Source organism: Desmodus rotundus, chromosome X (assembly GCF_022682495.2).
Source record: "Desmodus rotundus isolate HL8 chromosome X, HLdesRot8A.1, whole genome shotgun sequence".
NCBI classification, from domain to species: domain Eukaryota; kingdom Metazoa; phylum Chordata; class Mammalia; order Chiroptera; family Phyllostomidae; genus Desmodus; species Desmodus rotundus.
In genome coordinates, this window is record NC_071400.1 from 59,892,649 (window position 1) to 60,035,105 (window position 142,457).

At 47.3% G+C, this 142,457-nt stretch overlaps 3 protein-coding genes, 1 non-coding gene and 1 pseudogene across 9 annotated transcripts; 3 read left to right on the top strand and 2 right to left on the bottom strand.

Annotated features, from left to right (window-relative positions):
* Positions 1–21,994: 21,994 nt before the first annotated feature.
* Positions 21,995–22,121, top strand: LOC112296360 (small nucleolar RNA SNORA27). The gene has a single exon (XR_002973874.1). It is a non-coding gene; the product is annotated as a small nucleolar RNA SNORA27 (small nucleolar RNA).
* A 12,193-nt stretch (positions 22,122–34,314) lies between these two features.
* On the top strand, positions 34,315–88,725 carry ZNF185 (zinc finger protein 185 with LIM domain). 5 transcript variants are annotated; one of them, XM_053917319.2, is made up of 22 exons: positions 34,315–34,494; positions 49,212–49,290; positions 49,485–49,608; positions 50,018–50,083; positions 52,506–52,544; positions 52,649–52,726; positions 53,417–53,506; positions 54,421–54,507; positions 55,495–55,578; positions 55,895–55,933; positions 57,432–57,515; positions 57,936–58,025; positions 62,924–63,010; positions 66,256–66,360; positions 69,700–69,795; positions 70,656–70,745; positions 76,267–76,464; positions 80,199–80,279; positions 82,644–82,715; positions 83,822–83,924; positions 85,400–85,498; positions 86,512–88,725. In XM_053917319.2, the coding sequence occupies exons 2-21, from the start codon at positions 49,257–49,259 to the stop codon at positions 85,496–85,498; spliced, it is 1,746 nt and encodes a 581-aa protein (XP_053773294.1). In that variant the 5' UTR covers positions 34,315–34,494; positions 49,212–49,256; the 3' UTR covers positions 86,512–88,725. The 5 variants fall into 5 exon arrangements, with proteins under 5 accessions (XP_053773294.1, XP_053773293.1, XP_053773292.1 ...); XM_053917318.2 differs by having other exon boundaries at positions 52,503–52,544; positions 86,512–88,723; XM_053917317.2 differs by having other exon boundaries at positions 55,892–55,933; positions 86,512–88,723.
* LOC112296267 (small ribosomal subunit protein uS8-like) lies at positions 72,427–72,824 on the bottom strand (annotated as a pseudogene).
* A 3,319-nt stretch (positions 88,726–92,044) lies between the features above and the next one.
* Positions 92,045–100,052, top strand: PNMA5 (PNMA family member 5). 2 transcript variants are annotated; one of them, XM_071220231.1, is made up of 4 exons: positions 92,045–92,451; positions 95,159–95,282; positions 97,869–97,929; positions 98,125–100,052. In XM_071220231.1, exon 4 carries the CDS (start codon positions 98,252–98,254, stop codon positions 99,584–99,586), a length of 1,335 nt encoding a protein of 444 aa, XP_071076332.1. In that variant the 5' UTR covers positions 92,045–92,451; positions 95,159–95,282; positions 97,869–97,929; positions 98,125–98,251; the 3' UTR covers positions 99,587–100,052. The 2 variants fall into 2 exon arrangements, with proteins under 2 accessions (XP_071076332.1, XP_024406836.1); XM_024551068.4 differs by lacking the exon at positions 92,045–92,451 and having other exon boundaries at positions 94,991–95,282.
* An 11,876-nt stretch (positions 100,053–111,928) lies between these two features.
* PNMA3 (PNMA family member 3) lies at positions 111,929–113,294 on the bottom strand. Its single transcript, XM_045188172.2, is given in 4 exon segments — positions 111,929–112,138; positions 112,140–112,222; positions 112,225–113,053; positions 113,055–113,294. Coding segments are annotated over 4 exon segments (1,362 nt in total).
* Positions 113,295–142,457: the final 29,163 nt, after the last annotated feature.

The following is a 142,457-nucleotide window of genomic DNA, read 5'->3' on the forward strand; positions in this document are numbered from 1 at the left end:
TAGAGTAACAACAGCAATGAAAGGAAACAGTCCAAGCACTGGGGATTTGAGCAGCCTGTAGAACTACTTGGAGCAGAGTCTGGACCTAGCATTCGTGTGTGGTTCAGAGGTCTGTGAACCATACAAATTGGACGCAGCCTTTGAGTCACCTATGAGTCTATGTCTTTTGGCAGGAAAGAGTACATACTTGTCATCTGCTTTTCAAACATGATTGTAACCCAGTCAAAATTTGAGCCAGTGGGGTGGGGGCCTGCATCTGTGGAGAAGCCCACTTTAGAGAGAAGGCCCAGGAGAGACAAGCTGAGGGGAAGAGGCCAGAGTGGGGCCCCCAGGTCTTATCAACATCCCCATCTACATGTGCTCCTGGACCAGGGGGTGCCTGTGGCCAGCTGTGGAGTCTATGACTCTAAAACGGGAGGACTGGGACCAAGGTGTAGGCTGACTTGACAGATGGGACAGGAATGGTTGTGGCATCTGGCCACAGCCCTCCAAGCTCTGGTGTGCATTTGAGAAGTAGCTCTAGGCTTCCTCTCTCCCTGGTGTGTGAGCCAGCCCTTGCTGGTAGAAAGTTCTCTCTTCTGCTGAACTGAAATACCTCTTGATGTGATTTCCTTTGCCTTCCCTCCCTCTATCCAAGCCCAGCAAGCTAGCTTATAAGCTCATCCTGTGGTCCTGCTAGGCCTGCAGCCTCTTCATTTCAAACCTGGTCACCGCTGGCTGGTGTGGCTCAGTGGATTGAATGCTGGCCTGCAAACCAAAGGGTTGCTGGTTCAATTCCCAGTCAGGGTATATGCCTGGGTTGCAGGCCAGGTCCCCAGTTGGGGGGTGCATGAGAAGCAACCACACAAACCTGGTCACCGTCAAAGCACTTCCTCAGTTATAAGGTAGTCATCGGCTTAACTGCCTAGATCTCCCATGAGCCACTGCACTTCCCAAGGGCACTGCCGGGGCTTTTAATTCATTTCTCTGTCCCTGAAGTCATGTGCAATGCCTCCTCATGCGAAGGTGCCCAATAAGTGTAACCAGACTGGAAGGACATTTAGAGAGGAAAGCCACCAACACCCACATTGACCAGCTGGGGGAGCCCAAGAGAGAAGAAGCCAAGGGCACACAGGCAGTTAGCAGAACCAGGAATAGGCCAAGGGCTTCTGATCCCCCAGGCCAGTGCACCTCACGTTACCCATTTGATTTAGGTAGTTTAATGCAGCAAAGGTGCCCATGTGGGGAGGAAGGTACATGGGCTCCGATCTGAGGCTGTTCAACATGAAAGGCTTAAAGAGCACAAATAAATAGTTAGAATGCAGAAAGAGAAAAGAGGCATGTTGGGAGACACTACAACCTTCCCACACCATCACTGCCTAGTTATTGATCATAGAAGACTCCAAATGATGGTGGGCCCAAATTAGAGCCTTCCTTTTGTAGGATCTGCCTCACCCACTGAACCCCATTTACTCCTTTGGTCTAGAGAACTTTCTAGAGTGACCTGGGTAGAGGATAAAGGGAGAGAGAACAGAGTGAAGGCCTATCAGCCTTTGTCCTGTACTGCATCTTCTCTCCCAGTAAATCTTGCAAGATGCCTTTTCTATCAAGTTCTAGGAGACACATACACCACTGGCTTTGTTCCCCACTGGGTAAGGGGGTGGGCAGAGACCATCAATTCAAGAAATATTAACTGAGCACCTGCTGAGTCCAAAAGGATGCAGAAGTGACCAAGATAGAGCCCTTACCCTCAGACTCCCACAGAGAAAGCAATAACTCAAGTTCCCCTTGCCTTAAGAGCAAGGTCTACAAGCTGTGAACTCAGGGTCAAATACTACTCTTTCTCCACTTCAGTCAACAAAGTTTTATTGGCAAATGAATATCCATTCATTTGCATATTGTCTATGGTTATACTCATCTACAATGGCAGAGTTGATCAGTTATTGTGTCACCCACAATGCCTAAAATACTATCTTCCCCTTTACAGATAAAGTTTCCCAACCTCCGCTTAAGAGTGACTGATAGGCCAACAGGCAAATGAACAGATGTTCAACATCACTAGTCACTAGAGAAATGCAAATCAAAACTGCAGTGAGATACCACATCACACCCATTAGGATGCTTACTAACAAAAAATGAAACAACCAAACTGGAAAATAAAAAATAAAACAGGATGAGACCAATTTGGCCAGCCTAAGAGGAGGAATGGCATTCTAGCTTTCAGGCTGAGGGAACCACCATGGTCTGTGACTAGAACTGATGGGAGATGAAGTTGCAGGGGTCAAGGATCTTGGACTTGATCACCCCCTAGAGAGTGACATGGTGACATTTGTGTTTAAATGGTGAGCAGAGAGTGCAGGTTGAGGGACCGCAGGCAGGTGTCAATGGCAAGCTACTTCTGCAGACCAGAAGAGAGAGGGTGGGAGTGTGTCTGTCTCAGAGAACTGGTTGTGGGGATACAGAGAAGAAATAGTCTGGAGATGGTTCTGGGCTAGAATGGACAATACTAGGCAATTGATTAGATGTGGAGCTAAGGGACTGGGAGGGATTAAAGATAACTAGGAAACTTGCATTCTGACCATGTTGAGTCTGAGGAACCTCAGAATTCCAGAAGGTAGGAGATCAATATTTGAAGGGTCTTGGCATATTGCTGCTACTTGAAGTCATAGGAACACAGGAGGATGAAGGATGGGACCTTGAGGATTAAAAGGTGAATTCAAAACTAAGGCATCAAGAATAGCTAGGAAGGAGAGTGTGAAGAATTGGAAGAGTAGTCAGCTGTGTCAGCCAGTGCAGAAAAATTGAGACTGAAAGCCAAGAGTAGATGCCCAGACTGTGAATAGGGAAGTGTACCTAAGGTCTAACAGTCACAAATATGTTTGAGTACCTCCTGTGTAACTGGCCTTGTGCTAAGGGCAGGGGATCCACAGTGAACAGTCTAGACAAGGGCCCTTGTGGAGCTCATGGTCCACCAAGGGAAGGGGAGGTAGCCATTAACAGAAGAATCACAGTTCATTACAACTGGGCTATGTGATCACAGGGAGGCTGCAGCATGAGGCAGTGAGTGCCATCCCAATTGATAGTACACTTGTTCTCAAGGGAGATTTCCAGTCATAAAACTTGTATTCTTTCTTCATCTTCCCCTCCAAATTTTTCTTTGATGGTGGCCTTCTCAGGGGCATTTTCTTAGACTTTGTGGATCTCTCCAGCTCCCACCCCAGACAATGCTAGTCACACTGTGGACACTCCAGTTTTGTTGAATGGTTTTGGTATGAGGGGATTAGAGGAAAGACCAAAGATGAATGCTGAGCGAAATGACAGGAGCAGTGTTATGGGTAGGCTGGCAGATGGCTGGCTTTTGTTCAGCACCTCCTCAGTCAGCACATTCCCAAATATACAGATGGAGAGACACATGGACCAGCATTCTCTCCTTTGATCCTCACAAGCTTGTTCATTATGATCTCCACTTTGTACAGGGAAGCCCAAAGCCTGTAGAGGTAGGGCTTTCTCAAGACATACAGCTGGTTGGGGCAGAGCTGGACCTCAACCCCAGGCTGGCGGCCCTGTGGCCCAACATTATTTTCCCCAGTGGTTCACTCTCCCAGGATAATCCTGAGTGGCCTAAGCCCCTTTTTAATGTCTGCACTAGGTAGAAACACTGGACGTATGAGTTTCCTGTGGTGACTATAAAAAATTACTACAAATTTAGAAGCTTAAAACACTGCAAATTTATTCTCTTACAGTTCTTGGGGTCAGAAGTCCAAAATCAGTTTCACTGAGATAAAGTCAAAGTGCTAACAGAACTGGTTGCTTCTGGAAACTCTGATGGGAAAACCTATTTTCTTGCCTTTTTCAGCTTCAAGTAGCTGCCTATGAGCCTTGACTTGTGACCTCTCCTCTGTCTTCACAGTGCATCAGTCCAATCTCTGCCTTCATTGTCACATCTCCTTTTACTCAAGATGTGGACATCTCTGGGGGCCATTATTCAATCTACCACAATGGCTAATGAGGAGCATGATAAGGGACCCCTCTGGGCCAGTAGTCAGCAGGGCAGGAGTGTCCTGGCAAAAACAGTCAAGCACAAAGACCTATCTGAAACTGTGCACAAAGTACTGAAGCAACTAGCTTAGGAGGTGGCCAGGTGGAGTCACATCTCAAGCCTGCCCATAAGAAGGTGCTGAGCAATATGCTGAAGCATGGAAAGAAAGTACTGGGGTCCAGGTATGAGGCAGGCCTCTGGCTGAAAGGGGAACCACACACGAGGTAAGTCCTAACAGGCTCCACAGTCATGAATCCAGGGTGTGGTAGCCCCTGCCGAGCTGGTTGGGGGAGGCAAGCCCCTGGGTAGAGTGGCAAAGGGCTGCCGACCCAGTGCTCCAACCCACCCCTGACAGGCCAAGTGCTTTGAGCAAACTGTGCTGGATCCCTGCAGCTATCTGCCAAATACTATTCTAATCATTCTCTGGGCTAGTTTCACACCAACTGATGATTTCAAAACTTGTACAGAGGTCACTAATAGAATGGTGCTGGCTTAGAAGGTACTAAGAAATATGAGTGGGTCTTCAGGGTGGGTTCAGAAAGGCCCAAGAAGCCTGTGGACCAGGTAAGCCAGTGTCTGTCCCAGCATTGTCTACAGGCCCAAGTCTGGAACTTGTGATCCTGTAAATAGGCCTTGGGTCCTGGTAGGGGAGAAACTGGGATTTGGACATGTCTCTTTGTGTCTCATTTGGGGCGGGAATTAGCATTTGGGAGAGTGAAGCTCAGAAGCTAAGTGAAGGCTGCCCAGCTAAAGTCCATCTACTCATAACCAACCAAAGGAGCTCCCAATATGGGCCCAGGTGGAACCAAGACCAAGCCTGAAGAGACGACTCTGCAAGAGAGGCAGAGTCAAGATCCAAGGCTCCAAGTCACTGCTGGCGGTTCAGCAGAGGGCACGCCAGGCCACTGCAGAACTAAGGGCTTCAGGGGTTTCCAAAGCCAGCTCTGGCTCAGACCTCTCTGGGTACTGAGAGGCTGCTTTCAGTGTGGAGGAGCCAAGATAACCTTTGACATCTGTAGCCTCTCTGGACTGAGGGCTCCATGGGCAGTCTGGTCAGGACCTTTAGAGGGACAACTATTACACTGGGAGGCCCATTGCTAATGGCAGCATGTTGGGGGCTCTCCCTGGAATGCCTCCTGTCCTCTGCCTGGCTGATTCCCACAAGTCTCTACTAGACTGGCAGCCAGGCCAGGTGAAGCCCCCACTGTGCCCTCCTCCAGGCTCTCACCATACCTGCTCAGGGATTCCTCCACTGATGACACTAGCCCAAGATGCCTGGCTCTTGTATCTGCCTCCCTCCAGACAGACGAGTCCTCCAAAGCAGGGCCTCCTTACAAACTCCCGGTGACCCCTGTAGCGCCACCATAGGCACTGGTACCTTGGAGCCTACCTCTCCCTCAGCATGAGTGCTCCACAGAGCCAAGCTGAAGGGAATTGAAGGGAAGGCAGAAGCTGCCTTGAGGGGTTAACCAGAGGAGTCCTCTGCTGTGATAGGCCATGAGTACCCAGCAATGAGAAAACTGTAATGACCTCCAGGACCCAAGTTCATGGTCTGGGAATAGTCAGGCTCCACCTAGCAGCCTTCTGGAGCCAAACTCTTGTACCGTCTCAGCCTAACCTTCCTGCTCCAGTGTTTGAACTGAGTGAGGGCACATAGGCCAGCCCCCTCATAGTTCAGATAAGGGGGCCAAGACTCAGGGAGGGCTGAGATTCGTTCAAGAACCAAAGCCCAACTTCTAGCCAAGATGGAGTCATAGGTAGATACACTTTGCCTCCTCACACAACCAAAAGAAGGACAACAACAAATTTAAAAAACAAACAATAACCAGAACTGCCAGAAAATCAAACTGTGGAAATCTGACAACCAAGGAGTTAAAGAAGAAACATTCATTCAAACTGGTGGGAGTGGCAGAGATGAGCAGCTGGAGCAAGGAGGATTCAAGGCAAGGTGGCAGCTGGCACACCGGGCAGTCCCACATTTGCGTGTGGATAAACCCGGAGGAACAACTGGGGAGTGAGACAGACCACACAACCCAGGGTTCCAGTGTGGGGAATTAAAGCCTCGAAACCTCTGACTGTAAAAATCTATGGGGGTTACGGTGGTGGTGGGAGAAACTTCCAGCCTCACAGGGAGAGACCCACAGAGTCCTAGAATGTACACAAACTGGGAATCAGCACCAGAAGGGCCCAATTTGCTTGTTGGAAGCAGGGGAATTGACTGAAAGCCAGCAGAGAGGTGAACAAGAGGCATTGTTCCCTCTCAGACCCCTCCCCCACATACAGCACCACAATGCAGTGATGTGCGTTGCTCCACCCTGGCAAATACCTAAGGCTCCCCCCCCCTTACAATGTAACAGGCACACCGAGACAAAGAAATATGACCCAAATGAAAGAACAGATCAAAACTCCAGAAAAAGAACTAAGCGATGAGGAGATACATAACCTATCAGATGCAGAATTCAAATCACTGGTAATCAGGATGCTCACAGAAATAGTTGAGTATGGTCGCAAAATAGAGGAAGAAGTGCAAGCTATGCAAAGTGAAATAAAGCAAAATGTACAGGAAACCAACAGTGAAGGGAAGGGAACCGGGACCCAAATCAATGATTTGGAGCAGAAGGAAGAAAGAAACATTCAACCAAAACAGAATGAAGAGACAAGAATTCAAAAAATTGAAGAGAGGCTTAGGAACCTCCAGGACAACTTTAAGTGCTCCAACATCCAAATCATAGGGGTGCCAGAAGGAGAAGAGGAAGAGCAAGAAATGGGAAACTTATTTGAACAAATAATGAAGGAGAACTTCCCCAGTCAGGCAAAGGAAATAGACAATAGACTTCCAGGAAGTCCAGAAAGCTCAGAGAGTCCCAATAAAGTTGTACCCAAGGAAGCACACACCAAGGCACATCATAATTACATTATCCAAGACAAAAGACAAGGAGAGAATCTTAAAAGTCATGAAAGGCAAGGACCTACATCCAAGATTACTTTATCCAGCAAAGCTCTCATTTAGAATGGAAAGGCAGATAAAGTGCTTCCCAGATAAGGTCAAGGTAAAGGAGTTCATCATCACCAAGCCCTTATTATATGAAATGTTAGAGGGACTTATCTAAGAAAAAAAGATGATAAAAAAAAATGAGCAGTAAAATGACAACAAACTTACAACTCAACAACAGAAACAAAAACAAAACAAAACAAAGAAAACAACTAGAAGAGGAACAGAATCACAGAAATGGAGGTCACATAGAGGGTTATCAGTGGCGAGGGGGAGAATGGGGGAAAAGATACAGGCAATAAGAAGCATAAATGGTAGATACAAAACAAACAAAGAGAGGTTAAGAATAGTATGGGAGAAGCCAAAGAAATTATATGTATGACCCACAGACATGAACTAAGGGGGAAGAAATGCTGGTGGTGGGGGGTGTGCAGGTGGCAGGGAATAAAGGGGAGAAAAAAATAGGACAATTATAATAGCAATAAAATATACATTAAAAAAAAAGAACAGGAGAACCAAGATGGCGGCGTAGGTAGACACACTGCGCCTCCTCGCACAACCAGAACTGACAGAAAATCGAACGGCAAGGAAGTCCGACACCAAGGAAATAAAAAATAAACATTCATCCAGACCGGTAGGAGGGGCGGAGATGGCCAGCCAGGGCGGAGAGGACTCGTGTGGCCATGGCAGGACCTAGACTGGCGGAGTGTGAGACGAACGGGGCGGGCAGTTTGACCACTGGCGGACCCTGCGGCCCCACATTCGCGCAGATAAACCGAGAGGGCCGGACTCAGAGTGGTGGAGAACAGGGCAGGCAGAGCACGGGTAGCACCCCGCAACCCCACATTCGCGCACAGATAAACCGGACAAACAGGGACAAACGGCGGGGAGCAAAGCACACCGCGCAACCCAGGGCTCCAGCGTGGGGAAATAAAGCCTCAAACCTCTGATTGAAAACTCCCGTGGGGGTTGGAGCGGCAGCAGGAGAGACTCCCAGCCTCACAGGAGAGGTCGTTGGAGAGACCCACAGGGGCCTAGGGCATGCACAAGCCCACCCACTCGGGAACCAGCACCAGAGGGGCCCAATTTGATTGTGGGTAGCCGAGGGAGTGGCTGAAACCCAGCGGAGAGGGGAGCGGGCACCATTACTCCCTCTCAGCCCCTCCCCCACGTACAGCGTCACAGCGCAGAGACCAGCATTACCCCGCCCCGGGGGAAACACCTAAGGCTCCGCCCCTTAAAGTAACAGACTCTCCAAGACCAAAAAAAAAAAGGCCCAAATGACAGAACACTTCAAAGCTCCAGAAAAAATACAACTAAGCGAGGAAGAGATAGCCAACCTATCGGATGCACACTTCAAAACACTGGTTATCAAGATGCTCACAGAATTGGTTGAATCTGTTCAAAAACCAGATGAAAAAATGAAGCCTATGCTAAGAGAAACAAAGGAAAATGTACAGGGAACCAATAGTGATGCGAAGGAAACTGGGACTCAAATCAATGGCGTGGACCAGAAGGAAGAAGGAAACATCCAACCAGAAAAGAATGAAGAAACAAGAATTCGGAAAAATGAGGAGAGGCTTAGGAACCTCCAGGACATCTTGAAACGTTCCAACATCCGAATTATAGGGGTGCCAGAAGGAGAAGAGGAAGAACAAAAATTTGACAACTTATTTGAACAAATAATGAAGGAGAACTTCCCCAGTCTGGCAAAGGAAATAGACTTCCAGGAAGTCCAGGAAGCTCAGAGAGTCCCAAAGAAGCTGGACCCAAGGAGGAACACACCAAGGCACATCATAATTACATTCCCCAAGATTAAAGAGAAGGAGAGAATCTTAGAAGCAGCAAGAGAAAAGGAGACAGTTACCTACAAAGGGGTTCCCATAAGACTGTCAGCTGATTTCTCAAAAGAGACCTTACAGGCAAGAAGGGGCTGGCAAGAAGTATTCCAAGTCATGAAAGGCAAGGACCTACATCCAAGATTGCTCTCTCCAGCAAAGCTATCATTAAGAATGGAAGGGAAGATAAAGTGCTTGTCAGATCAGGTCAAGTTAAAGAAGTTCATCATCACCAAGCCCTTATTATATGAAATGTTAAAGGGAGTTACCTAAGAAAAATAAGATAAAAAATATGAACAGTAAAAATGACAACAAACTCACAGTTATTAATGACCACACCTAAAACAAAAACAAGAGCAAACTAGGCAAACAACTAGAACAGGAACAGAACCACAGAGATGGAGATCACATGGAGGGTTGTCAATAGGGGAGTGGGAGGGGGAGGGGGGTAAAAGTACAGAGAATAAGTAGCATAGATGATAGGTGGAAAATAGACAGGGGGAGGGTAAGAATAGTGTAGGAAATGTAGAAGCCAAAGAACTTATAAGTATGATCCATGGACATGAACTATAGGGGGGGAATGTGGAAGGGAGGGGGTGGGCAGGATGGAGTGGAGTGGGGGGAGATGGGACAACTGTAATAGCATAATCAATAAATACATTTTTTTAAAAAAGAACAAAGCCCATTTGTGAAACAAGAGCTATTACAATGACAGTCCCTTCCTGGACTTTTCTGCCAAGTTCCTTCCAGAAGACTTTGGCCCTCTCAGTCATTCCTAGGTTCCTGTGCTGAGAAAAGGAGTGAGGGAGGGACACTGAAAGGAATGAAGCACTTGGCCACCGGAGATAAGATGTGTACTGTTATAGGTTGGGTTGCATTGTGTCCCCCCGAAAGATATATTAATGTCTTAACCTGCAGTACCTGTGAATGTAAGCTGATTTGGAAATGGGGTCTTCATAGATGCAATCAAGTTAAGATTAGGTAATTCAGGTGGGTCCTAATGCAATATGATGGTGCCATTGTGAGAAGAGAAAACAGAGGCACAGACACATGAGAAAGCCATGTGGACATGGAGGCACTGATTGAAGTGATGTGGCCACGAGCCAAGGAATGCCTGTGACCACCAGAATCTGGAAGAGGCAGGAAGGATTCTCCCTTAGAGGCTTCTGAAGGAATGGCCCTACTGACACCTTGATTTCAGACTTCTGGCCTCCAGAACTGGAAAATGTCTGTTGTTTTAATCCCCAGTGTATGGTGCTTTTTTGTGGCCTCCCCAGGACACTCTGAGACATTTTCATAAGCATCTCCTAGAAGGCTCACAAGTCAGAGGCAGAGGCCTGACCATCTTCCCATTCCAATGTCAGTGCCCCTGTGTTGCCATTCCTGACCTGCTGCTTCCACCCAGTCATGAATAAAAAGAACTTGGCTTCAAAGCACTTCGGACATACTAATTAACTCTTGGTTAATTGGATGAAATAACATGAAACTCTAGTGACATCATCTCCATTCTGTGCCCAGATCTAGCCACAAGCTAAGACTGGTGAGTGCTGGGCTATGATCCTCATCTTGTGGTAACATGTTGTGCCTTTCACAACTGTTCCATGGAACACTGGTCAGGAAGGACCCCTACCCCTCTCAGCTCCACAGGTTTCAGAATGGCCAGCTGTAGGGGACTCCTAGCCAATCAAGCACACAGGACACAAGTGGTTTCTGTGATTAAGCATGGGTGTGAGTGTGTGTGTGCCACATACCTCTGCACTGACCCTCATCACTGAAATGGTCTTACAGGCAGCTCTAAACAACAGCCTACAAAAACTGAGATGTGCCTTCAAATATTCCACACAATGACCCTCTGGGGCTCTGTGACCCTCAGGGCCTATGCACCTCCTGTTTGTAGAACCCAGAAAAAGAATTCCTCTCCCCTTCATGTTCAGGACCCCAGCAGGTGAGCAGGTCTTGAAGTGGAAAAGTAGTGGCTTACAGGCCTGGAGGCAGGCCAAGTCAGAGTGAGGAGAGATTCAGACCGAGGCTTGTAGGTCATGGCAGGGAGGGGCAGGGCTGGGGGCTGTCCTTACTGCACTGGGGTCCCCAGTAGATAGACAGTGCACAGGCTGTGGTGCATGGTGTCAGGGGACCAGGGTTGCATGCAGTCCTGCCTTTGCCATGGGTGAACCTGGATGACAGCAACAGCCGTGTCCCAGATCTTCCTGACTCCATTCAGGCTCCCCTTCATCCTTTACCCAATAGCTGGGGGCTCTGAGCACCAGGCAGGTCTGCTTTTGCCCTCACCTGTGTGCCCCAGCAGGTGGGCTGGAACACAATTGGTGGTGCAAAGGCCATCATCGTCCAATAACAAAGAAAGGAAGGCCATCCCTGCTCAGTTCTCTTCCGATCTTTCAGATCATGAAAAATAAAACTGAATTTGGTGCTCTTTTGTGTGTTTAACTTTGTATTGAAGCAAAATAGACACTAAAAAGAATATCCATATCATATGTAAGTTTGCAGCTTGATGACAGCTCACAAAGAGAACATATCTGTATAAAAACACCCCAGAAGCCTTCTGGCCAGGTCCCCTCCTGGTCACTACCTCCCCAAGAGTAACCACTATCCTGATACCTAGCAGTGGAGATTAGGTTTGCCCATCTATGTATTTTACAGAAATGGAATCACACAGTATGTGCTCTTACACATCTGGCTTCTCTCCATCAACATTAGCATTGAGACCTCATTCAAATTCTTGTAGTTCATTCTCCCTACTGTGGAGTATTATAGTAAATGGAGACACCACAACTTACTTGTTCTTTGTATTCTGACAGGCAATGGGGCTACTTTAGGCTATTATAAATAGTGCTGCTGTGGCTATTTCTGTGTATGCTTTTGTTGAACATATATATGCAATTGTCCTGTATGAGTTTGCTGGGGCTGCCATGACAAACTACCACAGTTTGGGTGGCTTATACAACAAAAATGTATCATCTCCTAGTTCTAGAGGCTAGAAGTCTGAGATCAAGGTATTGGAAGGTTCAGTTTCTTCTGAGGCCTCTCTGCTTGCATTGCTGATAGTCATCTCTTCCCTGTGTCCTCACATGGTCTTCACTTTTTGTGTCTGTGTCCTGATGTCTTCTTATAAAAAACTATATTGAATTAGGGCCCACTCCTGTGACTTCACTTCACCTTAATTACCTCTGTAAAGACCCTGTCTCCAAATACAGTTACTTTCTGAGGTACAAGATGGCTGAATACTTCATTATATGAATTTTGTAGGGGGCACAATGTAACTCATAACAATACATGAAAGTAGATTGCTGGGTGACAAAACACGTATATTCCATATTAATAGCGAAGGTCCAACTGTTTTCCAGAGTGGTTGTACTCTCCTTCCAGCAATGTATGAGGGTTCTAGTTGCCCCCACATCCTTGCCAACAGTTGGTATTCTTTTTAATTTTAGATCTCATGATTTTAATTTTCATTTTCCTGAGAACTAATGAGACTGAGCACCTTTCACGTGCTAAACCATTTGGTTATGCTCTCTGGTGGAGTACATATTCAGATCTTTTACCCACTTTCCTATTGGGTTGTCTATTGTCCATCTTTCTTGATGATTTATAGTAGCTGTTCATTTCTTTCTTTGCTTGTTTGCTATGTTCTGGATGAGTGTTTTGTTGGAATTCTGGATTGTGAAGATTTCCTCCCACATTTGGGGTGGCCTCTCATTTTCTTAGCATTGTGTTTCAATGAATGCAGCTCTTTATTTTCATATACTTCAATTTATTGAATTTTTATTTTGTACTTATCAGTTTTTATGTCATGTTTAAGAAATCTTTGACTATTCCAAGTTTCCAAAGATATCCCCCTATGTTTTTCTTTTCTTTTTGTTTTAATGGCAATACTGTGTAATAGGTGCCTTGAACACCTCAAAACAATGGTGGGAACATGGGCTGTGGGGCCCTAGGAGGTGCCATTCACCCAGGCTGGGTTACAAGGTGGCTCTGGGAAAGATGAGTGTTGAAGAGTTTGTACAAGTTGCCTGTAGCTGTGAAAGGACATTGGCAACTATAAAGCAGTTCTTAGCAGCTGGACCTTCCTAAACTGTGATGCCACCGCTCTGTAGGGTCCCCTCCTCACATCCACTCCTGGCTTCTACTAGAGGGGTTCAGTGGGACCACAGACTCAAAGTAGCAGGTACACATGGTGGTGTGTCCATGTGGCGCTACAGGCACACCTGCACCAGTAACTCACTGCCAGGCATCCGCTGAGCCAGGCCTGGGCTGGGCCTTGGTCCTGGCTCAGGGATGCAATAGAGAATGAGAGACAATCCCTATTCTCACCACTATCTGTGATGCAGTCACTTTCTTACTGTCTGCTCTGAACTATGTGAAGCAGAGACTACTGGCTGTCCCGAGCCTCTGGGGACAGCTGGCCAGGGTGACTTGAGCAAGAAACTCTGGAAAAACTGAAAAATTCAAGTGGGACAGACACATAATTGACAACACCAGAGCAGGACATGGCCATGATGCACCTGAGCAAGTACAAGCAAAGGTAGGTATGTAAGGTGATGTAAAGTAACAGGAAGACGCCTGTGGGAGGTGGTGACCTTTGACCTGAGACAGAAAGAGCATTTAGGTAAAGGAAGAGGCTTCCATGCCTGGGGATCAGAGTGGCTTGGCTGGATGCAGGAGTACAGTCCCTGTAGGGTCAGATCCTAAAGGCTTTGAATATCATTTAAGGATTTACTTCTAGGTATAAGTAGGAGACGAAGAGGGGAAGTAGTGGGAATTGTTTTAACAGAACTGGTTGCCTGACTATCACACACCTTGCCTTTGAGAAGTCTGGCAAGTTAGACTGTTCCAGAGTCTGCTGGAAGCCCCTCCACTAGCTGAATGACCTTGGCAAGGCACCCTAACCTCAGTTTCCTCAATCGTAGAGTGGGAGGGCTCTACCTGGTTCACGGGGTGGCTGAGACAAGCAGAGGACACCAGTGCACGCCGCACGGGGCTGGGGAAGGGCATGCTTGGCTCGTGTGGACTGCGTGTGCAAGAGGCTTGGTTCCCGCGCAGAGACCCAGTTACCTCCAGCCCATTGAGGACAGCGGTGCCCCATTGTCAGCGGCTGGGCCTCAGAGAGATCGCCAGCAGTTTGGGTCTGACCCGTCAAGGTGCGTGAGCCCTGGTGCTAGTAGGCAGAGGGAAGCACCGTGCAGATCTGCCAGAGGCCCCAGTGGAGGGCTTCTGTGGTGCCATGTTGGGCAGTCCTCCCACTTCCCTGTATGTTTTTCTTCAAAAATGTTTGCTGTTTTACCTTTTACATTTAAATCTGTCCCTCCAGTCTGTCTGGAACTATTTTTAAAATATGATGTGATATGTAGTAGGGATCCACGCACATTATTTTTCATATGGATACCCAACTAAGTGATGCGTCCTTGTACAGGAGTCATCTAGGTTGTATTAACTCTGATTGCCCTAAGTGATAGGCAATTTCTTCCCTGTATAGTTACATTTTCCTCCTTACAATTAATAAGCACTCTTCAGGAGATACTTCGAAACCATGCAAATAATTTGTATAAAACTTGCCCCTCCCCTAGATTTAGTATCCATTGATGATTTTTGCAATGATGATTGCAAATTGATAAGAAAATTGTTTTTAATGTTGTTACAGATATTTAATGCCCTGCACTGTGGTGCTAGCATTTCATTAGATTCTCAAATACTTGCTTATTAAACCTTCTATTTTAACAGTAAGAGAGCAGGCCTGAGACTTAAAGTACTCATCAGGCAACAATATTTTAAATAATATGTCATATTTCCTTTTTATAGTAATGTTTTTTTATGGCTACCTTCTATCTATGACAAATGATACTAGTTTTCCATTTGTAATAGTAACATCAAGCTTACTTTTTATGTAAAAGTATGTGAATTTTAAAGAGTCAATTTAAGTAACACATTGTATATGTGGTACTTGGACATGGGGGAAAAAATGGGGTAGATAGCATGCCAGTGACTAAAGAGCAGGAAATACTGACCTCCAACAACATGGCCTAGCTCTTTAGAGAGACAGGTAATATCCTCCCCAGTTCAGCTCTCGCCCACCTTCCTAAGCTCACCTGTGGCAGGTGCCTCCTAAACATCATTCATTATCAGACACATACTATAAAAGAGCTACATTTGCAATGTTCAAGAAAATGAATGAAAAATTCAAAAATATTGACAGAGAACAGTACCAAAATCATGCAGAGGTGTCCAACCTTTTGGTTTCTCTGGGCCACACTGGAAGAAGAGTTGTCTTGGGCCACACATTAGATACATTGCAACACGTGATCACAAAAAAGTCTCATAATGTTTTAAGGAAATTTACAATTTTGTGTTGGGCTGCATTCACAGCCATCCTGAGCTGCATGCAGCCCGCAGGCGACAGGTTGGACACCCCTGTTAGAGGATGCCCTCTGACAGCAATGAAATGAAGCTACAAATTGATAACAACAAGATAGCTGGAGAATCTTGGCATGTATGGAAATTAAGCAACATGCTTCCAAATAACTATATGTCAAAAATCATAATGGAGAGTAAAAGATACTTTGAATATTTTATTTTTCTTAATTTTTATTGTTATTCAATTACAGTTGTATGCCTTTTCTCCCCATCCCTCCACCCCACCCCAGCTGAACCCACCTCCCTCCCCCACCTCCACCCTCCCCCTTGGTTTTGTCCATGTGTCCTTTACAGTAGTTCCTGGAATCCCCTCTTCCCACTGTCCCCCCCCCCGGCTATTGTTAGATTGTTCTTAACTTCAATGTCTCTGGTTATATTTTGTTTCCTTTTTTCTTCTCTTGATTATGTTCCAGTTAAAGGTGAGATCATATGGTATTTGTCCCTCACCGCCTGGCTTATTTCACTTAGCATAATGCTCTCCAGTTTCATCCATGCTGTTGCAAAGGGAATAAGCTCCTTCTTTCTCTCTGCTGCGTAGAATTTCATTGTGTAAATATACCATAGTTTCTGGATCCACTCATTTGCTGATGGGCACTTAGGTTGCTTCCAGTACTTGGCTATTGTAAATTGTGCTGCTATGAACATTGGGGTGCACAGGCTCTTTTGGATTGGTGTTTCAGTGTTCTTAGGGTATAATCCCAGCAGCGGAATTACTGGGTCAAAGGGCAGTTCCATTTTTAGTTTTCTGAGGAAATTCCATATTGTTTTCCACAGTGGCCTCACCAGTCTGCATTCCCACCAACAGTGCACTAGGGTTCCCTTTTCTCCGCATCCTCTCCAACATTTGTTTGTGGATTTGTTTATGCTGGCCACTCTGACTGGTGTGAGATGGTACCTCATTGTGGTTTTAATTTGCATCTCTCTGATGGCTAGTGATGCTGAGCATCTTTTCATATGTCTCTGGGCCCTCTGTATGTCTTCCTTGGAGAAGTGTCTGTTCAAGTCCTTTGCCCATTTTTTAATTGGGTTGTTTGTCTTCCTGGAGTGCAGTTGTGTGAGTTCTTTATATATTTTGGAGATCAGGCCCTTGTCTGAGGTATCATTAGCAAATACGTTTTCCCATACTGTTGGTTCTCTTTGTAATTTGGTGCTGTTTTCTTTAGCCATGCAGAAGCTTTTTATTTTGATGAGGTCCCATTTGTTTATTCTTTCCTTTATGTCCCTTGTTTTAGGGGATGTGTCTGTGAGGATGTTGCTGCGTGGAATGTCTGAGATTTTCCTGCCAATGTTTTCCTCGAGGACTTTTATAGTGTTACAACTTATATTTAAGTCTTTTACCCATCTTGAGTTTATTTTCGTGTATGGTGTAAGTTGGTGATCGAGTTTCATTTTTTGCATGTAGCTGTCCAGATCTCCCAACACCATCTGTTGAAGAGGCTGTTTTTGCTCCATTTTATGCTCCTGCCTCCTTTGTCAAATATTAATTGACCATAAAGACTTGAGTTTATTTCTGGGCTCTCTGTTCTGTTCCATTGTTCTATGTGCCTGTTTTTATGCCAGTACCAGGCTGTTTTGATTACAGTGGCCTTGTAATACAGTTTGATATCAGGTATTGTGATCCCTCCTGCTTTGTTCTTCTTTCTCAAAATTGCTGCAGCTATTCGGGGTCGTTTATGGTTCCATATGAATTTCTGAAATGTTTGTTCTATATCTGTGAAATATATCATGGGTACTCTAATAGGGATTGCATTGAATCTATAAATTGCTTTGGGTAGTATGGCCATTTTGATGATGCTAATTCTTCCCATCCATGAGCATGGTACATGCTTCCATTTGTTTGTGTCTTCCTTAATTTCTTTCTTCAGGGTTGTGTAGTTTTCTGAGTACAGGTCTTTTACCTCCTTGGTTAGGTTTATTCCTAGGTACTTTATTTTTCTTGTTCCTATATCAAATGGGATTTTTTTCCTGATTTCTGTTTCTGCAGTTTCGTTGTTGGTGTACAGGAATGCCTTTGATTTCTGAGTATTGGCTTTGTATCAAGCTGTTTTGCCAAATTCATTTATTAGGTCGAGTAGTTTTTTGGTGGAGTCTATAGGATTTTCCATGTACACTATCATGTCGTCTGCAAAAGTGACAGTTTCATTTCCTCCTTTCCAATTTGGATGCCTTTTATTGCTTTTTCTTGTCTGATTGCTGTGGCAAGCACTTCCAATACTATGTTGAATAGGAGTGGTGAGAGAGGGCATCCTTGTCTTGTTCCTGATCTTAGTGGGAAAGCTCTAATTTTTTGTCCATTGAGTATGATGTTGGCTGTAGGTCTCTCATATATGGCCTTTATGATGTTGAGGGATGCTCCCTTTATTCCCACTTTGCTGAGTGTTTTTTATCAGAAATGGGTGCTGTATCTTATCATATTTTGAATATTTTAATAAGGAAAATAGTACATATCAAAACTTGTAGGATACAGTCAAGATCATGCTTAGAGGGAAATTTTAGCCATAAATGTGTGTGGTTGAAAAAGAGAAAGGGCTAAAATTAATGAGCTAAGTGTATCCCTCTCAAGAACTTAGAAAAAAGGGAGCAATAAACCCAAAGAAAGAATGAATGAATGAAGGTAAGGACAAAAAATTAATGAAAAAGAGAAAATACAATAAATGTATTGTTTGACAAGAACACTTTAAAATTATCCCTGGCTTGTGTGGCTCCCGGGATTAAGAGCCAGACTGCTAACCAAAGGGTCACTGGTTTGATTCCCAGTCAGGGCACATGCCTGGGTTGCAGGCCAGTTCCCCAGTAGGGGGCACATGAGAGGCAACCACATATTGATGTTTCTCTCCCTCTCTTTCTTCTTCCCTTCCCCTCTCTCTAAAAATAAATAAATAAAATATTTGTAAAATAAATTATTTTTAAAAATTAGTAAATAAAAGGTAAAAATTCAATCAGCAATTAAAAGTCCTCCTCACCACCTCATGATGGTCAATTTTATCTGCCAACTTCACTAGGCTACAGTTCCCAGTTACTCCATGAAATACTCTTCTAGGTGTGGCAGTGAAGGTATTTTATAGATGGGGTTGAGGCACATAATAATTTGAATTTAAGGGAGATAATCTAGCTGGTCCTGATTCAATTCATTGAAAGGACTTAACAGCATAGCTGAGGCTTTCTTGATGAAGAAATTCTTCCTGTGGACAGCAGCTTCAGCTCCTGCCAAAGGGTTCCAGCCTGCCCTTCCTCACAGTCAGTGCTATATATTTTGGGTTTCCTAGCCAGCCCCCACTGTCATGTAATCCAGTTCCTGGCAATAAATCTCTTTATATATCTCCTACTGATTCTGTTTCTCTGGTTGAATTCTGACTGATACACCTCACCCCAAGTAAAATTTACAAGCCCAGATGATTTCAGAGGTGAATTCTGCCAACATTAAAGGAAAAGATTCCAATCTTACAAAAAGAATGCTTTGTAGAGACTAGGAAAATAAGGAAGGCTTCCTAATAGGAACAGAATGGAAATGGAAAATGACAGACTAATCCCACTGATGAGCATAAATGCTAAAAGAAGCAAAACAAGAAAAACTCAACAAAATATTAGCCAATGGACCATAATCAAAGGATCTTATATCAGTACCAAGGGTATTGGTGCAGGGGTGCAATTGCAAACCCAGTCTCACAAGGCCAATGGTATTAATGTAAATGGTGAAATTCAATTTGATGACAGCAGCACACCGACAGTCAAAGTTTCTAATGAAACACATTTTAAATCAATGTGCACATCCTTCAGTTACCTTCATATCCTTGGTATCTTTGACACTTCCATGCTACAGGACCCAAGGCTGAGAATCTGAGTTGAGGAAGATTTTTGGCTTCACAACTGTTTCAACTCCACCCCTGCATTCATCCCCTGAAAATCCCGACCTCACTCAGGAGTCACAGTCCTCAATCTGCAGCAAACCTGAGGCTCCAGGGACATTTGTTAAAGATGTGAATCATTGGACCTCATTGCTAAGCTGAGAATTAGGAGTTCTGCAGGAGGATCCTGAGCATGTGTGTGTTTCAAAGGTTATCCCAGACTCTCCTACCTTTTAGGGCTTTGACAGCCAAGTAGATGTGTCTCCCAGGCACACGTTAGTTACTTTCCTGAAAGGCTCTGGCTCCCTTGGATGCCTGTCCCAGCTCAGCCACTCCTCAGCTCCGTTGCCTTGGACAACTGACCTCATGGCTCTGAGAGTCAATGTCATCATCTTGACCACTGTAGTATTCTGGCGTATAGAGGAGGAAAGGGTCACTGCTTTTATGCCTTCCAGGTAGGGCCCCAAATGTGTTGATGACCTCTGGGAAACAAGGGTGGATTTATTTGGGCAGTCTGGAGTCCAGGGAGCCAGCTGTGCCTTGATCATTCCCAGAAGAAGCAACACTTCTGTCAGGAGGGGCTCAGTGGGGGCTAAGCCACAATCTCTCCCTGCCCCCTCACCAAAAACAGACAGCCATGGGGCATTTCCTGGAGGATCTGGTGAGTTGTAGTGTTCACTGTCTTTGTAAGCAGTCAGATATTCAAGGTCAGTTTGCCCAAATGCAAGTTGTCCCCTGATTTGTTTAGAAATATGCTAATAAAAGCCAATCACATATTTCTTTTTCAAATGTGGCCTCTTGCACAGATGTTTAAACTCTAGCATAAATGGCAGGTTGAATCAGTGTCTCTTATATTTAAAGCCTGCAGGATCCCAATACTTTAATTTTGACCAAAAGAAGAAAGCTTCCTTACAATGTTACAGAAGAAAAAGGGGGCCAAGCATCCAGAGGATTTTCCTAAGTCATCCACTAACTGAGGCACTTAGTATTGTGCCTGGCACATAGTAACCCTTCAATAAATATTAGCCTTACTATTAGTATGACTAGCATGACTCTCATAAGTGCCCCCTGGTTCCTGATTCTGCATGTAAATGGCTAATTGAGCATGCTGAACCCAGTGAGGTAATAGACATGGAAGTTAGGAGTCCAGGCTCTGGAGTGAGACAGCCAGGGCCAAATGTATCACTTGCTGGCTGTGTTATTGTGGGCTTCAGTCTCCTTATCTGTAAAATGGGAATCATCATAGTATTTACTTCATAAGGCTGCTTTGAGGTCTGAATTGCCACCTTCTTTCTATGAATGGGTGAAATATTTTAACCCCTTCAAACTGAAGGAGGAAAAGGCTGGTGGGGACCTCCCTTGTTGAAGCTGGGAATGGAGGCCAAGGAAAAGGGAGATGAAAGTATAGCCCAGCCTACATCAAAGTGGCCACAAGATGAGCTAATAGAAGATGGACAAATGTGACTCTATGTTTACTTAGCTTGATGTGGAGTCTTGACTTCATAGAGAGGGGCCCCACCCATGCCATTTTCCTGACCTCTTCCCCTCCTTTCCAAGCTCATGGAGCCTCTTTCCAAGCCTCTTTTACAGTTGGCTGATGGCATTTGAGATTTTATCTCTATTTTAAAGCATATTTTAAAGCACATGCTGACCCTCTCCCCCCCACCCCTACCTTTTTCCCTGGGGAAATATAATAAAGAAATAAAGACAATTGCCCTGGCTGGTGTGGCTTAGTGGATTGAGGGCTGGACTATGAACCAAAGGGTCATAGGTTCGATTCCCAGTCAGGGCACATGCCTGGGTTTCAGGCCAGGTCCCCAGTAGGGGGCATGTGAGATGCCACCACACATTGATGTTTCTCTCCCTCTCTTTCTCCCTCCCTTCCCCTCTCTAAAAATAACACAATAATTCTAATTTTCCCTCTGTTCCTTGCATTCTTGCTTTCATTTATTTCACTTATATATAATTACATACATTATACAAAATCAAATACATTGTTATAATTTTGAACAAACTGTTGTTAGATCAATTAATTTAAAAAATAAAGTTTTTATTTCATCATCACTAAATAAATAAATAAATACAATCTTTAAAAAAAAGAAATAAAGACATTTGTCTTGGGTTAAAAACTGTGAGCTCAACTTTTACATATAGGGATAAGCTACAAAAAGCGTTGATCTGATGGTGGTTTTTCAATGACAGCAGATTTCCTCCTTCCTTCCCTCTCTTCTTCTCTCCCTCCTTTTTGCAGTCATTGACAGACCAGTGCACGTCCCCTGTGCCCACAGCCTGGGGCCAAGATATGTGACCTGAACAAGTGCTCAACCAGCCCAGGAAAACATGATTTGCCTTCCACTTTCGCCTCCTCCTTCCTTAGACCTGAAGCTCAAGGAAGAGTGGAAATCCCCTCTAAATGGGTATAGTCTCTGCCATATCCAGGCTCCCCTCCAGTCTATTCTTCATAGATTATCTCTTTCAATCTCCTCCCAATTTCCCTCTTACCTTACCCTCCACTAGCTCCCACCCCATCTCAGTGGCTCCTCCTTCTGACACTAGTTCTTCCCTCAGGACTCAGTGACTTGTTAAGTCTCTTGGGCATTTTTGTCTCCCCTACCAGACAGAGCCACCTAGGACCTGAGCCTGGCACAAGACAGGCACCTGGGACATGCATGTGAGCCACCTGAAGCCTGCCTCCAAGTTTCATTTCTTTCTGTCCTATATCACAAGAAGAAGGACAAGGTCTGAGGTTCAGGGAATACCTTCTGGGTGGCTTCATACAATTTTATATAATTTGGGTATTGGGATAATTTTGACTTTTAAAATGTAAACTTAAAAAGCACAGTTTAACCTGTTTTTAAAACACAGCACACACACACACACCCCTTTCACATTGCCAATTGGACTTACATCTTTATTGGTCATTCAGGTGGGGCAAAGGAAATATCCTTTTAAAACTCAAGCAAACTGAGTGTTTGTCTTGTATTCTGTCAGGGAAAACATTGGGACAAAAAATAAAACACCATGTGTTTACTGGACTTCTACTTGGGAATAAATATTATTTCCACACAAATGTTAAGTGGCCAAATGCAGTAATCATGCAAGGACAGCTAATGGCTGGCTCCCCTGCCATCCATGGTGTGATGGGTTGTGTGTGTGGGGTGGGTTGTGCTACGAAGTCACACCACTGGGTTTCAGTTTGTGTTTTGTGTAGTTGTTTTATTAAAGAGGAAGTGTATACTCAAGAGATTGTCACCTCCAAGTTTCTCTTTGGGGAGGGACCCACATGTCCACAGATGCTGTCTTGGACTAGAACCCAGCAAGCAGTGTGAACCCTGTGTGCCACCTGCTTGATGGATATGCTGGGCCCCTGCAGAGTGGATAGTGATGCTGGGGGACACCCATTTGTCACCCTCTGCTTTGAGTTGTGAAACCTCAGCATTTTCAAAATGTCATCTCTGTTTTCCTTCTATTCTGGAGATGATCCCTTCCATTACTTCAGCATTTACTGAGTGTTTAGTATGTGCCAGGACCCATGCCTGTTACAAAGAGGCAGGGCAGGAATGGGAGCTGGTTTCTGTGTTCTAGATGTCATGGGCTGTGAGGCAGAGGAAAACCACATGATGACCACATGATGTGCTCTGTGAAGGGAGCACATATGTTGACGTGGCAGTCACCAATACCTCAGAGGGGCTACAGTGAAGAGAAAGCTCACCTTCAAGGAAGATAGCCTTCAAGAAAAGTACAACTATACACAGTTCCATGTGCATCCAGTCCCTGCTATGTAAAGTCTCTGTTTTAGATCAAATTAATTCTTTCTCAATTTGAGGTGACCCCAGATTCTGCTATACAAGTATATTGTAGATGAGTTCACATTCACCTGTACATTTCATCTCTATATTTTGCAGACATTTCTTCTTAGATCTGACCTTTACAAACTTCAACTGCTTTGTTAGAAGCACGGGTTTGTTATTGGAGTTTGCTGACTCTGACAGTCAGTCTGCTCCTTGCCAGTGTTAGTGACTTCTCTCTGGGCCTCTTGGGGAGCTGACCTCTCCTTCCAGCACAGAACATGGGGGATCCCACAGCTGCAGGCTTTGTGGGGGTGACACATTACCCTTGGGCTCAAGGCAGCACCCAGAAGCAGAAAGAGCTCCCTCCTGGGCAGCCCAACTACTGGCCCTGGCTCTGCAGCTCCAAAGCTCCTCAGCCAGAGGTGGTCTGGCATGACTTGAGTGGGCTACTTGTGAAGTCAGCAGGGGCCTCAGCACAGCTTGGTGGGTCAGGCTGGGCCAGCAGCAGTAGGGGCTGGCAATGGTTGACAGGGCAGGCTTGGGCATTAAGAATAGCTCTTTTTTCTGTTTTGTTTTGTTTTGTTTTGTTTCGTGTGTGTGTTTTTTTTATTATGAAAGTAATACTGTCATAAAAACTCAAAGAGTACAGAATGGAATAAAGAGAAAACTCAAAGTGCCTTCCTACTCAGCCCACACAAACCCACTGCCTAGCCTGAGCTGCTCAAATCAGTATCATATGAAACCCATCAGATACTTTCTAGCATATACAAACACAAACATAAGGATGTATTGTTTTGAAAATCACCTTTTTCACAAAAAGAGATATGTACATTTGAAAAAATGAAACATTATAGAAAATATTTTAAAAACAAAATAAAGGTAACTCAAACCTCATCTTATGTAAATTGCGTCCCCCTTTGTTTAACAATATATTACAGGCATTTTTAATGTTCGTAACTAGAGACCTATAATCATCATCTTGATCAGCTGCATAGTAGTACCCTGTTGTAAATTTTGAACATACCAATTGATAAAAACATAGGCTGTTACTTGTTTTAGTATAAAAAAAATCATTGCAATGAGCATACTAGTACTTATGTTTCTCAGCCACCCAATGCTGTTGCTGCCTAAGCATAAATTCCAACAATACAACTCAAAGCTGCAATGAGCTAACACTTTGTATCTACTACATTGGCAAGAGTAGCACATACGACAACATCAAGTGTTGACAAGGATAAGGAGCACTAGGCATTCTCACACATTGCTGACAGGAAAAAAATCAATGTTCTGTTATCAGGTTGAACATGCACATATCCTATAAGCCCATTTTTCTGCTCCTGGGTATCATCTATCCCTAGACCTGTGGATCTCCAAGAGTTATTTCCCCATGAGTAGCATCAGCATCAGCTGGGATCTTGTTAGAAATGCAAAGGATTCCTAAGCAAATCATGAGCTATGTGAGTGAGGTCCAGCAGTACAACAAGCCCTCCAAAGGATTCTGATGCCCACCAAAGTTGGAGACCAATTTGACTAGAGAATTCTTTGCCCATGTGGTCAGGAGATGTGTACAGATGATTAAAGACATAAAATGGCTAGAAATCACCACAGAAATAAGTATCATGGCAAAGAGTTCCAAGGACTGAGTCCCGGGTCCCAAGAGGTGGTCCCAGGTCCTAAGAGGTTGTGTGAGGTAGAGACAATAGAAGAAGCCAAAGGAGACTTAAAAGGAGCCAGTGAGGTAGGAGGGAAAGCAAAAGAGTGAGATGTCCTGGAAGCCAAGGAGAAAGTGTTTCCAGGAGTGTTTCTTATGTGAAATGCTGCTGACATGTCCTGAAAACTAATCATTGGATTTAACAACATGCAGAGCACTGGTGGCATTGGCAAGAGCCATTTCTGTGGAGTGCTGGAAAAGATAGAAAGAAAGAAGAGAAATCAGAAACAAGGAGTGTAGATGATTCTCTCCAGGATTGTTACGGAGAAGGGTAGAAGGGAAATAAATGGAGAGTAGCTGGAAGGGAAGATGGGATCAAGAAAAAACTTTATATGGTGGGAAGAATTATAGAAGGATCCAGTCAAGAGGAAATCATTGATGACTCAAGGGAAAGAGAGAAATGTTAGCTGGATGTCCCTGAGTAGATGGCAAGAAATGGGATCAAGGACACAAGCAAAGAAGTTGACCTTTCATCCCAAGCCAGTAAGCTCATCTGGAGTACCAGGACTGAGGATGAAAGGCATAGATAATAGTGCTGGCTGGTGGGTAGATGTTTATGTGCATTACATTTCACATACTATACACATGGACCATTTATATATCAGATAATAAAATAATTCTAAATGTTGGTATTGCTGAATCAAAAGAAGTCCTCATTGTTCATTTTGTTACTTATTTCCCCATCCCAGAAAGGTCAACTCGCACTTCCATGGCTCCTAGTGCATGAGAGTGACCATTTTCCCACACCTCAGGTAACCCAGTTTTTGCAAATCCATTTTAATGGTTACATATCTGATGGAGGGGTGGGAATAATTGCATTTCCTTCATATGTTAACGGACTTCAGCAAGTCTTCCTTTGTGAATTGTCCGTTCCCTTCTTTGCCCCCATTTTCCTATTGCTTGCTTTGATAGGAGCCCTTTTTTATTTTAGGAAGATTAAGCCTTTGGCTGTCATATATAGTACAGATAGCTCCTCATTTGTCATTTGCCTAATAACAGTTATGGTGAGTTTTGCCATACAGAAGTTTTTAATTTCTCTGTCTTTTATGGTTTCTGGTTTTCATGACATACTTAGAAAGGCTGTCCCCACCCCAAGATTCCTTCTAGTACTTGTATGGTTTTATTATTTTTAAATTAAATTTCTGAGCCACCTGCAATTTATTTCTGTGTGGAGTGTGAGGTAGGAAATCCAATTTTTCCCCACAAGGCCAGTAATTCCAACATCATCTATTAAATGACACACTTTTAATCAACTGATTTGAACTATTACCTTGATCATAAAATGCATTTGAAATTAACTTTTATTCCTTCCTTTATTCATTTTGCAAGTATTCCTTGTGTGTCCACTCAGGCACATACCAGGTACTTGGGTGAGTGGACAAGCATGAGATGTGTTTCCTATATACAGGAGGAAGGGAGGACAGAGACAGGAAACAGTGACTGTGTAGGGTTATGAGTGCGGGGGCAGAAGTGCAGCCCAGGAAGAGACACTTAACTGGGTCTTGGTGGTTAAAGATGACTTTCTGTTAGATGCATGAGTACAGTATGAGTTAACCAATACAAGAGACCCTCAGTCAAAAGTAAGATTTGGAGACAGAGAACAAGGCTTATGTGGGAATCAGCAAAAACTCTAGTGTGGCTTCAGTGTGCTGGGAGCTTGGAGCTTGAGAGTTGGGAGAAGAGATGAGAGTTACAGAAGGCACCAGACCTGGACAGGAAGAGGGAAAGGGGAGTCTTAGATGGCACCCCAGTTTCCAGCTTGGACAGCTGTATGAATGCAGTCACCTATTGCTCAGACAGAGAACACAAGGGAGCGGGTGGCTGCTCCAGCTGATTTGTGGAGAGTAGATGCAGTGGGCAAGAGTGGAAGCTGGGGGATGAGGGAGAAGGTGAGAGAGGATACTGGCTTGGACTAGGATGGTGGTGAGAGTGGAAGTAGGCAGGGTATATTTTGGAGGTAGAGCTGCAATCAGGACTTGCTGATTAACTGCATGTGAGAGATGAGGGAAGGAAAGAAAACCAAATTAACAACCTAAGCCTTTGGCCTGTGCACCTGGGAGGTGCCACTGATGGAGATAAGGAAGACTTAGAAGAGAAAGGTTTGGAGGGTGTGGGGTAGGGAACAAGAGCTTTGTTTGAACATGTTTAGTTTGAGTTGACCCTTAGACTTGCAGGGGAGGAAAGAAGTTTCCTTGACCCTCTTAGGGTCTCTGGCTGAGTCTGAAAATTAGACTGACAAAGACAAATTAACAGGAGAAATGTGTATGATGTATGCTACATCATACACATTTAATGTAAGTTTTACATGACATGGAAACTTTCATAAGAAAATAAAGGCCACCCCCCAAAAATGATTAGACATGAGTGTTTTTATACCAGGTTTGATGAAGAGTGTAAAGTTGTGGAAAAATATAATAGGACAAAGAATTTGAGCTAAGTGCAGCAAGCTGGGGAAAATTGGCAAGGCCTGTTTGTTCAGATCCTTTTGGATTTCCCCCATTGCCTCTTGGAAATAAGGATGTCCCTTTCCTCTGGGTATAGGGAGGACACTTCTCACATGAGGATCTATGAACTGTTGGGGAAAATAGCGGGGTTGGGGGGAGGTCAGAGAGACCTTCCTGCTTCTGCAGTTTTCTCAAACCCCTTCATCTTAAAAAATATTCAATATGCCTAGGTGCCATGTTTTGGGATAGCATGTCCTGAACCCCATAAACATCTATAGTGATTTAACTCAGAATCTCTTCATGTAATAAGCTCTATTCTAAGTACTTTCTGTGTGTTATCTCACGTAACCTTAATGACAACCCCAGGAGGTAGATGCTGCTAGTCTCATCTCTATTGTACAGGTGAGAAATGGGAACCCAGAGAAGGGGAGTAACTTTCCCAAGGTCACACAGCTATTAATTGGCGCAGCCAGGATTTGCACCCAGATAGCTCAATTCCAGAGTCTGAGCTCCTAATGTTCAATGTCTGGATAAGTGGAGTGTCGGGGAAGCCAAGAGAAGCATGCTTTTCCAGAATGGAGAAGTGACTGACCAACTGTGGTTAAGAGGGCATAGATGTGAGCATTGGGTTTAGCAGCATGGAGATCATTGGTAACTTTGACAAGAACAATTTTAAGAGAGTGTTAGGATTGAACAAACAGAATGGGTTTATGAGGATATAAGTAGAGCCAGTGAACCTAGACAACTTTTTCATGGAGTTTTGCTCAGTAGAGGAACAGAGTAATGAAACACTAACTGGAGGTGGGAATTGGGTTAAGTAAGATTCTTTTTTTAAATGTTGACAAGAATGCTTCAAATGAAATGGATGTTTTATGATGCAGAAGAGAAAGGGATAATTACAAAGAGGCAAGTCCTCATGAAGGTGAGAAGGGGTGAAATCCAGGAATTTACACTGGCACCATCCTGCATGGTTGTGTAACCTTTGCCAGCACCATCATTGCCTTGAAGCTGGCATGAAGAAGGCAAATGTTTAGATTTGTCCAGATTTGATGCTGTGTCAGGTGCAGGTGACCAAGGGACAATAGAAAAGGGAGATTAGGATGTAGACAACAGAGCTGTTGAAGTGATGGTCCATTGACTCAAGCTAGATAGGGAGGAAAGTGAAGAGAAGAAAGGGCTAATGGATGGGGGGTGGGGGAAGTAGAGGAGAGAGAGGATAGGAAGTCCCCATGAGCTTGAAAGACAGTTGTCACTACCTTTCATTGGGAAGTAGTTGAACAAGACCACCAGAAAAAAAGAGGAGGTAGAGGTCAGAAAGTGGAAGGCCTGCAATAGACATTCCAGAAGAGATGAAAGGGTACAGGTTGTACCTGTGGGAAGAGGTGGCTGCAGTGGAGTTTACAAGGACTTCCGACATGTCAAGGTTGAAGAACAGGGAGGCCTGAGGGTTGGGATCAGTAGTTCACAGGTATGGATGCTGAAGTCACACACTCATTACTCCACTTCATTGCTATCCTGCCCCATCCCCCCCAACACAGTCACTTTCTCACATCCAGTGAGATATGGATGTAAAGGAAGAATGAGCCAGGTGCAAAGATTTGCCTGAATTCTGGATGTGTTAGCCAATTAGCGTGAGCCTCAAGGAAGGAGAGGTTTTCATCCAAAGGCAAACTAGTCTATCCGGGGTGAGGCTGCAGGGGTGCCTTGCTTAGTGGAGGGAACCCAGCTTCAGTTAAGGGAGAAGAGTTTCCCTGTAAGGAGAAGTGCAACAGCTGGAGTGCCTCTGTCCGCCAGAACTTTCTGTGATGATGGAAATATTCTTTATCTGTGGTTATTGTGACTGAGGCACTGAATTTTCAATTTCATTTAGCTGTAATTCATTTAAATGTAAATAGTCACGTGTGGCCAGTGGTGACTGGAATGGCCAGTAGAGCTCTAGAGATGTGTGCTGGTTAGGAAGCTGCAGCTCTCAAGGTCACAACAGGGCAGGTCAGGGAGGAAGGGGAGAGGAGTGGGGCACAATGCCAGTAAGCCTAGAGCTACTTGGTCGAGTTCATAGCCCCCAAATACAGGTTACTGGGGCCAAGAGGAGTGGATAGGGGCCAGGCGATGAGAGTCAGCCCTTTCCTCTATGCTGAGATTTGAATTTCCACCAAGGGGGACTTTGGCCAGCAGCCCCTTTGTCCTGCACATATGGACAAGGATGCAGCCTCTGAACTGTTTTCCCCTCTCATCTCGCAAAGGCTGCTCTCTTTGAGGAGATCAAGGCAATTGAGCACCCAGGGAGGGAGGTTTCCAGAAAAGACTAATAGAGAAGCATGCATCCTTCATGCATGCAAGAGGTGAGTCACAGTAACTTGGCTCTCCTGCGTGAAGGAGTTTCAGGTATCCACTGCATTTCCCATTCACAAGTGGGCATTTCCCAAGTGCAAGGGCAATGCTTAACCATAAGGAATAAATCAGCAACTCTTGGAGTTGGACAGACCCTCAGTTTGCTGTGCCTTCACCTTCCCCAGCTAGTGGTTTTGTCAGGCCAGGCTTAGCAGGGCCCCTGAGTGGAAGCTCCCTTCCTCTCCAGACAGATCTAACTGTTCAGAAGTCCATTTTCCCATGCAGCCTTCACCCCCCTGCCAGGTCTCCCAACCCAGGGCCCCAGTCAAGTCTGGGGGCTCCATGCAGACCCTAATACTGACTCTGGGTTCCCCCCTTTTTTTTTAGGAGGTGGTGGATTTCATACCTTTCTTATTCTGGGCTTGGGCTCACAATGCCCAGTGGGCATCAGTCCTACCAGAGGGTCCCGGAGCCCAGGCTACATCTGCGACAGCAGCAGAGCCTCTGGGGCCAGGGCTTCATCCCGGCTAAGGGACATGGCTCCCAGCACGACCAGCCAGCCTTGGGTTCCCCAGGCTGCTGACTTGCTACACCCTCAGTATGGCCCTTTAGCGGGATTGGCTGAGCTCCGGGGATGAGGGGCACTGGGCAGGGAGCCCACTGTCTCCTCCTCATTGCTTCCCTTCCTCCTCATCCCAGGAGCCTCCATGTCGGCCAATTGTACTAAAACTCCGGAAAACCATGGCGGGGAAGTTTTCCAATTAGAACATTCTTTTTCCGATCTGTGGATGATTCTTAAAGCAGCAAAAAGCCATTCTTCAGGGCATGTGGGGATTATCTGCCAGCGGGGCCTTGGCTCAACTCAGCTTGTGCACTTGTCCTGTGGAGGTTTGGCCTGGGGCTGCTTCACAGCCAAAGACAAAAGGCAGTCTGCATTCTGGGACATCGGGTCACACAGCCAAGACTGATGGTGTGGTGTTTCCTGGGTTTATTCAAAGTAATGGATTCAAAAAGCAGCAGGGAGTTCAGGCTGCAGGGATGGGAGATTATCCCAGTGGCCAGTGAGGCCTGCCTACATGACCTTTCTGCTCCTGGTGGAGCCACTGTGCACAGAGTATGGATTCTTTCCCTTGGAGCTGAACTGGTCTGCCTTCACCACCAGACTGGGTGCTCCTCCAAGCCAAGACTGGGAGTGGCAGTGTGGTGAGAGAAGGAGTCCCAAAGGGGGCATTTGGTGACTGACAGTATGCATGTGTGGGGGGGTGAGAGACCAGCCCCTTAGTCAGAAGTGCAGGCTGAGGGTGGGCCAAGGACGGGGAGTCTCACTCCATGTGCTAGCCCTGTAGGTGCAGGTCCCTGTATGAGCTGTTGTGGGTACAGTCACACATGGGGACCCCTGCACCCAGGGGTCTCACCCTCCCTGGAGCCAACAGAGTCACCCAGCAAGTGGAAACTGGTTGAAAAGCTTAGAAGGATGAGACAACAGGGCGGGCCCTGGAAGGGAGGGAAGGAGGGGATTAGGGTGCAAACAGGAGCCCAGCCCTCCCCACACCTGAACCTGAGCACCCAGCCCGGGTGGGGCCTCCATTCAGACAACTGGAGCCCTGGTTTTAGTCTCAGCTGTGCCTCAGACTGGCTGTGTGGCCCAAGCTTGATGCCATCCCTCTCTGGACCTCTGTTTCCTAATCTGCACAACAGCAGAGTTCAGGTCAATTGATTGTCTCCAGTTCCTTCTTGGTGTGGGGACATTCTGCTGGGGTTGGCTTTGGGGCCTGACAGCTTTCAGAGCCCCTCCCATCATCCTCTTCCCTAGCCTGGGAATGCTTCAGCTAGACTGGCATGCAAGTTTTGTTCCCATCCCTGGAGATCAGAGGGGTCTCCCTGGAGCTTATGAGCCCTGCTGGCGAGTTCTTTCCAAACAGCCACCTATCCCTGTGTATATCTGCTTGCTTCAATCTGGCCTCCCAAAGAATCTGTCTCCACTGTCTGATCATGGGCTGTGGCCCCACTTGGCATAGGGACTCCTCCACTCCTGCCTCTGCCTTCCAGACCTCTTGCTTAACCAGGCAGCCTAGCCTGGCCTCACCCTCAAGCCCACCCTACTTAGAGGCACCATCTGTACCCTCAAAGCAGAGCCTTGCTGAGGGCCTGCTTGTCGGTGGGGAGGCTTCCTGAGCTGTGGGTTTCAGGAGGACTTTGCAAGAGCCTGGCCAGCCTTGGAGCTGGAGATAGGGGCCAAGAAGAGCTGAGAGTAGAGAGGAATGGAGCCAAGCTCAGGCCAGTCAAGGGTAGAGCCCAGGCTGGGGGCAGCTAGCAAACATCAGGGTCTTGGCCCTCAAGTTCTAGACCAAGAGGAAGTTTATGAAGGACTCAGTGTTGCAGCTGAGGGTGGGTAGCAGGTCACCACCAAGTGAACATCTTGTGCATGGGCCTGGTGGCATGAGAGAGAGCAGTGGGAGTGTCTGGGTCCAGGTGCCTGAGGGCAAGGAGTCAAAGAGGAGGCTGATAAAGGGGCCTTGAAACCTGGATGAGGTGGCTGGGGGTAGCTCTGGCAGGGGGGGGGGCATTCTTCTGGAGCAGTGAACAGCAGGGCAGGGCAGAGTAGGGCAGGGCAGTTACTGTTCGAGTCAAACCTGTTCGCAAGCAAGATCAGCACAGGGCCTGGCAGCCTGGCAGAGAAGGAGGAGTTGAGGAAAGCCTGGTCACTTTGGCTGGCACTGTTGTGGTGGATCTGGCCTGGACAGTACTGAATCACTTGGGATGTGGGAAGAGCTGAAGACCCTGGAACAGCCCAGCTGATGGGCCCCCCTTGCTAACTGGCCATGGATGGCTTTGGACACCACTAATGCTTGTGCTCTCTAGCTGGCCCACCCAGACTTAGGGCTCTGGAATGAGGTTGCTCCTTCCCAGTGGTGGCCTTGGGAGGGAAGGGCCACCTTGTTCCTCACCCCTACATTAAATCCATCAGTGGTCCTCCATATTCTCTCTTTAAGTGAAGGGTTCTTGAAGGAGTAGGTGGCCCAGAGAGGAGATGTGACACACTGTAGATCCTACAGTAAGTATGTTTAGGGCCTAGGATGCCAAGTCAAATACATCACAGCCACCAGCAGTCCAATGTTAGGGGAGGGGCAGGAAAGAGTTTGATGTTGGCCACCAGACTGGAAGCAGAAAAATGCTTGTTAGCAAGAGACAGAGATGAACTGAAGTGACTTTATATACAATCTCCCCAGCTTTACCCCACACACATACTCACGTGGACACAGGGTCACCTCCTCCCTACCTGGTAAAGCCCAGGAAGTGAAGGATGAGGGCAGCTTCCAGAATCTCAATCACCCCTCAATCTTCTGCATATCCCCTCTGACACCCTGTGCTGGTCTCCATGCCCTAGTGATGACTCAGATAGGGTCCTCCCTTCCTGGAGCTCACCATCTAGAACAAGAAAAGATTGTGGCCACTGTGTTAGATCGATGTAATCAGAGCAAACTTAGGGGAACACACAGAAGGAAGTGATCGACATAACTGAGTGGTCTGTGCAGTCAGGGAAGGATTTATGGGACACTTGAGGGAAGTTTTTCAGAGTGACTAAGAGTTCACTAGTCAGATGACGGGACAAAGGACATTCTAGTCAGTGCCAGGAACAAATGTCCGGAGGAGACAGGACTTCTGACGCATTCCAAAGGAAGAAGGAGGCAAGCATGGCCAGAGTGTAGTGAATCCAAGAGGAGAGTGGCTGGACCTGCAGAGAGCTGGGCGCAGCAGAATCCTTGGGCACCTTAAAGAGTTTGGCTTTTATCCTGAGAGCAATGTAAAGTCAACAAAGAGCAGCAAGGAGGGAGCAACGTGTAACCATTAAAGAGACTTCTGCATGAAGACTACATTGAAAGGCAGGTGACACTAGTGGCAGGGAGACCAGCAAGGGTGGTGGCAGTGCGCATGGAGAGAAATGGATGGATTGGAGGGAGGACCATTTGGGACTTGGTAGGACTGCATGAACGAGAACCTGTTGGTCCATCTTTTTGATTCTGCCGTTCTGATAGGGCAACTCTTGACCAACTCTGCTGTCTCTTAGACTGGCTTGACTATCCCTTGCCTGGGAGGCTTCCTAGACCCCCACCCCCAACACACACACAGGTAGGGTTAGGGGCTTCTTTTGATGCTCCATCCATCCTAACACTCAGTAAACCTGACTGAATGACACACATGCTCGAAAACACAAACGGATGACACTGATCAAACTGCACTAGCCCTTGGTGTTTGAATGTGTCTCCCTGCCCAGCCTGTGAGGCGGCCCTGCTTGCTGACAGGGTGCTCGCTGCTGCTGCTATGCTTTGAGAGCCCCGAATCCACCCAGGATGGCCTACTAAGAGGAGAACTTCCCCGGTGTGGCCTCACTTTCTTCTTCTTCCCAGCTTCTGGGACTTCCTGCATGATTTCAGCCGCCAGCAACCCTCCCCTGCCCCTCCCCCGCCCCTGTCTGGGATCTCCATCTGTAAAATGGATCTAGGAACAGTAGTTCTCGGCAGAATTAACCCGCAGCATCTGTGGAAGTCATTGGCCTCAAGCGGGGGCCAGTTCGCATCGGGCGCGGGCAGGGGCGCAACTAGGCAGCCGGGGCACTTCACGTGGCGGAGGCCTCTCAGTCCCGGGCCGCGAGCCTGGAGGAATTTGCCTGGAAGTTTTCCCACCACAGCAGAGCCTTCTGGAGCTCGCTCCGGACTCGGTGTGGGGAGCCCCGGACTTGATTTCTCCAGCAGCCCCGCAGGGCGGGACCGAGAAGGGGCAGGCGGGCCAGGACACTGGCGGGAGAATGTGCGGAATGTGCCAGGCCCATCTACCTACCCCAGGAGAGGGCAGAGGAAGGGGGCTGGCCTAGGGGAGGGGCGAGGGGCGAGGCTCCGGGCGCCGGAGAAAACCTGTTTGTTCTCCCGCGGGTGGAGCCCAGTCCGTGCCTCCTCGCCTCCCTGCAAGTTCCCCGCCGCGCCCAGCGCCCCGCGCCTCGCGCCCCGCGCCTGTCGCCGGGCCCGGCGAGGCCGAGAGAGCCGGAGCCCCGCCTCCACCCGACCCTCCGCTCGCCACGTGAGCCGTGCACCTGTGCCAGGTAGGGCTGTCGAGACGCCGTTGGCGCGGCTGGCAGAGAGGCGGCAGGGGGCACCGGGCTCCTTGAGCAGCCCCGTGACAGGGACAACTCCAGGCCTCAGTTTCCCCATCCATAATCTTCACCCGCCCCAAACATACCTTCTGGGCTTTCGCTGGGGAGACAGGGCACTTGGTTTTCTGTTTTTCATTGTGAGCAAAGAGACTGACAGAGGCAAAGAAGACTGGCCTAGTTCCTCTGCCCTCACTTTTTCTGTAAGAGAGGGTTTGATTGCTAGGAAATGGCCTGGGTCCAGGGTGCTCTGAGGGATTATTGCTGGCCTAAGAATTAGGGAATCTCAGATCAGCTAGTTCACCCTGTGTCTATTTTTTAGATAAGAAACTAAGACCCAGAGTAGGGGGCTCACAGGCTACTTGTGGTGAGCATGTGCTGGGCACCAGGCAATATCCTGGAGGGCCACGGGGAAGGTAGCTACTCAGACAGAAGGCGCCGAATCAAGTGTCACTGGGTGTTATCGATGGGATCTGCAGCCAGAGGACTCTGTGGCTGGATTGTTTTGATGGGGGAAGGGGGAGCCAAGAGTCTGTCCTCTTTGGAAAGACAGAGTGATACCTTGCCTCAGAAAGAGACTGAAAGCTCAGCTCCTCCCTCTATCCATCCTCCTTGCTACTTCCAAGCTGGGGTCATCTGGGCAGCTGTCAGTCCAAGGAGGTAACTTGCCAGGTCACCTGCCACCCAGGGCTGCTGGGGGCTCAGATAAGGTCAGAGGTGGGTGTGCCTGGGTTTTGCAACACCCAAAGTGCGGTAGGAATTGTGTTCTCACTCAGCCATTTGCCCTTAGCCTTGGCATCATGGAAGGCTGTGCAACTTCATCTCAGGCAACAATCTGTGAACCCTGAGAAAGAGCCCCTCATACCCAGCAGTGGTTGAGGCCTCTGGCAGCCAGACCCAGTCTTGCCTTGGTTTCATGGCCCTTCAGACTTCTGATTTTGGTACCTGGCTGGGGACAAGGAACAGGGTCCCATGAGCTGATAGGCCTGGACAGTGGGGCAGGTGTCTGGGTTCCCACTCCCTCCTCACCAGCTCACATAAAGGTGTGGAGGAAGTCTGGGGGGAGGGTGTGGCCCTACTTTCCCAGGGCCTCCACTGCCTCATCTGAAAAATCAGGGACAGCTCAGAGGCCCTGCTTGCCACTTAGAAGCAAGTGGCCAAGACATAGATGCACACAGACCAAGGGCCAGCTTGCTGGCTGGCCTTTGTGCTTGTGCTGTTTGCCTCATCACCTCTGGACCACCCCAGGATGGGCAAGGTATCACCTGCCCTACGTCCTCCTTCCATTAATTTCCAGTCCCAGCCCTTGTGCCTCGCTGGCTTGGGTTTTGGAAGCCCTGTCCTGGCTGGCGGCTCCATACTCAGCTGTAGAGAGCTGATGGAAGACACTCAGCACAAGGCTAGACACACAGCAGTGCTCCAGATTTGTTCATTTTGACCTTCTGGCCAGTCACAAGTCAGCAACAGAGGTGGCCAATGTCCACATTGTGTGCTGCAGCTCTGAGTGGCATAAGCACAAGGGGCTGTGGGTGTCTGGAGCGAGGGAGCAGCTCTGGCTGTGGGGATCAGGGAAGTCTTCCTAGAGGAGGAGGGCTTGGAAGCAGGAGAAGGAGCTCAGCGGCTATCAGGTCAAGGCCCTCACATCCTTTGGAACGACTTGAGACTGACCTTGCACCCAAAAGACCGAAACCAGTTCTTTCTTAGCTCCTATATGTTCCACCCAGAGCTGAGCAGTGGGAACCTGGAAAGAAATCATATGCAGACCTTCCCAAGGAGTGACAGTCCGGTTGGGGAGACAGAGACACCACTCAGTAAGGAGCTACCACCTACATTGAAATTGTGTACTTCAGTTCCTTCTCAACTTGAGTCCAGACTCCAGACAGAGCCTCCCACCTGAGGGCAGTGACCCCAGGGGCAGCCATCGCTTCACCTTGGCCTCCTTTAGCCTTCCCTGTGCTTTTTGTGTTTCTGCCTAGTATTCCTGTGGCTTCCTGAGATCTGGCAGGGCAGAGTGGGCCCCATAGTGGGCCCAGGACTTGGCCACCCTAAGCATTGTTACCTGGCCCCTGAACTTCCCTGTCATATGTCAAGAAAAGTCCCCAATCTGGCTCAATGCACTCAGTAAGCTGCAAGCCCTCCTCTCTTCCTCACTCAGCCTCCATGGGTGGCTTATCTCTTTGGTCTGAATCTTGCTTCAAGCCATAGCCTATCGGGTGCCAACTTATGTGTAATACCAACTTGCTTTTTGCTTGCTGAGCCCTGAGGCTGCCCCCACTGTCAGGCCCTCATGGCATGGGACGAGACCATGGCCCAGAAAGAGGAGAGCTGTAGCCCACATGGTGTACCTGGCCTTTGGGTTTTTATAGTTGGGATCCACCAAGGACCCTGCATTTATTTCCACTGTGCCCGCAGAGAGCTGGCTGGCTAATGTCAAGACAAGGACAGCACAACCAGGGGACCCATGCACTTGAGAGTGATGCTCAAGAGAGGTTGGCATCATTGCTTCCAAGGGTCAGAGAGCTGGGAGAGGACTATTAAGTGCAGTGGGGAAGGGAATGGTGGGACAGGGAGGCACATTTATGGCTGAGTATGGCTGAGAAGTATGGCTGGGAAGTCAGGCTGAGTTCAAACCCCAGCTCAGCCACCATCTAGTTGTGTAACCCTGAGCACATCACACAGCCTTTGGAGACCTGGGGTTTTTCACCTGTACAGAAGAGAGGCTGAAGCCAGGAGCATGTGCTACATAGTAGCAAGCAGCTGGCACCTGACACAGAGGCAGTCCTCTGTCAGGGATGTCAGTTGAGCCAGGACAACAGTGTCTACCTGCAGAGGTCGTGATGGTCAGGGGCGAGGTTGGGGCCAGTTTGGGAGGGATGCAGGCTCCCCACTTGAAGAAAAACAGTTGTTTAAAAATCACTGCTAGTCTGCTGGTGATGCATATGGCGTCAAACTCACACTTAAATGATTTGCCACAGAAAACTTAATTCTTTGGTCATTTTTGGATGCCTATTAAAATCTGATTTGCTTTCTTTTAAAATTTTTACTGTTTTTAGTTTTTAATTTTTTATTTTGGATTAATTTAAAAGTCACAGAACAGTTGTAAGAATGGTACAAAACACTCCCTGGAAGCCTTATCTGGGTTCCCCACTGTTAATGTTTTTGGTGGTTTTCTTCAGGAAGGGGAAAGTTGACATGAAGACACTTATGTGACAGTAACCTTCCACTAGGGTCAAGAGGTGGACAGGACTTGTGTCAGTTCATTTTCCCAAAGGAAAACTGAGGCACAAAGAGAAACTCAATCAACACTCATTTCAGGATTAAGAATGGAAACAGGTTATCACATCTCTCAGATACACATGTATGTATTTAGAGAGTGTTTTCTGATCCCTTGCCTGTGTTGGACACTGGGCTACAGGGAAGACTAAGAACTAAGAAGAGCAGGGATGGGGAAGTGGGAGGGGCAGGCCTGGGTGGAGAAGGGACTGGAAGATGAAAGGACAAGAGGCCCTGTGGGTGTCATTCTCAAACGCTAATGTGGGGAGGCAGGAATCTTCAGCTGAAGCACACATCCCAGAAGGACCCAGAGACCACCTTTGTAAACACTGTCTGTGCTCTTCCCATGGGAAGCATGCTCACTTCCCATTTCAAAAGGGAATGAAGAACTGGAGTTGCTGGTGGTAGCCGCTGAGGTGACTGTGGAGCTCTGTGGCCACAACCTGGGTCAGAGAGGAGACTTGGCCTCTGGGGCCAGTGGTGGACAGTCCCCACACTGCTGCTGGTTGTTGAAGGTAGTCCCTGGCCTTGGCCCCATCTGTGGGCACACTTTAGGCACTCGTCTAACCCCCTTGGTCTGATACCTGTGACTGTTGGCTCAGAATGCCACTTTCTGATGACTAGGTCAGCTATGGAAAGAGGCTCAAGGATTCTAATCACAAGAACGAGTATCCCTGGTGAAAATACTCATATCAAGCAGTTCCTGGTTTAGACAGAAAGCAAAAACAAAAAATCTGAAAACCAAAAACTAGGACTTGCCTTACCACTTCTGCTCAGTGAGCTCCTGCTCACTCTTTCATTCTTTCAGGAGCATCCAAGCCCAGGGCACCACCACCTTGCGAAATTCAGTACTCTGGCACTAGCCTCAAAAGGCTTCTTTAAGCTGTCTGTCTGTCTGTCTGTCTGAGCAGCAACCAGCCCAGCATCAACTTTCCATAAATGCCTGTTGAATAATGAAAATGTGGTGTTGGACAGATGCTTTCTCCTCACTGGGTCTCCATATTTTTATCCAAAAGGTGGGGACAGTGATAAGAGGTAAGAGTGGAGCTCAGGGGACTCTGGGCCTAGTGTGGACAGGAAGGTGAGAACGGAGGGGACCGGGAGGGAAGGGAGTGGGAGAAAGCTGCCAGGAGTAGAAGGACACCTGCCCAAAGTCAGCTGTGGTGGGAGATGTGGGTGGGAAGAGGAAGCTGGGCACTGCTTTTCCTTCTAGAGCCTCACATTCAATAACCTGTAACTAGGACAAAAGGAATTAGCTTTGGCCAATGGTAGTCAGGGGTAAACATGGGGGGACTTTCCTGTCACTGGGCCTGCTCCAGCAGAGGCTGAATGGGTCATAGCAGTGAGGGTACAGGGATATACCTGGAGGGGGAGAGTTGGTTGGGGTAAGGGTGGGCACCATGATCCTTGAGTCTCTTTCAACCCCCTTGGCTGTCTGTGTGCAGATGGGGATAGCATCTATGTCCACTGGGATGGACTTAAAACCGCCTTGGTTCCCAGACTGCAGAGATAACTGGGGTGTTGGGGGTAGGGGAGGAGAGCTAGCCCAGGCCCCGTAGCAGGGCTTCCAGGGAACCTCAGGGCCCCATCTCCTGGTATAGCAGGGGAGGTGGAGGCCATGGGAACAATGAGAATAGCTTATGTAGATGGCTTTGTCAAGGGATTCTTTTTGGAGTGAGGGCTCCTGGGTCCTGCTGGGTCCAGCATGTTGGCCTTGCCCAGCCCTGGGCTTCCACAGAGACATCTCAGAGGGCTATGCCCAGAAGCCCTCACTGGCCTTTGAGGCCTTACCACCTCTGAAATGGTCCAGTCACCCCAAACGGTCACTTGTATTCTGCCTACCAAGAGGTAGAAAATGGGCACACAAGAGCCAGGAGGAATTCCAGCCCCTCAAGAGTGACAGTGGCCAGGTGGCCATGGCTCCCTTTGCCCTGTCCGGGCTCAAGCTCCCCACTGCCTTGGTAGGGAGCTAATCCACCTCAGACATCTGCCTCCTAGGGCCCCTCCAGCGCTGACGCCAAGAAGTCTAGATTCTGGGGTATTGGGGGTGAGATGGGGAGAGGTAGAATTCCAGACTTTCATGCAGAAGTCATTTACCTGTAAAGCACATTTACAAATACTCCCTCCATGCTTTTTTTTCCATATTATATTTTCCCCTCTGCAACCCAAGTCTCCTCCAGCTCTTTTTTCCATGTGGTGCACCTCCTTCCTGCTGCTCCGTTGGTTGGCCTCCAGGTAGGACCCCTGGGACTGGAGCATTGGGGCAGGTCAAGGTTCTCTGCTCAGCTGCTCACCCAGGCCCCTGGGAGCTGCATGCTGAGCAACAGATTGCCAGATCTTGGAGACCCAGCTGCTCAGTCATTGCTCTGGCAGGCCTCTGAAGGGCCCCTCCTACCAGACTCCTGCCGAGACTCTCTGGGTCCCAGGAACCCCTGGAACAACAGCCGCCCCTCTTGGAGGAAAGCAACCTGCTGCTGACTGTCCTCTTGCCAGCTGCTGAGAGCAGGAATTGGGATGCCCTCATTCACAAGACCTTCATAAAATGGGACATTCGATCATTCCAACCCTGTTGGCCTGTGGAATCAGGTCAGCTGCCTGAGTGCTGGCTTAAGTCTGCCTGGGTCCAAACTGAAACAGTTTACCAAGTGCATGCCTTGAGAAAGGACTGGATGAGGGCATCCAAGTAAGGGGTGGTAGTCACGTTCTCCGACTTGTAGTATTCGCACACTCCACACCATGTTGTTCCTTAGGCCTTGGCACCTTTTATCTTTGGATTCAGGCCTTTCTTAGCCTGGCCTGTGGTGTGCATACTAGCTTATCCTTGCAATTTCTGCTGCAGCCTTCTTGGGGACCCCTGCCCTGCAGCGTGGGCTCTCCCTATGATACTGAGCCTTTGACCTCCAGGGGATGTTTCAAAGAGAAGATAGGACAGGGGTGGAGGCTCTGAAAAACAGCACTGCATGTCATACAGTGTCCCTGGTGATGAGCAGAGGGGCCACACTGAAGCCCTCACCTTTCCCCTATGACCAGGTACAGGGGTCAGGGAGCACTTTGAGAAAAGGGCTTCATCTTCAGCCAGAGAGGGTAAATGACATTTTCACTGACTTGTTCTGACAGAACCAGGACTTGGACCCCTTGTCTAGTGCTCTTTCCTTTGCACCTGAGTTGGAAGAGACAGTATGGATGTGTGGCTTTGTGGCCTGGACCAAGTCCTCCACGTCTCTGTTGGCACCAGTGTGCCCTTCCTATGTAATGACAGTTGATGGGCCCAGCTGGCTTGTCTCTGAGGCCTTCTGAACAAGCAATTCCCACTGCCTTCTCAGCCTCTGTTACTGCTGCCCCCTTCATGCTTGGGGGCTGCCAGGCTGGCTGCAGAAGAAGGCTCTCTAAGAAAGGACAGTCTGAGAAAAGACACCTGCCACCCCGGGATGGTGGGAGGGGCTCTCCAGCAGGTAGGTTCTGACTACCTCAGTATCACCTTCCCTCAGTAACACAGACCACCCCAATCCTGGGACAGCTTATTTCCATGAAAGAACTTGAGATGGGCCCCTCACAGGCATTTACACACTTTGAAGATAAAGGCTTTTGCTTGAAACATACCCAAAGAGGATTTGGGTGTGTATTCTGGAAGGTGCCTCTAAGGCACGAGGACTTTTGATTTTAGTCCTTTCCCCAATGTTGGGGCCAGTGGGGGCTCTTTATCCAAAGGGAACATTTCCAGTGAAATGGGTAGGAGCCTCCCTCCTGCCCAGAATCCCCCATCACCAGAGTAGGTCCCAGAAAGTCAGGTTGTCACACAGGTGAGGAGGATCATGGCCTCAGAGAGTGGCTCTGGCTGCCTGGAGCCTCAGGGTTGTAGAGACCATCTCGGGCTCTCATAGGATGGCCAGAGGGGACAGGTGTGATAGCTGGAGTTCCCCTTGCAGGCTTTGTTTTCCCATGATTTAGTCCTTGACACCCTCATCTAATGGTGGAGAGCAAGGCCCCATGGGACAAAGGAGTCTCCTTCCACCAGGCCACCTGTCTACTGGCAGTGACCAGCTGAAGGATCAGACTAGCTGGTGCACTCATCTTAGGAACAAGTTGCTGGGAGACAAGGGACTTTTCATCACTTCACTTCTCCCCTCATGATCCAGATGGGAGCCCTTAGGTTTCTGCTGACGTGATACAAGAGGCCATATCCTGGGTTTCTGCCTCTGTGAGAACCCCCTACCCCAGAGCCCCTTGGAAGTGCTCACAGACAGAGGTTCACTAAAATGTGGCCTGAGGTTGGCCTAGCAACTGACCCCTGCACTGGCTGGCCCAAGGCCTTGATGGCTTCATGCAGATGTCACTTGCCACATCCATATGTAGTCAATGGGCTCGGCTGTATGGGTTGTGCTCTGAACTATATATTCTTACCCCATCCCATTGCTTCCTCATGCTGATTCCACCCATACCTAAGGGATCCACCCAGAGCTGAGCAGTGGACTCTGGTTCCAAGAGACAGAATTTTGTCGATCCCTGGATCCCTGCCAGTCAGGAATGGGGACCCTCAGATGGCCAGTACACATGGGAAATGTAGTCAAGTTTCCTCTCAACCCCCTGGGTGGAGAATGTCACAGCTCACCTCTGGGGAAGCCCTGCCCCTTGCTCATCTGCCCAGAGTATGTGCACTCATGCTCACTCACAGTGGCCAGCACCCAGCACACACACATTCAGACAAGCCCCAACATCCATGCCCTCTGGCTGTGGCTCTTTTGTGTGCAACAATGTTCCATGATCCTAGGAAGCAAGACTAAAGAAGTTTTGTTCCTCTTCCCTCCTAGTATAGCTAGGGGGTCCCTGCCTGGCACACAACACCTCCCTATTCCCCTGCCACTCAGGATAAGAGAAGGGCAGTTGTTCGGTCTGTTGTCTCCTTTCACACAAACTCTTGCCACAAAGATCCCAGGCCAGCCAGAGGCCTGGGATCTGGTATGGGCCAACCTGCCTGTACTGGCAGGCCCAGCTGCCTTGCCTCTTCTCTGGTGTGCATCTAGTTGTCTGGAAGAAGCCAACCCTTCCCAGCTGTGCAGGGGATGCAGAGAAAACATTTCAATCCTGGGGTGGGCTGGCATGAGGGCCCTAGGATTGGGTTACACTCAGAGGTCAGAGAGAGCCACCAGGTCAATGGCCCTCCACACCCACATCTATGCCCACCGCTGCTACAGTCTCTGTCCAAGGTGGGCTCTGTACCTCTACACCTCCCTTGTCTCCTGTGGATCCTTATTCCTTCCAGGTTAGTGGGAAATGCAGACATTTTTAGTGTAGTGTGACCAAGAATAGGACTGGGCTGGGTCCCTGAGGCAGGGGGCTATGGGACTTGAAGGCTTCTCTGGAAAATGCCTTATGGGCTGAAGCTCATAATCATTTGGCAAGGGCAAAGACGCAGAAGCCTGCTTGGAAAAGCAGGTGTGCACAACTTGGGGAGTCAAGCAGGGTGACCATTCTAGAAAACTTTCTCCAAGTAAGTCTTTCAGAGCACATCCTTGTGGGCTGCAGGGTGCTCCCTCCTCCTGCTGCTTCTCTCTCCATCTTTGTCGTCTCACTCATCAGCCAAGCATTTGCGTCACTGTCTGCAACTCCCCCTTCTCCTACCTCCCCTTCTCCCACCCTCCTGCTAATCTGCCAGCATCAGCTGCTGCATCAACTCCAACTCACTGACGACACCAGGTTTGCTATGGCTCCTTGCTCTCCCTCATTGGTTCCTTGCTTCTGTCTGTCCAATCAAGGCCAGAGGCCCCTTTCCTGGGAGGTTGCTGGGCAGCCTTGAGAGACTGCTCAGCAGCGGGGAAGGTGCACTTGGAGCATACCTATTGGCATTCCGAGGCCATCTGCATCAGGGAGGCTCTGTCTCCATCTCCCCCTGCCTGCCCCAAGAGACATCTGCAGGATAATGAGGCCAATGAAAGAGGGATAAAGAATAGGGTGAAGGGCCAGGAAAGTGGGCTGGGGGCACCCACCTGGTGTCTGAGGTAGCCTAGCCTGCCCTGGGACAGGCTGGTGTAGTTTCAGTGTAAGGTCTTGTTCAGAGTTGGCACTGAAAGGGGTACTGCCTAGTGGGACTCCATCTAGTGAGGTTCCAAAAGTGTGTCATGAGGGATACCTGGGGTGGAAGGTGGCAGGTAAGCTCCCCATCCCTTTGGTAGCCCAGGCCAGGCCCCTAAGCAGGGCAATATGGCAATTTCTAAGGAACCAGAAGACTTCTCCCTATCAAGGCAGAAACAGGGTACATGGAGTGGCTATCCTGACCAGAAATGTGCTCCCATAGGCCATCTGGGAGATGAGAACAGCCACCAGCATGAAGACATCCAAATTCTAGGAAGTGGCACATACTTTGGCTTGAGAGTTGCCAGGAGGAGACCTAGACAGCAGGTCCACAAGTTAGGTGTTTGACACCACTTTACAGATGAGAAGACCAAGGTTTAGAGAGTGGGACGGCAACGCACCACGTGAGGCCACTTAGAGACAAAGAGCACAGATGTCTTTGCTCCAAGGTCAGGTGGCCCTTATGTATGACAGGGTTCTTAGGGCCAAAGAAGTGTAAGACTGGAAGCTCGAGGCAGGCATGAGGTCTCCTGCCCTATTTTCAAAGGCAGCTGAGGATATAACAATCCAGTGATCCAGTGTCCAACTCGCTTTGCTTTCCCCCTTCTCTGTGGAGTGAGTGGGGAGGTGCAGGGGCTCCAGTCAGAGCAGCTTATCTCTTCTGTCTTCCTGAACTTGGTCAACATCTTGCATCTCAGGTGCAGAGGGGAAGGAAAGCCCACATGGGGTGTGGGCTGTCCTCCTTGGAGGGGATTCTGGAGTCTGGAGTCTGGAGGCTGGACCAGGCTGAGTGGCCAGACACACACTGTGTATATAGCTGGCCTGGGTCCAAGTGTCCCCTCCTTCTAGTTGGTGCGAGTCAGCCACTGGGGCCAAGTGCCCGACTTTTTAGGAAGTGTACAGGTGCCAGTGGGGTGTCCCTGGGCCACCTGCACCCCAGAACTTTGCTCCAAGGAGCACTCCAAGCCATGGAGCATAGGGTCAGCAGGGCTACTGTGTGGCTGAGGCTGATTCTGGCTGTACCCTCCACCCTCTAGAAGTGTTGGAAATGTGGCCTGGGGCCAGCTGCCCAACCTCTCTGGGCTATTTTCCTCATGGTGAAACAGGGATGACAGTACACTTACTGCCTGCTGGTTGCTGACCCGCTGATGGGCTTGCACGTCCTGATCCCTGGACTGGGCGCCTGCCTTGTTAGCATGCTCACAACCCACATCCTGGGGCCCCATGGAAAGATAGGGCCAAGGCTCCCATCCTGGCACTCAGGTCTTCTTGCACCATCACTGCCAATATCCAGGCTCAGAACACCCCCTCCCCCACAGTCTCCTTCTCCCTGGGAACAGTACTAGATAGCCTGGGTGTGGGGTGGGGAGGGAGGTGAGGTGAGGAGGTTGGGGGTGGGGAAGATGCCTGAGGGTGGGGAGTTGTCTTCAGCACCTGCAAAGTGCATTCCTTCTGTCCTACTGTGCCCCTTGCCTTTATGAGGGAAGCTGGCCTCCTGCTCCCTGGGGTGTTTCTGCATTGTGCTGCTGGGGCAGCTGCTGCTCTGACCACCTGACTGAGATCAGGCTGAGGTCAGACCCTAAACATAACACCTGCTCTCCCTCCCCCCACCCCCACCTCCAGCCAAGCTTCTGAGCAAAGAGGATGGAGTCTCCAGAAGGAGACCCTGTGTATGTGTGCCTGAGGCAAGGATTGGCAAGGCACAGTGGGCTCCTAGAGTCCCGGGGTGTCATCCCCCTGCACCCTATGATGTCCACTGGAGGGAGAGAATTCCTGGGACTGCTGCATCTGTACATTCTGCTCACATCCCATCCTTTTAGCAGCTTTTGAGACCCAGCCTTAGCTATCCATTCAGTCTCAAGTCCCATTTCATTTGCTTAAACCACTCTTTCTTTAGTATTTACATGTTCATGATAGAAAAATTGGAAATACAGCAGAGCAAAATATTTTGGTATATGCCCTTTCAGGTGTCTTTTTTTTTTCATGTGCATTTTTGTGTAAATATAATGGCACCATCCTGTACATCTCATTTTAAAAGCTGCCTTTCCATACACGTGAAGGCTTCTTAAATATCATATATATCAGTATCATTTGTAATAGCTGCATAGAATGTGCTTGAATGATGGATAATTATATGTTTAAATATGACTGTTGGGAATTTTTACGTTATTATCATATTTTCACCATCACACTCAACATAGGAATGGCACTGCTCTTGTATACTTGGTTCATTTATGCAAATTGTTTCCTTAGGAGATATGGCTGTGAGGAAAACTACTGAATCAACAGGCTTGCCCTTTCTAAGGCTTTCAAAACATATGGAGATTTGTGCTCCAGAAGACACTTCTATTAACCTGCCCACCAACAGTGCATGAGAGCTGCCCAGGAAACGCCCTTCTGAGTGGTCAACCCCATCCCCCATTCTCCAAAACTGCTCCTGTCTACAGTGAGGATTTTCCTGGCTGCCATTTAATTGGATGGCCACTCTGCCTTGCTCTCTGAGAGGGGAGGGGATGGCAGGTCTGAGCAGAGACATGAGTCCAAGAAAGGGTAGTGAGAAGCATGGTAAGTCAGAAGCATGGCCCCTGCCAGCCTCCAGGTCAGCAGCAGGGATCGTCAGTGCAGGCTGTGTGAGGGTGTGAGGGGTGCTGGACTCTGTCCTCATTGAGGCTGGTGGAGGGAGTAGGTCATACCTGGGAGGACTTGGGTCCACAGTACCATTGGCACTAGGGTCAGAGGAAGGGAGGCCCCTAGAAAGAAGGGCAGGCAGGACAAGCGGGAGCTGAAGGGCCACCTTCTAGAGATGCTGAGTCGCATGGTCTGTTTGGAGCAGTATCAACATTGGGGTGCGAGGTGGAGAGGAAAGTGGCTGGATCAGGACACCAGACTGGAAAGTTTACCCCTAGCCTTAGACAGTGGAAAGCCCACAGAAGCTGAGAGAGAAGCCAGGCCAACTTGGATTAGAGGCTGATGAGCACCCCTGAAAGGAGGCACAGATAAAACCACATGGACTAGGGAGGAGGTCAGAAGTGACTATGGTCTGAATGAGGGCTGGAGTACGGTGGAGGATGGGGAGCAGAGAGGCTGATGAAGTGGAGGGAGAAGCCAGATCTCCAGCAGAGACCTAAATTCAAACTTCATGTGTCCATTTGTCTGACTGGCACTCATCACTTTAAAAGCCCCTTGACCAAAGAGCTGCCTTCCTCTTCAGTCCCGTGGAAAGGCTCTACTTTCTGACTTTTTCAGAGAGATTGTTTCATCAAAGAACAACATTTGACTTTTGAGATGAATCAGTGGCTGAATTTTCTGACTGGGGTCTTAGCTGTAAAGACAAGGCCTGGGCAGTGTGGGCACCACCCCAGCTCTGCCCTCCCTGACTGTGGGCTCTTGCACATGTCTCTGCCCTTTGGCCTGGGAGTCTCCAGTGGCCCCTGTGCCTCTGTCATTCTACATGTGTATGAGTCCCTCCCAATTTTGGCAGTGGTTTATTTGGTTCTGATTAGGCAGAAAACTTCTAGGGAACATGGCCAACAGGTTTGTCAAGATGAGACTGATGAGTTCCTAAAGAAATCTAAAGACTGAGTAATATGAATTCCTGAGCTGAGGCCCAGAGGAGGTGAGGTACTTACCCAAGGTCTCACAGTCAGACAGTAGCACCAGGACACCAAAGGGCCAAGATCTCAGGAGGCGATTCTGTCTGTGTGCCCCACCCAGTGGGGCCACTTCATGGATTACTGGGATGGGACAGTTGGGCCTGTGAGAATCACCTGTGGGATGTGCTCTTCTCAGTAGAACTCTGACATGGCCTCCTTGGTTCAGGGGCTGGGCATGCAGGGTGCCCATTCACGATGATGAGGTGCTATTCCTGGCACACAGCATGCTCAGGCCTCCTGGGCTGCTCATTTGGTGCAGTTTATGGCAATGCCAGCTCTTGCTGACATGGCAAATTTGGTTTGCTCTTGGCCCCCTGCCCTACCCAGCCCATTTCAGTGTGCCCCTGACCTCCACAGAAACATGTGCAGGCCTTGCCAGATGGCAGCAGGGCCCAGCTGCTCAGGCCTGGCCCTGGAGGGGCCCAGAGGGTGGCAGACCCTTAAAAGGAAGGCTGCTCTGCCTCAGGATTGTGATGGCAGAGCCAGGCCCCTGCTTCTCATTGTGTCCGCTTGCCTGAGCCTCCAACTCTTCTCTTGAGGCCCAAGAGGCTGGCTGTGGCAGGTCAGGGCTGTGACTAGACCCATGACATGGGCTTTCCATGTCCCTGCAGCACCGGGCTGGTCCCAGTATGGAGATCTGGATTCATTACCCCATGCCCTCCTGAGGCAAATAGGCTTCATGGTGCTGTGAAGGTCTCAGAGGCCACCACAGCCCACTTCCCACGGGCCACAGGAAGACAACATGTGGCTAAAGGACAGAGGGAAGGCAAGGAGGGAGAGCAGGTCTAGAAAACAAAGAGAAGAAGAGAAAGCAGAGCGTAGGACATCCCTGGCTCCCAGACATAGCAGCAAACCCTTACCAGATCGCCATCCTTGCCTGGTCCCTAAGGGTCACTAGGAGTTGGCAGTGGGACCCCAGGCTTTCCTCACTGGAGATGGAGCCAAGTTCTGAACCACAGGGCTGCCTATCCCCAGGCCATGCTTGTACTGATTGAGGAGTATCTACAGTCCCCTCTCCTAGCAAGGACAAGTTGAGAGTTACTGCTCCTATTCAACTGCCTTACTGTCTTTCCTGTGCTATGTGGTACCAGGCATTTGCAAACCATTGATCCCCATTCTGTCCCCAGAGGAGTCATGAAGGGTAGACTTTTTAAATCCCCATTTTACAGAGAAGAACACTGAGACAGCCCTGCAAGGTTAGCTGACCAGCCAAGGTCTGTCAGGCAACTACTAAGTACTGAAAGAGGTGGTCCAACTTGAAAATTGCTGTTGCCCCCAGCCCCAGCCCTTCCTCCTGTCCCTCCTTGTGAGTCCACTGGTGCTGGCCCCCAGGGAGCTGCTGTCTGTGTGGCACTGTGAAGGCTTCGTCTGTGCCACTCTCTCCCCCACACTTGACGGGGTTTGGGTTCTGGCTATCAGAGCTTTCTAGGAGGGCTTGTGGTATGCCCTCATCAGCCATGTCTCAAACACAGCCTGTGGCAGCCTATGCCTTGTTTCCCAGGTGAGTGACCGTGGGCAGACATGTGGGTGTGCCACCTAGTGGTGGCAGATCCACTAAGTGCTCACTCTCTGGCCTCTATCTGCCACCCAGGACTCCACCAGCTCTTGCTTCCCAATGCCCAAAGGACATTATAAATGCATGAAGTGACAGCCATATGCTTGCCTTTGGCCCAGGAGCCCTGTTGAATCAACTGAGAAGTGACTTGCAGAGCAGGCACCATGAGCATCTCAGCTCTTGGAAGCAGCACGAAAGGTGAGGCCCAGGCTCCCTCTTGTCCCAGTCCCAGGCTGTGTATGCAGCTGCCTCTTTCCAGGCTGGCCCTGCCAGGACCTTGAGTGCTGTCTGGGCAGCAGAGTGAGAGAGGCATATTGGGAGGGCTGGAAAAGAAACCCAGGGTCCTGGGGCTGGGTTCCCCTTCTGAAGCTGTGTGGCCTTGCCCCTGCCAGGGAAGCCTCTCACAGCAGGTGAACAGGAGCGCAGTAACGTACTTAAGCAGATGAAGGTGCGAACCACTCTGAAGGGGGACAAGAGCTGGATCACCAAGCAGGATGAATCGGAGGGCCACACCCTGTAAGTCCAGGAAGCTGGGAGGGCTAGCAGCAACAGGGTGGGGCTGGGGTTGTGATCCCTGAGTCTCATCCACACCTGGAGATGCTAGGGGCTTCTACTATTCAGAGCTCAGCCAGGCAATGTAACCACTGGCCAGCTGGGGAAGTTGGAGCAGGGAAAAGCAATCCAGTTGAGGGCAAAACTTAACCAAAGTCACAGGGCAGGAAAGCCCTGGATGCCGCAGTGCACATGGGCGAGTGCCTGTGGAATATGGAGACAATCATAGAAGGAGAAGGTAAGAAGGGAATGGTGGGCCAATTTCCTGGGTGCATGTACTGCACCTTTCTCAGCTGCCTCTAGGGTGGAGGTCACAGGGGGGCTGATGGGAGGAGGCCTGGGAGCCACTATTTTAAGACCCCTCTTTCTCCAGCGAGCTTCCCTCTGGTCGCAGTCGTGCCACATCCTTTTCATCAGCTGGAGAAATGCCGAAGCCCAGGTAAGAGCTGGTACCCAAATGGCTGGCAGCCCCCTTAGGGGACAGGGATGGAGCCCAAGCTGAGAAGGGGCGTCAAGGTCTGGAGCAAGTCATATCAAATCCACAAGAAAAATAGGATTTTCTGCTCTGCTCCCTCTTGGGAAAGGGAAAGCAGAAGTCACTGAGTCCATTTTCTTGGCTTTCTGTGTGGCCTTTGGGACAACTGCCTCCTCCCCTCCTGGGCCTCTATGGTTCCACCTGTCAACTATGATCAAAGTTGTCATTAAGAAGCCCCTTCAGGAAGTAAGACAATGACTGTGAGGTGCTTTGAGAGTCACACATGACTCTTTGTGTAGGTAGCTCTGATTGCTGAGTACACTTGGTAATTTCACTGGCATTCCAGGGCAGACTCACATGTTTGCGACAACTGTCTCCCAAATTCAGGATGACCTCTTTTGCCAGCTGGCCAAGGGAATGGTCCTCTCCCTATTTCAAGGACTTTTGCAAAGAGGTGTCCAGGGAGGCTCTGAAGTGTGGGAACATCTGCCCAGAACTGCTCCTGAGAAATAAGAGGGTGGGGGACCCAAACTTTCAGGCTTGACCCTTGTTCGACACAGCTGGCATTTGGCAGAGTTACAATGCCATGGCCTTTTTCAGGGGGCAGTAGAGACAGTGGCAGCAGCTGGAAGGGAGGGGTCCAAATTCACTACCAGCCCTAGAAGCTGCCTTTGGTAACTGTGGCCTTGCCCATCATCCCTCAATGACTTAGTGCCTGCTACTTGCCAGGTCCTGTATTGAGCACAGAAGAGACAGCCTCTTCCTCAGAGAACTGACATCCTAGCAGGAACCACGGGTACAACCTAAGCAGAGAGATGAATGTACAAAAGAGAATTGTGATTGGCAATGTTGGCAAGGACCTGAAGACAGTTCAAAGATAGTTTACTCATAGGGTTGGGTGGGCTTGTTTACTTGGGGGTGCAGTTCTCACCCTGGGCTTTGGTTTGTGGGTACATTTGGAAAGTGCATCCTGTGACTCAGAGCCCAGAGTAGGGGTACCCAAAAGTCTACATAAACTTCAACTCTCATTCTTTCTCACGAGGGTCCAGGGCCAACCAGCGGCCATGGCCTAACCTCCCCAGCATGCTGGTATTTCAGCCAAAAGTGCTCATTGTGCCACCCTGGCCACTGTAGCTCAGTTCGTTAGAGAGTTGTCCCATAACCAAAAGGTTGCCAGTTCCATTTCTGGTCAGAGCACATATCTAGGTTGAGAGTTCGGTCCCCAATCAGGGTGCATAGGGGAGACTACCAATCGATGTTCCTCTCCCTTCCTTTTTCTCTAAAAGCAATGAACAAATGTCCTTGTGTAAGGATTTAAAAAATGCTCATTGTGGCTAGAAGGGGTGCAAGTGACCTTTCTTGATCCCACCCCAAGTGTTTCCGGAACTTGGTCACCTCCAGGAGGCTGTCCCCAGTTAAGTACAGGGTCTGTCGAGATGGAGAACACTGGGGCTCTGTTCTGCCCTTCCTGCCTGCCTGCATGAGGTTCCCTTAGACCCACCCTGGAGCTCCAGCCCCAGGCTTCTCTGTTCCTGGACAGAGTCCTTATCTGCTACAGCTCAACCCTGGCTGTTCACACTGTCAGCCCCTGGCTCCCACCTCCACCCTGCCTCCAACTCCTTGCTCCCCTGGTTGCTCCTGAGCAGGAAGTGCCCAGCACATGGAGCCTAATGCTTTCCAGCCACTGACTAAGCCCTGGCCATGCTCTCAGGTCCCAAACTTCCATAAAGACTCATGATGTGGGTGTCCCAGTGACTGGGGGAGGGGAAGCCTAAGAGGAAGTGGAGAGGAGGATCATCAGGCCTTGGCTGGCTCATGCCTGGGCTCTGCTCCTTAGGCCTTCATGAACCTTCCTGGAAAAGGCTGGGGGTGTGGGTGGGAAATAGGTCAGGAGCAGTGGCTTCACCTGCCATGTCCTCAGCCCCAGGCCTCTGACCATGGAGCCTGAGCTGGGTCAGCTTCGAAAGCAGAGAATGGCAGAGCTGTCAGCAATCCTAGAAGAGCTCTCACTCAGGGGAGAGCTGGCACCTAGCAAGCTGGTGAGAAGCCAGAATTTGGAGGCTCTGTAGCATATGCCTAGCTAGAGACCACACTTTCCTAGGCACCTGCTGTGAGCCGGGGCCATGCTGGGCTAGGCCCTGAACAATCAGCCATGGGTACTTTTTCTAGAGAACATGAGAGGGACAGGCAGAGCAGAATAGGAACCAGGCTAGGGGCACAGGCTGGTTGGCTCTCTTGGGAAGCTCCCGGTCACTCCTGCTCCTCTTGTTCTGACTGCATTGGGACACCCACCAGCCAAGTGGCTTTGCTGTCGTTGGGGACAGGAGAAAGTAGGGCCCTCTAGCAAGGCTTCAATTCATTTCATACCTTCTTTTTTCCTCAGCAGGCCTACAAGCACAAGGGCTTCCACTGGCTATATCATCCGGTAGGTGATGGCAGGACCCTGCCTGCCTCCCCGCACCCACCAGCACTGCCCCCTGGCTTCTCCCTGGGAGCTTAATGGGCTGTTTCTTCTGGACTGTCTTTTAGGGGAGTGTTCACCAAGCCCATAGACAGCTCATCCCAGCCCCAGAAGCACTTTCCAAAGGCCAACGGAGCTCCAAAAAGGTGTGTCCATGGGGCTCTGGCCAGCCAGCCAGCCAATGGGGAGTTGTGAGGGCCTGGGTCAGGCTCATGATAGAGTACTCTGCCTGTCACTGAGGGGGTGGTGGGTGGCAGCTTTGTTCCTCTCTAGGGTAGGAACTTGGAGAGCAACACAGGGGCAACAGAGGAGATGGGTTGGGGCAGGAGGCAGCTGCACCACAGGTACTGGAATCACTCAGGTGGGTACATGGCCCAATTTGGGCCCTCTGGCCTCTTGGAGTACCTGGGATACTACTGGTGACCTTGCCCTTGAGCCAGTCCTGACTTGCAGGAAACTTTGACTTGCTGATTGACTGCAATGAGTTGTATGCTTTAAGCCACTTTCCTGGCAGGCTAAGGTGGCATATTGTCAAAGCACCTTGAACAACAATAATAAATAAATAAATAAATAAATAAATAAATAAATAAGCACCTTGGTGTCAGGCTGAACTCGGACTCCATTAGAAAGGCAAGGTCAAGGGGGCTGGGTCTGCCCTTGGCAGGAGTGCTGGCCTGCTCAGGGTGCTACAGATATTCTGGGAGTGCTGGGAGCAGAGAAGAAAGGCCACCAGCATTCTCTCATCCACCTACCATGTGCCTTCTGGGTTGTGTGGGCAAATCTGGAGGCAAAAGAGGGCCTGAGGGTGGACATAGGAAAACTCCTTGCCTCTCTAGCACTGCCAGTGTGATGAGAGCAGCTCCCGCTGGGCCCCTCCGCCTCTCTTCCTCTGGCTACAGGATGACCACTGAGGATTACAAGAAGCTGTGAGTATGCCATTGCAGACCCAGCTCAGTTCCTTATTGCAAGAGATGAACCCTAACACTGGCCCTCTGAGGGCAGTGGGCTGCTTGCCTCCGAGTACTGTTCAGGAGTGCTAGTCCTATTGGTCTGAAATCCCTGTGAGTTCAGGTGGTGACCTGGAACCCACCAGAGGGTGACAAGCCCTGGAAAGTTGGATGTCCGTGCACACTGCACTTCTGATCTAAGGCAAAGCAGGATCTGTAGGAAGTTTGTAGAAGGGGCCAGTGGGTCTAGAGAGTTATGGGTCATGGCCCTAGGGCTGCTTCTGGCTGACTGTTTCCTGGACATGCCTCTGTACCCCTCTGGACTGGGCTTTCAGCATGGCCTGGGCTGGGCCAGGCTAGTGCCTGATGATCCTAAGCATGCTGCTAGCCATGACAGTCTATTAGTTATGGGCATTTTGTTCCTAAGTCTGAGCTGCTTCTTGGATATAAATCTTTGGAGTTCCCGCTCTAGTTTGCCTCATAGCCCATGTCAAAGGTTCCTTCCTATGTGCCAAGGGAAGAGAGCTTTGGACAGAGTTTTAGGTTGTTCCCAGGGGCCCCATGTCTTCATATTGTTTGTTCCTTGTCACCATCATCCAGTGACATGAAGCGGGCCAGGGTGCCTTTCTGGAGAAGGAGTGAGGCTTGAACTGGGTCTTAGAGGACAGTTAGGGTTGGACCAGGGAGAGAGGGGAGGGCTGGCTCTCAAGGAGGAAGAAGTGGCATAAGCAAAAGCCCAGAGGCAGTGTCGTTAACATATGTTGGTATTGTTGGAAGTCAGGAAACCAAGCTGCTTGGAATAGCAGCCTATGAGAGGGAGCAAGGGTAGAGGTCAGAGGAGGGGGAGCCATAACTGCCAACATCCTCAACCTCTCCCACTCTCCATCCCTCAGGGCACCTTACAATATCAGGCGCAGCTCAGCATCAGGGGCTGCTGAAGAGGAGGATGTGCCCTTCTCTTCTGATGAGCAGAAACGGAGGTAACGATACCCACCGGGCATCCCATGGGCAGGGCTGGGGCCCAGGTCTTGGTAAAATAGGAATTGTGCCAGTTGGGGTGATGATGTACACAACATTTAGGATATCGTTGCTGGCCTGTGGGCTAGAGGAATGGCTGCTAGCAAGAGGTGTTATCCCTTGACTCCCAAAACCACCCACATAGCTGGGCCAGCTCAGGGGACCCTTTTATAAACATTCTATGAGGCAGAACCTATGTAACAAGGGTTGAAGGAGAGCCTCATCTGTGGACAGAGGGTGGGAAGGAATGTGCTTTAGGACTATATCAGGTTGTTAAAAAGAGTCCTGAGCAAATTGGACCAAAATAGGTAGCACAGGGTCCCCTCACAAGAACCGTCTGTGTATGTACTGTGTGTGCAGAGTCAGGATAGGGCTTGCACGTCTAGGGGACAGGTCCAGGTCCAGAGGCTTCAATGTCCCTCACCCCAAACTGAGGCTGGGTGCTTGGGCAGCAGCTAGAACCCAAGGAAATAGAGCTTCCCAGGCTCAGCCTGCCACCACCCCCAATCCCAATGTTTGCTGGCCCCTTTGTAGCTCAGGAAATAGAGCAGAGCCCCCTGCTGAGGGCCTGGCAGCTGGACAATCCTAAGGGCAGAGTCCACAATGGCAGGGGTCCCAAGGCCTGGAAGGCCACCTGGCATCAACTGCCCACTCTGCCGCCAGCTAAATGTGTGATATTGGGCAAGGCACTACAACTACCCATACCTCAGTTTCCTCATCTGTGGGTGATACTAACACCTGCCTCCCTGGGGTACAAGGAACGAAACAACATGGATTGGCAGTATCCATTGCTCAATAAACAAGGGTCGTCCTTCCCTTGGCCTCTTTGGCCTACTTTCCTTTGAATGGTCCTCAGAGCAGAGGCAAAGCTAGCTTTGCCCCCTTGCATTGCTGTGGTGGCCCAAGGCATCCCGAGTATCTGTCTATCAGATGTCCCCTTACCACCACAGGTCAGAAGCTGCCAGCAGTGTGGTAAGGAAAACAGCTGCCCGGGAACGCTCCTACGTCCTGTCAGCAGCTAAGAAGAGCACCAGGTAAGTTGTACAGCAAGAGACACAGCTCAGCCACCAGCCGGCTCCTTGCTCTGGAACACTTCCTGTCCCTTCAGAGCTCCAGTATTCCTGTGCCTGGTGAACGGGGGTGGTGAGTGGGCCCCCTTAGCTGGCCCTTCTGAGATTCTCAGATGCACTTTCTGGAAAACTGAGGGGTCTGGTGGCTGCCATTAGGACAGGTAAGGTGCTAGGAATGAGATAGAGACCCAGGACCCTCTGGGACAGAGTGGTCATGATGTCACCTGTCTACTGCATGGATTGTGCCCAACACATTGCCTTTCTACCTCCTTTCCAGCAGCCCTGCCCAGGAGATGCAAGCCCCATTTATTGCAAAGAGGTAAGTGTCAGCAAGTGAAGCATTAGAAGCCTACTGCTGGCCATGGAGAAGGCCTCCTTTTGGCAATGGTGTAGTGTGGGCACTGAGGAGAGGGTCATGGGATGGGGTGGGGCCACTGTCCCTAGTCAGGGGTAGTTGTAAGGGGTTGGTGGCTTCTGTCTGGAGGCTGGGTGAGCACCAGTGTGGCTATGGTGGCACATATGGCCCCAACATCCAGTTCTATGTAGGCAGGAGCCTGGCTGAGAGAACACAGCTTGTGGTTGGACACTCCCATTTGCCAGTAGCTAACAGGGCTGGGCCCCTGACCAAAGATAGAGCCATAGTATTTCCAAGGGCCTCTGGGGTTGTGAAGCATAAGTAGTTATGGGGGTACATAGGAGTTGTTCCCTTGCCCTCCCTCCCATCCTACCAAGGATAGGCTAAACAATGTCTTTGCAGGAGCAATCACTGGGATGAGGTCCAGAGGCTTGTCATTGGGATCCCCTGCCTGGTTGGACAGGCCTTTAAAAGTGACCATGACACTGGAGATGGGCCCTAAGGGGTGAAGAGTGTTTAACAAGGAATGATCAGGACATCAGGACACTCCAGTTGAGTGAGGAAGGGATGTAACCATTAGGGGAAAAGGATATCTTCTAAGAGAGGAAACTATTTAGGGAAGACCAGTAGGAAAGTTCTGGAAAGTTGAATTTTAGGGATATTCCATTGGTTAGACAGGTAGGACCTTCATAATGAGCTGAGGACTAAAAAACAAGGAAAACCCAGTGTTCCAAGTGTTCCAGGTGGAGAGCCCCACTGATGTAAAAGCCCAGAGGTGCAAACAGCTTGCTGTGCTGGAATACCAGAAAGGCTGATTGGAATACACCCAGCAGAGGGTGGTGGCAGCACGAAGGAAGTGACAGAAAGTGGTTTACTCTTGGTGCTGTATCAGGTTCCCAGGGCTGCTGTATCAAAGTACTATAAACTATGTGGCATAAACACCAGAAATATACTGCCTCCCAGTTCTGGAGGCTAGAAGTGCAAGATCAAGGTGCTGGCAGGTTTGATTCCTTCTGGAGGCTCTGAGGGAGAGACTGTCCCATGCCTTTTTCCTACCTTCTGGTGGCCACAGGCAACACTTAGCTATCCTTGGCTTGTAGGTGCACCACTCCAGTCTCTGCCTACATCTACACATGGCTTTTGTGTGTCCGTGTGCAAGTGTCCCCCTTCTAATGAGTACACAAGTCATTGGATGAGGGCCCACCCTAATCCAGTATGGACCCATCTTAACCTGATTACATTTGCAAAAACCCTATTTCTAAATAAGGTCACATTCACAGATTACAAGCAGACATGCATTTTGGGGGGACACTATTCAACACAGTATGCTGTCCTTATCCCAAAGGAATGTTGCTGAGCCCCCAGCCTGGGCCACCTTATGGCCATAGACTCCACTGAAAGAATGCATGCCCTTCAAGGGCAGCTGAGAATGTAGCTCAACTGTTTCTCTTCTTGACCAAAGGGTGGAGGTGGTGGATGAGGACGGGCCTTCTGAGAAGAGTCAGGACCCACCTGCTCTGGCAAGATCTCCTCCCAGCTCCAGCAGGTAATCAATCACTCATCTGTCTGGGGCTGGTGACTACCAGGCCTGCCTGCCGGTCACTGTGGAATCTCTGCTAGGTCATCTCTTTCAAGAGCCTCAGAGTCAGTGTCCCCATGTGCCCAGTGACAGGATGGGGCACAAAAACCAATGAGGGCCTATCTGGCTGGATTTCCTAGGGCTGAAAGGAGCAAAACAGTCTGGCCTCCAAGAAGAGAGCACTGAACTTTTGTCTGGTTAGTGGTTATCTGTGTCACAGGGTTGCGGCAGGTCCACTGCCAGAGTGCCAGCCCTGCCATTCTCAGATTTGTTCATGGCTCTCCTAAAAGTTGGCTAAGTTCAACCTGCCAACCCTGTCTTCCCGTGCCTGCTGGGGAAGGAAGCTCCGCAGTCCCCAGCACCTCTCACAGATGCCTTTTTTGCCAGTTCGGATGGAGGCCGAGGAAAAGTGTGTCATGCAATTTGGATTGAGCGCATGCCGAGTCTGCCAAGCCCTGCTGGGAGCCTGGAGCCCAGGTGTGTGCTGTGAGCTGGTCAGATGGGAGGGTACGGCAGTGGGGTGACAAGGCATTGGTGATCTCTCTCCAGTCAGGGTCCTGATTTGCTCTGATTTCTGAACCCTGAGTGTCCAAGCAGATAATGGTGCTCTCTTGTCTGAGGATGAAGAGCAATCAATACCTCTTTGTATTTTGTGCTGAATCCTACTAAATCCCGTAGAGAGCATTAGCACCCTATCGTCACTGCTGTTTAAAGTGCCTGCCTGGATTGGAAGCTTTGCCCAAATCCAGGTGTGCTAAAAGCTGTGGCTCTGTGGTACCTTTGGAAGACCCTCAGGCCAGGTAGGCAGAGCACCTGTCCTTACAGGTCACCTTTGGAGACTTCAGGGACTGTTCTAGCTCTCATAATGCCACTCCAAGCTCACTCCCCTCCCCAACTCAAGCCCTGCAACCATTTGTATGTGCCCACAGTCTTCAGGGTCACCTCCTCTGAGCCAGGAGAAAGACGAACCACCTGCCACAGCACTGGTGGTGGAGAGCCAGGCTGCGGGCCTCTGCCCAGAAAGAGCAGCAGGACTGCTGGGCTGGGGCTGGGAGGATAGAGGAGGAGGCAATAGGGGCCCCTCTGCTGGAAAGCCCCTCCTCTTCACTCAGCCCCTCTTTTGATCCTCCCTGTTTGTCTGAACTTTTGTCCATAAGAACTTTTGAACAAGTGGAAATATTTGAGAACTCTTCACAAAGTAGCACTGATGGGACTTGGTGACTGATAGCATATGGGGGCTGTCTTAGTTTGCTAGAGCTGCTGTAGCAAAGGGCCATAAACTGGGTGAATCACACAACTGAAATGTATTGTCTCCCATTTCTGGAGGCTGGATGTCTCAGATAAAACTTGCTTGTAAAGCCACAGGAAACAGAACTAGACTCAGATTATGAATGTTCCAGACACCAGAGGTATCTCACAATGAGGGAACCTCCTTCCAGAAGGATGGCTGGTTATGCAGGTGTGATACTTCTCAAAGTGTTACTTCTCTCAGTTTCTGCAATCATGAAATGTCTAGAACTCACTGGATAGCTTCCAGGTGACCTGCTGGCCAATCCTGAGCAACCCTCTCTCTGACCAGACCAAATCAGGCCTTGCACTGGGCCAGGCAGCCATCATCAGTCCCCCACATTCAGCTCCTGTCTGTCTGGCTATCTGAGAATTCTAGGACTGGCAATGCCCTTGAAGAATCCCAGCCCCATAGGGAGCAGTAACTCAACCAAACCCTGGGTCTCATAGCATCTCAGAAGAAGCTGGTTTATGGCAGAGTGGAACAGAAGAATATCACAGCCTTGTCCTCAGGCATGGCCCTGCTGAGGCTGCCCCCTGCACAAGTCTGCCCATGTTCTGAGCCCCTTGGCTGAAGTCTGAAGGTCAGCTCCTCATCTTATGTAGCAGGACACCCAGGAGGAGTGCCCCTGTCTTAGGTGCCAAACCCTTTATGGACTTCAGGGAGGGCTGAAAGTTTGGGACAGGAATTGCCACACAAGGACATGCACAGGCTCTGTCCTCAGGGCTCTCCAGCTATCTCTTTCCTTCCACTGGAACTCCAGTTTTGCTCTAGATCACAGACCTGCCTGGGCATCCCAAGGCCCCTCAACTCCAGTGTCCACATTCATTCTACTTGTGTCCACCATCACCCCCCACACACACTGTTCATGTGTTGGAAGGGACCCTCCCTCCACATACCCCAGGCCTAGTTTCTTGGGTTAATCTAGGTTTTCTTCTCTTGCTTTGGGATAACTCCTGCCCACCTTTTGAACTGAGCTCATTTGGACACCCTCTCCCAGAGAGACAGACCTCCATGAGGGGCCCCTGGTCTGGCTGCTGCCCCATCACAGCACTGATCCAGCTTCCTTGGCACTCTGCCTCACCAAACTAAGGCAGGCCTGCAGTCTGTGCCCCAGCATGCTGCTTGGTAGAGTAGCTAGGAAGCAGTGAGTAAGTTCACAGATTCCAGCATTCCACCAAAAGGCAAAATCCTAACATTGCCCCTTACTGATTGTGTGACCTTGAGAAAGTCCCTTTAAGTCTCTGTACCTCAGTTTCTTCATGAGTAAAATAGGGAGCAGTGATAACTACCGTCTGAGGCTGTCCCAAATATTAGATAGGATAATGCTTATGAAGTCCTTTGTGTAGTGCCTTGGTGCTTGTATTGTCAGGTGGTCCCCACTAGAGGCTTGCTAATTTGCAGGGCTCTTCTTCAAATGACAAAAGACGCCAATATCGCCACCTGCTGGCCTCTGAGGAAAATACGTCTGTGGGCTCTGGAGAAGGAGGTACAGGTATCCCCAGCTTTTCGAAAGTTCGCCTTCTGCCACTTCGCTTTTAAAAGGATCAGAGAGACCTACGTTAGTATCTGTTTTCACTAACCGAAACAAATCCGAAGAGGATTTTTGCTTTTATTAAAAAAGGCAAAAAGCAAAAATCGCGTTCAGCTCATTGCTTCTTCCCTTTATGCCATTTCAGCTTATGAAAGGTTTCATAGGAACACTCTTCTTTCGGGCAGCTGGCGAAACCTGTACTCCCTTCTCCCTCCCCTGCCTCTCTCCCTCTTTTAGCTGGATGCATTGCAAACTCTTTGGCACAGGCCACTGTCGGTCATGTACCCACAGGCAGCTGGGGCTGCACTGGATGAGCGTTCCTGGTTTTTAGCAGCTCTTAGCTGAGCTGAGAACTTCAGATTGGACTAGAGTCATCTGTGGTTGAGGGTCTGGGAAGGGGGTGGGGTTTCGGGAGGGTTTCAGGGGAGGAGAGGCTGGAAAGCTCTTGTATGAACTTGCTGGGGCTGCCATGACAAGGTGTTAGAAACTGAGTGGATTGAACAACAGAGATTTATCTTCACAGTTCTGGAAGCCAGAAGTCCTAATACAAGGTGTGGGCAGGACTGTATGCTCCCTCTGAAGGGTCTGAGGGAGCATTTTTCTAGAATTTTCTCTTGACTTCTGCTATTGTCAGCAATCCTCGGTGTTTCCTAGCATGCAGATGCATCGCTCAATTCTCTGCCTCTGCCTTCACATGGCTGTATTTCCTCTGTGTTCCTGTATTTGAATGCCTCCTTTTTATAAGGACACCAGTCATATTGGGTTAGGACCCACCATACTCCAACATGACCTTATCTTAACTAATTACGTCTGAAGTGACCCTGTTTCTAAATCAGGTCACATTCACAGATACCAAGGGTTAGGACGTCAACATATCTTTTGGGAGGGACACAATGCAACTCATAATAGCCCCTCTGGAAGAGCTCCTGTTTGATCTGGGTCTTTTAGAAGCAATTGCTCAGGGGGATGATGAAGGAGAAGGAAGGGAGAGAGGGCCAGCTTGGGCAGGCTGAGGCAACAACACTGTTGCTATTTCCTCTCTGACATAACAAGGAACACCAGTGAGAAAGTATTTTTTTTACTTGCCTGTGACATGCCCAACTGGAGTATGTTGCTGCTCTCTGGCACCACGTGCTTTAGATGGGGCAGAGTAGGGCCGGCAGCCAGGGGCTGTATGCTATCATCATCATGGTCATGGGAGGAGATGGATGGACACCAGAGCTGCCTTTGTGGACTGAGCCCTCTCCTGGCTTTCACGTGGTGAGAGGCCCTGTCCCTCCCTGGCAGCCCTGCTGTTTCAGTCTGGTCATCCCTACTGTCTCCAGGAGGGACAGAGATTAGCAACCCACTGAACTGGCCCTCCATGGGCTCACAGTCTAGGTTGGAGTCAAGCACTAGGGTCAACACTCAGTCTCGCCCAACACCTTGCCTTCACCTTCGCTCCTCCAATCCCTCCTCCTCCTGGGGACCCTGGAGTGGCCTTTCTAAAATGCCAGTATGATCATATCAAGTCCCTCAGCCCCCAATTTAAGCTCATCCTGTGGCTTTCCTTTGCTACACCATGTCTGGTTTTGGCATTTAAGATACTTGCCAGCCTCCACCTCCTCCTTCCCCATCTCCCTCCAGCTGCGTTGGGGGCTTCACCAGGACAGGGCTGAGGCTCACCCCATTTGTACCACAGTGTCCAACCCAGCCCAGTCCCCAGGGGCAATCAAAAGGAGTGATTGTGTGTAATGTGACTTTCACTGGGTCTTAAAGCATGGCTTAGCCTTACTCTGTGGACCTGGAGAGGTGTGCTTTGGGGTGAAGGGTACCCCCATCAAATCCATGGAGCTCTAGGTTCTCTCCATTCCTGGCCATCACCATGGCCCAAGTCTGGCCTTACAGTGGGTCCAAAAAAACTCATCAGACTTGAAAGAGTGTGGCCATCATCTGCAGACCAGACTCTGAACACCAGAACCCTCAAAGGGGCCCACTGAGCACTGAGAATGTCCGATCCTCTGTGGGCTCACAGGGCCTGGTCACTTCCCTTCATCCATCAGTCTCCACCATCCCTCTCTCTCTGGCTCTCACTTAAAATTTGGTTTGTAGGTTTCCTAGGCATCTTATTCATCATCAGCCCGCAATAGCCAATGAACTCAGAATTCCTACTGGCCTCACAAATAGCCACTTTGTATACTCCAGTAGGGCCATAAGCTGTAGGGTTCATAGCAGCAGCTACAAACAGGATGTTGGGGCTGGGTGCTTCCATTTTCATCAAGAGGTCCCTTGTCTGTGCCTGAAGGGGGCTGGGATTCAGGGTGGAAGACTGGTGAAAGGGTCCTTCACTCCCCTTCCTCTGGGTCCTGGACGTCAGTGGTCTAAGCTCTGCTGCAGCATCAAGAAGGCTCAAGGTGAAAAAGGAGACAAGAGGGGGAAAAAAGACAATGGGTCTGGGTGTCCCACTGCTCTAGCCAGGAGGTTCCTGAGGGAGTGAGTATACCCTTGGATACCCAGAACAGATGGGTGGACTTCTCTTACCAGCAACTCTTTGATTCTTTCCTTTGACTACAGCGCAAGAGGTGAGGAGATTGTCCGCCTACAGATCACGACTCCTGGGGCAGGACTCCGCCTGATGGCCGCAGACCTGGAAGGAATGAGGTACCAAGGCCCTGCTGCTGTCTGGGCTCCTTCCATACCATTCTAGAGATGGGATCGGTAGGCAAATGATGAGGACTGGGGTCTGGTTGGTGGGAAGCATGGTCAACCTAGGCTCTGTGCTCCCATCTCATTCTTTCACTCCACAACTATTTCGGAGCAAGCACTTGTGGAAGGCCAGACTCTACTCTGGGGGCCCAGCAGAGATCCAGCAGACCCCTTGGCCAAAGCTGCTGACTGTCTGCCTAGTGGGGGAGGTAGATGTAGACACGAACCAGCTGTGAAGGTTCAACCCTGCCGAGCCCTGAGGACAAACTGGCCTGCTCTGCTGGGTGGGGTCACAGGGACTGTGAAGCCCCATGACATCACTGGAGCAGTTGCCCTACTTGTATGAGGAGAGCTACCAGGAATGGGATGGAGTCACTGGGTCAGCCTTGAGAGCTCATGATGCCACCATGCCCGGCGCTGGGGAGGTTGAGGGATGGGGGTGGGGGCATGACCAGCAGGGAACACAGCAGGCCCAGCCCCTGTCCCAGCGGAGTAGGCATATGGCGAGGTAACAGGCAGGCAGAATTTGGGAGGTTGGGAGCTGAGCAAGAGGAGATCTGAGCAGGGAGGAGCCACTTCTTTCTAGAGGGGCAGGCCGAGGGAGGGATGCCTCCCTGCTTCTCTGTAGCACAATCTCTCCTGACCATTTAGCTATTTACCCAAGTAGACTTTACTGAGCCCCTGCGGAACATCTGACCCCGATGCGAAGAGCTGGGAGGCAGCTGTGATGCACCAGACTGGGACCCTGCCTTGTGAAGCCTAGGACCTGCAGAGAGAGGCCAGAGTGTATGCCCAAGATAATCCCTGAGACACTGGGAGCTCAGAGCAGGGGCCTGTCACCAGCATGGGGATGGGGGTGGTTAGGGAAGGCTCCTGGGAGGAAGTGACATCCAAGATGAGTCCTGATGGATCTCTATGTCCCTTTAGTCTCCTCCTTGGCTCCTCCCTCTCTACAACCCTGCCCCAGTCAGGCACTGACTTCTGTCCATTCTATTTGAGAAACATTTCTGTCCCTACTGCCCTCCCTTGGGTCCAGGCCTCAACAATTACTCACCCAGCTGTCTGAAATTGTCTTTTAGGGCCCTATCTCCGGGCCCTCTCTCCCAACCCTCCTCCACATCTTTACCTGAGTAACATTTCTAAAAGGCAGAAATAGTCATGCCAGCCCACTGAGGAAAAACCCTACAATGGAGCTCCCTGTTTAGGTTCTGTAGCCTGAATTCGATACTTCACCTGGCCCTTCCCCACACTCTATTCCCTGGCTCCCCTCCTATACCCTCCCTCCCTGGGCCCTCCACTCCAGTCTTCCAGGCATCCATGTGTCCCCCAGCACTATTCCTCTGTGCAGGCTGTAGGCTCTGCCTGGGATGCCTTTCTTCTCTGCAATTTTAGGTCCCATCACAGATGTCTCCCTTCTGGGGCACCTCACTCACTGCATTTCTTTCTAAGGTAGTAGCATCTGTAAGGGGCTTCCCTCACTGAGCTCTCACAGTGCTGTGTTCGTTCCTCCACCACAGAATCTTCTACTCAGTTGTCCTCTCATGGATCAGCTTGTTCCAATACCCCTGAGTGCCTGGAGGGCAGAGACTTCATTCCCTTTAGGCCCTAGCAGAGGACGTGGCCCACAATAGGAGTGCAGGAGTGTTCGTTACTGGAATGTTCGAGAATCATCCAGTGCGACAATGTCTTTAATAAGGCAACATTGGAAGCTACTTCATTGGTTTTCCTAAGGTGATCAGTCTCTGAGAAATGGGCAAAGTGACCCCCAGAAATGCAGGAGGAAGCCAGGCTGCCTCCAAAGAAGCCATAAGGCTTCTGACACTTGGTCTGGGAGTGGCCAAGCTACAACAGTCCATTGAGAGCTCCTGGAGCACCCTTCTCCCATTTTCCAGCAGGAGAATCAAGTAAGAAAGAAGGAAAGCTAGAACTCTCCACACCCTGTGCTGTCCCAAGTAGGTCCAGTCATTGTGTCCGTCTTACAGGTGAGGAAACAGACCCTGAAGGGACACACAGCCAAGGACAGGCATATCAAAAGACTCCCACCCAGACTGCCTGGCTCCCACCGTGCACTTTTTGCTTCATAACTCACTACAGTAGTGGGAACCGAAGGAAGGATTGATACAAATACTTAGTATTTTTTTCCATGAATATATGGTGAGACTATTTGTAGGCATCCAAATGCATATTACTAGGAGGAATTTGAGGGTTTGTGGCTGAGGTGTGTGAGAGAGGTCAGGGCTCAAGATATTTCCATGTTATATGCAGACACATGAAAGCTGAAATAATGAGGCTTAATGTTGATGTTTACATGGGGTACAATGTCAAGGTAATCAAGGAGACAGGGGCCACAGTATGGAAGAGGCAGCTGCCTGGTCATCCTCCCTGAGGGCAGCTGGGGGCAGTAGTCAGGTCTGGCCAGGTTTAGCATTAGCTGCCAGAAGGTCAATCTGGGAGACAGTGGGGTTATGGGTCAGGAACATGGGGAGAGGTGGGAACAAGCACAGAGGGCCAGTTGATGCCATGGGAACAGAGGAGGTGGCCAAGGTGACAGAGCATGCAGGTGGAGATGAACACTAAGAACACTAAAGTTTAAGAGGCTGAAGTGAAAAAGGCAAAGGAGACTGGGAAGGTGTGGCAAAGGAGGCAGAGTGTGATGTCACAGAGCCATGATGGTGGGGGAAAGAAGGTGGTAATGTTCCACTGGGTCGGTAGTCCTGAATGGCAATAATAATAGAAGTGTCTTTGTTCTGTTTGACAACATGAGGCTCCCTGATAACCTCAGAAAATAGAAAGAGGTTGAATTAGAGGTTGGGATCAGTCTTACACCACAGAAGATTATAGTTCAGAACTCTGAAGTCAGATTGCCTGGGTTCAATTCCTGGCTCTTCCCCTTTGTTATCTGTGGAATTTGGGATTAGTTGCTCAGGCTTTCTGTGCCTCATTTTGCTCATCTGGAAAGTAGACATGAATAATAGCAGTGCCACTGTCTTTGGGTTGATGTGGAAAGTTAATATATGTAGAGCCACGGTCCGGTCCTCAATCAACAGTAGTTATTAGTAATGAGATTTGAGCATTGGTCAATCCTGAAATATGAGGTTTTAAGCTCCATGGACACAGCTAACATTTAGGGATGAGGTAACTGCTTCCACCTGAGTGTGGGTGGCTGCTAGTTTGTTAACTTATGTTTCTTTCCTCTGTAGATCTCCCCCAGATTCCAAAGACAAGGAAACCCTCAGCCCCAGAGAGCCTAAGAGAGACTTGGCTGGTGAGGAGGCCTTTAAGGGCCCCAATCCAGACTCTGAAAGGTAACTGGTGGGATCCAGTGGAGACACATAGAGCCCATGTGGCCCCCAGTCCAAGGTCTATGGATGGAACTGGATCAGGACTGTTCTACTCACTGTATTCTCAGTGAATATCTGTTGGAAGAATGAAGGAAGGAATACATGAGGTCTGGAGAGGGGGCAGGCTCCTGCCAAGGTCCCTCAGGGAACCAGTTGCAGAGGAAGATTAAAACTCAAGGCCAGGCCACCCCTACTCCAGCCCTTGGCCAACCTCACTGTGCTTTTATTCCATTCAAAGAGCTCTGCTGCTGGCCAGGGCAAACAAGACTGCCAAGCTATCAGTGTGAGAAAGTCAATGAGCAAAGGATGCATGGGCCCCAGTAGAGCATCTAACAGGGACTTCCAGGATGACCTGTGGACAAAGGGAGACACAGGGGGGCAAGCGGGCAAGGATGGGAGGTAGAGGCATGGTGAGGAATGATGAGTCCAGAAGGGGTAGTTGTGCCCAGCCATCCTATGACCATCCCACTGACCAGAGGAGCCTGGGTGTGCTGATCAGTGGCTGAAAGTTGGGCATTTCCTCAGCGGAAAGCTGGTAGCCAGTAGTGGATAAGTGCCCACCATCTTCTAGTATGGAGCCCCACACTCTAGCTGGGACTCAGCCATGGGAATGATGGAAGGGGGATGCAGGATGGGTGGGGGAGACTTGTCTCTGCCCTAGGATCTATGGTTTAATTATTAGTGGCCCCAAATGCCTGTGCCATGTTGTGTTGGCCATTGCCCTGGCATTGTGTTACTCTCCTCCTGAGTTGCCACCTTGCTCTGTTTCTTGATTCCACTCCTTCTCCCAGCCCAAAAGGTTTGGGAGAAAATCAGAAATACTTGCTGATATTATCTTGATTCCAGCTGGAGCAGTGCAGGGTGACAGCCCAGGGTCCAGGTTTCTGGTCCTTGAGACCCACTCTCAGGACATGTGAGTTAGATTAAATCAAAACCCAATCAGAATTGGCACATGCCTCTCTTTCCACAACAAGTCACATGTACAACCAAGGGATGGCATCATGGGATCCAGGGGCACCATGGGAGCCACGGGCTCCCTACTTGAAGGCCTGGCTGGAACAGACATCAGCTCTGAGAGAGGAGGGTGAGCTGCCCAGAGAAAGCAGGTGGCCCCAAGTTGTTGATTCTCTCATGTCCCTGACAACAGGCCAGGGTCAAGCAGCTCAAACTGCTTGGGCTGCTGGGGGCAGAGCACTGGTCATTTCCATACTCCATCTCGCATCTCCAGCACTTCAGCGCCCACCACATCCTTTGTGCCTAGGATTACCGCTTCTGGGAGTTACATATACTTCAATCTTACTCCTCCTCCTCCCCTCTGCCACTGGCTCTCAAGCTCCTCCAGAGTAGGCAAAGGGGCCCACTTACAGCTGGAGGGCCAGCCCCTGACTGGGAAGGCACTGGGTAGATAAAATGAGTGAAGGGACAAACTAACAAATTAATGACCAAATGATAGATGAATTGGTACCTTCTTGCTTCTTTGCTGAGCTCTGAAAACAAGCTAGAAGCTGCTTTCTCCTTCCCCTTCCAAAAACCCCAAAGCCTTCTTTTCCCACCCCACCCTCCTCCCTGGTCAGCTCAGTGGCCTCAGTAAGACAAGCTAGGAGACCAGCTGGGCTCTAAGTTCTTGGACCTGGGTAGAGTTAGGGGCCACTTTCTCAGATGATTTGGGAAGTAACAAGGTCCCATCTGTCCCCAAGTGGTTCCAAACCAAACATGAGTCATCCTGGTGACAAAGGTTAGGTATGTAGATACTGGCACAGATAGTTCAGCTTAGAGCTGTGCTAGAACCCTTATGGTTCAGAACACATGGCCAGAGAAGAATGGCAAACCCAGTGCCTACAGAGAGCCTGACTGCACACTGCCTGCCAGCACCCTGCCCTAGAGCAGTCAGGCCATGGAGGGCATCCTGAGGAGGAGCCCCTGCCAGCTGCTTTCCCCACTGGCCCTCCCAGCTGGTCCTGCTTCCCCGAGCCCACTGAGGCACCCTTGCCCTCACTGACTTGACTACTTTGAAACTGATGTTTGGACCCAGAATCCCAGCTTCTAAATTCAGAAGCCCAAGCCAACATGGGAAGGGGACAGCAGGCCCCAGCCTCTGACCACTGTGCCTCATCAGGCGGCAGGAAAGGCCACTGGGCCAGGGCCTCAGTTCTTTGATATGACTGTGTGAGAGCCAACACCTACAGCCTCATCACTGTGTGCTAGCCAGCAAGTTGTGCAGATTGGCTCAATTGGCTGATGGCTATCATGGAGGACCTCTGGTCCAATGTTATGGGGTCTGGTTCTTCACTGCTTCATTTTTTAATATTCACCCAGGTCATTCTTCCTGCTTACATACCCTCACAAAATGAAGTTTTTGCTTGCTGCTTTCAGTTTCTTTAAAATGAAGCCAAACCTCAAATTAACTTGCAAAATAAGCTGAAGAGTCTTCTAGATTTCTATGATTTTTTAACCCAATCTTTTATGTTGTCTTACCTACACTGATTTTGACAATGATTTTTAAGAAACTTGCCTTTACTGTCTTTCCAAAGAAAAGGTTGTTTCTCGTGGAAGAAACAACCACCCTCTTTGCCATTAATTTTCATGAGATTACTTAATAATTTAATGATCATGGATGCAAGTACAATTGACATGAACAGGTTTAGGAACAAACACCAGAAACTCTTAGTGAGTGTGCTATGTAAATGAAGGGTGAAGGCTTGCATTGCATAGGTGATAAGATATCATGTGAGCTGTGACTGCTTGGCCATGTGTGAGGGTCAGTCTGACTGAGAGGCGGAGAATGTGGCCTGGCCCTGGGACTCAATCTGTATCAAGTTTATGGGTACAGATGGACTGTAAATGGTCACAGGGCTCAGTATTAATAACAGGAACACTTTAGCACATGCTAGGGCCCAGGCATTATTCTAAATACTTAGCATCTATTAACTTATTTACTCTTCTCACAACACTTATGAGGCAGACACAATTATCATCCCCCTTTCACTGAAGATAAAACTGAGGCCCAAAGAACTTAGGTGATGTGTCCGAGGTCCCATGAGGTCACAAGGTCAGGTGATATGAGGTAGCAAAGCTGTGATTTGAATCCAGGCAATGTGCCTCTAGGGAGAATGGACTTAACCACTAGGCAATACTGCCCCGGTGTCAGGTGGCTGTGAATTATGAGTATTGTGCCCTGAGAATCCATTTGAGCAGCTCCTCAGTTCCCATTATCTGTCAAGATCAGAAGCCACCCTCTCAGGAAGGAGCAGACATACAGACACAAAGTCCTGAACCCAGACTGAGCTTGGCCTCCTTCCACAGGGTGTGCTCAGCTGCTGGCTTCACCCCTCCCCTGGATGATGAGGATGTGCTTGGTGCCAACTCTCATCCTCATAAATCTGGATCAGCGGTCACCAGGTAAGGGTGGGGCAACTATCTGGTGATCATTCCCATTGCCAGACACAGCCTTCAGGGTTCAACCTCAGCTCCAGTGCCCCAGAATACCCCTCAGGTCCACGCCACCTTCCTATCAGGTGATCACCACAGGAGGGGGAAGGTTGGGAGGGTCCCTGACCTGCAGCTCAACACACACTAGTGGAAGTAGGGGAGGGAGGACAAATGACAAGTCAGGGGACCCAGACAGCCAGCACCTACCCACAGGGACCCAAGTTGAGGTGGCAGAAGGGGCACATCAGGAGGCAGAAGCTGGGAAGAGACCCTGCTAGGAGGTCTCAGTCCTGTGGGGACTGCAACCTGGCCCAGCAAGCAGAAGCCAGGGAGAGGAATCCCAGGGAGCACATGGAGGCATTTGGGGAGGGCACATGGCTCTAGGGGCACAAAGGTACAATGGGAGGAAGTTGTGCATTCCCAGGTTGCAGGCTTCTGCCTTATTTCATCCACCAATCCACCAGTGAGAGTGGCCATTTTGCTGTGGGTGTGTGGAGCATTTAGTGAGGGACAATCTTTCTGGACTCCCAAGAGGTGTTGGTAAGACGAGGACACTGAAATCTAAAATCAGGAGACTTCCTCAGGGACTCTCACGCTGGTCAGGTAATACTTTGTCTTGAACTCAGGTGTTGAGACCACAGCCAGGGCTCACAAGATTTTATCACCCACAGTAGCGTCTCTGCCACACTATCGGCAAAGCTGAGAGGTCAGCATTTACTGACAGAGATATAGGTGCCCCTTCATGTGAGAAGGCAGCTGGGAAGGGGAAAGCCTGGGCCCCCAGTGTCCTTTGATCTGAGGTCTCAGTGGTTCTGTGTGCTCTCCCTCAGCTGTGTTGCCACTTTGGCCTCTGCTGTACCAGCTGACATGAAGAGTGACAGCCCAGCAGACCTGGAGAATATGGAAGCAAACTTGAAGGGGTAAGACATCAGCCAGCAGTGCTGTGCTTCTGTGGTAGAAAGAGGCAGCTCAGGTTTACATTAGCCTTTGGCTGGAAAGGTGAGGCCAGCAAGGCCTATGAGCTGGCCCAAGGCACATGGCAAGGGCCAAAGCCCCAGGTGAAACCCTGTAGCCTCTGCCTCTGGGTCCATGGAGCCTTCCAATACATCATGTTGCCTTTAGTCAGGAAGTCCTCCACAATCAGGAAGTCACCCACTCTTTCAGTCAGCAACCACTCAGACAGCAACTGCCCCGTGCTGGAGGCTGAAGCACAGACAAATCAGACATGGCTGATGGGGAGCAAAGCCTGGCCCAGAGAGGAACAACATATCATGCTGGAGCACGGAAAGGGAGGCAGGCATAGTGGCTTCATGGGGAAGGTGGGTTTTGAAGTGAACCTTGAAAGGTGAATAGGAGTCCTCTAAGCAAAGGGAACAGTATATACAAAGGACTCCAATAAACCTGGTGCTTTCTGGGCACTGTATGTAGCTGAGTGTGACTGGCACTGAGGGTCCTTGTGGGGGAATGATGGAACAGGAAGTTAGTTAAAAATCACAACAGTTACTGAGTTTTGGGGCACATGCATTGTGTACAGCCCTCTGCTCACAATGTCTCATACAGTCCTCCCCACAATCCTGCAAGATTTGCACCTACTTAGAATGAAGAACAAAGACTTGGAACCCAGGTCGCTGTGCCTCCTGGGAAGAACGGTGCTCTGAAGGAAATAGCCAGAGTGCTGAGAAAGAGCGATGGCAGTGAGGGGGGCTACTGCTTAGCTGGGTACAGAGAGGGAGATGGTTCAAAGCTCCTCAAATGAGAAGGAATTAACTCTAGAAAGAGCAAGCCGAAAAGAGCTGCATACAGGGAACTGAAAACCTAAAATCCCTGCAGTGGGAACCTGCTCAGCATGTTCCAAAGCACAGTGGTTGGAGCCTTGCCAGTGAGGGGGACCATAGATGGAGCAAAGCCTTGGTAAGCCATGAAAGGGAGGTTGGATCTTATTTCAAATTTAAGCTGAAGAGAAACATGGTGTAATTTAGATGTTTAAAAGGTGAGTGCATTTTTGCATTTTTTGATGAAGTTATACAATTTATTTATTTTTAATTTTTTTTCATTTTTGCATTTTCACACCACATTACAGTTGCTTCTTTACATGTGACCAGGCTGGAAACATTTTCCTCTGATGGGTAGAAGTTCACAAAATCAATACAAACTTTGTCAAACGGTGTTTTACAACTCTAGTTGCATTTGAGAATCACTCAGGAAGTGTTTTTAAACATGAAAAAAAAGCTTCCCGAGCTCTACGCAGATATTAGATTTAATTGTTCTGGGGTGGGGCTCCGCCATCAATGTCTTTTTTTTTTTTTCTTAAAAATATATTTTATTTATTTATTTTTTAGACAGAGTGGAAGGGAGGGAGAAAGAGGGAGAGAAACATCAATGGGTGGTTGCCTCTCATGCACCACCTACTAGGGACCTGGCCAACAACCCAGGCATGTGCCCCGACTGGGAATTGAACCTACGACCCTTTGGTTTGCAGGCTGGCGCTCAACCCACCAGGGATCACACCAGCTGGCTGGTGCAGTCACACCATCCAGGGCCATCAATATCTTTTTTTTTTTTTCCATTGAGGCATTTTATTTGCACATACGTATTACATCCCTAGAAAAAGAATCCCAGGATTTTCCCTCCTGTGTGTTTTCATCTTGCTTCTTCATGGTCCATGATGCCTGCTGAGGTTGTCAGTGCAATGAAACCAAACTGATGGGACCTAGAGGTCGTTCTGCCATTTCTCTAGATCTTTGAGTTGTACATCAAATCTGGGGCTGATTACTCCACACTTGTTCAACCTGCCAGTGAGGTTTACAACAATTTTCCCAGCTCTGTGGTCATCAATAATTTCAAATTCGCCAATGTAGCCATGCTTCATCTTCACCAGGCGATGACCTTGGAGCACGGCCTGATAAGAACCTGGCGTTTACCTCTCTTTTCAGCATTGCTGATACTCTTGAGAGCATCAGCCAGGACATTCATGCACACCATTATGGCGACACGGAAAGATGGTGGAAAGAGCCCATCAATATCTTTTTAAAAGCTCCCAGTTTATTCTCACGTCCAGTCTAGATTAAGAACCATTGTTGTAGGGTAGTGGTTCTGAACCTCCCCACCCTCTGGGGTAACTTAGCAATGTCTGGAAACACTACTGATTCTCACAGCTGGAAGGAAGGTGGTACTAAATAATAGTAGGTGGAAACCAGGGATGCTGCCCAAAGTCGTACAAAGCACAGGGTATCTCCCCCTCCCCCCCAGAGTTATCCAGTACAAAATGTCAACAGAGACGAAGTTGACAAAGCGTGTTCTAGAGCTTTCATGATCTTAATGGCAAGCCCGGAGATTCTGGACTGGGAAGAAAACAGGGTGGACGCAGAGAGAAGCTATGAATCTTCCCGGGGTCTGGGCAGCAAGAGAAGATGCGCGCCTGCGCGCGTTTGCATGTAGTGGGGCATGAGACCTTGTATGCGCATGCGTATGTGTGCCTCGCGCCCAGCCTGAGCCCGCGCCCAGCGTGGGTGCGTGCGCCTGCGCACAAGCATGAAATCTTTCTGCCCGCGCCTGTGCATGCGTGGCTTGAGCTCGTTTGTGCGCGCGCCTGCGCACAAGCTTGAAACCTTTCTGCGTTAGCTTGTGCGTGTGTGCCTTGAGTTCGTGAGTGCATGCGCCTGCGCCCGCGTGTAGGCTTACTCCCAGCGTGTGTGCGCCTGCGCAAGCCGCCATTTCCCTGCAGCCGCAAGTTCTGGTCACAGTGCTTGTCGGGAAATGTGACCATCCTCAAAGCGAAATGGCTACCCACCCAGAAAACGGGTTCCTTGGCGGTTCTCTTATGGCCGTGCCCGCGTCGGCCGACAGATGGCGCGCGAGGATCACAGATAGGCCGGGCCGCCCTGAACTCTGGCTGCTCTTCCCCCGTTGGCCTGGTGAACGCAGAGTTCCACTGTCCTTGATTTGAAGCCCCTTCTACCACCCTAGTCCCTACGGAGGTGGGAGAGAGGAAGGGATTTGAATACTTGCAAGCAGCCGAAATGGGATCCTGTGGCCCGAAAGGGGATCCTGTGGCCCAATCCTGTTTGGCAGTGTGCCGTGGAGTCAGTCGTCCCTGGACCCTGGTCTTCAGAGCTGTCCGGGGGCACGGGCTTGACACGTAGGGAGGGCAGCTGGACGGTGCACTCACAAGGGACCCCAGGGCGGACCTACCTTCTCTGGGTTCTGGGGCTCCGTGGGGAGGGGCTTAGTTCCCAAGAGTTGGGTGAGGAAGGGTGATGGAGGTGGGCGGGGAGATCCTGTGGAGCAGTGGAAGTGTCCCAAACTTGAGGAATTCTACCCTTTCTAACTTGGTTTTGCTTCAGCACACGTACAGAAAGAGGTGATATGGTACAGTGATGAAGAGCCTGGACTCCAGTGCTTGATTTTAAATCTAAGCTCTGTGACTTGCCCTGTGGCCTTGAGTATCTTATCGACTCTGTGCTTCAATTTCCTCACCTTTAGAATAGACATAATAATAATTCCTGTCACACAGCATTGCTGATAGGGTTAATGGATTTGTGTGTGTAAAGCATTTCCTGGCACAAAGTTTGTAAAAACTTAGGGAAAAATAAGCAGCCCAAGAGGAATATCTCCTTCCACCATAACTATTCAAGGACACTTGGAAAGCTGGCCTCTGCTCCCCTTTACCAGCTTTATTGGCCTGATTTCACTTAATAAGACACAGAGTAGCTCATGTTTTTTCCACTAAACTTGTATTATTAGGCTTTACATCTAACACATAAGCTGTTTTCCTCTTTGTTTTGTGGTAATCTGGACATTCCAGGTTATTGTCTTTCTGCATGAAGAACAGGTGAACTTGGAGCAAATTTATTCACTGTGGACAACTACTGTCAACCAGTAGAAGAGTCTGTTGGAGTTGGTACAAGAGTGGAAGGTGGTGGTCTTTCCCATGCAGTGATTGTGATTGTGTTGAGAATTGGCAGTAGCTGTATTGGGCTACTAGATCTTTGATCTAGTTAAAGCCAGAAGTATTACCTTGCCTATCTCTAAATGTCTGACTTCCAGATAATTCATTATGGGCCTGGAAGACCTCTAGGCTGTCACATTGCTCAGCAAGACTTCCTGTGACATTTTACTAAGATTTCCTTTTTATACATCGGATGGGTTACACCTCCTACAATTGTAGGCTGAGAGTGAAGGACTGTTATTCATACTTGTCCCTGTGTTGCAGTAAACCCCCAAATTGCTCTTTGAAGACAATTTTGGCTTTATTCACAGATTTGGTGAAGACAACCTCTGTTACCATAATTCTATAGAACACATGGGATAGAACAGGACTCTAAGTCCACAGTAAAGCTACCTCAGGGCTCTCAGTCAGCAGACAAACTCTTTAGGCCTTCCAGGTTCATCTTCGTATGTCATAGGCAGAGCTGAAGATGGCATGTCAGGGTATCCTGCTGCTAAAAGACTGGCATTATCTAAGCAGAGCATTTTTGGTATCTGTCTGGGCTGCAGCAGTCAGTAAAAGCAGCACAGTAAGGCACAGTACCCACTCTCCTGCAGATCTGCCAGGTACAGCTGGAGATGGTATTTGGCTTGTCCTTGCTGAGGTGTTTTGGTTCCTTCCACCTGAGGCTGAAGAGTCACATTGCTTTCAGGGCATACTGTCCAAAGATGGGCAATATGATCATTGCTTCCCTCTTATTGCTGCTTGAAGACAGAGACTCTTCCTACTATGGGATGAACTTTCATAAATAAAGAGTGCCAGGGCTGGAGATAGGTGGTGGTGTGGTCTTGTCCCTGGGTAACCCCACCATCAATTGAAGGCAGGCTGCTGATTCTGGGTGGTTAGAGTTCACGACAAGCCAGGGTCAAGGTGATGGTGAACTTGGTTTTCATTTTATGGAATTCTGGGCTTATGCTCTCAATAACCTGACTTAGGCCTGTGGCCTAGTGGGCACATGACATTTTTAGTGTCTGAGGCCACCAGGCAACAGTACCATCACATAGGATAGAGGTTCTGGAGGAGGGACCAGTAGAGAGACCAAAGCTCTTGGAAGCCACTTAAGAAGGGGATGGTGTTGGGAGGGGTTTATAGATGTTGGTGTTATATGAGGCCAGGGAAGAAGGAAGATGCCCCCCCCCCCGAAGACCTTGATGCCTGGGACATTCAGGAAGTCCCTCTGCTGAATTCATGGGGTGGCAAGAGCATAAAAGACTTTGGCTTCACCTACCACATGTGGGGATGGCCTTTGTCGGTCGGGAGGGAGTAGCAGTACTGGCGTCCTCCTGAGGAAGAAATAGACTGCTTCCCAATATGGGGGACATGCTGCTCTCCTTTCTGCCCCACCCTCCAGGAGAGGAGCTTCCATGCCCATGGGTGGTGACATCAGCTTGCAGTGGGTGAGCAGGCACCAGTCCCACAATACTCACTCCATAAGGACACTCATTTTTCCTCAGCTCCCTGGCTGGTTTTGAGGAGAAGAATGTGGTCACCAAGCTGAGAGAGAACTGGCAGGAGAAGCCTGGAGCCCTGCAAGGTGGCCAGGTAGACCCAGCTGCATTTTCCCAGCAGCCTGAAGACCCCAGCACTACAGAGAGGAAGGGCAGCCCCGGAAAACCCCAGCAGCTCATGGATTTGGAGAGCCAGGCCAGCAGGTAACAGTTCTCTGTGCTACACTGTGCTGGGCTCCTGCTCCTACAAGCAGGGTTTTGTCACAACCCAGAACAAACCCTAACACACTGTGCATGCCATTTACCTTCTGCAGGTGTGAGTGGTTAGGAGCCAGTGGGAAGCTGACCAGCAATGAGCATCCAAGGGATAGGTGTACATGGACTTCAGTTTTGAACTACAGCATCAAATCTGTTAGACCAAATCTGGCACAGAGAACCATGTTGTCTGGCAGATATTTGGACCTTGAATACCTGGCTCTGGGAAGGGATGTGGGGTGCCTTTTCCATTCATGGAACTGGAAGATCTCTGAGGAATGTGTGCCCTGGTGTATATGGGACTCCCTGCCAAAGATAAAGGAGGATGTTTAGGGAACTTTTCTACTGCTCCCACCACCAGTTTGGCCTTGCGTGGCAGCATTTAGGTGCTCCCATTGCTCCCCAGAGATCTTTTCCCAATGTGGCCATGAATTTGGGAATAGCTTCATGTGAGCCAGTTGTAGACAGTGGACATAAACATATTGAACAAGATGGCCAGGGCCATGCCCACCTGCCGTCAAGGGGCACACAGCATACCCATGAATAAATGCAATAACAAAAACACCATAGTGATACCTATTAGCACTTGCCATGTGCTGAGAATGTGCAGGCACCATTCTCGTGCTTTATGCATACTCAGTTCTCACACCAACCTTATGGGGAGGTACTGTTATCTCTGTTCTACAGATCAGACACTGAGGCAGAGGGAGGTTAAATAGCTTGCAAGCATTCATGCAGCCAGGCAGGAGCCTAACAGGGATTAGAAGCCAGTCAGAGCCCAGAGCCTGTACTGCTAATCGCTGTGCTATATCTGCTGCCTCTCTATTTGTGATAACCCAGAAAAGAAACAAACTAAGTGCTCTGATGGAGAGAGGCCAAGGTAGGGGCTGTTGTAGCTAGGATGGTCTGCAAAAACTTTTTCTGCTGAGAAAGGAAGAACCATCCTGGCAAAGAACCTGGGAAAACAAAACATGGGTAGAGAAAACAGCATGTACAGAGGTCATAATAAGAGAGGGAGCCTATAACAAGGGACTGAAAGGAGGTCAGGAAGTGAAGTGAGGAAGGGATAGGAGATCAGGTGGGTGAGGCCAGGGCTGGACCTTGTAGGCTAGGGGGAGAAGAGGCTACAGGAGGGAGGTGGAGGTTTTCAGTAATTGGAGGTTTCCCATTGCTCATATTGCAGTCCTGGAGGGATACCCATGGTATTATGTTTTACCTTGCTCCCTCAGCTCTGCTATCTACTTGACTGTTATACTGGGTGTGGATCAGAGGGTGCCAGACACTTTGTTGTTCAATCATAAGAGGATGCTGTTTCCTTCCTCTTACAGTCAGTTGGCTTGTAGTCACTCTCTGGCTCTGTATCTTATCCTCCATCTGTCTTTTCAAGGTTCCTCTCTGTGGGGATTTCCCTCTCAGCCCATCCACCTCCTCTAGTTTCCATGGTGCATGTCTGTCATAGGGTGATGTAGAAATATGCAGACTGACTAGGCACCTTGAGGCCTGGGGTTAAAGGGCAGGTACTCTGGAGGGGCTTCCTGAAAGAGAAGGTGGTGTTATGTGCAAAGGTACGAGAGAGGTCATTCGGTATGGTTACAGCTTCAGGTACATGTGACATCATTTAAGATGAGGCTGGGGAGCCAAGCATGTGCTAGATCATAATTCTTTCCCCCCTCCCCACTCTTAAACTAGTTGAGGTCTTGGGCACTGGATTCTCTGGCAAGGAAATGATACCCCAGAACCTACTCAAGGTGGAGGCAGACCACATCCAGAGCATGATCTGAGCAGCAGCATGTTGGAGAGAAACTAAAATCAGCCCAGGGCACTGTGCACCTATAGTGCTGGCCTGAGGCTCCTGGACAGTGGGCAGATGTGGTATGGATAGCAAAAATGGGACAGGGGTGGCAGGAATGGCAGTGGTGGTGCCAAGCAGGATGCCCTCAATTGCAGTGGGCAGCTGCAGCAGCTTTAGTATGGGACTGGTAACCTGGGAGCAGGCAAAGTAAGAGTAAGTAAGGGCCTGGCCAGAGAAAGACCTTGTGAGCTGGCTAGGTCAGATTCCAGGCCAAGGGCTATATATGTTGTAGTCAAAGATGGAGGTTCATAAAAACCATTATACCTGTCAGTTTCTTGCCTCTGCTCTTGAGTGATGCCTTCCAGAATGAACTGCATCCAAGTCTCTTCCTTTGTGTTGCTTAAATTCATTTGTCCCTCTCTCCCACAGCCTTGTATTCTCCAAAGAGTTCACTGGTGGGTTGGAGGAGGGGAAGCTGATCCTAGGAAGGAAGCCTGGGTTTTCTCTTTGGTAAAGTGGGTGGTACCACTTATTGACCTCAGGAGTCTCAAACAGCAAAAGCTCAGTGATTTGCAAGGGCTTGAAAACATTGGCATTTTCAGAAAAACTCTTTAAAGGGCAGTCTGAAGATTATGGTTTGAACACCCTGTTTGACCCTGTTTGATGTCAGCTTTCTCTATGGGCACACTTACCCCTTCCTCTGCCTCTTTCATGGTGAGAAACCCTTCAAGTTGTATGGTCACTGCTGCCACTGCGCAGTCTCACGTTTACATCCCAGCCTCCCCAAGTGAGTTGGACCCCAGCTCAGGTAAGAAGGAACAACCTGGGACATGTTCTCTGGGCTGTTTCCTCCCTAGAGCTAAAGGACTAGGCTTCTGTCCCGTGTCAATTCCCTGATGTAAACTTTAGTGCCTCCCTCAACTCCCAGCAGCCCATTGGTTAAGGGGCCACATAGCACAGCCTGACTCCCTATCCCAATAAGCTGAGGTGATACTTCCTAGGGCTCTGCCATCCATAGGACATTGGTAATAACTCTTAGGGAACATTCTTGGCAAGGCCAAAGAAACCCCTCTGATGCCCAGGCATATGTCTGTCTCCCTCTTGTTACCCACTGTAAGGAAAGGCACATACCCACTCCCTCACCTGCATTCCTGGCCTCACCTAGTATTTTAGAGTATAGGAAGGGAACCATTATGGGGAGGCTGAGTGAAGTTTGTGTGTGGGGAGGATCAGAGGTGCCTCTGCTGACATCAGGCACAGAAATGGCTAAATTTGGGAATGTGGTCAGCCCAGCATGAGGCATTCCTTGGTTCCAGGGGCCTGGCCAAGATGAGGTGCCTTCTGAGCTTCTGGAGCTCCATGAATGACAAGGGAGAGGTTAGATTGTTGACAGAGATTCACATAGAGTGGACAGGACCAACAGTCTAGGTTTGAGAGTTGGAGGCTCTCCTGGTCCCAGGAGAAGGGGAACAAAATGCAGTCAGAGAGGAGGGATGGAAAGTCCACTGTACTAAAGTCAGTGGGGTGGGGCAGCCTCTGGTCATGTTGATATCTGTGTGAAGGAAGAGAACATATCACCACTTGCTGCAGGGACCCTCTTTCTAGGTAGGGCTCTCACCTCCATACACAGTAAGCTGAACCCATGAGCTCTGATTTCAGCCTGAGTTCACAGTGGTCTCAGCAGTCCGGCAGATTCCCTTTGCTACTGTCCTTGCCGAGCAGCAGCTGGAGCACACCAGCACCTCTGCCCCCAGGCCTTCCCATTAGTTTCTTCGCTTCCATCAAACCAGCTGGGGGATCCTCCCAGCACTGAACCCCTCCTTTGGGATAGGCCCAGTCCCTTGAAATCTTTCAGTATACCTCTTTCTGCTCTGCTGTGCTCAATCTACAGCACAGGGATTCTCTTCATGAAGGAGTACATGAATGCCAGTGAGGTATCTTCCAGGAAGCTGGTGTCTTCACGCTACAGCAGGTAAGAGCAAGTTCCTGAACAGTTCATGCCGTGACCTTTTCCTGCAGGGCACTGTGTTGTCCTTACTCCTGCATCCCCAGTACTTCATCCAGGACTTGGCCTAGAGTAGCTTCTGGGTAATCATTTGTTGAATGGATGAATAATGTAACTGCCTACGGACATAATGTATGCATTTCCATCTGTTCTGCCTATCTCAGTGTGTTTGTGTTCCCCCCGTATCATTAAGTCATTCTACACCCAACTTACAGTGCCATCCCTTTCTGCCTGTCTTTGTTTCTTGGTAGATTAGCTTTTTTTTTTTTTTTTTTTTTTTTGAGAAATACTGAGAGCACCACTGCTTACAGAAGTGATGGGACCCTTAGAGACCATATAGTTAATTTAATCTTGTTCCAGAACATGAGACTCCTCTTTTCACTTCCCACACCCTTTCCAGCACGTCAAGTTGCCTCATTTGAACATGCATTTGACTTAAGATCCTGATATATGCATAACTTTTCACTCATCATGTCTTCATTTGCTTGCTTCCTGAAGCCATATGAAAGGGTTCCTCCATGCCAAATCAATTAAAAACAATCCACACAGCCCTGGCCAGTATGTGTCAGTTGGTTGGAGTGTCATCCCATAAACCAAAGACTCACAAGTTCTATTCCCAGTCAGGGCACATGTCTGGGTTCCAGGTTCAGTCCCAGTTGAGCTTGTGCAAGAGGCAACTGATCAATGTTTCTCTCTCACATCAATGTTTCTCTCCCTCTCTCTCTCTCCCTCCTTTCTCCTACCTCTAAACTCAATAGTCATGTCCCTGGGTGACGATAAAAAAAAACCTACACTGAGACGGCATCCCCCTGGGAATGTGTTTTATGAGACACCATCTCACGGCTAGGGTGAGGATTTTAGTAACAGAGAGAAGCATCCTGGCCTTATTTCAGGATTGGGCCTCTGGGGGTTCTGGGCAAGTTTTCATTGGTGCTCTGAAATTATGAGCATGAAGTTGGGGATCATTTTCAAGCCCCACTTTGCCCCCATTGGCTGGATTATTTTGGACAAGATAATTAACTTTTCTGAGACTCCGTTTCTTCATCTGTAACTCCTTAGGGTGGTTTTCCTCACCAACTTTTTTGAGATATAATTGGCATATCATAAAGTTCACTTTAAAAGTGTACAGTCCAGTAGTTTTTAGTACATTCACAATGTTGTGCCACCATTACCACTGTCCACTTCCCTGTAAACATTTTCATCACCTCTTAGGAAACTCTATACCATTAACAGCTCTTCACACCACCAGCCTCAGCCCCTGATCTATTTTCTCTTGCTACAGCTTTTTTTCAGAGAGGTTTTGAGGTTAAAAATAATGTATGAAAAACCTCCAGCACCCCAGGGGAGCTTCCCTGACCATCTAGCATTTGCCTGTATGAGTCTCACTTGACTGAACTTTGTCCATCTTCTGGTTTTCTTCTCCTAGTCTCACCAGTGTTAAACTTATTTCTTATACTCTGACAAGTAAGTCTAGTTTAAAATTGAATTTAATATTCGTTGAAAATGTTACAACCAGTAGACTTTCTTTATTGGATAGTGAGAATTGTGTAGTCCAGTGTGTATTCCCCTTTTTCCTGAAGAGGCTTAGAGGTAAGCTTAATGTTCAGAAGAAATCAGAGCCTGGGCTGAAACTCTAGCTCACCTCTTCCTTTGGGTGTGACCATGGGCAGGTTGCTTAACTCTCAGTCAGTTTTACTGACTACCTCAGGGGTGTCACCATATGTTTCCCATGAGAATGGCAGCTTCACTAAGGTATACCACAGGGCTTGTAGTTAATTGCCCTTCCCTGGCAATAGTTTTATTTTTTTAACTGTTACTTTTTATTATAAAAAGTCATATTGCTGACAAATGATGAAAAAGAAAAACCATCACTCTATTCCCACCCTGTAATGCAGGCACAGGTATTACACTGGAATGTTTTCTTTGTCCCCATTTCTAGTCTCTAATTTCTGCTGTGAGTGGCTCCTGGTGACTGGCACATTATAGTGCAGACACATAGGTGGAGAGAAAAAGCCCTGTTCTTTTCCCACTGGGCAGTGAAATGGGGGGCCCTTGTGGTATACACAGCCTCAAAAATCCTAGCCATGGTTCGCCATGGCAGATCCTCTTTGACCCCCATGCAAGGGCTCTTCTCCAAGAGAATTATGCATCCTTGGCACCAAGTTTAAAGCCTCCCCTGCCATTTAGCATAACAGATGATGGCTGGCCATGCAGAGTCATGCCTCAGTTTATGGCCACAGTGTTAATGAGAAAAGCATCCTCACTTATGACTGTGGTAGTGACCTGGCTCTTGTTTTCTGTCCTCCTCTTCCCCCACCGCACTCCTTGCAGCATCGGCAGCACTGAGGACTCCTTCAACATGGAGAAGAAACCCCCATATGCCAGCACGCTGTACTTTGAGAGGTGAGTCTACTGTCTTACCAGGGAAGTTGCAGGTCTCCAGAGGGAAAACAGCCGAGGGAATTGCCACGCTGTCTGCTTGTTTTTGTCTGCTGTTTTGCTGCTTCTGATCCAGTTTCAGATATGTCACACCACTGTGTGTCCCTTATTGGGATGTTATACTTGTGTCAACTAAAGCCTTTGAACCCAGCTAAGAGCAGAGTGAATGCAAAGGGCCACTGAGAAAGGAGATGGTGATGTGTGAAAGCCTAAGGGGCTCATGTCAGCAGGAGAGGCCCTTGGGAGTAGAACCTATTTAATCACTTTATGAACTTAAAAATCTGATTGGAAAAAACTACAAAAGAGAGTAGTGGGTGGGAAATGAAGAAAAGTAGGTTGCTATCATGGAGAAGCCAGAAAAGAGCCAGAGGGAACCATTCATTTGCAATGAATGAAGGTGCGGAGAGTGCCTTACTCTGCAGTTTCAAAATCTGTCACTAGATGACAGCAGTTCACAGGATGGTCTTAATGATAAAGAAGTCCAATTTTTCAATTCTTAGAATAAGGGAACAAGGAGTCTTAGACATGCAGTTTACTCAGGTCATAATGAAGGACCCAGCTCTGGAAGAATAAATAATGTGTCTGAGATGTCTGAGTTACACAGTGAGTATCACAGGGGTCCAAAAGTGTACAGGCCAAGAGGCAGGACTCAGTGGCCCCAGGCATGAACAGAAGTGCCAGCAAGACAGGTGGCAAGGTAGGACGTACAAGGACATGTCTCCTATAGGAGAAGACATGGGTCTTCCTGTTCTAGAGGGGAGTAGAGATGCTAGGCTGGGGGCAGAGACAGGCAAGCTGCCTGGAATAAGAATCTCATCAGGGTGTCTACACATACAATAGCGAGTAAGGTAAAGATACATAACCACTTTCTGGACATAATGTGAGGTTCTACAGAGGCCCAATCTGGCCTAGGACTATGTACCTAATTGCACACCACAGAAAAATATGGCAGGCTGGGAATACTGGCAACAAACCTGGGCCTAGCTATATCAAACCAGAGGGTCTGACTAAATAACATGAGTAGTCTGCATGCCAGCCTGACCACTAGGTTCTTGTTTTTCATCACACAGAACAACTGGAGGGATCTGTACTTACTGCAACAGAGAGATCCTAGACTGCCCAAAGATTACCCTCGAACATCTTGGCATCTGCTGCCATGACTATTGCTTTAAGGTAAGGAAGAAGGGTGGTACTGTTGAGAACATTGTCCAGAGTTAGGGAGTCCTGTGGGTTCAGAGACTGTGGAGAAGGCTTGAACTCAGTATGATTGAGATCCATCTGAGAGGCTTTGCAAACTGGGAGTTGAATGAGCTTCCTAGTCAAAGGGAGTGAATGAGTGGTGGGGACAGGAACCTGATTAGAATGGACTAATAGGAGAACAGGACATATAGACATGGAGAAAGTGAGTCTGGAAGACTATCTTGTATGGTTGGCTTTGTAGGGGAGCAGAGCAAGCAGACAGCAGAGGCAGCACTAATGGAGGGCTTTGTGAGGGAGATGGGTCTGGAGTCTGACCTGAAGGGGCACACGGGTATGTTCCAGGTGGCTGAACATGAACAAAGGCAGCTGCCTCCTCACCCATGGCACAGAGGGAATAGGAGTAGGAAAGCAGGTCCACAGGCTGGGGAGGAGATGTAGAGGAGACAAAGAGGGGCAGGGATTTTAAACTTGCCTGATTGGGGCTCAGGAAGTTGGAGTTGTGACAAAACAGTGAGGCCTGATATTCTTGGAAGATTCTTGGAAGGTGGGCTGGCTGCCTGAGAACTGCCCTATAGACCATGAGCACAGATGTAGAAAGAGAGTTGTTTTTCTAGCAATCCTGGTTCTGACATCAGAGCTGAAACTCTGCTTCCTCCCAGAAAAGGTCACCCCACTGCTCAAGCTCATTTGTATAAATTAGTTTGACAGTATCCATAGTTGTAGGTTTTTCTTACCTTTATTAGGTTGATATAACATTTTAAGCATAACAGCTGGTATTGTTAGATTATGAAAAAAGAGGACACCCATGGCCACAGCATCATAACAACTCTTCAGGGTCCCTGTTCTCCACAGTGTGAAGCACATTGCAAGCCAAGATTATTGATTTTTTTTTCTGTGCTCCTAGAGATTACCACCTAAATGATCAGCGCCATCAGTTGGCTAAGTTGAGGTTCAAGTCCTGCTGCACAGTAGCTAAAATGACGTAATATAGTGAGTCCTCATTTAACGTCATCGATAGGTTCTGTGACTTTAAGTATATAACGTTATATGCTGAAACCAGTTTTAATGTGTAACAAAACCAATTTTACCATTGGCTAATTGATATAAACAAGTTGAGTTTCTCCGACATGTCATCAATGTTATAACGACGTGATTCGAGGATCTGCTTAATGGATTCAGGGCTCAAACCCAGGCCCAATTCTGAAACCTGTGCTCCTAACCACTATGTGATCATCCCGCCTGCTAGTTTTTGTGGGGTCTGGTTTTGTTGTTTCACTTCCAGTTTGGGTTTTGTATCTGGTTTCTGCCATTTTTAAATTGTCTACTTCAACATCCAGGGTGTGCCTTCTGCTCAGTGTCTGCCTGCCTCAGTCAGGTGCTCCCTCCCCACTGCACTTGTTTACCGTGCCTCACTAGTGTACTGACCTGTAGCTTGTTTTCTCTTTCAGTGTGGGATCTGCAGTAAACCAATGGGTGAGCTCCTGGATCAGATCTTCATTCACAGTGACACCATCCACTGTGGAAAATGCTATGAGAAGCTCTTCTAGGTGGGTGCTGTCACCCCAAAGGCCAAGCAGCCAGGATTATTAGAGGGAAGAAATGTGCCCTGGTCTCCCTCTGAGTCTCAACCTAGGACACTGATATCCCTCTTAGTGTTTATTATGTTCAGGGGCCCTGAGTCCTCTGTTCCTATGCCCTATGATACTTTGAAGTCTTAGGTGGGAAGACCCTCCTTGGGAACACTTCCAATTTGCAGGGGTTGTAGTCTCTTCCTCTCAAGAAGTGCCTTCCGTACAGCACCTCAGTTGAGCCCTCTAGCTGCCCTGGGAGGCGAGCCAGGCTTGTGTTGTTACCCTTGTTGGGGGACAAGGCAGTAAAGACCTGAAAAGGAAAAGGGCCTGGAAAAACACCTAGCTAGTGGATGGCAGAATCAGGTCCTCAACCTTGGACTTCAGATTCAGGTTGAGGGCTCTCTGCTATAGGTCCTTAGGCCACCTTTACCATTGCTTGTATAGCATAAGATAAGAACTGGACAGCCAAGGTGTTCAGTATAATAAGATACAGCTGCAGGGGTCGGGGGTCGGGGGCATGGCAGCAACAGCTAAAGGCCAGGGTAAGCAGGCATGTGTGGGAGAGGATGATGCCATTCTGGGGCTGGCCCAACCAGAAAGGGCTTCTTGGGCAGCCTCTGAGCCACATGGTCAATACTGCCTGCAGACAGGTCTGTATGCTAAAAGCCAGCAGAATCGACCCCAGTGTCTCAGCTGCATGAGACCCAGTGCCCATAGGACACTGCCTTTTCAGATCCTGGTAGCCCCTCCTCTTTAGCACCTCCTCAGCTAGAAGCACAGAGCAGAATATCTCTGTTGAAGGCAATGGAAATGGGTAGCAACCAAGTGTTCCACCAGCAACAAGCCTGTTTTGCCTTCTCTCCAGAAGGCATGTTGACCTGCACTGTTAATCCTGATGCCTGGCGCAGTCACCCACTCCAAGAGCCTCTGACTGGTCATTGGATTCGATGTGTATTTCTAATCTCATGGCTACTTCTATTTTCTTTTAGTCCCTCTAGGCTCAGAAGAAGCTGATGACTCCTGGACAAGTCTAGCCATCCCCAGTTGTCCCAAATTGCTGGCTGCTTTTCCCTCTCATCACTTGGTTTCTTCATCCTTTGCCTTTCTCAAGTTGAACTTGCTTACATCCAGTAGCATATGTTAATGATGCTATGATAATTACTTGTGTGTGTAGCTTTTTATAGCTCAGAAAGTGCTTCACATCCATGATCTTATTTCAAGATCAAGCAAAGAAGATTGAACAAGAATTCCATCTTTGCTTCCCTAAGGCATGTTGGCTACCTGATGAATTTAGGTGGCCTGGTATGATAGGCATAGGCAGGGGCATTGGGTTCAGTGTGTACTGACTTGGGACAGAGAGCAAATCACATTTTAGTTTGCAAGTCCGAGTGTACCTTTGGTACTTTAGAATACAAGGGGACCCCTGAAGCTTCTGAGGGACCAGGTTGAAGACTGTTGACGATCCCTGATGGGTAAATTGCAGACATTGAATGCTAGGGATTGACATAGGCCAATGTTTAGCTTCTCTATTTGCCATATATACATTTTAAACTTTAAAAGTAGTTAGTTGCTTTTGATTGAGTTATATAGCAGATTTTAATTACCTCCTCTACCCACCTTTCACTATACAGTCGAAGTTATCTTTCCTGCAGGCATGAGGGCATGTATTTGAAAGTGTACACAATTTGGTTTAAATTCTATGGGATGTAATTGTTAGGAGGCTATTGACCAAAGGAACATCTGTGTCTGAATCTTGATAGCTAATTAATACCTTTGCCCTCAATTCCCAATCCCTAAGCTTTATACAGAAATCTTCTAAAGCAGGTTACAGAGTGTATACACTCCAGCACGATTAAGCAGGGAGAAAAGTAGTTAACATTTCTTGAAGCCTCACTACATGCCACACATTATCACAAGGTGATGTCGTTAATGCCCATTCTAATTCTTTGTGGAGGGTATTCTTGTCCCCAGTTTACCTATGAGGATACTGAGGCTTGGAGAGGTGGTCATTGTTTATGCAGAACCATTGCTGTCTCTCTCCAGTAACACTAACCACAACAGCAAGCACAGATTTAGTGCTGACTATGTGCCAAGCACTGTGCAGAGGTTACCTAATCTTACCAGGTAACACAGTTCCCCCTGAAAAACTCGTAACACCTCGGGGAAGGTGTGAAATCACACTCCTCCTCTGGGCATCCTGGGTCGCCCTATGAAGTACCACAAGGGCCAAACTGTCCCCCTTCCCTCTCCTCTTTCTGTGAAAATAGTTCTGAACTGAAATGCTCTCAGATGGGAAGAGATATGACTCAGAGACCTTCCCAAAGAGGAGTTTGTCATCCCAGGGAAAGCTTCAGTGGGCGAGCCGATCTGAACACAGGGCCTTCAGTGATCTTCTATTGTCCAGTCCAGACTCTGTCCCAAGCTAGCAGAAACCCATTGGCTGGCTGGACAGCTGCAGGCCCATCCACGTAGTCAGTGATGGTTCAATTGTGCTCCTCTGCGTTTGGGACCAGCAATGCTGTGTAAGCTCCTCGAGAGGAGGAACAAGCTGAGAGTATTTCTAATAAAAAATGAGGGCCTATACTCTTTGTTGGAAAATGTCTCTTCAGCTCTCTTTAAGTTTCTGAGCCCTGTGCACACTGACTGGTGGACTTGTTCTTCCCACCAAATGATCAGAGTGGAACATTCCATTTATTTGCATAGATGTGCATCAGATTTGCTCTGGAGGGAACAAGTGGTACAACTATCAACACTAAATATAAGCTAGTCTTTCTAAAGTCTAGCCTGCAGCATGAGACTTCACACATGGTAGTCACTGACACATAGATGCTGAGTGAATGAGTGAAAGGGAAGGGAAGGTCACTCCTTGGGGTGGGATGTTCCATCCCTGAGTCTTGGCACAGGACCAACTGATGGAGTGAAGGATAAAGAGGTCCAATATAGTCTGGCTTCCCCACCTTCAAGGTACACTCTGCCTTTTAAGGGAGTTTTAGAACCAACATGCAAGAGATTGATAGAAACCTTGCAAAATCAATATTGATTTCAATCAAAAACAACCTTTTTTATCTAAAAAGGCAGGAATTCTACAGACTCAAGGAAGAGGGGTGGTTGCTTTACACTTTTGCTTCTTTTTAATTGCCTAATGTTTTTAATCATACTTGCTTAACCCACATCAATCATACAATTGTAATAAATGTTAAGATACTATATTGTCAATTTAAGGTTTCCTTTTTTAAGTGCAATAACTTGGTGTATTTGGTTGTGTGATTTCTCCTATTACCTGAAGCCATTCTCTCTACAAAAGTTACTTTAAAGTAAAAAATACTTTTAAAAGCATCGAATTTAAAGATAAAAAAATAGCAAGATCTAGAAACTATTCATGCACAAAAGCAAGACTTCTAAACTTGTCAGATCGTAATGAAAAATGTTTTATTGTTTTGGGTGCATCCTGCCCTTCATTACCATTGCAGACAAATGGCCTCCTAGTCCTTATTGCACACTTGCAGTGACCAGGAGCACAGTGCCTTATAAGTCCATTCTGTCTGTGAACAGGCCCGGTTTTAGAAAATACAGTCTTCAATGAAGTTCTGTTTCCCTTTATCACCCACTGGTAATCTATAATCCCTCTCATGTGCCAACCCCTAAAATAGAAGAGGGTGCTTATTAGGTTCTCCCTTTGTGAACTCTTCTCCCATTTAAACACCCCTGGTCTCATCCATCAACTCTTCTTTGACAGTAATTCTGAATATGCATCTTCAAACACCCTCCTCAGATGTGCCCTACCACAGACATCTGAACTCATTCCTCCAGATGTGTACCAATGGGCAAGACAGTTTCATCTTTTTCATTAAGGCCAGTGCCCCAGGCTGTCAGAGTCCTGTTGAATCATTGTTCTGCCTATCAAGTGATCCATGCTTCTGAGTTTTATATCTGAAAATACCATTTGCCTGCCATCCAGCCAAGGGACAGAGAAAAGGGTTATCAAGAAATCAGTCCAAAGATAAGAAGACATGATAGAGAATTCCCTCCACTACTGAGCAGAGGGACCCAGTGTTCAATAGGTACTGAGGTAGTGTCCCTGTAGCTACTTTCTCACCCCAGCCGCAGCTACCATCTGGGCTACATGAGCACAGCTGGGAAAGGGTGAAGAGGTTTTCCTACTTCAAAAGATAAAGACTACAGCTGGTATTTACAGGACTTGTTGCTGACAGTATGCTCCCCCTAAAACCTAAAAAATTAGGGTAGTATTAGTTACTTTAATTGTCAGGTCATATCTCATTCTATGAGAATCTTTCTCAAATATGGCATTCCAGTCAGAGCCTTGGTTAAATAACCAATGTTTCAAATTACATCCTGTTAAGAAGGAGGGCAGGTTCTTATCAAACCTAGGCAAGTAATTGTATCACCATGAAAATAAAAATGCTCGGAAGGAAATTACAAATTCTGGAGGGATTGGGCAGGGAGAAAAAGATGCATTTAATTTCTTGCATCTTTTAATGCGTTATAAAAGTATAGTTTACTAAATTGTTACAAATTGTGGGGAGCTCGTGAGAAGTGAAAAAGGAGTTCCTTATATCCAGAAAATACAACATTAAACATCAGTAACATTCCAAACAAAACCCATAGTCATCCTTCATGAGTTCATTTAGCCCTATGTAATTAATTCTCAGTTCTGCTCAGTCTTGGGTTAGCAGTTTCATGAATCAATCAACTTCTTCACTAGAGTTCTGGACATTCTGATTCAGTCCAGTGGTAGGATCTCAAAGTTATTTAACCAATGGCATCAGAAGCTTGTGCCCCCAGAGCACCTGTCATAGTCCTTTACATGGGGGTGTGAGACAGTCCCTTTTTCTTGAAGATGGAGCATTGTGGCTGATTACAAGTGATTTCAGGGAAGCCTCAGTGTAAAAAAACCCAAAAAACAAAAAACCTATATGTGCATGACAAAAGACTTACAAAACTCACGCCTTGACAAAGAAATTTGGTTGTTTCTTTGGCATGAAACATTTTTTAAAAAATACCTGAAATTATGACTGATAATGCTATACTCTTGTTTAATGTCAGGCAAAGCAGAACCAGGACATATTGTAGACAGGGAAGGCATTGGAAAATCTCTAGGAAAGGAACTTCATACAATTTCTGAAATATTTGTATTACTAACATTTTGCCCACACAAATTTAACCTAGGGAAGGTTAGGCATCTCTTCTGATTGACAAAGCCTCCCGACTTGATGTATCAAATAAACCTAATTATTTCTACCACCTCTGTTTTTACAAGATCCTCTGTTGTTTTCCAGGGTCCCTAAAAGACGGTTGTGATCAAGAATATATTTGAGTTTAGGAAAGCAAAATATCAAAGTTGTCACGAGGTTTGAACTCTTGCTTAAATAAGATCACATGTTTATGAGACACACTACATGGTTTTCTATTTAAAGTGACAAAATATTTTACAAGTGTACATAGGAAGTAATGCAATGGTGAAGAATCTTAGCTCTTTCAAAAGTGAGAAGGCTTGGTTCTCAAATAACTGAGGACATGCAAAAGTCAACATAAGACAAAGAAAATTATTCTAAGACACTGAACCTTTGCTTTCTTTGTGGATTACTTTAAAAGCAAAAGAAACCCTTTTACAACCTCCTATGAAGAGCAGACCAGTAGTCTAAGAAAAAAAATCCATTTTAACGGATAAAATCTAATTCTACTTTTGCATCAGTGTACTGTTTGATATTACAACTCATTTTTAAATATCTCATAAATAAACCCATTGACCTTTAGCCAGCTCTGAACACAAGAAATAAAATTTCTATTCTGCGAAGCTTCTACAACTTTCCATACTCATTCAGGTTTTGTACTTTTGGTGTAAAAAAATGCCCAAACCTGTAGGGATTTTTAATAAGAGTTTATTTGAGCCAAACTGACCACATATGTCTTGGAGCAAGATCTAAAATGCTCCTGAGAATAACAAACAGTTTTGAAGCTTCTTTTATGCATTTTAAATTCAGGCAGGAACACAGGAAGATTACTTGAGGCTAAGGGAAAGCAAGGCCAGGACTGGAACACAGGAGAGTTAGCCAGATTATGTGCTTTCTTAAGCATGGTTATGCCTTTGAAGGGCATTGCTTCTGGCATCTCAAAGGTGTTAACCTAGATGCACAAGAACAGCGAACAAGGTTTGCTTAAAAAGTTATAGGGCATGAATACCCACCATGACCTGCACGATTAGGAATTTATGATCAGATCACCCAGTAAGGTTACTTTCCACAGAACTCCTTTTTTTTGTCCACACTCCTGCACTTTCATTTTTGTCATTCTGGAACAACCATTTTACTTTAGGACAATATACTACTCTTTTCCCTTAAGATAAACACATCCTGCATACCTTACATACTTAATTTAGTATAAGTGTAAGGTTGTAAGTTACCAAATGATCTTGAAACCTTTAGAGCTGACATACTACATATGAATCACAATTATTGTTGAAATATAGTTTTGTCAGAATAAATCCACTTAAAAATATTACATACATGCATACATATACAGAAAAACATACATATAAAATAAATAAATCCTGGGGGTGTGATGTGCAGCATGATGCCTGTAGTTAATAATACTGTACTGCATAAAATTTCTCATCACAAGAACAAGAACTGTAACTATGAGTGATGATGGATATTAGCTATAGACTTACTGTGGTGATGATTTTGCAATATATACAAATATGGAATCATCATGTTGTACACCTGAAACTAATATAATGTTATATGTTTTCAGGGGTGCTTCTTAACCTTCACTGTTTTCCAGGATCACAGGGCCACAACAGGTCTTTCCATGACATTACCCTTTGTGACACCTTATAATACCTGTAATACCATGTGTTTGAGTGGTGGATTCACAGAGCCACAACGACCTTGTGTTCTGAGAACTCTCAGGTAAAATGTTCCACCTGGGGTCTTCAACTCTCTAACAGCACCAGGTAACCGCCTGTTCTTGGCATGGGAAGTAGCTTGATTTAACAGAGTCTTAAAATAGTGTGTTCTTCTTAAGCAAGGTCTATTGAGGTCTGTGCACCCCTTCTCAGACATAACAAACATTTGCAGTTAAAGAGAAATGAGGTGATGCCTGCAAATATCTTGCTCAATAACCTTTCATTTAAAATTTTGTTTGCTTTTATATTTTTTGATCCTTTCACCTTTTTGTACCCAGCCTCCCAACCCCACCCCCCCCAATCTGGCAACCATCAGTTTGTTCTCTGTATCTGAATGTTTTTGTTTCGTTTGTTCATTTATTTTGTTCTTTAGAGTTCACATGTAAGTGCAATTATACTTGTCTTTTTTGTCTATATTTGAAGGGGCATTTGTCTTACCCTTTCTGATGTATTTCACTTAGTATAATATCCTCTGGGTACAAATTGGTAGTTACAAAATAGTCCCGGGGATGTAAAGCACAGCATAGGGAGTATAGTCAATTATATTTTAATAACCACATATAGTGCCGGATAGTTACTAGACTTACGGGGGGATCATTTTGTAAATTCTATAAATGTCTAACCACTATGCTGTACACATGAAACTAATAAACTAATATAATATTGAATGTCAGTCATAATTGAAAAATTAAAATTAAAAAAATGACATTTTGTTTTTAATATTTTTGTTAAAACATTATAGAAAAGCCTGTTCTTTTGTATCCCCAATAAAGCAAAAGAAATCTATTCTGTCACCAAAGGCCCACAGTTTCTGGTCCTGAAAAGTAATTGCAGGCTTCAGAGCCTTGGTACTCAAAGCCTAGTCAGAGATCTGCAGCACTGGACTCACCCAGCTTTTGAGAAACAGCAGGCTTTTAGTTTCACCCCATCCTCCTGACTGGGACTTTCATTTTTGTCAAGATCCGCTGGAAATTTGCGCACACTTTCCATTGTAATATCTATGCCCCAGTCACACCCATTTCTGAACAGCGCGTTTGGGTCCTGCAGGGCCCAGGGCAAACACTCCAGTCTCCCCTCAGTGGAAGAAACCTCGTTACAAAAAAGTGGGAAGCAGTTTGGATGTTAGGTGGGTAATACTTGCTCCTGAAATCAAGAGAATAATGGGAGAATGGAACTTGATAGTTTTCTGTCTCTTAGTGAACTCTTAAAATTTTCATGCCCTTGTAAAATGCAGGGAGCAGCTGTACTTTTGCCATGCTCCCCTAGAACACAGCCTAAGAAAAAATAAGCGGGGAACAGGACTTTGCTTTAGAAAGTACTCTCTGGGGCTTTACTTTTGCACTCGGCCCTGTGCTGACTTTTTGTAATATTCAAATAGGAGGAGCCAATGGAGATTGTAATACCTCAGCTCTCTTCCAATGGGAAAGAGCGCAACAAGTGCCATAAACGGCTCTTAGGCCTGGCGTGCCATGCGATGTGTCTGGTGGTTAGCTTGTAGCTAAACCAAGACTGAATGTACACTGCCCCCAGCTTGATTTGAATAGTTTTCCCACCCACACACATCAGGGACTGAGGCAAGAACACCGCCTTCCGAGGGGGGAGGTAGGTGCCATACTGCAAGGGCGCAGCCGCCAGCGGGCCGTGTGCACCCAATAACATTTTCCCGCCAACAACTCCTTACCCAGTCTGCACTTCGGCTGTAGCGGCGGCAGATGTGTGGTGGCTGTGGTGCTCGAGCGCTCTGGCCTGCGGGGATCTCCAGCAGGTATGGAGTAGAGCCCTGGGCAGAGAGCAACCCAAACCTCAGAAATTTCCTCCCCCGCCCCCTAGTGACCCTTGCCATGTTCCTTGGCATCTTAGGGGCCAGTGGGCTATATAGGTTTCCCCTGAAGTGGGATACCACTAAATTGAGCCAGGCACCCCACCGGCCCCCTGCCATTTCCACGCACAATGACCAGTTTAAGTACTGAGGAGGAATCGAGTCCACACCTAACCCTGTGCAGAGCCCTTAGGGAAAATGGCTTTGGCCCTCCTCTGCCAACATCCACTGACCAGAATGGGGGTGTTTGAGGTAGGGGGTGTGTAAAGGGTGTCGGTCTTAGGGTGGGGAGCCTAGCGTAATAGGAATGGGAGGCTGGCGGGGTTGGAGTTGGGCTTAGGTGGGGGCAGGGTTTGGGAGGGGTGGAACGTGAGTGGCAGCGATAGGACTTGGGTGGGGGCAGGGATTGAACTTCTTTTGGGGTGGAGCTTGGCATTGGGCTTGCGCTTGCGCAGGGTAGGGGCAAGGTTTGGGAAGGGGTGAGACTTTGTGGGAGCAGAGTTTGGGAGGGGTGGAATGTGAGTAGCAGGGGTGGTTCTTCGGTGGGGGCAGGGCTAGAGCCTCTGTGGGGCTAGAGCTTGGTGTCAGACCTCGGGTTTGGTGGGGGCGGGGCTTGGTGTGTGGGCTTTGGGTTAGAGGTTGCGCTTCTGTGGGGTGGGTCATGGCAGTGGGTGGGTATGAGGGCGAGGGTAGGGGTGTGGAATTGGGGCTGGGATAATAATCTTAAGGAAGGATTCCTTCTGCTGTAGCAGTAGAACTCAGGAAGCAGTTTTTTGTATCCCTGCGCCAGGGTACTTAATGCACAGCTCCGTACATTCAGAATTGGTACAGCCGGAGCAGGAGCACGTGGGTCAGAACCTTAGCAAAATACCTCTGCGTTTTCTGGGAACAGGTCCAGTGGAGCAGTACCACCTACCCTGGGGCCAGGAACTGTCTGACTGTGGACAGAGCTAGAGCGCTGTTGAGTACCAGTGGAATCGCCGCATCTGCACCGCCAGAGGGCACTACTCAACTTGGTGAGCAGCTGTGAGGTGGGCCTATGTTGGGAGGAGCTTCTGTAAGCCCTGGCAAAGAGCTGGAGAGGGATGGGCTGCCTGTCCAGGTGTACAGGCTGCTGGGCAGGATAACAATTAGAGGGAGAGTTGTCTGCCTCCTGCAGTGTGGCACTGGCGACCTTTTTTGATTCCCTTTCTGTTCTTGATTCCAGCTCCTATACAATTTGAAATCATAAGCTCTTGATTTTTTAAAATATATTTTATTGATTATGCTATTACAGTTGTCCCGTTTTTACTCCCTTTTATCCCCTTTGACCCTACACCCCTCCCAGAATTCCCCCCACCTTAGTTCATGTCCATGGGTTGTACATATAAGTTCTTTGTCTTTTCCATTTCCTATACTATTCTTAACCTCCCCCATCTATTTTGTACCTACCATTTATGTTTTTTATTCCCTGTACCTTTTCCCCCATTCTCCCTCCTCCCCCTCCTCACTGATAACCCTCCATGTGATCTCCATTTCTGTGATTCTGTTCCTGTTCTAGTTGTTTGCTTAGTTTGCTTTTGTTTTTGTTTTAGGTGTGAGTTTGCTGTCATTTTTACTGTTCATAGTTTTTATCTTCTTTTTCTTAGATAAGCCCCTTTAACATTTCACATAATAATGGCTGGGTGATAAGTCCCTTTAACTTGACCTTATCTGGGAAGCACTTTATCTGCCGTCCCAGTCTAAATGATAGCTTTGCTGGATACAGTGATCTTGGATGTAGGTCCTTACCTTTCATGACTTCAAATACTTCTTTCCAGCCCCTTCTTGCCTATAAGGTTTCTTTTGAGAAATCAGCTGATAGTCTATGGGAACTCCTTTGTAAGTAACTGTCTCTTTTTCTCTTGCTGCTTTTAAGATTCTCTCCTTATCTTCAATCTTGAGTAATGTAATTATGATGTGTTGTGGTGTGTGCTTCCTTGGGTCCAATTTCTTTAGGACTCTCGGAGCTTCCTAGACTTGCATGTCTAGTTCCTTCACCAGATTGGGGAGGTTCTCTTTCATTCCTTTTTCAAATAAGTTTTCAATTCCTTGCTATTCCTCTTCTCTTTCTGGTACTGCTATGATTTGGATGTTGGAACGTTTAAAGTTGTCCCAGAGGCCCCTAAGCCTCTCCCCATTTTTTTTTTTTTTTGAATTCTTGTTTCTTCATTCTGTTCCAGTTGAATGTTTATTTCTTCCTTCTGCTCCAGATCATTGATTTGAGTCCCGGTTTCCTTCCCTTCACTGTTGGTTCCCTGTAGATTTTCCTTTATTTCACTTTGTGTAGCCTTCACTTCTTCCTTTATTTTGTGGCCATCCTCAATCATTTCTGTGAGCATCCTGATTACCAGTGTTCTGAACTCTGCATCTGAAAGGTTGGCTATCTCTTCGTCACTTAGTGCCCCCCCCTTTTTTTTGAGTTTTGATCTGTCCTTTCATTTGGGCTGTATTTCTTTGTGTTGGTGCACCTGTTACATTGTAAGGGGTGGAACGTTAGGAATTTGCCAGGGCTGGGCAACCCACTTAACCATATCGTGGCACTGTATGTGATGGAGGGGTCAGAGAGGGAATAATACCGCTTGCTTGGCCCTTTCCCTCTTTCTGGCACTTCCTCCATTACCCACAATCGAATTGTGCCCTTTCAGGTTCTGCCCTGGTGCTGATTCCCGGGTGTATGGGCTTATGTACATTCTAGGACCCCATGGGCTTCTCTAACGGATTCTCATGTGAGACTGGTAGTTTCTCCCACTACTGCAACCCCCGTGGGTTTTTATAGCCAGAGGTTTTGAGGCTTTCTTTTCCCGCACTGGGACCCTGGGTTGCATGGTCTGTCTTGATCCCTAGTTGTTCCTCCCGGTTTATCCACATGCAAATATGGGACCTCCCGATCCGCCAGCTGCCACCTTGCTGCACATCCTCTTTGCCCTGGCTGACCATCTCCACCCCTCCTACCAGTCTAGATGATTGTTTCTTCTTCAACACCTTGGTTGTCAGACTTCCATACTGTTCGATTTTCTGGCAGTTGTGGTTGTTTTTTGTTTTTAAATTGGTTGTTAATCTTCTTTTGGTTGTGCAAGGAAGCAAAGCATATCTACCTACACCTCCATCTTAGGTGGAAGCTCAAGCTCTTGATTTTTGAACACTCAATCCTTGCTGTCCAGCCCTCATCTCACATCCTCCAACCCCTTTTGTTGCTACAACACTTCATTGGTTGGAGGCCAATGACACTACCTGTTGTTCCTGGGGGGTCTTAACCTTACCACATCTGTGATAGAAACCCATGGTCCCTGCTGTTCTTGGTATCCATGACAACACTGCAGCTCTCCACACCCACCAGTTTAATTGCATTGTGCAAAACTCTAGCCATCTTTCTCATTTATCAGTCATTTTCTGAGAAAGTGGGGAACTCTGTGTTGCCCTTCCCCCACCTTTGCCCTGGCAAAGAGGGTGCAGGTGCCCTGGGCCTGCATAGCCTTGTGCAGGGGACTGCCATATGCTCCTGGTCTCTACTGTTTGGGGGGCTTTGTCAGCGCCCCCCAGGCATCAGGCTCTGCCTCCTGATGCTGACCTTTTCACCACAGGCATCGGAAGCACATGCAGCAGAGTCCTCGGACTTTGAGGAGAAACCCACGGCAGGAGGAGGTCAGCAGGGAAGGGATGAGTAAGGGGAGTTTGGACTAGGGAGACTTCTCTACACTCTACACTGTACCAAATGATTAAGGGAGCCCTGGGAGGCAGGAACTGAATCCCTGTGAGTGGAGGTGGGGGTAGTAGAGGGGCACTTGGTGAGGGTGGGAGATGGGCAATAATGATGCTTTCACCCCTTTTGCATTACAGGCTGTGGAAACCTGTGACTCTTCTGCCTTTGTACTTGACATTGGCTCAGAATTGACTGAGTCTTGGTCAAACTCTGTGAGCAAATTACTACTCCTAGTATTAGATCAGTCCATAGAAAGTAGGAGCAATGGCCGTGACACTGTTAGAGGATTGGTGCAAGGGGATGGACCTGGACCCCAGGAAGGCCCTGCTGATTGTGGGGATCCCTGTGGAGTGTACTGAGGATGAAATTAAAGATACTGTGAGGGCAGCCTTACAGCCCTTTTACCCATACAAGGTGCTGGGCATAATGTTCAGACGGGAAGACAATGCTAAGGCAGTCTTCATTGAATTGGGTGACACGATCAATTATGCTACAATACCTGGTCAGATACCAGGAAAGGGAGGTGCCTGGGAAGTGGTGGTAAAACCCCGTAACCCAGATGAAGAATTCATCAATAGATTGAGCTGCTTCCTGAAGGATGAGGGCCGGAGGATGGTAGATGTGGCCAAAGCCCTGGGGTATAGCCCTCCCACTGACACCAAGGAGCCACAGAATGTTTCCCCAGTTGAACCGATAGTTTTGCAGCCTCTGAAGGAAAACATGTGGTACCGAAAACTCAGAATGTTTTCAGGAACTGCCTTCCCAAGCCCAGGTGAAGAACACTTTGAAGTCTGGCTGGAGCATGTCACTGAGATGATGCAGGTGTGGCAAGTGTCTGAAGTGGAGAAGAGGAGGCGTTTGCTGGAGAGCCTACGTGGCCCAGCCCTGTCCATCATGCGGGTGCTCCGAGTCAACAATGACTCTCTGACTGTGGAGCAATGCCTGGATGCCCTGAAGCAGATCTTTGGGAATAAAGAGGACTATAGAACCTCGCAGTTTAAGTTCCTCCAGACCTGTCAGAAGATTGGAGAGAAAATCTCTGTGTTTTTGGTACGGTTAGAACCCCTGCTGCAGAAAGCCGTGCAGCACAGTCCCTTGTCAGTGCGAAGTGCAGATATGATTCGCCTGAAACATGTCCTAGCTCGGGCCAATGTGACCAACAGCCTCCGGGGCAAGCTTGAGCTTCTGGACCAGCGAGGGTGTCCTCCCACTTTTCTGGAGTTAATGAAGCTCATTCGAGATGAAGAGGAGTGGGAGACCAGCAGGGCAGTGACAAAGGAGACACAAAGGCTTGTAGGAAGGGGCCACAAGGTCCCCAGCAGACAGGTATTAGAAGAAACCAGTGATCCTATCATACCTCAGGTCATCACACAGGCAGGGACATTTTGTGAGAGCAGCACTCAGACCATTCAGAAAGGAATTGCCTCCTCATTGAAGCGCAAGCAACTGTCTTGCCACTCTAATGGAGAGGAAGGCCTCAGCCAGGCCACATGCCCTAAGGTTGAAAACGTAACACCACCAAAGCAGAGCCCTCAGCTTGAAGCAGAGGAGTCGGGAAACGAGGCAGGGGCTGGGGCCATGAGCCATCCCAAGCCCTAGGAAGCATAGGCTCAAAAGATCTAGGCACCCTTTCTCCTAGCAGGCATAAGAAAGATTTTAACAAGGGAAAGGGACAGTCAAAAGAAATAAAGGACTTGAGTGGGACAGAGGGGCAGGGCAGTGAGACCCAGACCAAGGCCCCTCATCCCCCGCCAACTGAAGGAGACTCCACCCACGAAGTCAGACTCACCTCAGGGAGAGCCAAGTACAGGGCCCTGAAGAGGTACCAGCGACACAAGCAGGGGACCACCACACCCAGCCCATGGGATGCTCCAGCCACGAGCAGAGACCCTACCATTGCAGAGGCTGAAGGAGTTGCAGCTGGGGGCTCTGGCGTTGGCCCCATCATCTTGCCACCCCCAAACGTCCACCCTGTGGACTCAGAGCCAAGAATGCCAACAGGCCACCAGGCTACTCGGTGCCTGGAGGAGCCTTCCCCAGGGCCACCCTTGCTAGAAGATGTCAGCACCAGTGAGGAAGAGCTGTGCAGCAGAGAAGTGGTGCGCCGTTGGAAGGGAGGCCGCAGGGTCCAGCCCATCTTCAGAATTATCTACACTGCTCTAGGGGAGCCCCAGGAAGGCAGCACCCATGAGCCCCTGCGCAAGTGAGGCCAGGAGAGTCCAGCGCCAGCCTGCAGGCACTTTCCTCTGCAGCCTGGAAGGGCTGTGGGGACAAGGAGAGCAAAGAATGAGGAGAAGAGCCCCGGGTGAGAGCCTAGGCTCAGACTGTGTGGGGGGTTGCTGAGTACTTGGGTTAGGACGCCACAGCTGGTTTTGGTGGGAGTGGGTGTGCAGGGACAGTTGTTCTAAAGCAGGAGGAGAAGGGGAAGGGCAGGAGGAGAGAAGGAGGAGGACATGCAGGAGAATAACTAGGAGGAGGAGGAAGAGGAAGAGGAGGAGGATAACGAGGAGGTGAGCAGGAGAGAAGGAGGCAGTGATTGGGGAGCAGTGTTTTGTTCTGTTTGTTCGTGTAGGGCCACTGGAGATCTGGGGAGAGCAGACAGGAGAACTGGCACTGGCCTGGCGAACCACCACTCAGCAACAGCCAGTGCCAACCAAGTCCAGCCCCAGCCCCAAACCCTGCCAATTCTGGCAGCCAGCCTGGGAGCATCCCTGAGCAGTCTTCCCTGGCCTAGATGAGGGGCACCTGAAGACGTCTGCACCTGCACAGAACTGGGAGATGTTAGGGGCCATCTCAAGGGTACCAGTCCTGGGAACCCCCATTCTCCATGCCCTGGGGCAGGCTGCTCCCTGAACTGGGAAATACCCACCACTTCACTGTAGGCTCTGTAGTGACCCATGTGTGAAGTACTTAGCTCCTCTCTTACCACACACGAGACCTGGTTCCTGTGCAGAGCTGCCAGGTGTGCTTGAACCGGGTTGGGTGGGTGTCCTGGCCTACCTACCGGGGCAGCCGGCTCTCGGCCCCCGCATGTGCCATGAGCTCCACTGTTAGCCATGGCTCTGCCCGCTCTCGTCCAGTGTCGTGAGCTCAACCTCTTTGCTTTCTCGGTGTAGATTTGGGTCAAGCACTGCTTGTTCTTGTGGAGATGTGTGTGTGTTTCTCTGAGCAGTTCCTGTACCTCCACTCCCACCCTGGAGACCCGTGCCCAGTCCCAGGAAGTGGTGGGAAGGATCAACGAAGGCGAGGCCGGCCCTTACCCAGTGACCTCGGAAGGAAGAACTGGACCAGGGCCCAAAGGGGCTGCCCAAGGCTCCACGGGGACTGTGCTCTGATGTGCCACCTGTTGTTCCTTGTGACTCGGCTTCCTCAGCTTGGTGGAGTGTCCCCTGCTGTGTTGTCCAGCATCCTGTGACTGTCCTGTGCAGGCCACAGGGCAGGGCCAGGCCCCAGCCTGTCAGCCAGAGGGGGAGGGGAGCCCTGCAGTGAGTGGACATGGCCAGAGCCCACAGCCCTGCAAAGGCCGTTTGTGGGGCCCTCAGGAAGGGGGACTATGGCGGGACGGCCGTGGTGTGGGGGTCAGCTGAGGCACCTTGTCAGGGACTCCTAGGAAGAGTGGCAGTTCCGGACCTATGGGCTCTTGTGGCCATTAAAAGTTCTTTTCTGTGTTGCCATTTCTTTTCAATGGATTTCGTAAATGTTTCTCTGCAATAAATTTTGTTGAATGTTTCAGCTGAGTTTAGCCTCTACTGTGGGCCATTGAGGGAAGGGTCTGCTGGGGGCAGGGTAGGGGGAAAACAATGCCCTCAGACTCTAAGTCAGCACTGGGGTATGGTAGGGACAGGGTCCATGACGGCTGTGAAATCCTCTGGGCTAGATGAGATAGGTGGCAGGAATTTGTGGGCACAGATATTATCTGTTTTGGTCTCCAGGAAGTTCTGGGATCCACCAGGAATAAGTCGGTTAGACTTTGAAGGGAAGAGGAAGGACAGCAGGTAGGCCAGAGGCCACAGGATCCCTGGCAGGGGTGTGAGAGCTCAGGGTGCCCAAATTGGTCAGAGAGGTCACGTGTGCATTCCAGAGACCAGATGGCCATAGAAGGGCCTGGGTGTGTGGTCATATACCCCTGCCAGATGCTAAGTGAAGGACTCTGGGGTGGGGTGGGGTCTCTGCTTACCCATCCCTGATCAGCTGTCCCCTGCCAGCTGAAAAGGGGCCAGTTTGGTGTAGCCACTGAGAGACGTTTGTGGGTCTGGAGGTGTGTGATGGCTGAAGAGAAAAGAACCTGTGTGAGGGTGTGTGTGTTGGGCAATTGGTGAGTTTTAAATCCTTCTAGGTCTATGTGGGGTAATCACTTTCCCACCCCTCCCTGGGCCCAGGAGATCAGCCCTCCTCCTTCTGGGCTGGCACAGAAAAGAGAGGTTCCGGGCTTGCCACCCAGCCCCTGGAGACCACCCTTCCCAGCCTTTTGTCCTTCCCCTATAGAAAGAGAATTTGGAAAGAAATGAGTATGCATTTTTCTCCCTCTTGTCTGTGTTTTCCTTTGTCTGTTCAGCAGGGCACCACCCCAGACCCCTGGCTCCTTGACCTAGAACCAAAAGGCAAGGTTTGAAGCCTGGAACTGGTTTGTCACCAGTTCCCCAGGCCTGGGGTACAGGTCCAAGTCCCCTGCTGCTGTGCACATTCCTCCATAGCCAGGATTTGCCAGCACCTGGGATTACCCTCTGCTCTATGAGCTTTTCCCTACCCAAACCCTGGTCATTTGGGGGCCCACTTTCAAGGCCACAATACCCCTCCAGACTCCACTCCATCCTCCTGGAGCCCAGATCAAGGCGTGTCTTCTGAGCCAGTGTCCCTGCACACAGGATTCTTTTCCTTCAGCTCTTTGTCAGCCAACACCCCTAGTTGCCCTGCTCCTTCCCCAGTTACCTGCTGGCAGTGTTGAACTTCCCTTGAATCCTGTGAGTCTGGATAACAACAATGGTTAAGAAAGCTCCTACCCTTTTGTGTCCTGAAAAATGACTTACTGCAAAGAACCACTGTTATGGGCTGAATTGCACCCTTATTGAAATTTGTATATTGAAGTCCTATCTCCTAGTGCCTCAGAATGTGACAGATTTGGAGACAAGGCCTTTACAGAGATAATTAAAGTGAGATTATTAGTGGGCCCTAATTCAAGACAACTGGTGTCATTATACAAAGGGGACACTTGGTGCAAAGACAGATAGATACACATAAAGGAAAGATGATGTGAAGAGACACCAGGAGAGATGGCCACCTGCAAGCCAGGGAGGGAAGTGTGAAACAACTCCTCCCCTCATGGCCCTCAGAAGGAAGCAACCATATCTTGATCTCCTACTTTTGGCCTCCAAAATTATGAGACAATACATTTCTAGTGTTTGAGCCACCCAGTCCGTGGTACCTTGTTATGGCAGACTGTTCAAACTCATACAACCCCCTTCGCCATCTGACTCAGGGATGCCCTTCTAGTTTACCTATGGAAAGGCTAGACAAAGACCCTCCAAATTTCCCTTTTTTGTCTCCTGATTAGCTGGAAGTGCTCATTTCCACTAATCAATAGGAACAGGGTGCTTGTTAACTAAAGTTTGGTTTAGCTCTTCTCGTTTCTGCAGACCCCTGAGCTTTGGCCCACCCTCAACCTGAGCCAGCAGAAAACTTGAACAGCTCTTCTAAGAACAGGCTGACCTCAGGTAAAACTTTCTTTGATCTACTACTCCATCATCCTCACTTCTTTCTTCAAAAGAAAACCCTTCATCACTTAAACCTTAAGATGCTTGCAGATCCTATGGTCTATGTGTTCACCCAATTGCCTGTCTTTTGCCAGTCCTTTGTCTTCTTTTACCAAGTCAGGATTTGTTTTTATTTGACTGGCTCTTGGACCCCTGTCTTCACCCAGGTGTTTATGTTGGCCTCTCAGACCCTTTGCGTCCTTTCCTGGCTAAGGAAGTTGGGATCCACAGTAGCTAGTCACACCTCTTCATCTAATCCAGTGATCTGATAGTTGTCCCTTGTGACATGGTAGTAAGGGGTTACTTTTATTCTTCTGGCAAAGAGACTTTCTTTGACCCTTCTGTGAGGCCTCTTTTGTTTTACATCTGACTCCAGACATTGCATGAATGGGGGAAGGGTTCCCTGGTGCTCCCTCCCAGGATATTAAGAGGAACTTTGCTTGGCTTTCTAAACCCAGTAGTTGGTGAGGGGGCTTAAGGGAGGGGGTGAAGTTTTGAATCCAGCAACTGAATATGAGGTTACATCAGCTCTGCCGTCTGGGAGATTTGGAAAGGGTTCCCTTGCGTCTCTGACCCCAGAAACTGCAAGGAGAGCTCTTTGGCCCTGCTAACCAGGAGATTGGAGGACATCTCCTCACTCTCTATCCCAGAGATTGCCCTCGGGATAAGAGTTGAGATTGGGGAGCTTCCTCTGCCCTTTGAATTTAGAGATGCCATGGGAGGGTTCCCTTGGTGTTCTAACCCCAGAAATCAAGGATGGAGGAGCATCTTCCTCCCCTCTCCTCCCAGGCAGCACAGCCCAGGAGGCAGGGGGAGGCCAGGCCAGGGCAGCCTCCTCACCCTACATGGGGAGCATGGTCCAGGCAAGGGCCCACCCAGCCCAAAATAAATCCCCAAACCTACCACCACCCTCAAAGGGCCCTGACCACCACCATCAGCCCTTCTGAGTGACCAAAAGAACCATGTTTTACACCAAATGGGGTGAGAAGAGGTGCCCCCACTATGGTAGCACCACACGTGGCCCCAGCCCCAAGCCCTGCCAACTTGGGAAGCTGGCCTGGGAGCACCTAGCCTAGGAGCAGGGGACCTGAAGATGTCTGCCACCTGCACAGAGCTGAGAGATGTTAGGGGCCGTCTCCAGAATGCCAGTTGTGGGAACCCCCATTCTCCATGCCCTGGGGCAGGCTGCTCCCTGAACTGGGACATATCCACCACTTCACTGTAGGCTCTGTTCACTGAAGGGTCTGCTGGGGGTGGGTTGGCGGGCAATGGTAGTCTGGGACTCCAAGTCAGAATTGAGGGTGTTTTGATCTTTAATTGAAAAATGTGGCCACCAGCCTGTGAACCCAAGTTAAGGAACTGAGTTGAGTAGCTGGATGGTGCCAGTCAATAGGACTCTTGTGAGTGGTGTCAGTGGCTAGTTGCGTCTCTAGGGTATACACCAAAACTTGTAAAAGACAGTGGGTCAGACATTGAAAGGAGGGAAAGTGGCAGTAGGCAGAATGGGATCCTGGGTTGATGAAAAGCACAGGTATCTTTTTAATCGCTCCCCCATTTATTCTCATGTTCATTCAGTGCCTGGAACTAGTGTGTCAGAGATTTCACAATCTCTATGCAAAGTCAGGACATTCTAGACTGGGAAGAAAAAAAAGGGTGGATACAGAGAGAACCCAGGAGTCTGGCCATCGAGGACAGAAGAGATTTGCCTTCCCGCATTTGTACTTAGTCATGTGAGGCCTTCCTCTGTGCGCCTGCGCATGCGTGCCTGGAGTTTCGTGCCCTTGCGCCTGGCTTTTGTGCGCCTGCGCAAGCCACCATCTCCCGCAGCCGCAAGCTCCGGTCTCAGTGCCTATCGGGAAATGTGACCATCTACAAAACGAAATGGCTGCTGGGGTAGATGGAGGCTTTGGCAGCTCTTCTCTTGTTGCAGTGCCCCCGATGGTCGCCAGATGGCGAAGAAGGATAACGGATGGGCCAGACCGCACCTCTGGAGCTGCCCTAGCTTCTTTTTGCTCTTTCCCAAATAGCCCGAGGGGCTGAGGTGTCCCAGTGTACTGGGGCTGGAAGCCCCTTCTACCGCCGCAGCGCCTGCCGAGGCGGGAGAGAGGAAGGGAGTTGAGTACCCACAAGCAGCTGAAAGGGGATCCTGTGGCCCGATCCTGTTTGGCAGGGTGCCGTGGAGTCAGTCGTCCCTGGACCCTGGTCTTCAGAGCTGTCCGGGGGCACGGGCTTGACACGTAGGGAGGGCAGCTGGACGGTGCACTCACAAGGGACCCCAGGGCGGACCTACCTTCTCTGGGTTCTGGGGCTCCGTGGGGAGGGGCTTAGTTCCCAAGAGTTGGGTGAGGAAGGGTGATGGAGGTGGGCGGGGAGATACTGCAGGGTACTGAAGGCTTACTTTTCCTAGCTCCAGAGATCATGGAGCCTTTCCTTGTTCAATGGTAAAAAATGAGCACAAAAGAAATGAGGGGATTGCCCTAGTCACACAGTTGCAAAGCTAAGCTTTTTTAGTTTGGGATCTCTGCTCCTTTCATTACATTATACTGTTTCTAGTGTGTGTGTAGTTCCTGCCAACAAGCCCATGGTAAGCCTGGTGTGCAGGTTGCTCTTACAGTCTATCTAAATGTAAGGGAGGCGTGGGCTAAGACTGGATGAAGTGTCTCCTAAACTGTCCTATTTGTTATCTTTCTTCTTGCCTCCCACTTGTGATGGTGTTCCAACGCTGCTATTCTATTTAGAAATCTAACACTGTTCAGACAGACTCTCTCTATCATTTAACTAAAGCTCAACTGTTACACTTGGGATGACATCATGGTTGTAACTCTCCTATTGTCTCCATCTCCACTATATCTTGCTGATCTGTTGACACTACCAAGCAGCTGGGCTTTATAGCCTTAACCAAGTTGATACACAAAATTAACCACCATACTCACTCCCACCTTTGTCCCTTTCCCTCCATAGAGGTGAATAATCTGAGCCTCTCAGTGAGCATCTTTCCATAAGGTTGCATATTCGTTTAACATTCATTTATATAAACATATACATATATAATTTGGTTTTATTTTACCTCACTGAGATCATTATGTAAGTACTGTTTGGTATCTTGTTTTCCCTCTTGAATGGTAAACTATATATATTTAATTTATTGACTTGAGAAAGAAACATGATTTGTTGTTCCACTTATTTATACATTCATTGGTTGATTCTTGTATGTGCCCTGACCAAGCAACAGTGTGGTGATTGGCAGGGGTTGCAGGGGAGATAAGGGGACTAAATGGTAATGGGAAATAAAATAAAAAATAAAAACAAAACTCATACAGAATCAAATATAATTCAATAAATGTCAGCCACAACTTCCACACATGTCTAGTATGCCAAAGCTAACTATCAGATGGTCACAGAAGAGCCACGAATCTTGGAGAGGCAACTGCCAGCATGCTTGCCTCCAAAGGCTGCAAGAGAAGGGGCCTGGGGAACTAACATAAAGATTTGGACTTTGGGGGTCTGCCTGTGACTGCAAAGTGGAAAGAGAAATCAAAGGGGAAGCCAAAGGCTTAGATTAATGTTTACTCTTCCATGAGTGGTTTGTGAGCTAGGCAAAGGTAGGAAACAGTGAATAGCGTTACAGGCCCTCATCTTTTTAAGGAGCACTTTAGGGAAAAGACTGCATCACAGGCTATGGATTTTAGGGACCATGTTAATGAACTCTTAATTAATGACCCTCTAACTAAATTTTGGCGCTGGAATACATCTGTCATCACAGTGGTACACAAGAAATCCAGAGGATGTGGGATGGCGGTGTACAGCAAACGAAAACAGAGATTGGTTGCAGGTCAAGGTGTCCTTAGCCACCTTGGAGGCTACCCATGGCAATGTACAAGGCTCACAAGGGGGTGGGTGAAAGCATAGAGAAAAATATGGACTGATGTTTCTACTTTGTTTACTGCCTTAGTCTTATGTAGTTAAAAGCAACCAATTAATAATTTTTAAAAGGCAAATAGCCAAAATTCCTCTGAATGATAATTCCCTTTTTATTTATGGATTTAACAAACTAACTTTTCACAAACTTTTAAACATAGTTTACAAAACTAATCAAATATGTCTAAACATTTCATGAAAATTACCTGCCTAGTATATCAGACTGTCTTTAATGTTTCAAACGCCTTTAAAAACAACTGGGAGCAGAGGCAGCATTTTAACTGTTAGGCCCCCAGTGGCCCCAGCTAGAGTCTAGGGCTGTGCCAGCACAAGGACCTCCCACTAGCAGGGGTGGTGGTCGTCCATAAAGAGCGGCCTCTGGACTCAGGAAGGAAGGAGGGCTCTGAGACATATTGGAGGTGTCGCTGTGATTTTTGCAATGCTTCACATGCCTGGACAGCTGGAATGTGCTCTCCCCATAGGTTGCTGGGAAACAAAGGGGGCTTCTTCCTGATTCATGGAAGGAGTATCTGTGCTCGGTACATACCATCCAAATGCTGGTGGATCACAACCCGTCCAAATGTGCCCAATCAGAGTTAAAGTTGACTTGCTCAGGCAGCTGTGGGCAATTGCTCTTGGAGACTATGATTCAGCCAGGGTAGAATCCTCTGGAACAACCTTTTCCCACTGGAGAACACACAGGGAAAAAGACAAGATCCCATAGAGCTGTGTGGCTGGGGAGATATATGGGAAGGACAGGGATCCACAAGACAGGGAGCTCTCCACATCCACAAGTAAGTTCTTTTTGTTTCGCTTTTGGGAAATCCTGTTAATCCGCTTTCTTTCACACTTTCTATTTTTATGTCTTCCTGGAAGAGTTAAACAACGTTAACTTTCAGTTCTCTAATTTAGTCTTCAAGTTTCATCAGCCCTAATATTAGATTTTTTTCTTATATTGTGTGTCACAATTTAAATTTTTCAAGAATTTCCATTGCTTCTTTTTCAAATTAGCCTCCAGTATTCTCCAGGTATATGTCCCTAATCAGTTCTTAGTGGTAACAAAGACGCTGCTATCAAAAAGTTTGTGGTGTGAACATTGGTCTTGCTGTCACCTTTAGAGAGATTCCCTGATTCAGCATTGGATCCCATTCAGGGATAGGGCATTGAAACTGCCACTGCAGAGGATTGGCAGCTAATGGTGCTGGTGCATTGAACATTTCATCTCTTTGACTAGTCTGTCCAGGACATACAAGTTGTCTGTGTTGGCTCCGTATTACCTTCAGAGGCCCAAGTACATATGGCCTTGGCAGTGCAATGTTTAATTTGCAAAATTAACAAACACATACTCAAAGTAAAGGCCAACTGGATCTGGTATTTCTACACCCAGGTCAGGAAATACTGTTTTTGGCAGAGGCAACCACACCCTGGAGAATCCCTGAACCACCATTCAGTCGTCCACAAAACATACTCCCTATGCTTCCAATCCTCTCTTCCTCATGTCCTTGGGGCTGAAGTTTTAGATGTAATTGGTGTATGTTCCTAATTTATTAGGGAGAAGGACACTTAAGACTCCTTAATAAAATGTTGGTTACAAACACTATTTTCATTGTCTTCAAGACATATTAAGCTTAAGCTAACAGTGAAGTATACAGTTTAGGTTTTGTGACTCTTTTGCTTACAGGAAAAAGAAGCACTGTTTGAAAATTGTGTTGTGTCATGCATGCTGGGATGATGAAACTTACTGATTGTGTGTCCACATCCATCCCCCTTCGTTCCTAAGAACTACTGATGATATTAGAAGTGAAAGACTGTGAAGTTTATAAGGCAAATGGTGAGCTCCTGAATGGAGCATTTGGATACAGAACTATCCTGGTCTATGCATTTAGCAAGCTTTGAGACCTGATGCCACACCAATGAGAACTGCAGGCCTTCCCTAAGGTCCAACAGGAAACCTGGCATTTTTGGAATTTCTAGGATTATGAGACCGAAGAACGAGAAATGTGATGCCTGGCACCAGCTACTGAGATGTCACCAGTCACACATAGATAACATCACTGTACCAGGCCACTGTTGCCTCTTTAGCCCCACACCTGGCACACCTTTCTTTCAATGGCCCACAGTAGAGGCTAAACTCAGCTGAAACATTCAACAAAATTTATTGCAGAGAAACATTTACGAAATCCATTGAAAAGAAATGGCAACACAGAAAAGAACTTTTAATGGCCACAAGAGCCCATAGGTCCGGAACTGCCACTCTTCCTAGGAGTCCCTGACAAGGTGCCTCAGCTGACCCCCACACCACGGCCGTCCCGCCATAGTCCCCCTTCCTGAGGGCCCCACAAACGGCCTTTGCAGGGCTGTGGGCTCTGGCCATGTCCACTCACTGCAGGGCTCCCCTCCCCCTCTGGCTGACAGGCTGGGGCCTGGCCCTGCCCTGTGGCCTGCACAGGACAGTCACAGGATGCTGGACAACACAGCAGGGGACACTCCACCAAGCTGAGGAAGCCGAGTCACAAGGAACAACAGGTGGCACATCAGAGCACAGTCCCCGTGGAGCCTTGGGCAGCCCCTTTGGGCCCTGGTCCAGTTCTTCCTTCCGAGGTCACTGGGTAAGGGCCGGCCTCGCCTTCGTTGATCCTTCCCACCACTTCCTGGGACTGGGCACGGGTCTCCAGGGTGGGAGTGGAGGTACAGGAACTGCTCAGAGAAACACACACACATCTCCACAAGAACAAGCAGTGCTTGACCCAAATCTACACCGAGAAAGCAAAGAGGTTGAGCTCACGACACTGGACGAGAGCGGGCAGAGCCATGGCTAACAGTGGAGCTCATGGCACATGCGGGGGCCGAGAGCCGGCTGCCCCGGTAGGTAGGCCAGGACACCCACCCAACCCGGTTCAAGCACACCTGGCAGCTCTGCACAGGAACCAGGTCTCGTGTGTGGTAAGAGAGGAGCTAAGTACTTCACACATGGGTCACTACAGAGCCTACAGTGAAGTGGTGGGTATTTCCCAGTTCAGGGAGCAGCCTGCCCCAGGGCATGGAGAATGGGGGTTCCCAGGACTGGTACCCTTGAGATGGCCCCTAACATCTCCCAGTTCTGTGCAGGTGCAGACGTCTTCAGGTGCCCCTCATCTAGGCCAGGGAAGACTGCTCAGGGATGCTCCCAGGCTGGCTGCCAGAATTGGCAGGGTTTGGGGCTGGGGCTGGACTTGGTTGGCACTGGCTGTTGCTGAGTGGTGGTTCGCCAGGCCAGTGCCAGTTCTCCTGTCTGCTCTCCCCAGATCTCCAGTGGCCCTACACGAACAAACAGAACAAAACACTGCTCCCCAATCACTGCCTCCTTCTCTCCTGCTCACCTCCTCGTTATCCTCCTCCTCTTCCTCTTCCTCCTCCTCCTAGTTATTCTCCTGCATGTCCTCCTCCTTCTCTCCTCCTGCCCTTCCCCTTCTCCTCCTGCTTTAGAACAACTGTCCCTGCACACCCACTCCCACCAAAACCAGCTGTGGCGTCCTAACCCAAGTACTCAGCAACCCCCCACACAGTCTGAGCCTAGGCTCTCACCCGGGGCTCTTCTCCTCATTCTTTGCTCTCCTTGTCCCCACAGCCCTTCCAGGCTGCAGAGGAAAGTGCCTGCAGGCTGGCGCTGGACTCTCCTGGCCTCACTTGCGCAGGGGCTCATGGGTGCTGCCTTCCTGGGGCTCCCCTAGAGCAGTGTAGATAATTCTGAAGATGGGCTGGACCCTGCGGCCTCCCTTCCAACGGCGCACCGCTTCTCTGCTGCACAGCTCTTCCTCACTGGTGCTGACATCTTCTAGCAAGGGTGGCCCTGGGGAAGGCTCCTCCAGGCACCGAGTAGCCTGGTGGCCTGTTGGCATTCTTGGCTCTGAGTCCACAGGGTGGACGTTTGGGGGTGGCAAGATGATGGGGCCAACGCCAGAGCCCCCAGCTGCAACTCCTTCAGCCTCTGCAATGGTAGGGTCTCTGCTCGTGGCTGGAGCATCCCATGGGCTGGGTGTGGTGGTCCCCTGCTTGTGTCGCTGGTACCTCTTCAGGGCCCTGTACTTGGCTCTCCCTGAGGTGAGTCTGACTTCGTGGGTGGAGTCTCCTTCAGTTGGCGGGGGATGAGGGGCCTTGGTCTGGGTCTCACTGCCCTGCCCCTCTGTCCCACTCAAGTCCTCTGTTGTTTGCAAGGAATGCCCCTTCCCTTTCTTCCAATATATCTTTCGTCTCTTTAGCGTATAATAAGAAGAGCTGCCCCATTTTTGTGAGCCTATTTTTCTTTGGGCTTGGTGTGGCTCTTGTCCCAAGACCGATTTTCATTTCCTGACTCTATTGCAGCCTTTTTCTTCTGCTTTACGAAGAGAAGGTTTGGAAGGTTGCTACAGTCTGCCCTGATGAGGTCATTTTCTCCACAAGTATAGCAGAATATGTGGTGTTTCCATTTTCCTGAACTTGGTGAGTGAACCCTTGCCACACTCCCCCCTGCAGTGTTGGCTTCTGCATCTCCTGCATCAGGAACTGTGGGAAGGCCTGGCCTGTAGAGTATTCCCAGGGTCAGGGAAGACACTGCTCTGAAACCACGGGCTCTGGCAGGTGACCTTATGCCTGTTTCTAACCCATCTAGACTCTCCCTCTCAGGACCTAAGGTAGCCTCCTATTCCTCCTCCTCACACAGCAGCTTCACTAGTGCCAAGAAACCAGGAGTCTTCCTTCACTGTTTCATCAGCTTAAGCCTGTCTTGAAGTTTGTCAGTAAGGTTGGCCCCATCTAAGACTTGTTTCAGGCAAGTCTGATTCACATTCATTCGTGATACCGCATTTTTTTCTACAGCTCTTTGGAGCAGGCGTTCCAACCATAACACAAGACTAGAGACTTTCCCTCCTGCCTCCTGATAGGTCTTACAGAACTTCACATGAGCGATTTTACGGCTCTCCACAGGTCCAAACACCTGCTGCAAGGCTGCCAGGCACTCCTCCACAGTTATGGCAGCATTGTGGGAACGGAGCTCACTGACCATCTGCAGAGCAGGCCCCCGCAAGCATTCCATCAACCTTTGCCTCTTTTCCCCCTCAGGTACCTGCCACATCTGTAGCACCTCAGTGGTGTGCTCAAGCCAAGTTTCAAAGGACAATGCCCCTGGAATGGACACACTGTTCCCAGAAAACACTCTCAGTTCTCAGTATGACATTTGTTCTAGCAGAAGCTGCAGTACTGCTTCCAGGGTTTGGGCTGAAGTACAGAAATCAGGTGATATGGCCACTCTGGGAGAGGGACTATTGATGTCTGATCTAAGGACTCTGTTCATGTCTGACACTGTCCACCTTTCCTCCTCTAAGCAGCAGTTCAGTCTATTGAGAAATTCACCATCTGAGTTACGAGGTTTTGCCGCCACTTCCCCAAACCCTCCCTTTTCCTGGTATTTCCCTGGGGATCAAAGCATATTCGATATCTTGGGCAAGCTCCAGGAGAAACGCTTGGGCATTCTCCTCCCCCCTAAACATCCTGCCAATGACTCTATACCTGCCCAGGTGACAGAGAACCTCATCACAGTCCTCAGGAATCCCCAGGATGAACATGGACCTCTGGGTGTTCAGATGTTCCCCCCTGCACCAATCCTGCAACAGTGTTAAGAACATGACCCCAGTCTCTACAGCATCTAATTTAGGGGGGAATGATCAGTGCGCAATGCACAGACATCTGGGCCAGCTTCTAGAGTGACAGCAGACAGCCCAAGTCTCCACAGCCTGTGAATGTAAATGGGGCAAGAGCGAGGTTAATACTGACACCTCCTCTCCTACCCAGGGCTGCCCCTCCTCCCCTGGCAGCGCCTCTGCAGCCCAGGCTCAACCCCTACCCTCCGCAGGCCCACAGGGATCACAACCTCCTCCCCACACCGCTTTTAGCCCCCAGCAGGCTGCCGCAGTCCTGCCGGGGCCAAGCTCACCCTCTGGGAGTCTCTTACCTTTTCCTGGGACGTGGTCCTTCCTGATCCAGGTCCCAGTAGGAGGGGTGCGGGGCTGGGCACAGTGGTGGCAGGTTCGGGCGCCCCTCTTTCCCTGGCTCTCTCTCTCGCTGTCTCTCCCTCTTCCTTTCCCTGTCCCTCCATCAGCGCGCCAGGTGGGCCAGCGCTCTGGCACCTGCTCACCACTAATCTCTGCAGCGTGGACTAAGGGTGGGGGTGCAGTGGCAGTGGAGCATGGACCCTCCACGTAGCCCCAGAGACCGCCGGGCCATTGGTGCACGCAGATCACATGGCAGGGCGGTCGCCACTGCTACTGGTGCCCCCAGACCTCAGGTAACATCACCTGCTTCTTCCCTCACTCCTGGGGTGGTGCCGGCACAGGTGGGGAACCCTGGGGATCCAGCCCTGTCCAATCCCCCACTCACGGAATGTGCCCTTGGGTCTCAAGAGTGGCGTGGGGTCCCTACCCCAGGGTACCCACTGCAGAGTGTCTGGACAGGCCCAAGGAGCGCCAGCCAATGCTGCGTTCAGGTCAGGAGTGGGGATCCTCTGCAGCTTCTTCACCTGCTCTTCTCCTACCCCTCCTCTTCCTACCCAGGACAGGTCCTGTCCCAAGGCCAGGTGAGGAGCACCTCATCTAGAGGTGCACCTGGTGTGATTCTGCGGAGTAGATACCATAGGTGCACATTCGTGCTCACACACACACCATGCCCTGTGCTACCCACACCTCACTTGGGGGCTGAAGGCAGGAGGCCTTGGCCACTGAGAGTGTAGGATGGGCCAAACGATTCACTGCTCTGATGCCAGTGGCTAGCCCCAAAGAGGGTAATCTAGTGTCTGGCTTGGCAGGGGCCTTTCCCATTTTGTGCACTGCAAGTCCAGTGTCTGGAAAACCTCTTTCTCCAGTTGGATCCCCAACCTCTTGGGCCTGCTTTTTCCTGTGGGCAGTAGGCTGTGTGTTGTGCTGTATCAGTTACATCCCAGTTGGCATCAGAGGGAGACAAGGAGTGACTGCCCTTCAGGCAGGGGGCCCGGTGGTCTGCATGCTTTTTCCTGCCTGCCCTGCCAACCACATTTCTGCCTTTTGTTGACAAGCCTCTCTCTGCTACACAAGCTGTCAGGTCTCAAGCACCTGAATGTGAAACACCTGGAAATTAAATGTAGCCTTGCCCATCTAACCTTTGGAAAGTCTGCACATCCTCAGAGGCACACAAACTCCACTGTTGCAGACTCCTGGCTTGAACTGTGTCAGCAGTATTGGAAGTGGAGAGAAGTAAAGGAATTTGAAAGATATTTTCAGATAGAATCAATACAATTTGGGGTTGGAGGGGACCCGGTTAGGGGGTGTTAAGGGAGATGATTAGTGTAACTAGTATTAGCCATTCACTTTTGCCTGGCTAAATGGTATCATTCCTTAACGCAGGGCTCTGGTCCATGTGGTTGGTCTTTAGACCCATAACTGAATCAGGCTCTGTGGAGGCTGAGGCCTGGATATCTCAGTCATTGTCTTAGTTGAAGATTCCTGCTGGGCCCCACACCTCCCATTGCTGTGGGCTAGTGATTGGCTACCTTTCTCAGTAGCTTCCTGCATCCTTGCAACTTGATTCAATGCCGTGTCATTGCTGAACTCCCCAATGGCCTGTACTTGTCTGAGTTCCCTGCTCTCCTGTGCCTGGCTCAGTGCCAGACCCATGAAAGCACTCTATCCTGAACTGTAGCCAGAGTTAACCTTAGCAATTCTCATTCTGCCCCTTGCAGTCCATAGGAGCACCACATGCCTGCCTGGGACTCACACTGTCCCCATTCCCATCATGTAATATATGGCTGCAGGTATGCTAGCAGGCAGCTTGGCCACGGGAGCCCCAAGCCGAGTCGCTGGGCACAGCTCATTGCCGAAGTCCTCGTCCTCGAGGTTCTCTCAGCTGACTGCAACTTGTGCCTCGCTGCCACCCAACACAGAGGGTTGGTGCCCACCTAGACCCCACCTGTGCCCGGGCCGAAGACTACAACTTGCAGATTTCTTGAGAAGGGCTCTAGTGCCTCAGTGTGTCCTTGTGGAGCAACGACAGCTAACAGCCCCTTCAGAAGAGGGCAAAACCCGAGCCTGTGACCCTGGAACACTCCAGCAAGCAAGTGTGGAGCTTGGGAGGAGGGGCAGGGATGCTGGTGGCGCAGGGGAGGTGCGTAGAGTGGAGCGCCTGTGCTGTGTATGCCAGGGATAGGTTTGGCGTTTTTACTGAGCCCAAGTCTAGTGAAGGCCTGGGCTTTGCCCTCCTCCCTGCAGCCCAGTGACTGGCGGCGGGTTAGGCCGAATTGCCATGGTGATGGCCTTGCTTTGACACGTTTGACAGCTGGAGTAGAGCTTGCTGGAGAAGATTGGTGAGGCTGGGCGCTAGAGGTAAGCTGCACATAGAATGACTGCACTGCCCCCGGGCATGGCCAGAACACTGATGTTCCCGAGGCTGTGGCGGAAAGAGGAGCGGGTCAGCCCCTTTCTTAGTCAGAAGCAGGAAGAAACCTTTGCATTGGGGTGGAAGACTGCTAGGCTGGATGATTGGGACAAATAGGGCACCCGTTGCCTTGGAGATGTAAATAGGACACATGGTGGTGTACCAGGCAGCATTTCCTGGGGGCGGTGCTGTCCAACAGAAACATAATGTGAACTAATGTATGCTTTTCAAATCTTCCAGTAACCATATTGAGAATGCAAAAGAATCTGGTGAAATTAACTTAAACAATGTATTTTATTTAACTCAACATATGCAAAAGTATTTTCATTTCAATGTGTGATCAATATAAGAAGTTATCCATGAGAAATTTTACATTCTTTTCCTCTTCTTTAACTCTTAAAAATCTGGTATATATTTGACCAGTATACATCTCAACTCAGACTCACATTGCAAGTGTTCATAGCCACAGTGGCTTCATGACTGCCCTTCTGGTCAGCCCAGCCCCATGATGTTCTCTTGCCTGCTCCCTTCATGGGTTGGGTATAGAGGAGTAGCTCAGGTAACACCTGCTGCCTAGTGGAACCCCTGTCTTGCCAAGGTTTCTGAAACCCAAGTTTCCAATCGTTCCTTCCATCTGGCTTCCACTTGGCAAGGCACTGCTATGTTTCTTATCTAATTTTGAACTCCAGTGCCTGTGAGGCAGGTAGGACATCTGATAGTGCCATTCACAGGTAAGGACTAACCAACCAGTGGGGACATTTTAAGTTTAGGAGTGTGCTTGCTTTAGGCAGGGCCAGAGTGTCTCATGGTTTCTTCCTCCTCCCCCAGCACTACCTTCCCAGGACTTGGCTCTTCCCCATAAGGATGACCCAGAAGAAGAGGACAAGGTTGATGAGCTCCTGGCAGTCTCTTCAGAGGTGAGCTGGGATTCCTGTTCCTCACTGAAAGGCTTCATACCCTGGACTGACTCTGCCAAGCCTCAAACTTTTCACAAATTCCTCAGCTTGGAAGAATATGAAAAGCATAGGACACCCTTCTGTAACTCTGTCCTGTCCATCCACCATTTGATCATTCATCACACCTTTGAGACCTGCTCTGTGCCTCAAAGTTCTCTATTATGCCAAGTGTGAGACCCAGGCCTAGGCATCAAGGAACTTAGGGTGTGCTGGGGAGAAAGAGCAGGACAAATCCTGAGCAGGAAATGCTGAAATAACAAGAAACTACCTGACTAACTACTCACACCAGAAGTTTAAACAGGAAGTACTATGGGGAACAAAACAAGAAGAAATTTAAGCTTCATTTGGAGACTTAGAATGATAGGCAAGGGGTTTCCAGGCTACAGGAGAGTAAGACAAAGGCTCAGGGACACAAATGAATGCAGTTTCTTCAAGGAGTAATGAGAAGACAGGCTAGAGTAGAAGGTATGTCAGGGCAGAGGTCAAGATTTATGTATAAGAATAAATCCAGATGGATGTATAAGCCTTTTTAAACATATTGTGGTGAAATACATAACATAAAACTTAGCATTTCAACCATTTTTAAGTATACAGTTCATTGGCATTTAGTACTTTCACATTGTTGTGCAGCCATCACTACATCCATCTTCAGAACTTTTTCATCTTCCCAAAAAGTGAAACTCTGTCCCCATTAGACATGAACACCCCATTCCCCCTTCATTCAGCCCCTGGTAACTACCATTTGACTATGTCTATGACTTTGCTGTAATAAGTGGAATCTATAGTATTTGTCTTTTTGTGTCTGGCTTCTTTCACTCAACATAATGTCCTCAAGATTGGTGTCTATAATCTTGGCAATCAACTTCACTAGACCTTACTGTGTAGACACTGGAAAGCAGACAAAAGTTTAGGATGAAGATTGCTCTGTCACAGGCAGTATTTTAGGGCAAGCCTATAGGGTGCGTGGAGGAGGGAACACTCAAAGTGCCCAGATGTTTTGTTTTGTTTTGTTTTACTTTAAAGTCTAACAGAATTACAGTCTTTGTGTTACTTAAGTGAGAGGCTATTAGTCAACCTCAGGAAACCCTCCAAGAAGTAGTTTTACACATAGAAAGGGTTTCAAAGATCTAATTTATTGCATAAATGTGTAAAAGAAAAAAAAACTTTCCAGTTTTCCTGGTCATTTAGCTCAGGTTGTGACTCATGGATTCCCAGAAGGTTTCCCATGACCCAGTAAAAGGGGTATAGAATGGTCAGGCCTGTGCAGAGATCTGGAGGAAATGGTTGGCTGGTCTGTGGTGCAAGCTAGTTGTTTTCACTGGATGCAAGAAAACAGGCACAATAGAGCTTAGTCTTTTACTGTTGTATTAGCCACAATGAAGAAGGTGTTTATTTCCTGTGATTTTAGCTCAGTTTTCAAATTAAGAAATTTAAGTCAATTTTCAAGTAGCAAACATTTAAAAAATTCACATTGCATATAAATGCAGATCTACAAGTCTAATACTATCAGTGCAACTCTTCTAGATCAGGGAAGTAGATTTAGAGCAGAAAATAAATAAGTAGATTTCAATTTTTATCTCCATTTTTTTGTGTGTTGGAGACATAAATTGGCACAAAGTTTTCAGAGACTTTGAAATATAAATAAGACTATTGGCTTCCATAATCTAGGTTCATTTTTTAAAACATACACCATCTTTTTCAGACAAGGGTTTGATCTCCAAAATATATAAAGAACTCACACAGACTCCACTCCAGGAAGACAAACAACCCAATTAAAAAATGGACAAAGGACCTGAACAGACACTTCTCTAAGGAGGACATACAAAGGGCCCAGAGACATAAGAAAGGATGCTTATCATCACTAGCCATCAGAGAGATGCAAATTAAAACCACAGTGAAGCCCTAGCTGGTGTGGCTCAGTGGATTCAGTACTGGCCTGCAAATCAAAAAGTCACTGGTTCAATTCCCAGTCTAGGGCACATACATTGGTTGCAGGCCAGGTTCCCAGTAGGGGGCACATGAGAGGCAACCACACATTGATGTTTCTCTCCCCTTCTTTCTCCTTCTCATCCCCTCTCTAAAAAATAAAATAAATAAAATCTTGTAAAAAACCACAATGAGATACCTCTTCACACTGGTGAGAATGGCCATCATAACCAAATCAACAAACAACTAGTGCTGGCAAGGTTGTGGAGAAAAGGGAACCTAATGGACTGTTGGTGGGAATGCAGACTGGTGCAGCCATTGTGGAAAACAGTAGGGAATTTCCTCTGAAAACTAAAAATGGAACTGCCTTTTGACCCAGAAATTCTGCTGCTGGGATTACACCCTAGGAAACCTGAAACACCAATTCAAAAGAACATGTGCACCCCAATGTTCATAGCAGCACAATTTACAATAACCTAGTGCTGGAAGCAACCCAAGTGCCCATAAGAAAATGAGTGTTTACATCCTCAGACATGTCCCCTAAAGCAAGGGACATAAAGGAAAGAATAAACAAATGGGACCTCATCAAAATAAAAAGCTTCTGCATGGCTAAAGAAAACAGCACCAAATTACAAAGAGAACCAACAGTATGGGAAAACATATTTTCTAATGATACCTCAGACAAGGGCCTGATCTCCAAAATCTATAAAGAACTCACAGGACTCCACTGCAGGAAGACAAACAACCCAATTAAAAAATGGGCAAAGGACTTGAACAGACACTTCTCCAAGGAAGACATACAGAGGGCCCAGAGACATATGAAAAGATGCTCAGCATCACTAGCCATCAGAGAGATGCAAATTAAAACCACAATGAGGTACCATCTCACACCAGTCAGAGTGGCCAGCATAAACAAATCCACAAACAAATGTTGGAGAGGATGCGGAGAAAAGGGAACCCTAGTGCACTGTTGGTGGGAATGCAGACTGGTGAGGCCACTGTGGAAAACAGTATGGAATTTCCTCAGAAAACTAAAAATGGAACTGCCCTTTGACCCAGCAATTCCGCTGCTGGGATTATACCCTAAGAACCCTGAAACACCAATCCAAAAGAGCCTGTGCACCCCAATGTTCATAGCAGCACAATTTACAATAACCTAGTGCTGGAAGCAACCCAAGTGCCCATAAGTAAATGAGTGGATCAAACAACTGGTACATTTATGCAATGGAATACCACACAGCGAAAGAAAGAAGGAGCTCCTACCCTTTGGGACAGCATGGATGGAACTGGAGAGCATTATGGTAAGTGAAATAAGCCAGGCGGTGAGGGACAAATACCATATGATCTCACTTATATAAGTGTAACCTAATCAACAAAACAAACAAGCAAGCAAAATAGAACCAGAGACTTGGAAATAAGGAACAAACTGACAGTAACCAGAGGGGAGGGGGGAGAGGATAATGGGGAAAAAAGGAGAAGGGTTGTCAAGGAACATGTATAAAGGACCCATGGACAATGCGAAAGGTAGGTGGGATCAAGGGTGTGAAGTGGGGATGGGTGGGGCAGAGGGGTTGGTGGATGGAAAATGGAGACAACTGTACTTGAACAATAAAAATATGGTTAAAGGATCAAAACAGATATCTCTCCAAAGAAGATATTCAAATGGCCAATAAGGGCATGAAAAGATGTTCAACATCATTACTAATTAGGAAAATGTAAATCAAATTGACAATGAGATACCATGTAACACCCACTAAAATGGCTATAATAAAAAAGGCAATAATAAATGATTTTTTGTGTCTGTATGTTGAACACAGATTTTATTGTTTACCTAAAGCTCACATAACCCACCATATGGAACTTAATTATGACTATTACATGCTGGCTTTGTAGTAGATGCTCAATAAATATTTGTTGAATGGATCATGTCATTCAGTTCAGTTTTTGCATATAATAGAAATGTATACAGTCTATCTGAAAGGCCTCTAATCCCTTTATCCTCCCCAGAAATTAGGCAGTGAACCTCTATTCATCTTTGGTTTCCCTGGCAACCAGCCCTCATCCTTAGGTGCTTTCCCAAAATCATCTTCATTGACAATAATAAATGTTAACAAGGATGTTGAGAAAAAAATATATACTTTCTTTTATTTTTGGAGGGAGTAGTATGATGTGTAGTAAATAAAGTAATTTTGATTGTGGCTACATAAAAAAGAAAATTGTAATATGTACTTAAGTGAATATGGCAGGTTTGGTTCAAAAACATTTTTAATAAAAGTAATAGAAACCTTCATATCAAAGTTGTTTTAAAAATTCAGTGTTTATATTTCCTGTATTTATTTGTATTTCTTGCAGATTTAATCATGTGTTAGTTTTCCTTTGGAATAAGTCTATAATTTAATTTAATTTCTATAATTTGGTTGACAATCATATTTGACTATAAGTGACAGTAGAAAAGTCTTTTAATTTGAAAATCTCTATTAGAGATATTCAAATATTTCTTGATTATATTTTTGCTTTCGGTGTCCTAGCAAATTTATGCTTTCCTGAAGAAATTGCTTTTTAATTAATTTATTCTTATTTCATTTATATGTGTTTTCTTTCCTTTTCTATTTTAATAAAAGGGCAACTAAATAGGTGATGTACTGGGGTTGGAATCTAGTATAGAATGAAGAATTTTTTTCTAAGTCAATGATTTTTGTGCCTTGAGGAAATCATACACGTTTATTGCCCGAATGTATCTTCTTAAGTTTTTCTTTTGCAGTTTAGTAGCTCAGTTATTATCAGATAATTAAAATCTTTATTTTTTAAAAATTTGTTACTTCCTAGTTAAAGGATAATTTCTTTGAAGATAACTCTTTTTGTTCTTTTTGGATTTCTTTGAAGCTTAGAAGTCTATAGACCCTTTGACTTAGTATTCTTGATTTTTCTAATGAGGTTTGTTTTTAGTTTGACAATCTTTTATAGGATTTTTATAGGATTTCCTTTGAAAAAATAATTTAGGAAAATATATACAAAAACATAAATTCTCAAGAATCACTTAGCAGTTATAATTTAGTGTTCTTCTAACATTTAAAAAATTATAGTTGACATACAATATTACATTAGTTTCAGGTGTACAATATAGTGATTCAACATTTATATATCTCATGAGGTAATCACCACAGTAAGTCTAGTCACCATCTATACTTCTTAATCCCCTTCACCTTTTCTGCCCACCCCTCCACGTCCTTCCTTCTGGCAACCATCAGTTTGTTCTCTGTATCTGAGTTTCTGTTTTGTTTTGTGTTTTAGATTCTGCATATAAGTGAAATTATATAGTGTTTGTCTTTCTCTGTCCAACTTATTTTACTTAGCATAATACCCTCTAGGTCCATTCGTGTTGTTGCAAATGGCAAGATTTCTTTTTTTTTATTGTTGAGTAATATTCCATTGTATATTTACCACTTCTTCATCCATTCATTTATCGATTGACACCTAGGTTGCTCCTATATTATGGCTATTGTATGTTATGCTGCAATGAACATAGGGATGCACATATGTTTTCAAATTCATGTGTTCTATTTCTTCAGAGAAATATCCAGAAGTGGGATTGCTGGGTTGTATGACAACTTTATTTTTAATTTTTTGAGGAACTTCCATATGGTTTTTTGTAGTGGTTGTACCAATTTACATTCCCACCAACACTGCCTGAGGTTCCCTTTTCTCCATGTCCTCACCAACACTTGTTGCTTGTTGATTTATTGATGATAGCCATTCTGACGGATGTGAGGTGATGATATCTCATTGTGGTTCCAATTTGCATTTTCCTGACAATTAGTGATGTTAAGCTTCTCTTCATATGTCTATTGGCCATCTGTATGTCCTCTTTGTTTTCTTTTTTAATTTTTAAAAATGTTTACTCATTTTAGAGAGAGAGGAAGGGAGAAAGAGAAAAAAACATTGATAGGTTGTCTCCCATACGTGCTCCAACTCGGCATTAAACCCACAACCTAGGTATGTACACTGACCAGGAATCGAACCCCCAACCTTTTGGTGTACAGGAGTACATTCCAACAAACTGAGCCACAATGGCAAGGGCTGTATGTCCTTTTTGGAGAAATGTCTATTCAGGTCCTCTGCCCATTTTTTAAAGTGAATTATCATCATCATCATCATCATCATCATCATCATTTGGTGTTAAGTTGTATGAGTTTCTTATGTATTTTGGATATTAACTCCTTATCTCAACTACATCATTTGGAAATATCTTCTTCCCAGTCAGTAAGTTGTCTTTTCATTTTGTTGATGATTCCCTTCACTTTTAAAAAAATTTTTTAGTTTGATATACCCCTATTTATTTTTTCTTTTGTTGTTTTTGCTAGAGGAGACATATCCAAAACAATATTGCTAAGAGTAATGTCAAAGAGTTTACTGCCTATGTTTTCTTCTAGGAGGTTTATGATTTTAGGTCTTACCTTTAAGCCTTTAATCCATTTTGAGTTTATTTTTGTATATGTTGTAAAAGAGTAGTCCAATTTCATTCTTTTGCATGTGAATATCTGGTTTCCCAACACCATTTATTGAAGAGACTGTGCTTTCCTCATTGTATATTCTCACCTCCTTTGTCATAGATTAATTGATCATGGGCTTATTTATTAAACATGATTTATACACCTGAGAGAAGCAGCTTAAAAGGGTCAGCTCTTTCTTTCACAGATATGAGAGTGAAATGGAGCACAAATCTCTTTAGCATTTATTGTCACCATTATGTAAAATTGTGTTATTGATTGCATTTGGAATGTGATGTGGTTATTTGATATCAACCTTGCAGCACCAGCCCATCTTTCCTCTTGGGGACTGCTTGTTTGGTTCTCCGTACTGGCTTTTAGGGGCACAGAGACTGAGAGCTGCTCTGTTTGCCTGTGTGGTAGTGGGCTTGCCAAACCCTGGTCTGCTTGCTGGTCTGCCCTGTCATACTGTGTAGAAATGGTGGGACTTAACAGTGAGCCTCTGACAAAGGGAACTCCTCCAGAAGTTCGACTTTGAACACTCTCTTTCATCTAGGAACACCAACATCCAGAATCTCTCCTGCTGTTTGGCAGGGACATCAACTGCAGAGGCTTGGTGGTCTGATCCAAGATCTCTGGCCTTTGGCTGCTCCTCAGGGAATTGTCCATATATTTTCATTCCTTTATTTGTTAAAAAAAAAAAAGCATACAGAGTTTAATGTTTGGTTCTTGGTATTTCAAGATCTTTCTATATCGTATTTTAAAATCTTGCTATTATTATTTTGCCTTTTTTAAAATTTTTATTGTCATTCAATAACAGTTGTCTGCATTTTCTCCCCACCCCAGATTATTTTGTCTTTTTAAAAATTACTCTAGATGGGAACCAAGATGGCAGCGTAGGTAGACACACTGCGCCTCCTCGCACAACCAGAACTGACAGAAAATCGAACGGCAGGGAAGTCCGACACCTAGTAGATAAAAAAGAAACATACATCCAGACCGGTAGGAGGGGCAGAGATGGGCACCAGGGTGGAGAGGACTCGCGTGGCCGTGGTGGGACCCAGACTGGCGACGAAAGGGGCAGGCAGTCTGACCACTAGCAGACCCTGTGGCCCCACATTCATGCACAGATAAACCGAGAGGGCCGGACTCAGAGTGGCGGAGAAAGGGGCAGGCAGAGCAGCAGGTAGCTCCAGGCAGCCCCACACTCGCGCACAGATAAACTGGGATGAACGGCGGCGGGGCACAAAGTAGACCGCGTAACCCAGGGCTCCAGCGTGGGGAAATAAAGCCTCAGACCTCTGATTGAAAATGCCCCTGGGGGTTGGAGCGGCAGCAGGAGAGACTCCCAGCCTCACAGGAGAGGTCGTTGGAGAGACCCACAGGGGCCTAGAGTGTGCACAAGCCCACCCACTCGGGAACCAGCACCAGAAGGGCCCAAATTGATTGTGGGTAGCCGAGGGAGTGACTAAGATCCGGCAGAGTGGAGCGGGCGCCATTGCTCCCTCTCAGCCCCTCCCCCATGTACAGCGTCACAACGCAGAGACCAGCGTTACTCCACCCCGGGGAACACCTAAGGCTCCACCCCTTTAAGTAACAGACGCGCCAAGACAAAAAAAAAAAAAAAAGGCCCAAATGACAGAATACTTCAAAGCTCCAGAAAAAATACAACTAAGCAAGAAAGAGATAGCCAACCTATCGGATACACACTTCAAAACACTGGTTATTAAGACGCTCACAAAATTGGTTGAATTTGTTCGAAAAGTAGATGAAAAAATGAAGGATATGCCAAGAGAAACAAAGGAAAATGTATAGGCAACCAATAGTGATGCGAAGGAAACTGGGACTCAAATCAATAGTGTGGATCAGAAGGAAAAAAGAAACATCCAACCAGAAAAGAATGAAGAAACAAGAATTCGGAAAAATGAGGAGAGGCTTAGGAACCTCCAGGACATCTTGAAACGTTCCAACATCCGAATTATAGGGGTGCCAGAAGGAGAAGAGGAAGAACAAAAAATTGAAAACTTATTTGAACAAATAATGAAGGAGAACTTCCCCAGCCTGGCAAAGGAAATGGACTTCCAGGAAGTCCAGGAAGCTCAGAGAGTCCCAAAGAAGCTGGACCCAAGGAGGAACACAGCAAGGCACATCATAATTACATTACCCAAGATCAAACAGAAGGAGAGAATCTTAGAAGCAGCAAGAGAAAAGAACACAGTTACCAACAAAGGAGTTCCCATAAGACTGTCAGCTGATTTCTCAAAAGAGACCTTACAGGCAAGAAGGGGCTGGCAAGAAGTATCCCAAGTCATGAAAGTCAAGGACCTACATCCAAGATTGCTCTATCCAGCAAAGCTATCATTTAGAATGGAAGGGAAGATAAAGTGTTTCTCAGATAAGGTCAAGTTAAAGGAGTTCATCATCACCAAGCCCTTATTATATGAAATGTTAAAGGGACTTACCTAAGAAAAAGAAGATAAAAAATATGAACAGTAAAAATGACAGCAAACTTACAGTTATTAATAACCACACCTAAAACAAAAACAAGAGCAAACTAGGCAAACAACTAGAACAGGAACAGAACCATAGAGATGGAGATCACATGGAGGGTTGTCAATAGGGGAGTGGGAGGGGGAGAGGGGGGGAAAGGTACAGAGAATAAGTAGCATAAATGATAGGTGGAAAATAGACAGGGGGAGGGTAAGAATAGTATAGGAAATGTAGAAGCCAAAGAACTTATAAGTATGACCCATGGACATGAATTATAGGGGGGAAATGTGGGAGAGAGGGGGTGGGCAGGATGGAGTTGAGTGAAGGGGCGGAAATGGGACAACTGTAATAGCATAATCAATAAATATATTAAAAAATTACTCTAAAAATTATAACAAGCAATCAGCTTTTGAGACTTTTAATCCTCTCTCTTTGTCAAATTGGCTTTTAGAACACATTAGTGGATATAGGGGCAGCTAGGAATTTATCAAACCAATTCCTTTCAATTCCTTTTTAATGTGTAGTCAAAAGAAATTGTTTTAATATTACTTAACATTATTTTAAAAACTAACAGAAGTCATGAAAGGACCCATGATCTCACTGTCCAATGTGATCATCTTTCATTTGTCTATATTTTTGAGGATGCTCATAAGTATACACAGGTGCTTGTCAGCTCTGCTACTTACAAGCTGGATGCTAGGCAAGTTCTAGAACTACTCAATTGTATTTCAATTGTGAAAGGGCATAGTAAGAGATATGTGCTTTCCAGGGTGATTATGAATATTTGTTTCATGGCTTTCTATATGTAAACTTCCAACCACAGTGCCTAGCATGTATAGACAGTCAACAAATATTATTTTTTTTCCTGCCTTCCCTCATCCTCAGAAACTTCTTCTATTCCCAAAGGAATAATAGGCTCCTTGAGAATTCGCCACTTCCCCACCTCCAAGAATATGGCCCTGGTAACTATGCAGCAGAACTGGTGTGTTCTCAAGTATCAACCATATAGGTAGCAGTTCCAGGCACCAAATAGGGTCAGATTTCTGTTGTCTCAGAGTTGTCTGACTTCCTTCCATTTACCTGTATTAGGTAAATGGAAGTACATTCTGGTCCCTGACTCTCTTTTTATAGGGAACAGTCTTGGCTGTCTGTCTGAAGCACACCCCCTGCTCTTTGTAGCTGTCGTGCCATAGTTCAGGCCATTCCCTCCCACCATTTAGTCAAGGCTCTTATCTGCCATGACAATGTCTGTGGTAAATGTGGCCCCCTCTGCTCTTTCACTTGAATAATTGTCCCCAAAGCAGATTCTTTACCTTTTATTTTTTTTAATTTTTTATTTTTTTAAATTTATTTTTTATTGTTATTCAATTACAGTTGTATGCCTTTTCTCCCCCTCCCTCCCCCCACCCTGCCTGAACCCACCTCCCTCCCCCACCCCCACTATCACCCCCGATTTTGTCCATGTGTCCTTCATAATAGTTCCTGCAATCCCCTCTTCCCACTGTCCCCACCCCACTCCCCCCTGGCCACTGCTAGACAGTTCCCCCCCTCAATGTCTCTGGTGGTATTTTGTTTGCTTTTTTCTTTTGTTGATTATGTTCCAGTTAAAGGTGAGATCATATGCTATTTGTCCCTCACCGCGTGACTTATTTCACTTAGCATAATGCTCTCCAGTTTCATCCATGCTGTTGCAAAGGGTATAAGCTCCTTCTTTCTCTCTGCTGCGTAGAATTCCATTGTGTAAATATACCATAGTTTTTGGATCCACTCGTTTGCTGATGGGCACTTAGGTTGCTTCCAGTACTTGGCTATTGTAAATTGTGCTGCTATGAACATTGGGGTGCACAGGCTCTTTTGGATTGGTGTTTCAGGGTTCTTAGGGTATAATCCCAGCAGCGGAATTGCTGGGTCAAAGGGCAGTTCCATTTTCAGTTTTCTGAGGAAATTCCATACTCTTTTCCACAGTGGCCTCACAGGTCTGCATTCCCACCAACAGTGCACTAGGGTTCCTTTTTCTCCGCATCCTCTCCAACATTTGTTTGTGGATTTGTTTATGTTGGCCACTCTGACTGGTGTGAGATGGTACCTCATTGTGGTTTTAATTTGCATCTCTCTGATGGCTAGTGATGCTGAGCATCTTTTCATATGTCTCTGGGCCCTCTGTATGTCTTCCTTGGAGAAGTGTCTGTTCAAGTCCTTTGCCCATTTTTTAGTTGGGTTGTTTGTCTTCCTGGAGTGCAGTCCTGTGAGTTCTTTATATATTTTGGAGATCAGGCCCTTGTCTGAGGTATCATTAGAAAATATGTTTTCCCATACTGTTGGTTCTCTTTGTAATTTGGTGCTATTTTCTTTAGCCATGCAGAAGATTTTATTTTGATGAGGTCCCATTTGTTTATTCTTTCCTTTATGTCCCTTGCTTTAGGGGACATGTCTGTGAGGATGTTGCTGCATAGAATGTCTGAGATTTTCCTGCCAATGTTTTCCTCGAGGACTTTTATGGTGTTACAACTTATATTTAAGTCTTTTATCCATCTTGAGTTTATTTTTGTGTGTGGCATAAGTTGGTGATCAAGTTTCATTTTTTTTGCACGTAGCTGTCCAGATCTCCCAACACCATCTGTTGAAGAGGCTGTTTTTGCTCCATTTTATGTTCCTGCCTCCTTTGTCAAATATTAATTGACCGTAAAGACTTGAGTTTATTTCTGGGCTCTCTGTTCTGTTCCATTGGTCTATGTGCCTGTTTTTATGCCAGTACCAGGCTGTTTTGATTACAGTGGCCTTGTAATACAGTTTGATATCAGGTATTGTGATCCCTCCTGCTTTGTTCTTCTTCCTCAAAATTGCTGCAGCTATTCGGGGTCGTTTATGGTTCCATATAAATTTCTGAAATGTTCATTCTATATCTGTGAAATATGTCATGGGTACTCTAATAGGGAATACATTGAATCTATAAATTGCTTTGGGTAGTATGGCCATTTTGATGATGTTAATTCTTCCAATCCATGAGCATGGTACATGCTTCCATTTGTTTGTGTCTTCCTTAATTTCTTTCTTCAATGTTGTGTAGTTTTCTGAGTACAGGTCTTTTACCTCCTTGGTTAGGTTTATTCCTAGGTACTTTATTTTTCTTGTTGCTATATCAAATGGGATTTTTTTCCTGATTTCTGTTTCTGCAGTTTCGTTGTTGGTGTACAGGAATGCCTTTGATTTCTGAGTATTGACTTTGTATCCAGCTGTTTTGCCAAATTCATTTATTAGGTCAAGTAGTTTCTTGGTGGAGTCTATAGGATTTTCCATGTACACTATCATGTCATCTGCAAACAGTGACAGTTTCATTTCCTCCTTTCCAATTTTGATGCCTTTTATTGCTTTTTCTTGTCTGATTGCTGTGGCTAGGACTTCCAATACTATGTTGAATAGGAGTGGTGAGAGAGGGCATCCTTGTCTTGTTCCTGATCTTAGTGGGAAAGCTCTAATTTTTTGTCTATTAAGTATGATGTTGGCTGTAGGTCTCTCATATATGGCCTTTATTATGTTGAGGAATGCTCCCTCTATTCCCACTTTGCTGAGTGTTTTTATCAGAAATGGGTGCTGTACCTTATCAAATGCTTTTTCCGCATCTATTGATATGATCATGTGATTTTTGTCTTTGCTGTTGTTGATGTGATGTATTATGTTTATTGATTTGCGAATATTGTACCATCCTTGCATCCCTGGGATGAATCCCACTTGGTCATGGTGGATGATCTTTTTAATGTATTGCTGGATGCGGTTTGCCAATATTTTGTTGAGAATTTTAGCGTCTATGTTCATCGGAGATATTGGCCTGAAGTTTTCTTTCTTCGTTGTGTCTTTGTCTGGTTTTGGGATTAGGATGATGCTGGCTTCATAAAAAGAGTTTGGGAGTCTTCCATCAGTTTGGATTTTTTCGAATAGTCTGTGGAGGATAGGGGTTAGCTCTTCCTTAAATGCTTTGTAGAATTCTCCTGTAAAACCATCTGGTCCAGGGCTTTTGTGTGTTGGGAGTTTTTTGATGACTGCTTCAATTTCCTCTGCTGTTATTGGTCTGTTCAGGTTTTCTGCTTCTTCTTCATTCAGTTTTGGAAGATTATATTTTTCTAGAAATGTGTCCATTTCACCTAGGTTTTCAAATTTCTTGGCATACAGTTCTTCATAGTAATTTCTTACAATCCTTCGTATTTCTGTGGTATCAGTTGTAATCTCTCCTCTTTCATTTCTAATTCTGTTTATTTGGATCCTCTCTCTTTTCTTCTTGATGAGCCTACTTACAGGCTTGTCGATTTTGTTTATCTTTTCAAAGAACCAGCTCCTAGATTCATTGATCCTTAGAATTGTGCTTTTAGTCTCTATGTCATTTAGTTCTGCTCTGATCTTGGTTATTTCCTTCCTTCTGCTTGCTCTGGGCTGTCTTTGTTGTTGTTCCTCCAGTTCTTGTAGGCGTAGGGTTAGGTTGTTTGTTTGAACTGTTTCTATCTTCTTAAGGTAGGCCTGTATTGCTATGAACTTCCCTCTCAGTACTGCCTTTGCTGTGTCCCATAGGTTTTGGGTTGTTGTGAGTTCATTTTCATTTGTTTCCAGAAAGTTCTTGATTTCTTCCCTAATCTCGTTCTTGACCCATTCATTGTTTAATAGCATGCCATTCAGTCTCCATGATTTTGAGTGTTTTGGGTTTTGTCCTTTGGGGTTGGTTTCTAGTTTCAGCCCCTTGTGGTCAGAGAAAATGCTTGATATGATTTCAATTTTCTTGAATTTGTTGAGGCTTGCTTTGTGTCCTATCACGTGGTCTATCTTTGAGAAAGTTCCATGGACACTTGAAAAGAATGTGTATTTTGCTTCTTTGGGATGAAAAGCTCTCTATATATATCAGTTAAGTCCATTTCCTCTAGGGTATTGTTAAGTGACACAATATCCTTGTTGATATTTTGTCTGGAAGACCTGTCCATTTTTGATAGTGGGGTGTTAAAGTCCCCTACTATAATTCTGTTGCTGTCAATATCTTTCTTGAAGTCCTCCAAGATTTTCTTGATGTATTTGGGTGCTCCTATGTTGGGAGCATATATATTTACAATGTTTATGTCTTCTTGGTGGATTCTTCCTTTGAGTATTATGAAGTGACCTTCTGGGTCTCTCTTTATGGCCCTTCTTTGGAAGTCTATTTTGTCTGATATGAGTATTGCTACCCCTGCTTTTTTTTCCTGTCCGTTTGCTTGGAAAATTTGTTTCCAGCCCTTCACTTTCAGTCTGTGTAAGTCTTTTGTCCTGAGATGGGTCTCTTATAGGCAGCATATGTGTGGATCATGTTTTCTTATCCATTCTATGTCTTTTGATTGGAGCATTTAATCCATTTACGTTTAAGGTTATTATCGATAGGAAATTATTCATTGCCTTTAATCCTACCTGTGTTCCTCTGTCTTTCTCTTTTCCTTCCTTTCCTTAAAGCAGTCCCTTTAGCATCTCTTGCAGAGCTGGTTTGGTGGAAGTGTATTCTTTTAGACTTCTTTTGTCTGGGAAACTTTTATTTGGCCTTCTATCTTGATTGAGAGCCTTGCTGGGTAAAGTAGCCTTGGTTGCAGGCCTCTGTTTCTCATTACTTGGAATATTTTTTGCCATTCTCTTCTGGCTTGGAGCGTTTCCATTGAGAAGTCAGTTGCTAACCTTATTGGGGCTCCCTTGTACGTTACTTCCTTTTTCTCCCTTGCTGCTTTTAAGATCCTCTCTTTGTCTTGGAAATTTGCCATTTTAATTATGATGTGTCTTGCAGTGGGTCTATTTGGGTTCCTCTTGCTTGGGACTCTCTGTGTTTCCTGGATTTGGGTGACCTTTTCTCTCCTCAGATTAGGGAAATTTTCCGTCATTACTTTTTCAAACAGGTTTTCTATCCCTTGCTCTTCTTCTTCTCCTTCTGGTATCCCTATTATATGGATATTGTTACGTTTCATGTTGTCCTGCATTTCCCTTATTGCCTCTTCATTCTTTCTGAGCCTGTTTTCCTTTTCTTGCTCTTTCTGGGTGTTTTTTTGTACTTTGTCCTCCAGCTCGCTGATCCGATCTTCTGCTTCATCAAGTCTGCTTTTCATTCCTTCTACTGTGTTCTTCAATTCAGAAATTGTATTCTTCATTTCCTCTTGGCTCTTGTTGATAGTTTCTATTTCCTTTTTCATGTTGATATAGTTTGCAGTGAGTTCATTGTAGTTTCCCTGTAATTTCCGGTAGTTCTCTGGTAGCTCAGAGAGCTTCCTAATGACCATTGCTTTGAACTCAGTATCTGATAGTTGACTTGCCTCTTTTTCAGTTAGCATTCTTTCTGAGGCTTCCTCCTTTCCTTTCATTTGGGGATTGTTTCTTTGTCTTCCCATTGTTTGTGAGACTCTTCTTGTTGGCCTCTGCTTCTTAAATTGCTCTATTCTGACTTCCTGGGTTTATGGTATGAACTTCTATGGTAGAATGCCAATGGGATTCGGTGGTGCTGTCTCCTTAATCTCCTGTGCTCACTGGTCTTGAGCTGACATTTATGGGTTTAACACGGTCTAACTCTAGTCTTTTCAGCACTCCAGGTTTTGTTGTCTCACCTGTGGGAAAAAGAGAAAGGGGGGAAGAAAGGAAAAAAAAAAGAAGGGAAGGAGGGAAAAAGGAAATAGAAAAAGAGGAAAGGAAGGAAGGAGGGAAGAAGGAATAAAGATAGATCGGAGGCAAGATAAGAAGGAATTTTAACAAAAATTAAAACATAGAAATAGATAAAAGAAGGCAGGAAGAAGGCATAAAAAAGGTAAAGGATGGGAGGAAGAAGGAATGAAAAAAAAAGAAGAAGAAAGGAAGAAGGAATTCAGGGGGAAAGGAGGAAAGAAAAAAAAAATCTTCTGTTGGCTTTAAACCGATCAGGTTAGTTCTGCTGGTCGTCCTGTCGTCAGATCTTTCAATATCCTCTATCTTTGGTCTCTGATCTTCATATAAGCTGGAATACTGTTGGCTGTTCGCTCTGCTCCTCAGATCAGCTAGGTATTTCCCTGGCGTTGAGGGGAAGTGGACTCCGCTCCCACCTATGTTGCCACCATCTTCAGATTCTTTACCTTTTAAAGTCTTGCTATCATTTGGAACATTGTTGCTTGCTTTATTTAATTATTAAAAATATGTTATAGCAACACTAACATATTTTTTCTTGTAGAAGAAAAATAAACTTTTCATAACTCTATTACTCAACAAGACTAATTTCAAATTTGTGTATTTCTTTCTAGTCTTTCCATTTGCATATATTTTCATTATCATATCCCCTTTATTAAGTATGCATGTAATTATGTTTTAAATATCCAAAGAGATGGTGGGGGTATTGTTAGCATCAGAAAATGTATCCAGTGAGCACTGAAATGGACAGTCTTCTTGCATCATGGGGTTTATGTGGGTAGGACTAGGAGATGAGGCCAGACAGGTAGATCAGGTCCAGACGGCAAAAGGTCTAGAATATCACTTGAAGGGATGTGGTTTCATCTTAGAAGGAGTGCTTGCAGAGGATTTTAAAAAGAAGCCTGCCATGCCTAGGTTTTGATTTCAGAACTGCTACCGTGATGTAGACAATGGTATGGTAGAGCATGAGATTAGAGTTGAAAGAAAGACCAGTTATGAGACTATTTTCAGTAATCCAGCAGAAAGCCATGGCCATGGGGATGCATTCCTACAAAGCATCCCATTGCAGTTGAAGGGGCTTGAACTCCTGCCATAGGGACTACTGGTGCTATGGGCCAAAGTTATGAAGCATTCCATCCAAATTGCATGCTTTCTTAAAGAACACCTGTCTCCTATAAAGCCATTCTCATTCATCCAGCATTCCCACCCCGACCCCCACCTCTACTTCTCTCCCTTCTTTGTTGTTCCAGCAGGCCGTATGCTCCTTACAGTAAGACTAATCATTTGACTTTGTACTCAGGGCTTTCATTATCAAATAGTTTTGATCATTCACCTGGCAAACATTTATGAAGCAGGCAGGGAGCTTGGGCTGGAAGGGATTGGATTTGGGAGTGCTCTGCACATACCAAAGAGCAAATCAAGCCAGTTCCTTGACTCTGAGAGAAGGTGCCATTCCCACCATGCCCAGCATATAGAAGCTCATTGGAATATGCTTTAAATAAACTACTTTCTTTATAACAAAATGACTTTCTTTTCAAGAGCAGAGATGTGTCCACTCCTTGTTGTAGATCCCACAGAGTAAAGCATTGAGGTAGACACATACTAGGTGCTCAGTATGCATCGAATTTGGAACAGTGGAGGCCATGAACACCATTGGACCACTTCTTGTCCATCTTCTCTTCCTACAATGGTGCCAACTCCAGCCTTCCCTGAGGAGGCTCAGGGTAAGTAGGAATGGTTTAGGTCTTTTGGGAGTCTGTGGTATTCACAGATATTCCCTCAGACTTCTTCCAGGAGGGTGAGGGGTAGCTGGATCCTGGTCAGAAAAATGCAGGTAAGGATGGGATACTGATGAAATTAAATACCAGATCTTGATTTCCATGGGTAAGGACAACATTCCTGAACTCAGGCAGGAGAGTCAGGGGTCAGATTTGTTTCTATTTTTATTTCCTGTTTAATAATTTTTCATAGTTTTTAAAAGCCCAGTGACAACTGGAGCTGTTGATAAACTTACTTATGCTGCTTTATTTAGAGGCTTTGGTCTCTCTGTCCCTTGATTTTCTAGGCCAGGAGTTTTCCTGTCAGGCTTTACTGGAGATGACTCAAGATTCCCATTCTACCTGGGAGGGTAAACCCAGTTGTTACTTACAGCTGAGAGAGTTTCTCCCACTCCTGCTCCCATGCCCACTCCCCTTCCCCTCCTCTTGTCCTTCTTGGAAATCACATTGGGCCCTGTGGAGATATTCCTGGTACCATTCTGTGGGGTCTCCTAGAATACCTTTTCTCCCTGAAGGCCAAGTGATTAGACTGGAATTCTGCGACACCGTTGTATCCCCAGCACAAATATCTAAGTCCCCTTTCCTTTTCAAAAAACAGGGATGACAATTTCCAACTCAGGCATGATCTCCCAGTTAGAACCAGCAGAGAAACTGTGGATGCTGGAAAGAGAAATGCCACGAGGCTCCTGTCCAGGCGAGTGAGTGAAAACCAGGTAAGTCTGTGTCTTTCTGGTTAATGAGGAAGTGCATGACCTCTTTCAATTTCTGATAGTGAGAGCAGTTTTGTATTTATTTTGTATTCCTCATAAAAGGCACTCATACCTGGTCCATCTACAGAAAGTAGAAACTGACCATTTGGAGGTCCTGGATTGAACTGGTGTTTACAATTCCAGTTCTGAGGAGAAAAATGAACATTTTAAGAATTCTAAATGTTATATGGGCTTTTTGTTGGCCTCTGGTACCTACCCACATTCAGCATTCACAATTTTGTGTGAGGTGTTCCTAACTGCATTCTCCTTCCCAAAACATTTACATTCCAGTCAAAAGAATGTTGTGTTTTATAATGGCAGCTTAATCCCAAATAAAAAGGCAGGATGAGGGCAACATAGGAAACTGTTGTGTTTGTGGTATTTTTTTAAAAGACATTCATTCATTTAACAAGTAGCTATTTTTACCCAATCAGATTTGCTTTATTATAAAAGTAGTATGTGCTCATTATAGAAATTAAAAAATTTAGAGAGACACAAAAAAGAAAACCAAATGTCTTCAAATCCTACCTCCCAGAGACAACAACTGTCCACCTTTATATGACCATTCTTCCGAGCATGTCTCTGCACAGTTATGTGTGGACATATGGATGCTTTAAGGTACATGCTGTGATCCTTTACCTGCCATTTTGCCCTCAGTAGTGTGTTGTGGACAGCTTTCCATGTGAAATATAGCAAATATTCATCCTCTTGTCAGTGAATACATAGGTGCAGGCAAATATTCATCCTCTTTAATGGCTGCATAGCATTCTACTTTATCAACACATTGTAATCTATTTAGCCCAATCCACTATTGATAGCTACTTAGGTTGTTTCCAGGTTTTATTATTCTAAGCAACACCAAAATTAAACAATCTTGTACTACATCTTTGTAAACTTATCAGTCTATCTTGTATGGACAAATTACTCGGGATTGTGGGGCAGATAGTGAAGTGTAGCACCTCTAACATACTTTTTTTTTTTAACTCAGAATACTTCTGGGTCATTTTTAAGTAAGTGCAAAATAAAGTTGAATTGGTCTTTGAAAATCTATTGACATTTTCTTAACAATTCCCAGGCCTATGAGGAAGATTGATGACATTGGGGTGGGGGTTCCATTTAACTTCACTTTTACCCAAGGCTCTAATTTATCGCTCCTACTTCTTCTCAGCCCCCCTGATGGGTTGAACGCTTCCTCTGTTTCAGAAATAACCCCCTTAGCATTCACAATTTGTATTGTGGGTCATCCCAGATCAGCATGCAGGGAATAGGAACAAAGAATAACAAGACCAGACACTTGTGTACACTTTGTAGTGGGCCAGGCATGCAAACTTATATGTGCTTTTGAAATATAGCTCAGTTTATCTTCCAAAAAGCCTTTAAGTGGCAGATACCATCATTTTCATTCTATTGACGAAAAAACTGAGGCCCTGTGCAAGTTCACACAGCAAGTATGTGCTTGAGCTAGGAGTCAAATGTGTGCAGTTTGGCTCCAGAGGGTCATACTACATCTAAGCCAATAGGTTTCCCCTGCAAGTTCACACAGGTGGTAGACACAGGTATGCCACACTCTAGCCAGTCACCTTTTGTGAGTAGCCAGTGATACTACTCCTCCCCCATCATCTCAGTTGTATTAAGCTGTGGCAGTTACCTGTGTTCATTTGGTAGGATATACACCTCTTCTTGTGCAAGAGAGACCATTCCATGGCTACTATGTGATTCCTGTTTCCACAACTCTTTACCCTCCACATTGTCCAAGGATGACATCAGTCCACTCAGTCTGGGAACAAAGGTTTCTTCTGGTTCCCTATTTAAGGCAGAGGGAAATTTTGCATAGGAGCTCAATTTTGTGTATGTGTGCAGTCCTAAGCCTCCGGACTTCAGGAAACTAGGATTTCCGCCCCACTCCTAGTTTGTAAATAATGTCTCTTGTTGACCAGTTTGTTTTCATCATAAAACTATAATGTGTTGGTTGTAGGAAGAAATTAGAAGGCAGAAAAGTACAAAGAGGCAAATAAAGTTAATTATTAGAGAAAAGCACTATTAACGTTTTGGTGCATTTCCTTCTACTATTTTTGCATGTGCACATATAAGTATATATGCATATATAGTTAAACATTATACCTATAAACAGGTTCTGGTCATGGACTTGGATATCAAGGAGCTTGATTTATGATATGAATTGCTTACCAAAATCCTTTCCAGTTTACATTCTTGTAGCAGTGTGTAACAGAATACATGTCACCATACTCTGCCAGCATGTACTGTTTTTAAAAGTCCCTGAAAATTTGAAAAGGAGAAAACAGTTTTAATTTTGAACTTTCTTCAAGTATTTATTGGCTATTTCTTGTTTTATTCCCCCCACCCCCAGGGTCCCATTTTAATGACAAGGGCCCTGGAGGACCACAGGTCCTTAAGCTGGACATCTAAGCTCTCCTACTCCTCATTTCCTCTTTGAAGTGTGCCCTTCTACTTGCACTCTGGAACTCTTCCTTAATTCTTTCCCAGACTCTTGCTCCAGCATTATTGTATTCTCTTCCTTCCTCAGTTTCATCTCTTCTTCCTGAAGTCATGCCTGTCCTACGTCCCACCAGAACCAGAACTTCATGCTCATTCCTCTTTCTTATTCTACCTAATAATGTGATGTCTCCTGAATTTGAGAAATTCCTCTAATGTAAATTCAGCACATGACCCCTGCCCCTGAAGGAGGTCTCCATCGGCCGGCCCTCAACCTTGTTCTCAATTGTCTCTCAGCCATGTTGGACAGTGCAGATTTTCTCAAAAACTCTCACTTTGTTGTGTTGCACTACACTCCATGTAATTTTGCCTATTTCTTGGCCTCTTCCAAGTGCTCCTTGGTTCCTTTCCCTTCATTGGCTGTGCCTGTCACACAGCTGTTACTCATTTGATTTATTTTAGAAGACACATAGGCCTCTTAGTGATTGTCTTTGTAATAATCAAATGTTGTCATCAGTGGAACAGCTTACACAGTAAATACTGGCAGCTATGGCCCTCAGAGTTGTGCATCAGGGGAAGTGAGTTCCTACCTCCTTGCTGAGGTTAAGTTTCCTTGACAAAATATGATACAAAACTGAACTCTATTCATTGAAGCAAGTTAGAACTTAGGTAGCAACATGATGTAAACTTAGCTTACCTTCACAACAAACTTGATATTTAAAATTGTTTTTCATATACTTCTGCCCATGGTTCACATTTCTACCAATGCTACAACATAAAACTCTAGACCAGCTATTTTCAACCGGTGTGCCACAAGAATTTTTAAAACATGCAATACCTGACTAGTCATGGGCACTGACCTCTTTTCCCTTATCTTGTCAAGTAGAGAAGAACTACAATAGCCAACACAACAATAGCCATCCAGTGTGAACGAATCAAAATTATATCTACTTTTTGTCAGATTGGCAAAAATATAATCTATTTTTTGGTTTTGAAAATTGCTGCTCTATATTATATAGAGTAACCAAGTCACTGTGGCATCAAAGCAGTGAATGGATCAAAAAAAGACTAATGTGGGCCCTGGCTGGTGTGGCTAAGTGGATTGAGTGCCATCCTGCAAACCAAAGGGTCACCAGTTCGATTCCTAGTCAGGGCACATGCCTGGGTTGTGGGCCAGGTCCCCAGTAGGGGGCACATGAGAGGCAACCACGCATTGATGTTTCTCTCCCTCTCTTTCTCCCTCCCTTCCCCTCTCTCTAAAAGTAAATAAAATCTTTTTTTAAAAAAAAGACTAATGTGGGATACACACACACACACATATCTACAATATATAAAGGAAATAGCAATCATCATGATGCAAGGATGATTAAAAGATGGTACCAGAACATTTAGCTATCAGGAGGGGAAAAAAATAACCAGTGTAAAACCTGAGCACATGCCACTCTGAAATGCATATTAAAAGGATTAAAGGTGAATGTAAATAAAAATATTACACTAAAATATCACTGAATACTTACATCCTCTCTGGATAGGAAAGAATGTTCTGAGCTTAAAAGCAATAAAATAATAGAAAAGTCTTAATATAAAAATTTAAACAATCTTTACATGAAGCATCATAAGCACAACTAAAAGGTAAGTGGCAGGTAGAGTAAAACATCTGCAACAAATACAAAGGACAGAAGGTTAATATATGAATTGGTCTTAAAACTTGAGAATAAAAATTCTGAATCTCCCACAGCTAACTGGTAATCAATAGATACAGGCAATTCACTGAAGAAAAAATACAAATTGCCATTAAGTATTAAATCCTACTGCAGTTAGTCATCAAAGAAATACAAATAAAGAGAGGATAACTTTGCCATTTGTAAAAGAGTAATCAAAATGATTATTTGAGTGAAAACAAATGGGTAATTTTATTTGCTGGCATTAAGAAAGCAAATTGGTGTTTTTTGCCAAAAGGCCTGTTAGACAAGATATATCAACAATCTCAAAAATGTTCATATTCTTCAACCCTCCAGTGATATTTCTAACAGATAATCTGAAGTGCAAATAAATATTCATGCAAAAAGATACTAAATCAAAACATTCCAAAAGCATTAAATTGAGCTAGATTATAGCATGTGACAGAATATACCAACCATGCAAAAATAAAGAGTTAAGGAACAAGGGTATATAATTAATATTACACTAAAGGAAAATACAAAACATGAAATGGTGCACATGGTTATGGTATATTTATATACCATAACCTTAGTTATGAACAAAGAGTTAAAAGTAACATGAATCTTATTAAGTGCCAGACATTGGACTGAGCAACTGGGCCTACACCTCTCCCCAAGAATCCTCAGAGGAGCACTGGGAGGGAGTGGACACAGTTATGACCTCTCTGCTGCAGATGAGGACAGGGGGCACAGGAAGGTTCAGGGACTTGCCCAAAGTCCTACAGCTCCTCAACGGAGGCACTGGGATTCCAGGCCAGGTTGGCAAACTACACAACCTGGTCTCCGGAAACACAGATGAAGGACACTTGAGCCATGTGTTTACCAGGGACAGTCCCAGACACACAGCTGGGGGACACAGGCAGATTGTCAACCATGACAGCCCTGGAAAACACAACTGAAGGAAGAACCCATAGCACATGGGTCATGGAGATTAGCACTCCCCCAGTGGCAAGCATGTGTTACTTCTGCCATTGGACAAGAAACTCACCCACATGGATGTCTTTTTAAAGCCTCCTAGAAAGAGACTGGATGGACATGTGCCACAGGATCATGGTGACTGTCCATGCACGGGGACACAGCGGCCATGAGTTCTCAGCTCCTCTCCTCTTCTGCAGTCTTGAATCATCTGTGGGGGCCCAAGTTCCCAGAGATGGTGGCAGGAGGGCTTCAGGGTGGGCCCTGGTCTTTGGCTCCCACCTGCTCCCAGGCATGGCCACAGAGAAGTGGAGTCGGCCCAGGGGCTTCCGCCCGGCAGCTTCTGTTGCTCATAGGAAGGGTCTCCCCTCCTTTCCCACGTGGGCTCGGGTTTCTTTTCCTTCACTTTTTCCTCTCTAGCCTGTCTGTGCTCACTGCTTCCCTCAGGACCCTTGCCCTAAACACAGGATCCAGTCTTCTCCCTTCTCTCCAGTGTGGTCCTCAGCCAAGTGATTCAGTGCTAGCAGTGGGGCCATGTGAGAGGGACACTCCAGAGCAAAGACAGAGGACTTGGTGGTGCAAGGACAGAGGACAGAGGCAGTGGTGCAAAGAAATAATCATTTATTTCTACATAAATCCCACCCCCTGGTCATACACACACACACACAGGTGAGGATATATGCCCCCAGTGAGTACTTACATCAAGTGCTTTCCACCCTATTACTGACATTACCTTTCCCTTTCATTCTGAGCTATTTCTGGAAGGCATCCTCTGGACCAGGCCTTGCATCAGATGCTGGGGATTCTGCTACAAATGCCATAGTGAGGCCTTACAGACTGTTGGGGGAATGATCAGACAATAATTCAAGGAAGAAAAAATATCTATACAATTACAAATCACAATGTTAAGACAAAAAGGTGAAAAGTAAGCTTTTGGGGGCGGTGCGTACTGTACACAGGCTGTTTTAAAAAACTACTTTTAGAAAATGAGGGAAGAATGAGAAGGAGCCCCAGTTTTGGGAGGACTGTGAAAAAGCAAGTCTGGGCAAGTGAAAGGAGCAACATGGGTGAATTTTCAAGAAACAGAAAGGCCCATGTACCTTGCCTGGGGTAGAACCAGTGAAAGGGAGAGAAGTGCAAGCTGCACTAGGATGACGAGGCAGGGGCCTCGTAGACCATGGACTAGGGATCTGGTACCTACTGAAGGCTCCTGAGCAAAGAACTGACATAATCAGATGGACATTTTAAGAATGACCCCTTGACTACTATGTGGAGAATGAATGCAGTAGAAACCCAGGCGAGGAGAGAGTGGTTGGGAGCACTGTGAGTTAGCCAGGCTAACTACGGCAGTGGCGTGGAGCAATGCAGAAGTGCTCCACTGAGGTGTTGCTCTGGCCCCAAGCCGTATACTACATCCTGCTTCTGCACAGGCAGGAGGGCCTCTTTTGATGGACATTCTTTTATCACTTCAAAATGAATATTTTGACACATTTTTTTAAAGAAAAAGAATGAGACCCTTAAAAACAAATTGGAACTGATTGGAAGCTGTGCTGGAAGACATGATTATAGGGTAACAAGGAGGTGGACTGGCTTTTTTAAATAGTGGATTTCCTCATTACTACTGTGTGTGGGCCTTTTAAGCTAGTTTTTTTTTTTCTTTCCTCCTCCATGGAGAACTGTTTCTTTCATCTTTTGCCTGGGAGATATTCATCTGATTGCTAGTGGTCTGGGAGTTGGGTGGGAAATGGAACTGGATGTCTCACTGTTCATGCATCTAGACTTTCAGTACATTCTCTCGGAGTAAGTGCTTTTCCCCCAAGGCATTTGGATGTGCTGCAATAGTGCCAATAAAAAGTAGTCCTTACACCTCAGTAGTTTACAATATCTATTTCTCATGCATGGGCCTTTAGGTCACTTTTGGTGGCTGTGTGTGAGGTTGTGGAGATGGTTTCAGGTCTGTTCCTTGTGTCTTCTCCTTTTGGTATGCGGATGGAAGAAGCAGAGGCTACTGAATGAAACAAGGTCTCCAGATGGTCCAGAGCTGGGGCAAGAGAGGGTAAACCAAACCCTGCAAGCATACAAAGTCTCTGGCTGGACATGGTGTACCTCATGTCCATTCATATTTTGTTGGCCAATGCAAGTCATGGACCAAAGTCCAAAGGCAGTGGACATGGAAGTATATTCCACCTACAGTGAACCATGCATGGCAAGGGCAGGGAGGTAAGGGAGACTTGTGAACAAATAAATGTTCCTACCATATCTGCCGAGGCAG

What these genes read in the sequence shown, in the direction of transcription:
- PNMA5 (XM_071220231.1), top strand. Translation starts at nt 98,252, where the DNA reads ATGGCCGTGACACTGTTAGAGGATTGGTGCAAGGGGATGGACCTGGAC.
- ZNF185 (XM_053917315.2), top strand. Translation starts at nt 49,257, where the DNA reads ATGAGCATCTCAGCTCTTGGAAGCAGCACGAAAG. An exon ending in GCAGCTAAGAAGAGCACCAG is followed by an intron (nt 55,579 to 55,891) that starts GTAAGTTGTACA and finishes CCTCCTTTCCAG; the next exon opens with CAGCCCTGCCCAGGAGATGC. An exon ending in TCTGGATCAGCGGTCACCAG is followed by an intron (nt 69,796 to 70,655) that starts GTAAGGGTGGGG and finishes GCTCTCCCTCAG; the next exon opens with CTGTGTTGCCACTTTGGCCT.